Source organism: Rhopalosiphum padi, chromosome 3 (assembly GCF_020882245.1).
Source record: "Rhopalosiphum padi isolate XX-2018 chromosome 3, ASM2088224v1, whole genome shotgun sequence".
Lineage (NCBI taxonomy): Eukaryota > Metazoa > Arthropoda > Insecta > Hemiptera > Aphididae > Rhopalosiphum > Rhopalosiphum padi.
In genome coordinates, this window is record NC_083599.1 from 66,058,791 (window position 1) to 66,202,969 (window position 144,179).

At 29.5% G+C, this 144,179-nt stretch overlaps 15 protein-coding genes, 1 long non-coding RNA gene and 1 pseudogene across 16 annotated transcripts; 10 read left to right on the forward strand and 7 right to left on the reverse strand.

Moving 5' to 3' along the window:
- Positions 1-10,802: 10,802 nt before the first annotated feature.
- Positions 10,803-12,729, reverse strand: LOC132925412 (facilitated trehalose transporter Tret1-like). Its single transcript, XM_060989810.1, has 6 exons — positions 12,681-12,729; positions 12,231-12,590; positions 11,843-12,102; positions 11,556-11,771; positions 11,123-11,377; positions 10,803-11,039 (listed from the first exon to the last, which is right to left on the reverse strand). Exons 1-6 carry the CDS (start codon positions 12,727-12,729, stop codon positions 10,803-10,805), a joined length of 1,377 nt encoding a protein of 458 aa, XP_060845793.1.
- A 1,881-nt stretch (positions 12,730-14,610) lies between these two features.
- LOC132925413 (uncharacterized) lies at positions 14,611-15,319 on the reverse strand. Its single transcript, XM_060989811.1, has 3 exons — positions 15,276-15,319; positions 14,823-15,207; positions 14,611-14,748 (listed from the first exon to the last, which is right to left on the reverse strand). Exons 1-3 carry the CDS (start codon positions 15,302-15,304, stop codon positions 14,611-14,613), a joined length of 552 nt encoding a protein of 183 aa, XP_060845794.1. The 5' UTR covers positions 15,305-15,319.
- Positions 15,320-15,716: 397 nt separating this feature from the next.
- Positions 15,717-16,948, reverse strand: LOC132925414 (uncharacterized; annotated as a pseudogene).
- A 10,611-nt stretch (positions 16,949-27,559) lies between these two features.
- LOC132925415 (tigger transposable element-derived protein 6-like) lies at positions 27,560-28,507 on the reverse strand. Its single transcript, XM_060989812.1, has one exon. It carries the CDS (start codon positions 28,505-28,507, stop codon positions 27,560-27,562), a length of 948 nt encoding a protein of 315 aa, XP_060845795.1.
- A 10,770-nt stretch (positions 28,508-39,277) lies between these two features.
- Positions 39,278-42,240, forward strand: LOC132926832 (uncharacterized). Its single transcript, XR_009661540.1, has 3 exons — positions 39,278-39,462; positions 39,588-39,671; positions 42,133-42,240. It is a non-coding gene; the product is annotated as an uncharacterized LOC132926832 (long non-coding RNA).
- Positions 42,241-42,255: 15 nt separating this feature from the next.
- On the forward strand, positions 42,256-44,205 carry LOC132925416 (uncharacterized). Its single transcript, XM_060989813.1, is given in 9 exon segments — positions 42,256-42,331; positions 42,392-42,574; positions 42,647-42,736; positions 42,891-43,025; positions 43,112-43,207; positions 43,547-43,721; positions 43,723-43,771; positions 43,837-43,996; positions 44,084-44,205. Coding segments are annotated over 9 exon segments (1,026 nt in total). The 5' UTR covers positions 42,256-42,315.
- A 3,317-nt stretch (positions 44,206-47,522) lies between these two features.
- On the forward strand, positions 47,523-48,494 carry LOC132925417 (uncharacterized). Its single transcript, XM_060989814.1, has 4 exons — positions 47,523-47,882; positions 47,945-48,077; positions 48,138-48,314; positions 48,373-48,494. Exons 1-4 carry the CDS (start codon positions 47,595-47,597, stop codon positions 48,492-48,494), a joined length of 720 nt encoding a protein of 239 aa, XP_060845797.1. The 5' UTR covers positions 47,523-47,594.
- A 26-nt stretch (positions 48,495-48,520) lies between these two features.
- LOC132926402 (uncharacterized) lies at positions 48,521-49,039 on the forward strand. Its single transcript, XM_060990750.1, has one exon. The coding sequence runs from the start codon at positions 48,611-48,613 to the stop codon at positions 49,037-49,039; it is 429 nt and encodes a 142-aa protein (XP_060846733.1). The 5' UTR covers positions 48,521-48,610.
- A 6,604-nt stretch (positions 49,040-55,643) lies between these two features.
- LOC132927872 (zinc finger MYM-type protein 1-like) lies at positions 55,644-59,709 on the forward strand. Its single transcript, XM_060992452.1, has 9 exons — positions 55,644-56,174; positions 56,528-56,710; positions 56,946-57,213; positions 57,351-57,546; positions 57,624-57,945; positions 58,025-58,277; positions 58,348-58,602; positions 58,698-58,960; positions 59,052-59,709. Exons 1-9 carry the CDS (start codon positions 55,986-55,988, stop codon positions 59,427-59,429), a joined length of 2,307 nt encoding a protein of 768 aa, XP_060848435.1. The 5' UTR covers positions 55,644-55,985; the 3' UTR covers positions 59,430-59,709.
- A 48-nt stretch (positions 59,710-59,757) lies between these two features.
- On the forward strand, positions 59,758-60,501 carry LOC132925419 (uncharacterized). Its single transcript, XM_060989816.1, has one exon. It carries the CDS (start codon positions 59,758-59,760, stop codon positions 60,499-60,501), a length of 744 nt encoding a protein of 247 aa, XP_060845799.1.
- A 599-nt stretch (positions 60,502-61,100) lies between these two features.
- LOC132925420 (uncharacterized) lies at positions 61,101-62,168 on the reverse strand. The gene is made up of 3 exons (XM_060989817.1): positions 61,497-62,168; positions 61,158-61,442; positions 61,101-61,115 (listed from the first exon to the last, which is right to left on the reverse strand). Exons 1-3 carry the CDS (start codon positions 62,166-62,168, stop codon positions 61,101-61,103), a joined length of 972 nt encoding a protein of 323 aa, XP_060845800.1.
- Positions 62,169-69,178: 7,010 nt separating this feature from the next.
- On the reverse strand, positions 69,179-69,922 carry LOC132925421 (zinc finger MYM-type protein 5-like). Its single transcript, XM_060989818.1, has one exon. It carries the CDS (start codon positions 69,920-69,922, stop codon positions 69,179-69,181), a length of 744 nt encoding a protein of 247 aa, XP_060845801.1.
- A 2,042-nt stretch (positions 69,923-71,964) lies between these two features.
- LOC132925422 (zinc finger MYM-type protein 1-like) lies at positions 71,965-74,511 on the forward strand. Its single transcript, XM_060989820.1, has 3 exons — positions 71,965-71,987; positions 72,066-73,593; positions 73,738-74,511. Exons 1-3 carry the CDS (start codon positions 71,965-71,967, stop codon positions 74,509-74,511), a joined length of 2,325 nt encoding a protein of 774 aa, XP_060845803.1.
- A 9,795-nt stretch (positions 74,512-84,306) lies between these two features.
- Positions 84,307-87,906, reverse strand: LOC132928031 (uncharacterized). Its single transcript, XM_060992588.1, is given in 7 exon segments — positions 84,307-84,824; positions 85,290-85,423; positions 85,519-85,715; positions 86,023-86,229; positions 86,354-86,505; positions 87,730-87,840; positions 87,843-87,906. Coding segments are annotated over 7 exon segments (1,347 nt in total). The 5' UTR covers positions 87,871-87,906.
- A 21,496-nt stretch (positions 87,907-109,402) lies between these two features.
- On the forward strand, positions 109,403-109,996 carry LOC132925424 (uncharacterized). The gene has a single exon (XM_060989822.1). It carries the CDS (start codon positions 109,403-109,405, stop codon positions 109,994-109,996), a length of 594 nt encoding a protein of 197 aa, XP_060845805.1.
- A 1,735-nt stretch (positions 109,997-111,731) lies between these two features.
- LOC132925425 (uncharacterized) lies at positions 111,732-112,673 on the forward strand. Its single transcript, XM_060989823.1, has one exon. The coding sequence runs from the start codon at positions 111,732-111,734 to the stop codon at positions 112,671-112,673; it is 942 nt and encodes a 313-aa protein (XP_060845806.1).
- Positions 112,674-140,694: 28,021 nt separating this feature from the next.
- LOC132925426 (zinc finger MYM-type protein 1-like) lies at positions 140,695-143,888 on the forward strand. Its single transcript, XM_060989824.1, has 2 exons — positions 140,695-140,814; positions 141,549-143,888. Exons 1-2 carry the CDS (start codon positions 140,695-140,697, stop codon positions 143,886-143,888), a joined length of 2,460 nt encoding a protein of 819 aa, XP_060845807.1.
- The last annotated feature ends 291 nt before the right edge of the window (positions 143,889-144,179 follow it).

Sequence of the window (144,179 nt, forward strand, 5' to 3'; positions counted from 1 at the left end):
TAACGCTTGTCACTTGTCACTTGATAATTGTTATATTATGACAGTTAAGACAATAAGTTAAACTACATTTAAATACGTGTCTAATTGTTTCATTATTTCAATCAAATTCATATATTTAAGTCATTTTTGTTAGCGCGTTTGAATTTTCGTCAACTGGTTGTTACTGTCTGGAAATATTTGCATTTGTTTTAAACTAACATCAGAAGACATAATTTTGATAATATGTATCATTTATATATTTACACTAAGAAGGTACTTTATATATCTTTTATGGATCATTGAAAAATTAAAAATTATATTTTTGTTCATCACCATCATTAGTTAATATTCATATACAATTCATAGTACATTTGTACCTATCTAAGTCTTCAAATTTGAAATTAACCTTTTCATTACAATTTAATGTTATTAAATGTTTAACTACCTACTCTAAAAGTCATTGTAGGTAGGTACCTAAGACTGTAAATGTGACATATTTTTTTCATTAAATTATATTGTCCTTATTGATATTGTAACCTTTGATGGTACATTTTTATTTTCATGAAAAATGTGTTTGAATTTTTGTCATCTGATTGTTATCATCTGGAATTATTTGAATTTGTTTTAAACTGACACCAGAGAACGTAATTTCGATAATTTGTTTAATTTATCTATTTACACTTTGAAAGTAATTTATATTTCTTGCTTGGATCATAAACAAATTATATTTTTGTTCATCACCAACATTAGTTAATTTTTTATACATATTACAGGTCATTTTTACCTATCTAAGACTTCAAATTTTAAATTAGTTTTTTCATCACAATTCAATGTGTATTCTATGTTTATTTAATTTGTATTTAGCCCATTGATTTAAATTTAAAATATTATGGGATATAATCCATTTTCTTCAATCATTTTAAGACAACATTTTATTGAAATGTATGGTAACTAATTAGAATAAAGAAAATTTTTAATTACACTAATAAATATTTTCATGTATGGTTTTTTCGTTGGTCTGTGTTAATAAAATTATAGAATTTATAAATTTTTAAAGTCTTGCAATTTTATTTTATAAGGTTATTCATACAAAGGCCACAATTTTGAGCATATTATGAGCCTTATCATTATTTTTTTACTAATTTGTTCAAACATAGATCGTATTTATAATATTGTAATAAATGTAGCAAAATAGTAAATACGGGCGTCGCCCGTTACCGCACAAACACGCAAAATACGCATAGGACAAAACCGCACACATATATTTTGGACGATTATCGTCGCTTATCGATAATAATCTATAACGACATTATTAAACTTTATCTGTAAAAGATTGCATCCACAGTGTACAAATGTGTAGTGTTTTTTCAGTCGGCTTTCAGTCTTTGAACTATCACATGTGACATTCTATCCTTCGAGCGGGCGCGCGGACGGTTTTTACACCGCACATTTAAAAATAATCGCGCACATTCGTTGTAAGTTTCATGCAGCGAACCTATCCATTTGATAATCTCTAATTTCTTATCTAGTCGTAAGATAAGGCAGTTGTTGTAATTTTAGCATTTTCGGGTGCGCTGTTATTTAGTTTCAAACACGATTACTTCCAATGCATATGTAACTGCGGTGTAAATACCGTTGTGCGCCTATTGCCGTTTCTATTTCAACCTGCGCCTGACATCGCTAATATTTTAATATGTAAGTGTTATTTTATAATTTTATTATGACTATTATTATTATTATTATTTTTATTATAATTAATTATTATTTATTTTTTATTATTATTTTATAATTTTATTATTATTATTATTATGTAGGTACTATATTATTATGTTTATTGTTTGTACCTACCAGGTATCATCGACAGCGTAATGAATACTATAACAGACCAGAAGACATTGAAAGGATTATTCAGGAATTGGAAGATGAGGATAATGAATATGATGTACTTGATGACTATGGCTCAGATCATGATGATGATCCTGATTTCGAGCCAGAGGTAATTGAAAACTCGGATCATGACAGTGATTCTGAAGAGGAATTAGATTCACCGTCCACTGCAGATGAAATTGAAGAAAGTGTAGGTGAGAATTTTCGTTTTTTTATTGGTAAAGATGGTGAGACTTTGTGGGCTAACGAACCAGTAGCAAGTATTTCAAAAACGAAATCAAAAAATATAATCAAGATTTTTCCCGGCCCAAAAGGAGCTGCTCGTCAATGTAAAACAGAAATTGAATGTTTTTCACAATTTTTTTCTCTGGATATAGTCGATAAAATAGTTTCACACACAAATACTTACATTCAATGGAGAAAACTTGCAAACCCTAATAGTAGAGACCGTGATTTTAGATTGACAAATCAAAAAGAAATACAAGCTTTTTTCGGGGCCTTATTTTTGATTGCCGTAAAGAGGGCTAATAGAACAAATTTGAGTGAATTGTTTACCTCAAATGGAACCGGTCTTATGATTTTACGTGCCAATTTCAGTGAGAGGCGCTTCAGATTTCTTATGAGGTGCATACGTTTCGATAATATAAGTACAAGGACAGATCGGGTAAAAAATGATAAATTGGCCCCAATACGAGACCTATTGAATTGCTTTGTAATTAACTCCCAACAGTCATATTCTCCCGGCGAATTCACCACTATTGATGAAATGTTAGTCGCTTTCCGAGGCCGCTGTGGATTCATTCAATACATGGACAAAAAACCGGCGAAATATGGACTAAAGATGTATGCACTGTGCGATGCCCGAACGTTTTATACGTATAATTTAGAAATTTAATGTGGAAAGCAAGACACGGGCCCTTTTGCGACATCGAACAAGCCCTATGATATAGTTACCAGACTAACTGAACCTATTCAAAAATCAAAGCGAAACGTTACAACCGACAACTGGTTTAGCAGTTATCCATTAGCTGAAAACTTACTAAAAAACGGATTAACTTTTATGGGCACCCTAAAAAAAAAACAAAAAAGAAATACCTCCCGAATTTATTGTTCAGCATAGAAATTTGGAACCTGGTACACATAAATTCGGTGCCCAACCAGACATGACGCTAGTATCTATGGTGACGAAAAAGAAAAAAAGTTGAACTTGTATTGTCTTCAATGCACGATGATAATTTCACTGATGAAGGTACAGGTAAACCAAACCAAATAATGGATTACAACGCTACTAAAGGTGGAGTAGACACGGTAGATTTGATGTGTGCCAGATGTTCCACGTCGAGAAAATACTCGTAGGTGGCCAATGGTAGTATTTTTCCGCCTTCTCGATTTAGCAGCAATCAATTCCTACAAGATTTTTAAAGCCAATAATCCAGACTCCACCATTGTCCGAAGAATATACACATTCAACCTAGCGCTCAGCCTAATGAGAGAAAATCTGAATTATCGAGCCACAATTGCAAGCCTTCCTAAAAATATCAAGGTATTTTTGGAAAAATACAAACCACCTGCCGAACCTATTCCTCCATCACAAAGTCGAGCTTGCGTTTTGTGTGGTAAAAGAAAAAACAACAGAATGTCGACAACCTGCTGCCAATGTGGTAATCACGTTTGTAAAAATCATTCAACTCGTGTGTGCAACCCGAAAGTGACGACCAAGAATATTTTGAGGACGTATAACTAATTTTTTTTTTCTCATTCGTATTTTTTCGTAACAAAAATTTCTCATTTTATTTGTTCACAAGAAAGTGATATTTAAAAAATGTAGTTATAGTTTAAAGTCTATTTCTCAAAAACACTTATTTTGTAATTTTGTTTTGTATCTACTTATGTTATATGAAAGTCTAATAAGATTGTTATTGTATCATTTGTTTATTTATGTTAGTATAATAATTTGCCAATGTATTATAAAGTTTTAGTAAGTTATCGTTTAATTAACTCAAAAATGTATAAAAAGGATGTTTATATAATTTATTGTGTTAAAAGAGGACGTCATAGAAAATAAAAGACTGGTTTCAACTTTATTTGTTCATAAATATATGTTTTTTTTAATATAAATGTTCATATTATTTTAATATTCTTTGCATATTAGTCAATAGTTATGTTTCTTCAACATTATTTTCACAACATTCAATTATTTTTTTATTCTAAATTAACGTACGGATTAATATTGTCTATTGAAAAAACTATAAGATTCATATAAACAATAAACATGAATTCAAATGCGGCTCTAAATTATGCGGTGTTAATACCGTCGCGCGCCCGCGTGTGTAACTGCAAAATGCGCGCCCGCTCGAAGGCTAAATAAAATCAATAAAATGTTTAAACTTTTTACAAATAATCGTGGAAATAATTCTATTCATTTTGACAACTATAATTTTCGTTATTTTAGAACTAATAAAAGTTCGGGTGATATTGTTTGGCGATGTATGCAAAAAACATGTAGTGAAACTATTATCACCAACAATGAAAAAACGGTTTTAGTTCGCAGTAATATTAAAGATCACCAACATGATGAAGACAATGATAAACAAAAAAAAGAACTGCAAACAATTCGTACAGCTATAAAACGTAAAGCTATTGAAAATGTATATGAAAAGCCAATAAAAATAATTCGAAAAGAATTGTCAATTATCGAAAACTCCCAGGTATGCTCATCTAATATAAATGCTCTCCGAAAATCCATGTATCGAGAACGACGTAAAACTTTACCTACCATTCCATTATCTATAACCGATGCTATTCAGAAACTTAAAACTGCTTGGATTGAGAATAAATCTAAAGAAAAATTTGTTCACGTGTTTATGAAATAATAATTGTAACTTGCAAAACAAATTTATTATTTCTTAACGACAATACGGAAACTCTTTTAGCTGATGGTACATTCACATATTGCCCCAAACATTTTTTTCAGCAATATACAATACATGGTTTAACAAGGGGCCACTATGTTCCGCTAGTGTTTTGTTTTTTGCCATCTAAAACATTAAAATGTTATATTCGGATGTGGACAAATATAAAACCCTATGTTTACTATTAAAGGTATCAAGTATGGTACTCGAAGTCAAATAAGATTTCATTATGTCGAGATATTATATTCGAGTAAGAATATACTAAATTTGAAAATATAATCACTGACAAATTAGAATTCACAGAAACGTCGACTCAGAACGAAGAAAATAAAAATCAAGTCAAGGACGAAGTAGTAGTCGATGACAATAGGATGGTATTACTTGACAGGAATACATTAAGACCACCGGACAGTTATAACGTTCAATCGTTCATTGCCAATTGTGTGGAACCATTAACATTTGATGAAGCAATGACCGGACAACAGGTGAATGGATATGTGCTATGAATGACGAATTAATATCATTAAATAAATATGAAACTAGGACACTAGTCGATTTACCGCGGAATAAAGTTGCAAGTATAAAACAGACGGGAACATAGACAAATTAAAAGCAAGACTTGTCATTAAAGGTTGTTCACAGAAGTATGGTATAGATTACCATGACTCATGAGACATTCACCAATAGTCCGATACGAATCTATAAGAGATATTTTCGCAGTATTAGCAGTGAAAAAATTAAAATTACGACAGTTCGACATAAAGACAGCATTTCTGTATGGGGATTTACAGGAAGAAATATATATGCTGCACCAATGGTTTTCGAGGACGATTCAAATAAAGTATGTTAACTTGAACGAAGTTTATATGGACTAAAACAAGCTCCAAAATGTTGGAACAAAAAATTCAAAGTTTTATTGAATAAATTTAGTTTACAATCTAGTGAAGCTGATGCATGTGTTTTTAAAACTTATGATTGTCAAATTATTCTTGCAATATTTGTAGATGATGGTTTAATTGCTGAAAATAATGAAGAAATAATTGAATAACTTTTAACAAACTTGGAACAAGAGTTTGAAGTAAAAAAGGGTAATGTAGAATATTTTTTAGGAATTCAGGTAGACATAATGGATAATCGATCACTTTTTATGCACCAGACAAATTATGCATGTAGCATAATTAACAAATTAAATTTGTTAGACGTAAAGGAGTTGTAAATTCCGATTGATAAATCGCACACTCTTGATCAACAGAGAGAAACGGAAGTATTAAATGACGAGATACCTTATCAACAAGCAGTGGGGTGTTTATTATTCTTGTCTCAAGTATCAAGTACAGATATTGCATGTGCAGTAAACTTTGGTGGTCGTTTTTATAGTTTGTCGATGTACTGACTGCTGACGCAGAGGCAGTATTTAAATTCATGGATATACTACCAGACGTCGATGAGGAGATCAGTAAATATGTAACATCTAAATCATATTATTGATTTTTTTGATTTGTACAACTGTGTCATTTAATCATTATAGTTATATATTTTTGAATTTAGATCGACTTTGAAAAAGTCAGTTTGAGTTGCATGCCAAGATAGAAAAATAGCCTAATGCTATTCCAACTTTCTTTGATGTGCCAAATCCACCTACTAGACTGACACTAAACACTAATAGGAAATCTATTTATTAGGTACTTTTAATATTCATGCATAAGTTGTAAGACTTTTTTAATCATTATGCATATTATGATTCATACAAAATATTGACAACTAACTATTAACTTATAACACACTTGACATGTTTTTACATAACAAAACCTAATTATTTAATATTGTGTTAAAATTAATTGGTGATATTAACAGTGACATTTTAATTTTTTATGTTAAATAATAAACATTTAAATTATTTTGTATCTCAAATTTAATAATTAAAAAAGTTTATTCTTTCTTTAGGCTAAAATATATTTTTGTGGTTTTAACTGCTTAAGTACTTATTAGTTATTAATTATTTACTGAAAGTTCAGTATTTCAGATCTCATTTTTTATCATCATCAGTACTCCAATTTATAATAACTATTTTTTCATTATCATGCTCCCAATTTATGTAATATTAATTTAAATTAATACCTAAGTGATATATTAATTCTTAAATAAAACTATTTTAAGAAAGGTATTCGTTATTTTTAATTAAATAAATAATAGTCTAGCATTAGCTTATTAGAAATAAAAATAAATAGTTCATTATAAGTTTACTATGTATAAACTTATACCAAAAGCTGTAACATGTATTCATATTTGTTTTGCAATAGAATGATGAAATTGTACGTCTCCAGATGGAAAACACAAATTATTTATATTAAATCTTAATTGAGGAAAAAGATGCTGAATTACGTTCTTTTCTTAATGATTATCAGGTTGCAGCTACCAAAAAAACTCTACAAGAATGGTCAAAGGAAATAATCATTAAAGGTCTAAAGCTAAGATTTGCCCTAGGAATTCATAGATACAAGTATCTACGAGATACGAATTACCCTATTCCTGCTTACGTTTACATTAACCAAACAGCTTCGTGAATTTAAATTTAAATTTGGTATTTTCACGGTGTACTAGAGTTACTCAAGCTTAAAGTTCAATCGATGGATAGTAATGACAGATTATGTGTCATGTGTGTTGACGAGATGGAACTAAGTAAGCAACTTAGCTATGACATAAATAGCATCGAAACATTCGGATTTATTACCCTTGGTAATGATAAGATGCTGGGTGGTAAACTTCTACTAGTAATTATAAGAAGATTTAAAAAAATGCAAGCTAGTTATTGGTTACGTTTTAAATGATAGCTCCTTAGATAATAATAATAAATCATTTAAATAATTCATTCAACAGTGTATTGAATCAGTTGAAAGCTGTGGAATACATGTTTTAACTTTGTCATCTGATATGAGAAACACAAATAGAGCCTTGTGGAGTTCTTTAGATGTTAAATTAAAGAAGGATAGCATTCGAAAAAATACATTTTACTTTAACAATCATAATATATTTATTATGCCTGACATCTGCTATCTTCTGAAGAACTTAAAAAGTTCTTTATTGAAAAATATCAATAAATATAATATTTAGATATAATTAGATATAATTTTACTAACAGAATATTGTGAAACAAGGGTCTGTCTTCTCAAGGAGTGAAAGGAAGTTTTGTGATTTCACTGTGGGAATATGAAATAAATTCAAACAAAGAGATCATTGCATCACCTAAAGCGAGAAGATATGTGCAAGTAATTTTGAGAAAATTCACGTTGGTGCTGCAATTAGATTTTTCTCTTTGAAAACCGCTGCTGCTATTGAACTAGCAGTTGAATTGAAAGTACTGCCATCAGATGCAATCACCACAGCACATTTTATTCGATTAATTCAGGAGTTGTTCAGTTTGACTACATCAAAAGTAAGAAAAACGTCAATTACCAAACTTAATAAGGAAAAGAAATATGACTTTCTTTAAAAATAATTACAATAACTCAAAATACTGTTTTTATGCATGGCTGGAAACCATTAAATGTGGGAATAATAATGGCTACTCTAAGTAATAAAAATATTTGTAAAAAAAATAGACAAATCTACTGTAAAATCAGTATACTATAATATAATGTATATCATAGTTGTTTTTAGGGGTATATCAATATTACCTTGATAATAAGGGTGGCTTAATATTATTTTCGATGATTTTTGAAAAAAAATTTCTAATAGTTTGACCTGGCGTATGAATAGGGTGGGTTTTGATAGATATTGAGGCATCGTTAGGATAACTGGAGAGATCTAGAGAGTTGGTTATGTTGTGGTCGATGTGATTTGGGAGTGTCGTGACGATAAAATTAAGGATGTCTAGGTATCTGTTATTGTAAAATGGCCATTATGTTGGGTTAGGTTTGGGCAAGTCTCTCCTTTAGGTTTTTATTAAAAATGGAGTTATGCAAAACACAGCCTCTAGAATTTGATATTCTTGATCCCCGAAGGGGATGTTTGCAGTTGAAATCACCCCCACAAGAAAGTGAAAATTTCCAAGAGAATTTATAAATTGAGTAAAAATATTAGTATTAATTGTTTGATTAGGTGGAAAATATACTGATGATATAGTAAGAGGAATATTGTTAAGCACTAAGGTAATATTAGTGGATTGTAGACTAGGGGTTTGGTAAAAGGGATAATTGAGTGTTTGATTTTTGATTTAAAATTACTGAGCCGGCTTGAGTGGTACCGTCAGGGTGATTGCAGTGGTAGGTTTCGTAACCAGGAATTTTGCAAGATGAATAAGTCGTTAGAAGAGATTCAGTTATTAGAAGTATGTCTCTATTTGAGATAAACGTTTGAAGTTAATTTGTTTGGTGTATTAGTCCTAGTCAATTTGAGTTCCAAAGAAGTATTGTGATTGGGTGATTAATATTGTTACATCTATTTGACATTGTTGGAGATAATGAGCTTGTCAATGAATGTGGTTAAGAGTGAGATAAGAGGAGGGATCAGTGATTTTAGATCGTCGATAAAGGATGATAGTTTTAAGGAGAACTGGTCTGCATTGGTCTCGCCATTGGCATTACGAGTAGTTTGCGGAATGATTATTTTTTAGTAGCCTGAGAATATGACATTGAAGGGAAAGAGTTAGAATTTGAAAAAGTGTTTATATTATTTATAACGTTATTACAAGAATTGTTTTTATTACGAAAGAGATTGGTATTATTTTGAGCAGGGTGGTTTTTGAATCTTGAATGTTGGATAGCTTATACAGATTTGTGAACCGGTCAGCCTCTGTAATTTGCTTTGTGTGGACCGCTACAGAGGACGCATTTTGCTGGCAAATCTTTTGATTTCTGGCAATTATTTGAGGAATAAGGTTCGCCGCTATGTACGTATTTTGGCGAGTGGTTGCAATAAGATTTTGTGTGACCATAGTTTTGGCAACGGTGGCATTCAACTGGTTGATAGTTAATACGATGCTCTTCTATTTTATATTTTGAATGACAGAAAAGGTCGATTTTCAAAATGTCTTTGTCGTTGATATTAGGTTCTAGGTCGATGAAAAAACGTTTGGTATACGTTGTAATATATTGGTTATGTTTTTTGGATTATGGCCGAGAGAAATAAGTTCATTTTTATATCAATAAGTTGAGTTGTATGATGGAGGTTTCTAATTACAGCTCTTAATGGTTTTTTTTTTTTTTAGTTGATAAGTGTGCTAGTGTGCGTTATTAGACTGTAGAAATTTAATGACGATTCCGTACGAATCGACTGTGCTAATGGTAAGTTTAACGCCATTAATTGAACATTTTTTGTTATTTCTTTGATTTGTACATAGAAGGATGCGAAGTCGTTAACTGTATGAATAAAAATTGGCGGAGGCGGTTTGGTTTCGATTATATTCGAATTGTTAGGTTATAGATGATTGAGAATTTTGGAAGGGGAGAAGAGACATTTATTATTAGTAAGAGAGCGGAATCCATCGGAGTTGGATGTAGTTGGAGTCTTCAGGGATTTATTTGGCACGCTCTGTATATGAGAATTTGGGTATTAATAAAGGTGGAACAGTATTCTTATTGTTCATTGTGAGTTTATTATTGGTATTATCGCTGAAGATAGCTGATAATGGTTACGTGAAGGTGATTAGCACGCCGACCGAGTGGGCCACCGTTTGTTACTGATAGCTGATTAGCAATTAATTAAAGAAGTAACCAATAAATCTGTAACGAAGTCAAGAGCCGATGGAGAGATGTGGTATGTGGCTGGTTGTATGCTACTTTAACGAAGTACGTTTTTTAGTGAAAAATATGCACTAGTTTTTTGTACGTAAGAGTAAAAAAAAAATAAGGTAATGGCGTACAATGTTTCATTGTCGACTGACGTTACAAGTTAAAACTTATAAAAAAATAAATAAATAATTTTAAAATATTTGTTTTTAATCATTTTATTTTATTGCAATAAATTTATAACATTCGAGAATATTAATTTTTGTTACTCAACGTATTTTTCTTAAACATCACTCGATTATGGTTGCAAGTTATTGTTACCTGATAACTTCAACTGTATTTCAGTCAAACTTTTATTCTTTGTCTCTGGGACTATATACCAAATAAATATAGCACCCAACATACAAAATAAACTATATATCCAGAAAAGACCAAGGAAACCAATCGACTCCGTAGTTATAAACGTTAAGAATGTTACCGCAAACACCAAAATCCAGTTGGTGGCAGTTGCTAAGCTTGTGCCATATGGTTTGACCTAAAAACAATTTAAATATATTTCAACTTTTATTAGTTATTAAGTGTTATTATACTTATGTATTATTCAAAAACTAAACGTACTTCATTAGAAAATATCTCTCCCATAACTACCCATGGAATTGGACCAAAGCCCAAAGAGAAAGCCGAAATATATAATGCGATGAGAATCAATGGTAACCATGATAAAATCGAGTCTTTACAGACTAATTTATGGCTCTGGTCAAGGTATAAACCTAAACCAAAGAAACTTAGGCTCATCACAACTGCTGAAATTATCAATAAAACTCGACGGCCTGCTTTATCTACAACCATCATTGCTACGAATGTCATTACCAGCTATAATATAAATAAAAATTAATCATTTATTGTTTTTAAAAAATTATATCACACTTTTTCAATAGCATATTATAACTTTGTAAAAAATGTTAAGTTCAATAAATAAGGTATAGGATGTGTACATTAAATTTATACTAATAATAATATTCAAACATTGTATTTAAAAAAATAATTTCACCTGAACGATTCCAACAGATATTACTGAAGTATTTGTGGTTATTGAGCTTCCAATTTCGTCGAAAATGTAAGCCATATAAAATATAATCGCGTTTATTCCACTGGTCTGCTGGAAAAACATACAACCGATACCGATCAAAAGGGATTTGCGATTAGCCTTGTTGGCCATCACTTTCATGAATGTGTCCTGATTTGCTTTCTGAAGTTCTATTTCCCTCTGTAATAAAAAAGATATTGATTGCATTGTATTCCTATTAGATATGATTATAAACGCGTATTATATTATACCTTTATCATGGACAACTCGTTTTCGACGTCTGTAGCATTTCCATCCCTCAATTTTGTCATTGATACATTAGCTTTTTCGTCTTTGTTCTTACACAAAAATAAATATGGAGATTCGGGTATGAAAAATGTTAGTACTACGTGTATTACGGTCCAAATCCCACATAACAGGTTTAATGTAACGTATTCGACTATCGAACCAACTACGTAGGAATAAAGAATTCCAATGACGACATAGACTTGAAATATCGTTCCCAAAGTCCCTTTTAGAAGAAGACATAAATACGAGAAAGTTTAATAAACATAAATTTCATAAAATATTTAAATCTTTTCCTTATTAATGTATAGTATTATTTACATTTTTTAGTCTTATGTTCTATCAAGTAATTACCTCTAATATGTGGCTGAGAAATCTCAGCAACGTAAGTAGGTATAACGGTGCACAATGCACCGACGCCGATTCCCTGTAGTACTCTACCAACCAATAACATCCATGAAGCATTGGCCATCGTGAGAAAAATCCATCCAATAATTATGTAAATCTCAAATAATACCATGCTATAACGGCGGCCGATTATTGCAGATATCTTACCGGCAGGTAATGCGCCAATGACCGCGCCAATACCGAAAATGGAACTAAAACTCTTTAAATCATCAACGGAAATCGAAAACTTAACTCCACTTGGCAATAATGCATTAGCTGGTGACGTCCAACCCAGGATCGTACCCATAACCATTGCTCCAAGAGTAGCTGAAAACCAATTATCGTGTATAATTATCAAGTTAAGTTTTAAAAGTCATTATAAAGTAAATATATGATAAACGTCACTGATTGGCTTACCGATTAAAGAAGATACTATTTGATTTCTGATACCTTTTGTTAAGGCCATCTTGAAATAATTTACGACTATCTTATACGCTTAATTTTATTTGTAACAAAAACAAGCAGACTGAAATAAAAACAATGAGATGTTTGTTTATATTGCATTCAGACACACAGTGATTTTTAATAACAGTTTCAATACGGCCAGTAATCGTATAATACGCTTCTTTTCAGCCGTATAATCATGAATACAAGATGATCCATTTAATGTGAAATACCTACGCATTATTAGACGTATTTCGTTTTATTATTATTTAATTATTCTTTAGTATATTGTTATGTCGAGGGCGAGTGATAGGCTCGAACGTAGGGTTCTAACCGACTTTTCCGAATCCCAATTCATCGATAACTCACACAATTAATAATATACCAGTTTTGAAAACATAACCATTTCGTAAACGCAAACTAGTACCGACGTCTCAGTTCGTCTACAAATTATACCAATTTTATTAATATAGTTTCATTTTTCCCGATTAGCTGACAGGTCACAATAATATTATCGATAGATAATGAATATGACAGTAACAATATTATTGTATGCTGTCAAAAAGTTCAATGTTTAAATGTCTTTTCACGCATAAAATCCATCAGTCACGTTTGTACAGTCATATTTAACAGTCATGTTATCTGTGCTTTTTCGCTGATAAGTTTTAATTTGTACGTATATGCTTTTCGATTATGTATACAGTTATACGCTTTCTTTCCAATTTTACGTAACTTAATTACTGTTATACCTCTGATTTTACTATGGAAGACACGGATTCTTCTAACAAATTATCAAATCCATCAATGAAATCAAATCTATACAGAACAAAATTATAACATTTGTCAATCAATTGCGGAAGGAAAAAAATTCTCTTGATTCTAGACTCAATGATCTTAGCGATAAGTTAGATAATATTTCTAAACAATTTAATGAAATTCTAATTATAAACAAATCGATTGAAACCAAAATGGAACAACTCGAATCAAAATTGTCCAAATTAGAACTTAATCATACCAGCTCAACTACATTAAATCAAGAAAAAATATTTGCTGAGATTAATGACCGACAGTGCAACATTATTATATTTAATCTACCTGAAACCCAAGCAAATGCTGATGATAAACTTAGTATTTCTAATATATTTCGTCAAATTGATGTCACTATTAATCCTATAAATGTTTTACGTTTGGGAAAATTATCAAATAAAATTAGGCCTATTTGAGCTACTCTGCCTACCCAATATGATATTTTTGAAATTCTAAAAAATAACCTTAAGCTCAAAAACCTGGAAAATTTTAAAAATATTACTGTTTCTACGGATATCAGGATGCTTCAACGAAATCACTTTAAAACTGTTATCGAATAATTAAATGCACGTAAAAGAGCTGGTGAAGATGATCTGTTTGATTCAGTAGTTTTCCTTTTACTTTTACTGACGCTACCAGTTTTTAACCAATGATCCATGTTCGAAAAGTGTGAAAATGTTAAACAATGTCAAAAAAAAATAGTAATTACAAATACGTTGTGTGTGTGACACGGTCTCTTTGAAAGCAAGTGACTGACTAATTATTGGAATACAAATATCAAACAAACCATTCACAAGAATAGTTTTATCTGAATTTAAGATAAAAATAGTATGTAATTGTGACGAGCAACGCCACATTACCAGATTACATACAATCTTATCGTACCGCCGCGCCGCCTAGAATGATATATTATACCTATTATAGTATTAAACTCTTATTATACACTTATAAATTATAAGTTATAATAAATCGTATAAGTTACGAAAAACCTATTTACAACATTTACAATATTTCACTACTAGTTTCACAAGTAATTTCAATTAATTACAACAAATTTCAATTTTTCCGCCATTACGCTTTTTTTTCCGGGGACCCCCTAATACGTACTCGCGGACCCCCGGTTGAGAACCGCTGTATTAGTGGATTCACTGTCACAAGTTAGTGCCATGACTTGTAAACCTGCATCTTCCAACAAAAGTATGGCTTTGATCACTAACTGTACTAAATCAATTCCGTTTTAAAATAAAAATTTGATATAAATATTTATTAAATAATATTTAATCAAACATCATGAAATATAACCAAACCTTTCACTGGACCTTTAGAGGCAAAAATGGCTATAGGTTGAGTAATATTATCTGCTAGACTCTGGCACATAAAAACAAGGCCATGATCAGCTAGTTCTGGACTTCCAACTTTACTTTCAATTTCCCCTCCAAAATCTTCCTGACCACTGTAGGATAATGTACAAGTTGTAACACTAAGACTTGTCCTCAAGAAAGTTTCATCTAAAAGGAGAACTCCTTTTTTTTGCTCTTCACTTTTTTCTTCAAATTTTATTTTCAACAACTTAAAAAATCCTATGTCAAATCCACACTCATGCTTGACAGCCAATAAATGTGTTCGAATAGTTTCAGTACATGGTAATGGTAATAAGTTTTGCTGTCGTAAAAAGTTATAACCCGATGGAGACCTGCAAAAAACATTGTTAAAATATGAACACAATAGATTAACAATTATGGTGTGATAATTTGTAATTACCGTATCTGAAACAAAAGACAAAGAATCATCCAACTATCTGAGTAACGCCTTTTTTTTATTTTTAAACCTTGCTGCTTCAAAAATTTCATGCAATAAGGTTGATAGACATTTAGGAATTTTTGAGTTATTGATTATTTTTGTCAATATATTATTTGACATTTCATTCATCTGATTTTGTGTACCATTCAAATCTATTTGTAGCTGAGAAATTTTTATATTTGCTTTACTAAGTTGTTGTCTGTTATATATTTTATCTTTATTAACTTTTGCAATCTTGGTTTTTTAGATGGTGAAAAAAAAAATTTTATTTCTTTTTTATTTGTTAATTGGGCTTGTTTTTTTCTAATAGAGAATTTAAGTCTGTTGCACCACAAACAAATGGAACTGAAAATAAAAATGTATATATTTAAAGAAATTAGTTTATTATGTAACTGGAACACATTAGACTTTTATTAGCACTTGCCTTTTTTCAACTATTATTTTTGTACATTTTGTATGTTTCCAATAACCATTCATACTTTGATATTGGTAACCAAATGACACTTTGATATTTGGGTAATTACTAATTAAAACTGCTCCATAACAAATATTTATACCATCAAAAGTTTTAATAATATCTTCTATATTTTTAATACTTAAAGCTTTGTGGGATGCCATTGGAAATAATGTTTGTTGTTGTTCAGGGGAAATATTTTCATTAAAAACTTCAATTATAATCAGTGAATCTATAATTAAGATTAATAATCAAATAAACTCATAGTTCAATTCTAATTTATATTGTATTGTATTCAAAATGAAAATTTAGTCTTTAAAAAAAAATGCTTACTTTACCTTGAGTTATAATTAATTGTTTTTCTAAAGTACGTTGATAGTTAGAATTATAACGCCCTAATTTAAAATATTAAATAGTTAACTTTTTATTAGATTCATTAACAGAGATATCTTGAAACCACATTGGAGGCAATTGAACAACAGGACATTTTTCAGATGTTAATATGTAGAATGTAGGTTCCTATAACATTTCAGTATATTTATAATCATTTTATTATAAGGAAAATTAGTAAGCATGAATTTTAAAGTTACTACACATTATGCTTACATAAGAATTATCTTGAAAACCTGAATCATTAAAAGATACTGAGACTTCACTACTTTTATCATCTCGACACATAGGATCATCATTCTGTAAGTTAATGTTGGGATATAGTTCTGGTAGTTGTATGTAGTACTTAAAGTATCTCATTTGTATATTTTAAAAATACTTACATTGGATGTGATCTTACTGGATAAATCTGTTTTTATTGATTTAACTGTAGAGCATTCTTTTTCATTTTTAAGATTTAAAACAGGTATAGTTCCAGGTTTCAAACGAGGCCTTTTTAAACATATCTTAAATAGAGAGATATCAAATGTCAACTATTGATTTGAAGGCGTAGTTGTTATAATATAAAAAAGGTATATCTACTTACAGAATACTTGTTGTTTCCTTCACCTGATACCCAAGTATCTATTATATCATTCTCTAGAAAATGATCTCTACATATTCTAGATCTCTTATTTAAAGATTTTCCCAATGACCTTTCCCAATTATCATGTGAAATTGTAGGAACACAAAACCTTGATTTAGATGTTCCTAAACAATTGTCAACATAAAATTTGTCCAAACGAGGCATGGCAAATAATTAAAATTAATTTTGTGTATTTGAGTGATACTTTTTAAGTAAAGCGATATAACTTATAACAATAAACAAAATATAATATACCCATGTCAATCTGTCATTATCTTATTTAAATGTCGAGGGAAAAATAATAGGTATATTCGGGATTCGTTTTGAATTCGAAGATATATACTTTCAAGCTGTCGTTGACAGTGACAAAATAATTAACAAAACCGGTCATAGCGCAAATCAAAATACAAGCAATAGTGGCTACAGCGAAATGCCGGAAAGCACAGCTAGTAGTCGTCAAGCGTCAATAGTGAAGCTGGCAGTGCTAAACGTGCCCGAGTTCAGTGGATTATTATTTTTATTTTCATTTGTTCATCAAGAATAAGTTAATGGGTATCTCTAAACATGTTTATGTTTATAAGATAAAACAATTAAAAACTAGTATTATATAATAACATATAAAATCTAAATTATGCTAAAATTCTTTGTTTTAAATATAATAAAATATTTAAGCTAGGTACCTTAATTTTTAAGGTTTGTGACAACCCAATTTCTTATAAATTATTTAAGATTTCAAACAGACTGCATATTATTAGAATACAGTTAATTAATTAGTGATGAGATCTTTAATTTAAAGCTAATATACTATGGCTTACCAAATATGACAGCACAGCATTGCAGTGTCGAAAACTGTAGTTTTCCTTTAAACCCAATAAATGAATAATCAGCTAAGAATTTATCAGTAAACATTTTTTGCATTATTCTTCTTACTGTTTCAGAAACATCATTGCCCATTAAACGCATTAATGATACAATCTAAAAAACATAAATAATTAGACAAAAATCTTAATTTAATTATAATTTTTAAATTACCAATTGGGCTCTGTATTGTCTATTATCGGTTAAATTATCTTCTGCACTTTTTAACTCATCATTATTATTGATACAAGGAATACAATCATCATTTTCATAAACTGCAGTAGTGTTCCGTGTATGGTTTGTTGAAAATAAAAGAGAATTGTCTATTTTTTCATCAACTTTTTCAATCAAAGTAGTTATAATATCTAAACGTTTTTGAATCCCTTCATTTTCATATTTCATATTAGTTAATGCCCGTGAAGTAAATTTCATAAATGCTGAAACATTAATTGCAATTTTTAGATAGTTAAATTGTTTGAAACTTTAAAATTATGATATAACAAATTATTTACTTTGCAATTGATCATTATTCATTTCATGATTAATTATTGATACTTCTGGTACTACATTTCCACGCGGCATTAAACCTATTTGTTGCTTTAACTGTGATGATGATTCAGTAAAGGTAGATTTTGAAGAACTACTAGGATTCAATTTAATTTTTTTATATTTTGATGAATTTTCCACATTTTCTATTGCGGTATTTAAAATATGAGTCGGACTAGCAGCTGAGCTATTTGGAGATTCTTGAATATCAAGTGGCTTAAATGCCTTATCAAAGTCAGAGTTATCTTCGTTTTCATTCATAGATTCTACGATACATTAATAGTATAAATTATACTTATTTATAGGTCTAGATAAGAAATATTATCACTTAATTTTGACTATTGTAAATTATGACTTACCATCGGATTGAAGAGTAGGAGGACTAGAAATTTGATCGTTCCTCAATTTTTTGGAATTTTTAAATTTTTGTTTTCGAGCATCTTCATACACATTATTCATAGATGATGCTTCTGAATTTTTTTCTAATTTTCTAGCTTTTAAATAAGTATCTAAAACAACATTTATTTTATTAGTTATGCCACAGATATCTAGGAAAATAAAATAAAAAATACCTATATTTTTAAATAAAATCTCGACCTTGTATTGTTTGAATTCCAATTCATTTGGTTGTTTTCGACGTTCAATATACTTGGTACTAAATTTGTTTGGCCATGCACAGGAGCCATTTCTGAACCAAAATGCTGGTACCGCAGCTAATGTGCTATCGTCTTTAAACAAAACAACTATCCACATTCTATAAAATTAAAAAAATTAATTATATTATTATGTCATTAAAATATTAAAGTGTATTATATTAATCCAAACCTTAATTAATAATGTTGAGGTTCTGAATATCACAATAAAATATTACAAATAAACAAATAAATATAATACATAATATAGAACTTATTTATAAACTATATTATACTAGATAGAGATCTATCTTATTACAAATATTATATTGTAATAATAAAATATGTATGTACAATATATAATTATTAAGAAATAAATATTTATATTATACATAGGTACATAATAATTGTACAAATATTATAAAAATTAGATTTAATTTATTATTAATTCAGTAACATTCAAAGCTATTACTAATCCTAAATTTAATTTGAATAGAAAAAATAATATTTATATAACTATAATAATATGTAAATACATTAATACTACAGTATACTTTTATCTTATTATCGGTATAGCACCCAGACAGAAAATAGGAACATGATAATATTGCTAATATATTTTATGTATATGTTGCTAACAATATTGCCAAAAAAATATTGCAATTTTATGTTTTAAAAATGTATTAGTCAATATTTTAAAGTACATTTAACCATAAAAAAATGTTTTGAAAATATTTTCTAGTGTTATTGTGAGAATATTTTACTACATATATTTTGTCAACATGATCGAAATGTATTTTATACAATATTATACAAATATGTTGACAATAACTTTTATCGATTATTATTAAAATATTTTTATGAAATAATTGTAGAAATATTTGTTTTAAATTAATATTATTTATTATTATTTCAATATATTATTTTAAGTAAATAGTAGAGCATAATAGTTTAATTAGTTATAAATGTATGTACCCATGTAATATTATCTGTTATAAAAAACCCCATATTTTCTAAGTTTATCAACTAATTTATTACAATGATCATAATCTTTGGCGGTATTTCTAATTTATTGAAACATTTTATAACTTCATACTTGAATTTAAGTATACAGTTTTATAATGTAAGACAGGTTAAGTAATACTATATATAGACATATAGTAGTAGTACCTATATTTAGGTTATAATAATTACATACAGGCCTAAATTTAGCACAAGTGTCACCATAGGCTTCAATAAAATTTGCCCCCTCTTCATCGAATCCTCAACTGAAATGAAAAAGATAAATTTTAATTATCTTTAATATATTATATTCAAAATAAATTATTTTAGAAGTATAACTATTAAAATAATTTAAGTATATTAAAAATTCACAAATAAAATAAATACACAGTGTTATTATTATAGTAATTTAAAATAACAAATAGTATATATTTTTAATTCGTGGTTATATAATGTCACTATCATATAGTTATATATATATATATATATATATATTATATAATTATTATATATTATTATATTATTATATTATTATGTTATTATATTATACATATAGTCAGTATCATAATATTATATTATTATAGAACATTAGAACGACTATTGAATATTGATATTTGATGCCGAATTTTGTTTGTTCTTTATCTGACAAATTATATTTTTATAGTCCAGTACCACAGTACACAGTGCGGTGAAAACTGAAAATGCATGCATGTATCATGAATTGAATATACCTAATATACATTATTATTAATATAAGTACCTATAATATTAAACGATATTTAACGAAATATGTAAGTACATAAAAAAATGTTAATACGGGATTTACAAATAATTTAAATAAATAAAAAAAAATTGTTCAGTACAAATTTGCCACCTAATGCCCCAATATTACATATTATATCTACTCATATTAAAACTATGTTACATAGTCTATGTATAATTACCAGGGCTAGGATTTATATGCAACAGAATGTTTTTTTTACAACTTCTGATTAATAATTTTGTCAGTTATGTCCACGAATCACCTCAAGATGAGATAGATTGTGGTGTTTTTATTTTGTATGTTTTTGCATATTTTGGATAAAATGCATATTATTGCATATTTCGATTATAACTATAAGAATACAATAAAAATGCATGTTTTATAGTATATTTCGTGATTAATATTTCTTATTTAATTATAGCCTTGTGCTGATTAAAGTATAAAACTTTGTTTTTTGTCAATCATAAATTTTATTTTTATAAATACAATTTTATGGTACAATAGGTAAAATCTTTAGTCAATAAAAATCAATACTACGATCCAACCGCCGATCATTTATAATCGAAAATTTAAAAAAGTATGGGGTCGTAGCATGTAACACGTATTTCCACTGGTGAATGTGAATTATAAATTTTATTTTTAAATTATATTATTTTATTTCTCGATTATACTATATTAAAACAAACAGCCAATCACTGATGTATTTCAATAAATAAATAGTTTTTTTGTAATTGTATTTTTGTTTTTATCTTAAACAAATTTAAATGCATATTTTTGTAAATAAAATACATGTTTTACAATTGTTTGCATACAAATCCTAGCCCCTGATAATTACTAATTAGTAATAGTAACAGTAATAATAATATATTAATATTAGTAATATAGTAGTATACTAATAATTAGTGTGGAAAAGTACCTACATATTACCCTGTGTCTCTGTACTCTAACTCTCTTTGTAAGTAGTAACTATAATGTTATTTTATTATATTATATTATAATATTTCATAATATACATATTTAATATTTATACGTCCATGTTAACGGTACTACGGTCGTCTATTTGTGCTCGCCGGTCGGTTATTTTGTCGTTGTACCGCCATTGTTCATTCGCGCTCACGTCGGCGCTCGCCGCCCTGCGCGTCAACCTGATAATATTGGAATATTATTTATGTTTATTATGTTAAAAATAATTTGTACTTTTCGGTTATCCCAAGATAAGCTTCGCACCGCCCTGCCACCTAACAATAGCTGCAGAGCTGCACACGTTTATCTATGACATCGACATAGTCGCGAGTCGCCCAATAATATAATTGCCGCATGCCGGACACTAGACAGTGATTGTGTTAATGTGTAATAATCATTTGCCCATTTGTCCTACACCAGTGCAATACCACGCCGTTCATATTTAGTAACATCTTTCAATTTTCAAACAAATTATTTTAATTTCGGTAAGTACTCACTTTATACTATCTTAGTTATCATACAATATTTATATTGTATATTTGTACGTATGCAGTGCAATAATTAGTTTGCGAAAAGTTCGATTGGTTTAATTTAGTTAAATTTAGTATATTATAGTTGTATTTATTTGAATAAATTTACGAAGGTGTCTATGTAGTGTAGTTATAGCTCTGATTGTGTGTAATGTAAAAAATTGGTATGCATATAAACATCAGGTAAAAAATAATGTATAATATAACTTATAATTTAACCTGTTGATAAAATAATTACCTAAGCATCAATACCTCCTATTAAACTAATAAAATATGAATTTATTTACCTAATTAACTTAATTTAATAATAGATCATTATAACTGTTATTAGTATATGTATAGTTATTAATTATGTAACCATAATTATTATTGCTTATTTTTGTTGGTAATTGTTTTCTTCCATTATAAATAGTTTAATTTAAAAATGATTGCCTGTATAGGTACCTAATTATTTTTAATATATTTTTTTTCATCTTGATTCAGAGATTTGTGTTTCCATATTAACAAATATGATTAGAAGCTGTAGAACAAAACGTAGGAGAGTCCAACAGGAACTTAAATTATTGAACTATTCACCATCATCAAATAATGATGACAGTATTCCTAGTGTTTCAGTAAATTCAACAACAGTACCACCAGAATTTAATGTATCTGCCCAAAATTCACCTGAGTTCTATAATAATATTAGTAATAGTATTGGTTATAATTTTGAAAATGAATCTGTTTCTTATTCTGTTGATAATCATTCTGGTGAAGACATTTTACATTTTACTAGCCTAACTTCAAATACTACTGATCATTCTGGAAACTGTTATTGTAGTGTTAATAATGATGAACTTTCCTTGAGATCATTATTATCGTCCTGGTTTATTAATTTTAATGTACCTCACACTACTGTTAATGCACTTTTGCATACATTAAGAAGGCACCAATGCATTCAATGCCTTAAAGCACTACCTCTTGATACCAGAACATTACTTAATTCGTCTTCGACTAAGATTTCTAGTATTAGATCAATTGGATTAGGCAAATACCATCATTTTGGTTTAAAAGAAGGTATCCAAAGACTCTCATACTTATTAGAATTGGAAAATATTTTAAAAGTTGTAGTAGGAATAGATGGCTTGCCATTTTCTAAAAGTAGTGGCAGCCAATTTTGGCCAATATTAGTGTATATACAGCCTTATATTGAACATGTTTTTTTGGTTGGACTTTATCATGGATATGAAAAACCTTGCAATAGTAATGTCTATCTTAAAGACTTTATAGAAGAAGCAAAAGATCTTGTTATTAATGGTATTAAAATAAAAAATTCTATTAAAAAAGTTGTGATCCATACGTTTTGTACTGATGCCCCTGCAAAATCATTTATTTTGAAAATAAAGGGTCACACAGGATTTTATTCATGCACAAGGTGTACTCAAGATGGAACATATATTAATAATCGAATGAGTTTTCCATTTAAAGAAGGTGTATATAAAAAAAGAACTCATGATGATTACGTTAATATGACTCAAGAATTACATCATGTGTCTACTTTATCAGACCTGATCCATGTACCTGGTATTGACATAGTTAATTCTTTTTCCATGGATTACATGCATTTGGTGTGTTTAGGGGTTGTGAGAAAATTAATTAATCTTTGGATACATGGACCTTTAAGAACACGTTTACCCAATTGTAAAATTAAACAGATATCTTCTTCACTAATTAATCTTAAATTATACATACCAAATGATTTTGCTAGAAAACCGAGAGAAATAGAATTTATTAATCGATGGAAAGCAACAGAATTGCGGCAATTTATATTATATACAGGTCCAATCGTTTTAAAAAATGTTGTTTCTAAAAATGTATTTGACAATTTTATGGCTCTAAGTATTGCAATGACTTTATTATTAAGACCTGATAAAATACATGATAAACTTTTACGGTATGCTGAAAACCTATTAATATATTTTGTTAAAACATTTCAAAATATTTATGGAGATCATCTAGTCTCACATAACATTCATGGGCTTCTACACATTTGTGACGATTATCGTCAGTTTGGACCTCTTGATTTATGTAGCTGTTTTCCCTTTGAAAATTTCATGAAGACTCTAAAATCAATGTTACGTAAACACGAAAAACCATTAGAACAAATTATTAAAAGGCACGAAGAGAAATGTAAAAATGAAGAGTTCAAAACTGATGTTCAAAATGTAATTCTAAGCAATGAACATTTTGATGGCCCATTACTGGAAGATACTTGTGGTCGTCAGTATTTAAGAGTTGAAATTAAAAATAAAATAAATATAAATATTAAAAAAAACTGCTGATAAATATATTCTTACTTCTCAAGGAGAAATTGTGCAAGTAGAAAATATTGCTTATTCTAATCATAGTAAAGCACTAGTAATAATTGGATATATGTTTAAAAACAAACAATTTTTTTTCAGTTACGGCCTTGGCCTTTGTATAATAAACCAATTCAATCAACAAAATTAAATATATTTATTATTAATAACATATCTGATGACCTAATGTGGTGGAAATTATCTGATGTAAAAAAAAAGATGATTGTTTTTAATTTTAATAATCAACTAATTACTATTCCAGTTTTACATTCTTAGATATTCTTAATAATTTTTAAGTTAATCTTGCTAGTTTAAAATAATCATAAGTTATATTACATTATATTATTTTGTAATGCACAATTTTTAAATATAGTTTTTAATTTGGTTATTAATATTTTTAAAATTATTTTAATGTATACTTCTATTGGTACATATTACCAAGGTATATTTAATTACCAGACTTATAACTTATACCCACCTATTGTATTTAACCAGAGTACCTTTTATTTATACTTATTTATTATTATTATTATTATTATTACCACTTTAATGTACATTTTTTTAATTTTATAACCATCAATTTTGTAAATTATTATTTTGGAATTTTGTTGTTGTTGCAACCCGCGTGAATTTAATGTTGTTTTTATATGCATTTATTATATAGCCAATAAAGTATTTTTATTTAAAACTGTATTATAAATTTCAAATTACTATTAAGAATACACTTTACACTTATTATTATTATTTATTTATTAATACACTAAAATTAAGAAATACTTATAGGCTATATTATGTACTTGTAACTATAAGTATAATATAAATTGTTTTGTTATAGTTGGTAGTAATAATAAAACATTTTAAACTATTTAAAATATTTATTTTAAGTTAAATTATTAGACTTTTTTAAGTTTCTAACAAGCTATACATTATAATATATATATTGTAGTTTCAGAATTCCTATAATGTGGTCAATTGTTAATTTTACTAATGATAATTCAGTTGGTGCAGTACCAAGTCATTGGTGGAAAAACGGATATTGTGCATGGCCTAAAAGTTCTACTAAAAATGCATCCTTGTTACTCCAAAGAAGAGCTATTCCAAATAAATTTGATTATGATTTTTTTAAAGCAAGAAAAATCCACACTAAAAATCCTATTAGTGAGTGTCTTATTATTTGATAATAATTTATTGTTATCGACCAAAATGATTATTTAAAATTTAAAACTAATAATATATTGTTAAATTATATAAATATATATTATTTTAACTTTTAGAAACATATTCCGAGGCTAAAGAAAGAGCAAGAAAAGCACAATTTACCTCAGACTTATCTTCAGCTGAAGAAAATCATTCTAATAGCCGCTTTAATAAACATAACATAAAAAAACCTAGTAGTCCTCCAGTTTTCTCAGGTGCCTAATTTATATTTTTTTATTGGTTCTTAATTTTTATTTTACATGTCTAGGTATTCAAAGTTATTATTATATATTATTTATTAAACATATTTAAATTTTTTTAGATAATGATGATGAAAGTGTAAATAACTGTATTTCTAGTAGTCAGTCGGATGCATTTCAGAATAAAATAAACAAATCAATCAAAATTAGTAGTCAGATTTTGTCAGGTACCTTCAGGCACATAATAACAAATTACATTTTTTATTATTCCAAACTTTTAAATTTAAAGATTTTTGTTTAGCATGTATATCTACTGTTAAATTTTTTTTTTGTATTTATTGGGTAATGGTTATGTATAGATAATGAATATCAGGAAAATATATTTGAAAATATAAATAACAACCAGTCTATAAGTCAGCCTCGTATAATTGATAATGAAAGAAATAAAACTACCAAATCGCGTCGTCAAATTTTGACAGGTTTTTAACTATTATTTATTCTTTGTTATTGATTATTTAATTATTATTTTTAATTTGTATAGATAATATTGATGAACTCTATATTGATGTACTATGCAGCAGTAATAAAAGCAAATGATCACATGATGCCAGTTGCGGAATTCATAAGTACCAATCAATCAACGACAGCTATTTTCAGTTGGTTATATGCATTTAAACAGTTTGCAATAGAACACGGCTTTGACGTATCAGATTTAATTGCGAATGTGACGAGTGATTTCTCTACGGCAATAATCAAATCGCTGGCACAGGCTTTTAACGGGTGCAAGGATGTCATTGACTACCTAGATCAATGTTATGATTACTTGTACAATCACAGGCTGTCATATAGTATGCGGTCTACCGGTGAATTTACGAGTATAGTATGCGGTCTACCGGCGATTTACGAATATAGTATGCGGTCTACAGTACTCCCTCGTTAACACGACCACGACGGGACCACAAAATAACCTGTTCGTGTTAAAAAAATTTGTGTAAACCGATAGGTTTAACACGAATTTGTTCGTGTTATCAGAGAAGGTTAAATCTAATACGTTATTTTACACTCAAATACATTTTTTTTATTAAGTAATCTTCAAAATAAAAATTTACATTTCTTTGGTACATACTACATATAAACAAATATTTGAAATATTTTTAATTAATTAATTCCTACGCTACATTACATAAAAAAAAAGTCAGTGATAGGTTTCTGGGTGAATGTAACTTCATAGTTTTCTAAGCACTGTTTTCTGATGCTGTTCAACTGGTCATCAAATTTGCAATCTAACTCTGCACTGGTTTGGGAAAATTTTACGAGGGTATCAAAGGCTGCCAACACATCAGCCCGAGAGGGTTTATCTACTGGAGGTTCAGTAGGTTCAATTTCTTGATCTGAGATTTCGGGGTTTTCATCTTCTCCATCTTCTTCAGCATTTTCATCGCAGATATCGAGATCATTATCCATTTGTATAAAACTTGAAAAAGTTTGAGCATTTTCATCAGAAGTTACAGCTAACAATTTATTCCAATCGTCCTCAATTACATCCTCAATGTGTATTTCGGGGGTTAAGTTGGCGTTGTTTTCAATGTTCCAGGCTTTCTTAAAACAATTACTGATCGTTGTTGCAGTTACATCATTCCACGATTTAGCCATTGCCCTCATCGCTTGTAAAATATTCCATTTTACACATGGTTGATCGGAATCAAGGCATAACAGTGCATGGCGTACAAGTCTAGTCTTGAAATATCATTTAAAAGCTGCAATTATCCCTTGATCCAGAGGTTGTAACCTGGATGTGCAATTTGGAGGAAAATAAACTATTTTTACGTTTGGCAATTCCAGGTCTCCAATATTATTATGGGCACTGCAATTGTCCATAGTCAAAAGTACATTTCTATTCTGAAGTGCCATTTTTCGTTGAAATTTAAGTAACCATAGGCGAAAAGATGTTGAATCGACCCACGCGTTTTTTTGATTAGTGTATTCGAATGGAAGACTAAGCTTATTTACGTTTTTAAAGCATCTGGGGTTTTGATATTTGCCTATCACCCAAAGCTTGAGTTTTTCCGACCCAGTAGAGTTGCAGCACAACACAACAGTCAATCTCTCCTTACTCTTTGCACCCCCATGCGACTTCACTCCTTTAAAATCCAATGAACGGTCGGGCAATAAATTATAAAAAACACCGGTCTCATCAATATTGAAGATATCATTTTCGCTATAGGATTGCCTCACCTTTACAAACCCTTGAAGCCATTTATTTACGTCTTCATCTGCAACTTTATTTGCCTCGCCGCTCAAAACATGACAAGAAATATTATACCGTTTTTGAAATTTCCATAACCAGCCATCAGAACACGCCATATGCTCAACGCCATTGGAAGTACAAATCTCCTTTGCTTTCTCCCTCACAAGTGCACCTGATAGTGGAATGTTGGAGTCTCTGGCTTTTTTGAACCACTTCAAAAGTTCCTTTTTAACGTCTTCAAGCATGGGTTTTCGTAGACGCTTTGTACTGTTGGTAACTGCTTCGTCAATCTTATCTTTATTTTTAATAATTGTTGATAATGTTGATTTTGGAATGCCAAATTTCTCCGCGATTTTGGTTTTAGGCAGTGTACCTTTTTCGACTTCTACTAAAATTAGTTGCTTAGTTTTTAGATCTATAGACATTTGCTTCCTTTTCAAACTCATTTTGGTCAATCACTAACGACACCAACAAAGTCAACTGACCAACTGATTGATAGAGCAATTATTAGTTTAAACGAGAGCGATTATCGCCGAACTAGATTGCACACATACAAATGTACACATGTATACATATGTATGTACCTACAATAGAGAATATGTACATACATAGTAGGGATAAGATAAGATATCGATAAAACTGTGTTATAAAGATTAAATTACTAACGACTAGTATACGAGTAATAAAACGAAATTAAATACATATGTACAGATTGACATTTTTCTGTTCGTGTTAATCAACAAAACGACAATATGGTACCTAAAATTTGTTCGAGTTTCGTGTTAACCGAAATAATTCGTATAAACCGAGGAAATAAAAAAACCCCTATCTTATAGTATAGAGCTTTTCTCTGGACCGAAAAACCGGTTCGCGTTATACAATAATTTGTGTTAACCGAGTTCATGTTAACGAGGGAGTACTGTACTGCAAATAAATAAATTAAAAATTATATCATAATATTAAAGTATAATTATTGTAGCAGTAATAGTAAAAATTAATAATTAAAAATTAGTTTGTCAAAAAAATTCATCCAGTCACATACGGTGTTGGACGATCTTCTAGTTAATGTCATAATTGTTTTATTGGATAAACCTTGAGTCCAGTAGAACACCAGTTCTAACTGTTTACTGAGGCTTAGTCCACTATTTAGACGACCATTTTTGTCAATAAAAGTCCAAAAAGCATTATCTTTCCTATAATAGTATACACAATTATGATTAAATAAGCCAAATGAATATGAGAAAATAATTTTCTTAGGTACCTTAAGCTTTGTGTTGTTTGACATCCCTTTCTCTTACAACGTAAAATTCTCCTTTCCTTACCTCTCCTTGCGTAAGTATAAATTCATACCACTTCCACACTTACATTCGGCATTTTCATTATTTGCCACAAGATTTTTTCTAATTAAAAAATTTGTGGTTGATTCGTCACTACTAATAATTGAATAAAAATCTTTTGCCAACATATTGAATGTGTAAAATATAAATTGTGACGCGCAATAAATGACGTACTGAGCTATTGAGCCCATACTTTTACAAAATGTCGAAGTATTGTTATCTGTGTATAAGGCAATAAAGATAAGTATTGACCGAAGAAAAAGATTAAAGTTTATCTATTAAAAATAAACTTAAGCCTATGTAAAAGCCGCAGGTAGACCGCATCCTACAGTGGCCGGTAGAACGCGTTTGCCGGTAGACCGCATATTATATGACAGCCGAATCACAAACAAATGAAATCAAAAATCATACTAAATTTGTGTTGCTGTCACCTGGTAAAAAATATTTCAGACTACGTGTTCAAGTATTATGGTGCAGCTGGCAAAACTAATAAAAACAAAGATCCTGCACGTATCGTTGTTGGTTTTGTAACACCAGCATTTGATCTGAAAATGGTTAATGATTTGGATAAATGGTTTAAAGCACTTTGCACTGTTATACTTTAACCATACCAAAATGGCGATGTTCAAAAATTCATCGACTACCTGATTGATATTAACAACGGCGATAGGACGGTGTTGAATTCAAAAGAGTACAAAGATTTTGAAAACATTTTGTTCTTAAGAGGACGTGATACCGCTTATTTACAACGGTAAAAACATGTCCACGCAAAACAGTCATAACTGCACTAAAAAGTGGTTTTAGAGTTAAAATACCTATTATAAAACTTATAGAGAACAATATTTCCCAGAAAATGTCATATCCGTTTTATAAAAAAGTAATTATTAAAAAAGATACAGCTAATTAAAAAACGTAAAATAAGTATATTTTGTATTTTAATTTGTAAGTTATATACGAGCAATATTAAAAAACGCATATGATGTTTTATCCAAAATATTGTTTTCTTTCGATTTCATAATAGGTATTTTTGCCCTAAAACCACTGTAAAGCAAGCAATTACTGTTTTCCGCAGTAATGTTTTAGTCGTAGGTACTAGGTACCTTTATATTTATCATGCCGTATTGTGCTGCTTCAAGCGGTGTATTATACAAAATAATACTTTCAATCGACTGACGTAAAGGGAGGGAGGTAGTGCGCGCCGACCGTCGTCGATATTATCGACAATTCTAAGAATAGTAATAATTACACCATAACTTATTATTATTACAATTATATCTAATATTAGTATTATTATTATTCGTCCAGTATTTATTAGAGATGGGATTTTCAACTCAATATCATGAGTCAGTTCACTTAACTCAGTTCACTCAAATGAGTCGACTCGGGGAGTCAACTCCCAATTTCCATTGACTCCTATTAACTCCAAGTTATCAATTCATTAAATTAAACAACTCTCGTATGACAATTCGTTTAAGAGTTACTTCAGAGTATTAGATTATTAATCACTAAATATATGAACTATTGATTTATAAAATTTATGAAGACCTTATTCAATATTAATTTTTTATTTATTAAATTATTTTTATTGTTTAATGCAATACAATAATATGTCATATACTTGTGTATTTACTATTTAGTATGTATATTAAAATATTAAACACTGAGAAATTAATTTGAACTTTCATTTTATATACACATTTAATTTAAAATGTTATATTATTGTGAATATATGAATGTTTTATTAAATATATATATATATATTGATTATATTTTTTTATTTATTTATTTTTCAAAAAAACAATGTGCCCTATAAGTTCTTAATTTGAAATACAAATTCATGTTAAATATAATTAGTGTATTCGTTTGTTTTTTTCATAAATTATATTTTGTGGACAAATACAACGAAATGGAACACTACAAGGTAGCATAAATAGCTGTTTTATTTTAAATATAAAAATTTTAAAATAATGGTTTTAAAAATTAGAATAACCATTGTACCAAACTACTAATATATACTAAAATGCTGATCTCAAAAAATAATTTAATATAATATATAGTACACTCCTAGTTGCATAGTGACACGATATAACATGTCAAGTCTTGTTGCAGTAAGGAGACTAATAATGGAATAAAATTGTCATTAACATATAATAACATTGACTTAAATTGTCACATCTTAATTGGTAATCGTCTTGTATTCTTGTTAAGTTTATTGGCGTGCTCAAAGTTACTGTTTCTAAATTATAATATTCTTTTTCAATTATAATATTTAAATATTTAAAAATGAGTAAGTCCAGTGTTATTTGGGATTATTTCCAACTTGACTCAGATAACATAAATGTAAAATGTGGTCTTTGTCGAACAAAATTAAAAAATAATCGTTCTTCAACATCTAACTTAATTAGACATATTAAGTCTAAACATCCCACTGTCAACTTATTGAATAGAAATACACGTGTATTAGAAGAGACTGTTGATGATCCAAATGATGCTCCATCAACTTCTACTACTGTAAGTTAAATTAAAAAATATTTTGTCAAATAAAATAATTTTAAATAAATAACTTAATTATTTTAATTAATAAGTATTTTATTTATTTTTATTAGTTAGGACTACATAAATACTGTTTAATTACCTATACTGTTATACTAATATTAAATAATATATATGTATACTTTTAGAATACAATTAATTCAACAACTAACCTAGTGGTAAACCAAACTGAAACGTCCTTACAAATTCCATCTAATGAACATGCAATTTGTCCTCAAAGTTCTAGATTTGTGAATAATCCCATTACTCAATATTTTTCTAAGCCTCTTGGTGCATCACGCCGTAAAATTATAGATCAACAAGTTCTGAAAATGATTGTGAAAGAATACTATCCCTTCAGTATTGTTGAAGATAGAGAGTTTGTAAAACTTTTAAATTTGTTAAATCCCGGTTATACACTTCCATCGAGAAAAACGTTGTCGAAATCATTATTACCTATAATGTATAATGAAATATATGATAAAGTGAAACAAGACATAAAAAACCATGCAAAATATGTAAGCATTACCACCGATAGTTGGACTTCTATTAAAAATGAAAATTATATTGCTGTCACATGCCATTTTATTAATAATGAATGTGAATTAAAATCCTATCTTCTTTCTTGTTTTAAAAATTCCGAATCACACTCTTCAGAAAATTTAAAAAAGGATTTATTGACGGTCATAAAGAAATGGGGCTTAGAAAATAACATTGCAGCATGTACAACTGACAATGCACATAATATTGTTAATGCTGTCAGTTTATGTGGTTGGAGGCATGTAGGTTGCTTTGCCCACAGTTTAAATTTGGCAGTACAAACTGCCCTTAAGTCAATATCTGAAACAAGAGATAAAGTAAGAGGAATTGTTGGACATTTTAAGAGAAGTCCACAGGCAGCTGAAAAACTTAGAGCTATGCAAGAGCAATTGGGCTTAACACCACCTTTAATGCTCATTCAGGACGTCGTTACACGTTGGAACTCAACGTATGAGATGTTTCAGCGTATTCAGAACCTTAAAGTTCCTCTTTCTTCTGTATTAGTAGAGTGTAATTATAATATTTACTTGACCAATGAAGACTGGCACATTATTTCCAAGTCCTGTGAAGTATTAAAATATTTTAAAGAAATTACAGTAGAGATAAGTAGTGAAAAATCGGTTTCTATTTCAAAATCTGTTGTATTTAGTCGAGCACTTCTTAAACATTGTACATACTTGGATACACAGTTTTATGATTCAGAACAATTAACTGATATGATATCCATATTAAAACAACAGGTAGAACAAAGATTTAAGTCACTTGAAAAAATACAAATTTATGCAGAAGCTACAATACTCGATCCGAGATTTAAAAAATATGGATTCTTAAATAATAGTTCATTTACAGATTCAAAAAAAACAATTATTAATAAAGCTACTACCATACATATTGAAATGAAAAATACGATGCAGCCAGCGATACAAAATCAATCTGTAACGTTAGGTGGAGATTCTATTTGGAATGACTTTGATGAAGAGGTAAGTAGTCAACTGATATCCACAAATCCAACATCCGCAGCTATTGTTGAAATTGATAAATACCTACAAGAAGGGTTAATTCCAAGGCATGAAGATCCTTTGAAGTGGTGGAAAAACAATCGAAATGTTTATCCGTGTTTGTTTGAGCTTATGAAAAAACGTCTCTGTGTACTTGCAACATCAGTTCCATGTGAACGTATATTTTCTAAGGCAGGACAAACAATTTCAGAAAAAAGAAGTAGGCTAAGTAGTAAAAACTTTGAAAAAATGATATTTTTAAACTTTAACTCAAAATAGCTTTAGTGTAATACTGTAAATTGTAATGACCAATCTATAATGTAATATGTATTGTTATTTGTTACTTGTATCTTCTGTATCGTAATAATAATAATAATAATATTATTTATATATATTTAATTAAATATTAATTTGTTGTCTTGATAATAAATTTGTTTTTATATTTGTTTTTATAAAACTAATAAAACTATAATACATTTGATAACATAACGTGATGAATATTTTAGGTACTGAGTCAGTAAATCTAAATCCGTAGTATCACCCATAATTCATGAATTGATAAGTGGTAACACAAATTCATGAGTTGTAGTGAATCAGTGGTAACACTGAGTTGTTGAGTCACTAAACTAAAGCAAACTGATTCAATCCATGCAGTTCACTTAAAAGAGTCAACTCTTTGAATCAACTCACTCACGAACTACCCATCCCTAGTATTTATTATGCCATTATCGTAGACTGTACTGACTACAGACTGTAGTTAGTAGTCTTCTGTGGTTTTGTGAGTTCTGTCATTTTGACTTCCGACGACAGTGCTACAAATAATAGATCCAAATAATCAAAGCATTTAATATCTACAGGGCTATTTTATTTTATTTTCACTTGTTTTTTTTTTTATAATAATTTAAAAATAATATGGCCAATAAAGTGAATAAAATTAAACGCCCATCTAGAAAATATATAAGTCGTAAACTTATATTAAAACGATATAATAAAAACAAAAGGTAAGTTCCTACAAAATTCTTACAATTTTTGGATATATAAAATGTTTAAAATAGTTAACTATTAGGTAATGGCTAATACTGTAACTTAGTTTATATTATTGGGCTCAAGCTTTATTCTTTTTTTAATTTTTTTATTTAACAAATACGCCTCAACTGCCGGGGTTATTGGCGTTTTAAATACATAAAACTTTATTCTATTATTATAATATAATAATATAATATATAAATAATTATTAAATTATATTTTAGATTCTGGACGGAATGATGAATGTATGATTTTACAGTAATATGTAATGTTTTTTTGTGTGTGTCTGCCATCACATTTTGAGGCAGTAAAAACTCTTCAATCTTTAAAATCCAGAAAGGTATACGGTAGCTTGTTGAATGTAGTTGGTACATTTGGGGGTCAAAAGTAAAAAATTGTCAGTAGTTTTCAAGTGTGTCGTAAACAACTAAAAAAAATAAAGAAAATTTTATGAGCGTTTAAAATTTTAACTTTCACGAAATAACGTAATACAACGATTTGAAATTTATTTTTATTCAAAAAGTATAAGCCGTAGAAATTAATGAAAAATACCGATAAAAATTTTTTTGGCGGAGACAAATACTTGAAAATGTAATAAAAGGTTTTACATAAGTTGATATTTGATTGAATTAAAAATTATAAAAATACATAGGCACAATTTCTTTTTTTAAGCGTTCGAAGTTCAAATATATTATACCAAATTCGTAAAAATCACGAATATTTGAAAACTATTTTTTTATAGTTTAAAATGTATAAAATTGCTTTTATTCGTAGCTAAGAATTAAACATTGAATACAAGGTTTTCCATAAGTTTTGCTTACAATAATTACAAATAAAATCGGACGTCAGTCAATAAAAAATGTTTACGAGTGTCTAAAGTTGTAATTTTTACAAAATCATAAATTCACGTATAAAATAACGATGTATCTACTATCAAATGATTTAAGATATAAAATAAATAAATAAAATATCCTAGATTGACATCATTTCCGTTCAGAGTCATTTTCTGGGTAGATATGCATTGATTTATCATTGAATTCAAATTCAACGCATCCATCACAGCTAGCGACCTACTCACCCATTGCATTATAATTATAGCTCAAACGCTATTTTGCCTAATTTTAGTATTGAAATAAATGTTCCACCAAATAATGTTTGGAATGACTCAGGGTATGTTTTGAGTAACTCAAATACTCCAGAATGTTCAACTTCAGTAAAGTAAGTCTCATTATTTAAAAAATCTATTTCATCGATTAAAATTTAAAAATTGTATTGTAATTGTAGCCCAAACCCTATGTTGTCTAATAATTTGAGTGTTGAAATAAATGTTCCACCAGATGATGTTTGGAATGACTCGGGGTATGTTTTGAGTAACTCAAATACTTCAGAATGTTCAACTTCAGTAAAGTAAGTCTCATTATTTAAAAAATCTAAATCATTGATTAAAATTTAAAAATTGAATTGTAATTGTAGCTCAAACCCTATTTTACCTGATTTAAATGTTGTTGTTGAAAGAAATATGGATTTTATTGAGAATGAAAGAATACTTCAGTCCACCTATGCAATTGAAGAAAACAAGTTAGTAAAAAGTGAAAGACTTGAGTGACTTGACAATTTAATATGTAAAAAAAGTAAAAAGTATTTTTTTTTTATTTTTAGTGTTGGAGGTCGAAGAATAGTTGATGCAATGCATATTTTTGACCAAATTAGAAATAGTAATCATGGCATTGGATTGGGTTGCACTTTTATTGATTGTGTATTTTTAAAAGAAGTTTGTTCAGGGTATTTTTCCTCATGGATATTTAAATGTAAAATGTGTAATATGTTAACTAAAATTGAATCGGAAAAAAAATACCTGGGGTGTATACCAATTAATAAAGCAGTTGTCAGTGGTACATATGCGATAGGAATAGGACACACTCAAGTGGCCGAATTTTCAGCAAGTATAGATGTCCCATGTATGACACATACAACATAAATGAAAATAGCTGAAATTGTGAGCGATGAAGTGAAAGAGACTGCTTGGGATGTTATGAAAAAGGCTGGTCTAGAAGAAAAACGTTTAGCATTGGAGGCTGGGGATATCGATTCTGATGGTACACCAATGTGCCCAGTTATTGCTGATGGTCAGTGGAGCAAGCGGAGTTACAAAACGAAATACGACGCATTTTCAGGAGCGGTAAATAATGAACATATAAAATATTTTTGTTGTTATTCTAAAATATAATTCGAAAAATGTACGTGTAAATTAACAATTTGTCCTCAAGCAATCAATATAAAATTTTCAAAAAAAAATCTAGAGAATTTTTTTTTGTTATTTTTAACTATTTGAAATATTTTAGTTTTTATTTAGCAAATTTTGATTGAAAAACCAACATGAAATTCAAGAAAAACAAAAATTGAGTTTAAAATTTCATATTGTGTGTATAAAACATAATTTTATTCTTTAAAAAGTTTAAAATATTAAAGTAGGTACTTACATACAATAATAATATATTACGTTATTCTCTGTTTAAATATGTAATTTAATCCAAATTTGAAATTAAAATGTCTATAAATAACGACCAATTAAAAAAATTCTTTAGATTTTTTAGCTGCACTATCAACCACTTATCAAAAACCTTGAATTAAATTTTCAATCCTTAGCTTACCCAGATAGCATTTTCGTAATGATAATATTTCATTAATATCATATCTTCATTAAAAAAATAATGTTAAAATATAAATAATTATATTATATCAAATTATGATTTTTTTAAATAATATTATGAAAATATTAATAATTTAACGTCATAATCAAAATATTAAAATAATATTCTGAATATAATATCATTATGTTATTATACATGAATTGTTTAAATGATATTTTAAATGTATTAATATAAGACATCATAAACGAAATTATAAAATAATATCGGGATAAAAATATCATAATATCATTTAAATCTGATTATTTATATATCCTAGATGAATTTATTTTCGTAATGATAATGATGCTTTATTAACAATACATTAATTTCATTTAAAAATAAAATCATTGAATAGGATCAGTGGCGGTTTATACCAAAAACGGGCCTGTGTGCAAAACTAAAAAAGGCCCCCCTCCTACATCTTTTTATTCTAAATAATATGGATATTGGATATACATCATAAATTTATATTTTATAACAATGATATACTGATATCAGACTGAGAAAATGAGAACCATTTGAAATTGAAAACAATTGTTTTAATTTTTCGTACATAACTGTATTTATTTAATTATTTTTTTTTAAGGAATGTTGAGCAATAATGGGCCCCTCAAGCCGAGGGCCCGTGGCATTTGCACACATCGCACACATGTATGACACGCCACTGAATAGGATTTAATATAATTATTTTCTAAAATACTATATAGGTATATTTATTTATTATATAATATGGTAATAATGACCTAACTCCAAGACAGTAGTGTCATTTCAGTTTTTGTTTGACTAGTGCAACTATAGTTGCAAATCAGTGTGTATACACACTGATTTGCCGACTCAAATCAATGTTCAATATTATAATTTATAAAATGGCTTTAGTAATTAAAAATAATAATACTTCTTACAATTTTTAAATGTGCCGAATTAAGGTTGATGTAAATGTTAGACTAGGGCAAATTCCCAAGTTGACCCCCCTCAAATGACGCTCCAAGAATGCGTCAGATATTTATAGTGTTATGCAGTGCAAATTTCTGATTATGACCTTGTAAGGTTGATATCTTGGTGGGCTGTCGAGCTGGTGGCATGAATGTGGAAAAACATCCATGAGGGCAACAATCAGAAAAGAAGACTGTTTTTTTCCTACGGACTCACTATACAAGCCACAATGCGTATCCGTCGAGCGTATTCCGCCACGTACAAAATTATCTAAAAATGTAGGTATAAACGCGACATTTTTCGTCACCAGTATAGTCCATCCTAATTTAATACAATGAAAATTAGGAGTTAGCGTTTTTATTATTCCGGTGTTCGTCCGCCAAAACGCAAGCCGACCAGCATTTTCCGCCGCGGATGAAAATGCGGTGTATGATATCCTTCATGTATAGCCCCGGCCTTAGACTTGTTTCATATGGACGCGTATCGTACGCGCGGGTTTTTAGTTAAGTTCACACGCGCCATATCGGCGAGCAAAACGCGCCATCGTCGTGCAAGTAGACTTACATGACGTGAACATTGTGAACCCGTCAGGCACGGTGATTCACTGTGATTCTACTAACATATTTTTGAAAGCCGATTATATTATATTATCATTATATATATATATATATATATATATATATAATATACTTAACTTATTTCTTTAATTTTTTCTCTAATATTTTATACCTAATTATAATTATATTTACAAAAATGTCAACTATAGTAACTACGAATTATTACGTTACTCGTTACTGAAACATATTAAAGACAAATAATATTTTTGTTATATAAATTATAAGTAATCTACGACTGTAGCTATTATGTACCATACGTCCATACACCACAAAATAGTATAATAATAATTTTATTTGTTCATGTTCAATGACGTCATTATTATTTCTTATTAGTTATTATGTATTATATTTATAATTTATAAATAGTTTTTCCAAAAAGATCTACCAAAGCCATCGCACGGCGCACCACTACCTACCCGCTTGCTATATTTGACCACAGAACAAAATATTATTGACCGATAACGGATAACAAATGTGGGATAAGATTATTTTTGTAGTTATTTTGAAGCGTTATTTCGTACACGTCTTGTCTCTTGTCTACGAGTCAACAATATTTTCCGTGTTCGTCACATTATTGGTGATATTTTACTTATTAAAATATAATATTATAATAATTATAATATTTAATAATATTATCGTTTGATGGTTATTTCATCAGTCGTTCTGTTCAATTCGTGTAATTGAAATTATAATTTGTAATCGTGTCAAGCCGTACAATTTAACTTGTGGTAAGTACTTATTTATTAATTTTTAATGTCTAAGTGTCAATTTTTATATTATGCACACATCAATCCCAATAAAACACATATGATTTTATATTTAAAAATAAAATTGTAATATTAACTATTTTAAGGTAGAATTTCATCAGTCGTTCTGTTCAATTTGTATTTCGTACGTTGTGTACTGACTCGTGTCAAGCCGTACAATTTAACTTGTGGTAAGTACTTATTTATTAATTTTTAATGTCTAAGTGTCAATTTTTTATGTTATGCACACATCAATCCCAATAAAATACTATAGATATGATTTTATATTTAAAAATAAAATTGTAATTTTAACTATTAAAGTTAAATTTCATAAAAAATCATTCGTATAGGAAATGTATACAGTGTACTTACATTTAAATTTAATATGGCATGAATATTAAATATAATGTTAAAAAAATAAAAGCAATTTATTCATATAGCTAGGCTAATTATTTTTTTTTATTTGAAACGTATAACTTAAAAATTTGGTTTTATTTATATCTACTGTAACCTTTTTAGTGGTTCAAGTACTTAAGGTCTATTTTCTTTTTATCAATAGAAACCATGTCATTTCATAAAAAGTCCAACTTGAGTATTCGGTCTAAAAGGAGAAGAGTTGAAGAAGAACTGAATAGCATACCACTGTTATCATCTAATGATACTCAAAATGTTCCTTCTATGTCCAATCTAAATTTAAATCTTAATGACTGTACATTTATGCCTTTATCTGATAGTGTGATTGATATACCAGAAACTAATTTCTCTTTTGATACCAATTCTGATGTACAAAATAATTTAAATATTAGTTTTGATTCAGATGTTAGTTATAATAATTGGTATTCATCAGATGAAAGTAGTGTTTCAATTTCATTAAATGATAATATTAAATCTGATCAAGCATTTTTATCATTCATTGGAGAATGGGCTATTAAATACAAAATAAGTCATATTGCTCTTAATGGTTTATTAAGTGTTTTACAACAACATAAATGTTTTCAATCAATACCTAAAGATTCAAGAACTATTTTGCATTCCAAACCAATAGATGTTTCTAATTTGCACAAAGTCGAACCCGGAGAGTATTATCATTTTGGTCTATCTACTGGAATAAAAAGAAATATTCCTAGTAGTCTATTACAAAATGATAATATGTCAGTTATCCAAATTGTTGCTGGTGTGGATGGCCTCCCGTTATTTAAAAGTAGCCCAGAACAATTTTGGCCAATATTGGCTTATATACGCCCTAAAAGTGATGTGTTTCCAATAGGCATTTATTATGGGAAAGAAAAACCTTTAGACAGCAATAATTTTTTAAAATATTTTGTCGAGGAAGCAAATGATTTAATAAGCAATGGTATAGAAATTGATAACAAAGTTTTTAAAATTGAAATCCATACTTTATGTTGTGACGCACCTGCCAAATCTTTCTTATTAAAAATCAAAGGACATTCTGGTTTCTTTTCATGCTCAAGGTGTGAGCATGAAGGAGAATACTTGCTTAACCGAATATGTTTTCCATACACATCACCAGATAGACAGCCTCATAAAAGAACTCATCAGAATTATATTACTCAATCCAAAGAAGAGCATCATATTGGAAACATTTCTATTTTAAGTACTTTAACAAACTTTAATTGTGTCAATGATTTTTCTCTAGACTACCAACATTTAGTGTGTTTAGGTGTTGTCAGAAAATTAATTTTATTATGGGTAAAGGGGCCAATTCCAATACGTTATGCATCATGGAAAATAAAAGAAATATCAAAGGCATTGGTAAGCTTAAAAACTAACATACCCTGTGAAATGGCTAGAAAACCAAGAAGCCTAGAACTCATTAATCGTTGGAAATCTACAGAATTACGTATGTTTATAATTTATTTAGGTTGTACTGTTACTAAACCAGTATTATCTAATAAACATTGGACACACTTATTTAATTTGAGTTTGGCGATGATTATCTTATTGAGCCCTGATTATGGTTGTCATCTTAGTATAGCACAAAAATTGTTGAGTAATTTTGTAAAGAACTTTGAAATTTTGTATGGTCGTCATCTCATATCTCACAATGTGCATGGATTAACTCATTTATGTGATGATTATATTAAATTTGGTGCATTGGATAATTGTTCGACATTTCCATTTGAGAACTATATGAGTACTCTTAAAAACCTTATAAGGAAACCAGATAAACCCCTCATTCAAGTTATTAAAAGGTTTAATGAAATTCATGCACTAAAATCAAATTCTCAAAAAGAAGAAAAACTATTTAAATGTACTGGCCTTCATAGTAGCGGACCACTTATAGAAAATATGGAAGGTTTGCAGTATACAACACTTAAGATGGAGAAATATACTATTAAAACACACATTCAAGCCGATAGATATCTTTTAACTAATAATAATAAAATTGTTAAAGTTTTTAATATAGTTGAACACAAAAGTTCTATACATTTAATTTGTAGGCAATTTGAGGACACAAGTATATTGTTCGATAAACCTATTAAATCTACAGAGTTAGATATCTATATTGTTGACAAATTGAGTGATACATTAGTCTGTTATTCCATTAACAATATAAAAAAAAAATTGATTGTATTACCTTCAGATAATAATTTAGTTGCTTTTCCTTTAATTCACACTTAATTCTTACAGTGCACAAATCTTACAATCATGTGGTCAGTTATTAATTTTATTAATGACAATACTGTTGAAGTTGTACCATCGTTTTGGGTCCACAAAACTAATTGTGCATGGCCAAAAAAAAATACAGCACATTTTATAAAACGAAGAATTCCTCCAAATAAATTTGATTTTAACTACTTACCAGCCAAAAAAATGTGTAATGATTTAGGTAATATAAATTGAAAATATTTTTGTGACTGTGAAGTTAATTTTTTTATTTATATTACAGATGACTATATTATAGCTAAACAAAAAGCAAAAGCATCTGAAGATACTTCAAATATTTCGTCTTCAAATGAAACTTATGAGGAAAGACTCACACGGTTCCAAAAAACCAAGAAAAAGGTTATGAAAAATAATTTAAAAATTAAAGAGAAACTTAAGTGGAACACCAGTTCTTTAGAAAGCCCAAGTAATTTTTATTTATGTTTTTTTTTTGTTTATATATACCATTTAATTTACCTATACTTGATATATTTTTTAGCTTCATCTATCGATGAAGAAGAAGACAGTTCAGAAAAAGATCCAGGCTATTCTAAAAATGTTATTTGTGAGAAAAATACTATAATACATGGTAATACAATTTTTTTGTAATATTTTTATTAGTTTTGTATTTATTTTATATAATATATTATATTCTTATAACAGATAATTATTGTTAATCCAAATTTAAAAATTATTCTTTGTAATTAAATCATTCAAATAATAGTTATATTTTTATTTTACAGAAACACCACCTTCTAAGCAAAAATTAATCTCTAAAGATCTTCCACAAACTTTTCCTGGTACATCATTTAAGAGAAAACTAGACTTTAGTACAATGAACAAATGCAAATCTCTGAGCCCAAAACCTAAAATGTCTAGTAAGTTAGTTGATATGGTATTGAAATTTCTTTCCTACATAATTTGAAGATATACAAAATATTTATTTTATACTAATTTGTTTTAGATGCAATCAATTTTGATGAAGTAGAGAAGATAATAACAACTTCATCATCGCCATTCAAAGTAACAGTCAGTAATTCTATTCCGCATTCTAATAATGGTAAGTACAATAACTTAAAATGATAATATTATATTTCTTTTTTAATTTTCATATCTTAAATAAGTTAAAAACAATAAAACAGCTTCAGTATATAACAATATTCTGGATAAAAATTCATAGATATGTACTTAGTTAACGGCTTTATATCTGGCTTTATACCTCATACGTGTATCTGGATTTAATGATCTAATTCTCTAAGTCCCTTGAAGATCATTTAAACAAATACTATAGTCTACAGTATTTAAAGTAAATTCACATACATTTATTAAATAGAAAGTCTTATTATAATTAAAATAAAATATACTTTGACATTTATGTTTATATTTTTTAATTATTTAGATATTTTAACCAAAATCAATCGAACAACATTAAATACATGGTATGAAATAAAAGGGTTAGTAGAAAGGATTGAAAGTCTCGAGAATGCACTTTTAAACAAAGGTTTCAAAGAAGTTTTCAATGATGTTTTGGAGAATGGTTTAATATTTTTACTACCTCTATCAAATGAGGAAGAATTCCATCTTTGAAAAAAAACTTCTAGATACAGCATTTAACAAAAAATTGGTATACAATTAATATAATTTAATATTATAAATTTGTAGGATATTATTGTATATAAATATTTTTAGATTTCAGAATTATCTCGTTTGGTGCGTGGAACTCTACCAAGCACAGTTCGTTCCATCATGCGATATATGTTTAAAGACCAACTATTAGAACAATATAGTTTCAAAGGCCAGAAAAAAAAAAAAGTATTTTATACTTTAAAATGTTGTTCAGTTATTTTTGGTGAGTAAAATAAAAATCACTTAAAATAGATGTTAAATCATATAGAATTATTAATTGTTTGTTTTTAACATTATATTTTGATTATAGACTCTATTAAAAAAATTAACAAATTTCAAAACTTCAATTCAATTGATGTGGAGACACCGATCAAAGTATTCATTGCTGGGGCCAAATTCAGAAATAATAAGACAGAACCTTCTGAATTTTAATTTTAAAAAAATTGTCAATTTAAATATTTGATATGATTTCTAATTGTAAAATATGCAATTAAAATTTTATATTTGTATTTTAATTAAATATTATGTTTAAAGAATATACTCTATATGTATATATATTATGATTATGAACATTTATTTAACTATAAAATCCAAGGCACTAATTATAATGCCAATAATCATCGATCAAAATGTGTGGGAAATGAAATGACGACGAGGAGAGTGGTTAGGACTATAACAAGGAGCTTTAGCAAAATTATACTTGAACTTCTTATAACACACTTATACATTCTTTTTAGGTCATAAATATTTTTATTTATAAAATGATTAAAATACTGAAGAGAAACTTTAAGTATAAATTAAGAAAAATATAATTACATTTAATATTATTGATATATTATTATAATATTAACAGAATATAATTCAATTTTTTTTATATATTAATAACATGAAAATAATATTTAATCAATATTACAATGGTATTGTTTTATTATTATTTAATATTTAACGTTTTAAATACAACTAAAATGTATTGTTAAATAATTATTTTTTGAAAATAATATAATGATATTACAATTTTATTATTTCATAATTATTATTTTGGTAATATTTTATTAATGTAAAACTCGCGGCCAACCGTCATTTTATAATCATTTTTTAAACATTTTTTCAACAAAAATTATAAAGAAAAATAATATTTATCGAATGATATCATACGAAACATAATATCAAATAAATGATAAAAAAATCTATTTTTGCTATCTGGGTAAAAAATTAAACGTTTTATACATTTTTATGTACAAAATCATTTGCACATTTCCGAGATTTCTTATGCCTATACAATCAGCTCAAAAAGAGTCAAGATAGTTTTAAAATTTAATTGTGCATATAAAATAATAATCTAAACATTTATTAATTATTTAAAAGTTTCTTTCGGTTATTCGTTTTTTTAATTACAATAAAATAAGAAAATCATTCTCTGACAAATCATCATAAGTTAACGGGCCAATGTCGAATTTTAAACACGCTCATAAAGTCATAAAAAAATAGTTCGACATTCTAGTAAACTTTTCATTATTTTAAAAAGCAATACAACTTATCTGGGAATCATGCATTCAATTTTCAAATCCTAAGTTTAAACAGGACATTTTTTATAAATTTTAAAATCAAGAAAAAGTTGCGAATTTTTGTGATTTTGATTTTTGACGTATTTTGTTGAAATCCTAACTTTAGACGCGCTAAAAAAACAACTGTAGATTTACGCTTAACATTTTTTTAAATTTCCAATGCTACAACTTATGAGGAACCTTGTATTGATTTTTCAAGTTGTTTTACGGTGAAAAATGTTTTTATCAATATATAATCTTATATTTATAAATAGCTCAAAAACATTTTAAATATTTTAAAATTTAAAAAATGTAATGATGTATAGTAAAAAAGTAATATAAACATCCTGTAAAAATTTGTAGTATCTACGGTTATATGTTTTTAAGTCACAAAACCAAATCAATTTTCTTAAAAACTGCAGATTTTACGTAAAATTCACCGAAAACCAACATCATTGTAAAATCAATACATTCGTACCATTTAGAATCTAAAATTATTTCAGTTTAAATGAATATAAATGTTTAGGCTGCAATTATTGGATTTCGTTCGAAGAAAATATTATATATTGCAATACGGAACCGATACTGTGTTGTATGTGAAAGATCTAAAACGTTAAAAACATCTGTATCGCCACATACGTGTTTTTTAAATTATACGAAGGATGCGACAAGTATAGAATCGTCCGCTATTGCTGAAGGGTTTTCAAATAGCATTGAAATGCATGGCTTAAAATTTACGTATATATATCTAATTTTTCACGCTTAATCCGCTCGCAAATAACATTACACGGTCATTCAGTTTATTTCTGCAAACGATGTTTCACATCGTTTGACAAACAAAATTTAAAATATAAATTAAGTGGGCAGCTAGCACTTCAGCAGCATAAATTAATTTGCGGATCTCATAAACCTATTCTACCCATAATGCCCGATGTTGACACATTGCTAGAATTCGATAATTGGCAACATGCTCAACGACACCCATTCACTATTTACGCGGATTTTGAAGCTCTACTGGTGAAAACTAATGAGAAAAGGGGGGAACACACGACTGTAATACATAACCACAAACCTATGAGTTATGGGTTTTTAGTTAAAGCGTCCGAAGAAGTTCCACTAGAGTTTATCTAGCAATTCAATATACCATCCGCGCCAGTTGTTTATCGCGGTAGTGATAGTCGGGAGGATGTTGCCAGGCATTTTCTCGAAAATATAGTTGATGTAGGTCGTAAAATTGAAGAATTGCTAAAGACGAATGTCCCTATAGTTATGAATGACCGAGATACGCGAAAACACAATGAAAATAAAAATTGTAACTTTTGTAAACGCAGTTTCGACACAAACGAGAAAGTCCGCGACCATGTCACCTTACTGGTAGATTTAGACAATCTTTATGCTCTCGATGTAATTTAAAATTAAAACAACCGAAATTTGTCCCCTGTTTTTTCCACAATTTATCTAATTATGACGCCCACTTTATTGTAACTGAATTAGGCTATGACGCTAATAGTATAAAAGTTATTGCTAATAGCGAAGAAAAATTTATTTCATTTTCAAAATATATCAGTAGGACGTTTACTATACGATTCGTAGACACGTGCAGGTTTATGGCATCAAAGTTGGATACTCTATCCAAAAACCTTTTAACTCGAGATTTTTCGAAATTCCGCGAGACAGCAAAATTTTTTGATGCCCGGGATATGCCACTAGTCACCCGTAAGGGTGTATATCCATACGAGTATACGGATGGCTGGGATAAGTTGGACGAGCCGAGTCTACCACCAAAAGAAGAATTTTATAGCACGCTCAAGGAGGAGGGTATTAAGGATGTACACTACGAACATGCTATGGAGGCACTTTGAATGCAGAACGCTGGGCGAATACAGCGATTTGTATCTCAAAATTGACGTTTTGTTGCTCGCGGATGTTTTTGAAAATTTCTGCGATCTATGCATGAAAACGTACAATTTAGATCCGGCATTTTATTATACGGCCCCAGGATTCAGCTTCGATTCGATGTTGAAATATACATCGATGAAATTGGAACTGTTGACCGATTATGACATGCTACTATGTATAGAAAAAGGTTTGTAACTGATGAAAAATTAATTTTTTAAATGTTATAGAAATAATTATATTACAGGTATACGCGGTGGATTGGTGCAGGCTAGCATGCGGTATGCTAAGGCTAATAACTATAAGGTGCCTGATTATGACGAAACTAAACCGAAATCATGGCTTGTCTATCAAGACTGTAATAACCTTTATGGCTGGGCTATGGCAGAATGTATGCCCTATGGAGGTTTTAAGTGGGTTGAAGCCAAGCTCGATGGTCTTAACGACTTGGACGACAACTCGCCGATCGGACGGATGTATGAGGTTGATGTAACGTATCCAGCAGAACTGCATGATCAGCATAATGATCTACCATTTCTGCCTCAAAACGGAATACCCGATGGCTCGAAAGTAAAAAAACTGATGGCGACCTTCGAGTCAAAAAAAAATTATGTCGTACATTACCGTAATCTCCAGCAAGCCATTAAAAACGGGTTGATAGTTGAAAAAGTAAATTTATTTAAAATAAAATGTAAATTTATTTATTTTTGACATGATTAATTTTATTCTAGGTGCATAGGGTCCTACAATTCAACCAATCGCCCTGGCTTGCCGAATTTATAAATTTAAACACCGAAATGAGAAAAAAAGCTTTGAACGATTTTGAGAAAGACTTCTTCAAGCTTATGAATAATAGTATTTTTGGTATTTTTTATAATTTTTGTGTTTATTCAATTTTATACTAATCCTTTTTAAAATCGATAGGTAAGACTATGGAACAAGTTAGACGAAGGATACTAATGGAGCTTGTTTCAAACGAAGATAGAGTGCAGAAACTTATCAACTTGACCACATTTAAATATGCGACACCATACAACGAAAACCTGAGTGCTGTAACAATGGAGAAAAAAATTATAAAATTCGACAAACCTATTTATATTGGTATGTATCATAGCATGTATATTATATTCTTATAGATATTTAATAATTCTTCCTACAGGCTTAGCAGTGTTGGATAAATCAAAGACAAAAATGTACGACTATCACTACAACGTGATGAAGAGGCATTATGGTGATCAAATCGAGCTGATGTACACTGACACCGGTAAATTAATAAATTAATATATATTTGTTTCATACATAATTAAATAATTGTTATTATAGATTCACTGGTATATTATATCCACACTGATGACTTTTACGAAGATCTTGCAAGGAACGCCAATCTACTCGACCGTATGGATACTTCTAATTTACCACGAAACCATCCGTGTTATATTGCTGAGAGGAAAAAGATCCCGGGTCTATTTTCAGATGAGACTGACGGCCATATTATGACGGAGTTTTGCGCGCTCCGTGCTAAATCCTACGCTTATAAAATCCAAGGATTGGATGATATGAATGTGAAGGAGCAGATCCGTGCAAAAGGCGTGAGGGGTCATGTGGTTAAGAACCATATGACATTTGAGGGTCATCGGGCATGTTTGTTTGAAGGTATGGAGCCGGGTGTCAATAATAGACAGCTGAATATGTGTATACGTTCATTCAAACATCAATTGACGACTGTCCAGACCAATAAAATAATATACAACAATTATGATGATAAGAGGGTGATACTAGAAGATAAAATCCATACCCTAGCTCACGGTCATTTTAGAATAGAGTAAGTTTTTTAAATTGTTTTTAAATTATCAAAATTATATTATTTATAAATTTTACAGGGACACAGAGTTGGCTGAAATTATGGTCGAAAACGAATTTTAGGCCTTGTGTAAAATTTTTAAAATACTCTGTACATAAATAGTGTAAAATGAAAACAATTTCATGACATATAATTGTATATATTTTAATTTGTAAATACTTTGACATAAATAGTTTAAATTTTATACCAGATATTTGTATATACTTTGTATTAAAATGTTTACCTTGTAAATGTTAGCATGTATAAAGAAAACTCTTTGTTAAAATATTATTATGTTTATTAAATTTATTTGCGTACCTAAGCACAATTAAGAATTATTTATAAACCATTTTCTTATAGCAAATATTTTATAAAATGTACATTGTTTTGGATTAAATTCCATATGAAAAATACAACAAGGTAAAGTTTCGTCATCACATATTTGATCCAAACGAGGGCAGCCCAAGTCTTCAATGTTGATGAGTGCGACGTGTGGTATATACTCCATAAGAATTTGTTTTTTCTGTTCACCTTTGATGTAAATGCAGCCAAACTTTAATGAACCGTCAAACCGGGTGACTTGTAACTGGGAGGTGACTTGGAACAATTGTGTTTTTTTTTGATAACAGCGTTTAATTTTATACTAGATAAGGGAAATAAAATTCTGCCTCCACAGCAATATTTTTCGGAACGTTTTGTAAACGTTTCATTATCATCGAAAATGTGTTATCTCTTATCAATAAGCCATGTGATTCAACCATAATTTAATAAAAAAAATCCAAATTTTCAACTCCTTAATTAAGAGCTGCAAAAGTGGTATTTCAGCTTCAAAATTCAAGGTATTGTTATTTTTTAGTGAATTCCTAATGTGTTATTAGTGTTAATTGTTAAGTAGAATTAGGAAATAATATTATTTACATTTTTCAGGGTTGGTTTTATTTTCCGTAAAAAATAATTGGGTGACTTGGAACATGCCGAACTATTATAAACGAACACCCGGCAGTCGTACTTACCGAAATTTTTCTGAAGAAACTTTAGATAATGCATTGAACGAAATCCGAAATTATAGATTGACTTACCGACAGGCTTCTGATAAGTATGGAATACCAATAAGCACTTTAAGTAGGAAAAAAAACCAACTAAATCTTAATCCCCACGGTGGCCAAACAGCTTTAACTTCCACTGAAGAAGGTAATATTGTAGAAACAATATTATTTGCATCTGATTGGGGTTACCCTTTTGATAGGGAAGAAGTTAAGAGATTGATCAAGTCATACTTAGATCGTTCCGGCCGAAAAATAAAAATATTTAAAAACAATAAACCTGGCGATGATTGGTACACACGTTTTGTATCCAGACATTCTGGTCTTTTGAAACCTAGACTTTCCGAGAATATCAAAAGATCACGAGCTGCTGTCTCAAGAACTACTATCAATGAATATTTTAATAACCTTGAATTAAGTTTAGAAAATGTACCACCGCAAAACATCATTAACTACGATGAGACAAATTTTATAGATGATCCGGGTAGAACAAAAGTTTTAGTGAGAAAAAAAAATAAACATGCTGATTCAATTATGGATTCTACAAAGTCTGCTACATCGGTTATGTTTGCTATCGATGCATCTGGTGTTATGCTTCCTCCATATGTTGTATACAAATCCCTCCAGATGTGGGAACCTTGGACATTAGGAGGGCCAGAAGGGTGCAGATACAACAGATCACCCTCTGGGTGGTTTGATCAACCAATATTTGAAGAATGGTTTCAAACTTTAGTTATTCCACATTGCCGTCGTTTGGTTGGAACTAAAGTTATTATTGGAGACAACTTGGCAAGTCACATTTCGGTGAATATTGTTAAGCTCTGTAAGCAACATGATATTAAATTTATATTTCTGCCCCCAAACAGCACACACCTGACTCAACCATTGGATGTGTGTTGTTTTCGGCCTATGAAAATAGCATGGCGTAAAGTTTTGAAGATGCATAAATTAAAAAGAAAAGGACCACTTACAAAAGATGTGTTTCCAAGTATACTAAAAAAAACATTAGAAAAACTTGAAATTTCTCAATCTGATAATATTAAATCTGGATTTAAAGCTACTGGCATATACCCGTTAGACCGAGAAAAGGTATTAAATAAATTACCAGACGATCCAAACTCATCCACAAGCTCTTCTATTATTCCACAAGTACTTCACGATTTATTTAAAGAAACAAGATTTGGTTCTAACGATGGACCAGCAAAGAAATGCAGAAGAAAAAGATTTAATATAGAGCCAGGTCGGAGTGTAACCGAAGCTAATATGTTTAATGAAGAAGAAGTCCGAGACACAGAAGGTTATAATGAAGAAGAATTAAACACAGATACCACTGAAATTAACACTAATGTGACTGAACTAAATAAAAATAATGAAAATAACTATGAGACTGAAGAAATTTATGAGACTGAAGAAATTAATGAGACTGAAGAAATTAATGAGACTGAAAAAAATGATGAGACTGTAAATATTAATAACCTAATAATTGATGATTTTGTTAAGGTAAAATTTGAAACTGTAAGAGGCAACTTTGAAGAATATGTAGGACAAATTACTGAAATAGAGGAGGATAATTTACTGTGCCGGTTCCTTAGAAAGAGCCAAAGTATGAGAGGATGTTTTTCTTTTCCTTTCATAATAGATGAAGCATATGTTGGAAAAGACCAAGTTATAAAAAAATTAAAGGTCATAAAAGAAAGAAGAGGCAACTATCAGTTTGAATAAAAATTAGTTCCTTATCTACTGTAAAAATTTAAATTGTTAAGTTTTAAAATCAATAACATTAATTTTTGGTTACCTATTGTTAAATTGTTTTTTGTTATAAATATTAAATTGTAAGGTTCAAAAAAGAAATACTTATGTTGTATCTATTGTTTTACAAGTCAGTTTAAACTGTTTTATTTTTTGTTGTATATAAAGTTTAATTTTATTAATATGTTTGTTAAATTTATTTTGTGAGCAAAGACTGCAACTTATAAGAAAAAGTATTATTTTGTAATAAACAGTTTTAAAAAAATGTTAAATTGTTTTTAAATTAATAAAAATATGGTTTTTGGTTATTGTTATATTGTTTTTTGTTATAAATATTAAATTTTAAGGTTCAAAAAAGAAATACTTATGTTGTATCTATTGTTTTACAAGTCAGTTTAAACTGTTTTATTTTTTGTTGTATATAAAGTTTAATTTTATTAATATGTTTGTTAAATTTATTTTGTGAGCAAAGACTGCAACTTATAAGAAAAAGTATTATTTTGTAATAAACAGTTTTAAAAAAATGTTAAATTGTTTTTAAATTAATAAAAATATGGTTTTAAACACTTTTTTTTTTTTAAAAATAATTGTAGAGTTCCAAGTGACCTTCCACAAATCATTAAATGCAATCTGCATTTGAAAAAATGTATGTTCCAAGTCACCCAACACCCCAGGTGACTTGGAACAAGCACTTTTTATTTTTTTTTTATCTTAATTTACTCAAAAACTTTATTTTTTTTTTACTTAATCTATTCCTTGGAGGTGTGCGACACTGCATGATTTTTTACAGAACCTAATTATCAATAATGAATGTATTACAGTAGTTAAAAGGTCAAAATCGTTCCAAGTCACCCTGATTGACGGAATTTAATATTTTTCCGAGTTCTTCATACCCGATATCACCGTATTCTATAGCTATTCGATGGTAATTACGCTCCAGCCACTTGTTGGTTTTTTGACTCTTATTGTCCTGCATTGAGTTTGAATGTTTAAAAATCCAGTGCTGGGTCGCCCATGTTTCTGTGTCTACTATAGACATTTCTTTAATCATGTATTTATTGTTGACGCCAAGTACACATTGCATGTCCAAGATGGCCGAAGACATTATGGCTTGTCTTTATAATAAGTTTCAATAGTATTTAGTTGACTGAGTATAGCTGGTATTATGTTTTTCAATCCTTCTATACTTTCTTTGATTGATTTTAATGATACTTCACCTCTTGTCATATGCTCAGTTATTTGTATACATGCCAATTGTGTCGCTTCTACTTGTTCTTCTTGAATTTGTACAGATTTATGGTTTTCTTCGAGTAAATGCTCGATTTTATCTAATTTAGACAAAAACGATTTGTTCGACTGTTCAAGGTTTGAAATAATTTTGTTTGTTTCACTAGACTGAGAACTACCAAACACGTTCATGTCTATAACTCGACTGACACTATTTTCTAATGTCACATGTATTTATCCAACTATTGTGTGTATTATCGAACCCGAGCCATTTCACAAAAATTTGCTTCCCCTTCTTGCGTATAATTTTCTCTACTAAAAAGTCATTTGGATAATTTGTTTTCGATATTTCCTCTGAATAGAAGCAGCCAGCAATCGGTTTTCCACTATAATCTTGTAGCTGATAAGTAGCAGGTAATGTGTTGTTGATTTTAACAATTTTAAATATTTCTGTAGACCAGCTCGATAAATAACCTTTTGTAAACACACCTTTATATGTGCTAATACGGACGTTATCGCCTATGTTAAATTTATTTTTTCCATCAATAATTTTTCGTTGCTTTATTTCCACTGACGTAGGATTAGCATCAGCTTGCACTGGTGTCATTCCTATTGTCCTATGTTTTGAATTATTATATTCGTTAATCAATGAAGGTAAAATAGAAATCCATTCATGCGAACCTCGTGCCGTAAATTCTCTAAACATTTTTTCTTTCAATGTGCGGTTGAAACGTTCCACAATACACGCTTTCATAGTACTATAAGTCGAATATTTATGTATGTAGTGCTTCTTCATCAACGCGTCAAATGTAGAATTGTAAAATTCTTTACCATTATCGAGCTGTAATAGCTTTGGTGTGCGTTTATGCAGTATTTTAGACATTGAGCTGGAAACTTCTTTAGCAGTTTTAGACTTTAACGGTATCGCCCAAGCAAACTTTGTAAAACAATCAATGACAAATAGAATATATTTATAGCCTTTATTTTTTTTCGAATATGGTATCATTTCGACCAAGTCAGCTTGCCATAGGTCGTTTTTGCCATAAACATTAACTCTACGCCGTGTATAATTTTTTCTAGCCGGTTTGTGTAGTTCGATAGCGATTTCACGTTTAGACATTTGGAATATGTTTTATTAACCCTGCTTCACGCAGTTCTTCAAAAATCGAGAGTATTTCGTTGGAAACGCCTGTATTACCAGCTGCTTTTGACGCCAGTAGTAACTGCAATCGCTCGACTAACTCGTTGGGGTCGTTCCAGTAAACTAAATTATGTTTTTGTAATTTCATAGATAGCCCACTTCCAGATGGAAACAGATTTTGTATTATATCATGATATTTATTTCCACCTTTTTTAATTTTTTTCTCGTTTGCTGTTAGGTGGGCCGATGTTTGAATTAATATAGACTTATATGCTTCTAAATCGTTTTTGGTGTATAATTTTGGAGATTTCGAAAATATTAAATTACCTAGTCCTTGTGTTAGTGGGTATGAAGTATCCTCAATATTCAACGTATTATCGATGAATTTAATTTCTTTTTTACCTAAATGTACATTCCCACTTGTGTGTATTTTGGGGCCGTACGTCTTGTCTATATCGTAAGATTTAAACCAGTCGTTTATTTCAAAATCTTGAAAATCTTGAATAAACTTGTCCTCTGAGGGCGGCAATGGCAAAGGCTTATATTTTTTTATTTCGTTCAATGGTTCGATTATCGGGCCTAGAGTTTCCGATACTAGTGAATGAATATCTGCTTTTCCGTGTTTTAATGCTATATACTTGTGTTTAATATTTTCTTTGGCTTTAATCAGATCGCCGAGTACTTCACCATCAGCATACATGTTTGCAAATGATGGATTTTCATAAAAACAGCTACTTATATAACGACAAATGTATCGAATCCATGACGATATCGCCCGTTGTCACGTTCAAAGTCTTTGTTTATTACGATAAACTCGAATCTCCCCTTACGCCAACACGATGTGCAAAAATTTTTAAACTCAAAGTATGTCATATCACCGGAGCAATGCTCATTATATACGTGCTTTAAATTGGTTTCATCTTGTTTAAATAATACAATAAAATTAGCGTTATCACGTAAAAGTTGTTTTGGTACTTTTGAATAACTCTGAGCCAGGTAACATACATCTATTAAATTATGTCGACCTCTGGAGAAGTAAGTTCTTGCAATCTTTTGGTTTTCCGAAATAATATCGTCAAAAACAAACACGGAGTTTGGTAAAACTTTTTCAGGTTCGATAACTTGTTCGTTTTCATAGAATTTAAATAATCCAACATCAGTGTCCGATAAAATATCACTCACATGATTACATGATAATACACCGTATTCAAACACGGTTTTTTCATATAACGATGAAATTAGAATAAATATCCAAAATATGGATTCTTACACTTTGCCGTGTGAGAGTTTCATTTACATTGAAGGAAAGGTACAAAAACCTACCGATGCTGCTGGAGACGCAGTGGCGCAACTAGGGGGGGGCTAGGGGGGGCTTAGTCCCCCCTGGCTATGGTTTAGCCCCCCCAAAAATATCCTTTATTAATTTTAAATATTACACGTAAAATTGTATTTTGTCACTTGGAAAAAAAGAAATGAATATTTTAAATCTCGAAAAGTTTTCAAGTAAAATAGATAAGAGATAACGATTATGTTTGATAAAATATATTGAGTGAAAAATATCTATTTTTAGACAGGGACTGTGGGTTTTATATTATTTTGTGATATTTAGGATTGCATTGATAAGCTTTGTCGTACTGTCATCTGTCTTGTAATTGAGGTTGGAATATTGAAGAATATTTACAATTATAAAACGTTACGCCTCTGTATTTTTCAGTTATTGTTATTACTTATTTCTTATTAGTTTTGTGAATTTATTGCTATACGATATTAAGATGAACAATAAAGTTTTTAATATTTTCAATATTAATAAAAAAAAAAATGATGAATGCGTAGTGCCCGTAGTGGTCAAAGAAACTTCCATAGTAGAAGCTGAAGAGCCCGTAATAGCACAGAAAATACAGCCGAATAGCCCTAATGATTTAGGTGATATTCACACCGGGCCATACCGACCAATATTACAGGTAAGTTATTCATTATTAAATAATTTTAAAAATTGTGTATATTTAACTTCTATTTTTTTTTTGTTATTTTTGCATGTCATTAATGCCTTAATATATAAATACCTACAACATTTATCATAAATAGCCTAACTATTTTAATATAAAATAGGTATATAGCAACAAAAACCTTTAGGTGTAGGTATGTAAATATTTTTTATAATAAATGAGTACCTATGAACCTACTTCCCTTTTGCTTAAATCATAATAGTATTTTGCCATTTTGGTAAGTACTTTGTTAACTTAAGACTTGTAATAAAATGCATTATTATTCAATTATGTTGCTACCTGACACTTAAATTTTAAATTTTGTTTAGGTGTATCCAAAAACCAAACATGGAACTCAAAACAGAAGTTTTAGTGCTTCATGGTATGATCACTTTCCATGGATTGAGTACAGTATCGAGAGTAATGCAATTTATTGTTATGTGTGCCGTATATTTGGTAATGAGACTTCAGAGGATACATTTGTCAAAATAGGATTCAACAATTGGAAAAAGGTAAATTTTAAACTGTTTTTAACTAAGTTTATTATTGTATTAATTTTGAAATGTGTAAAAGATTACATAGGAGAATATTTCTAAAAATCTGATGCTTTTAAACTTTTTATTTTTACATAGGTGGTGTAATAGAGTGTACATTTTTTCATACTGTATTATATATTTGTATATAGCCTAGTCATTTGTGAACAGTTATTAGTAGGTAAATATAGACATTAATTATTTTTATTTACAGCTTAGTGGCTCTAAAGGGAAAGGATCAAAATCAAAATTACAACTTCATGGCAGTTCTAATCACCATTTGGTATGTTCAGCAAAATGGTTTGCTCTTAAACAAACAAAAAAGTCAGGTTCTGTTCACACTAGCTTAGAAACTGCAAACCGAGAACAAATTTCTATAAACCGTGAATATTTGAAAATATTAATAGATATTGTATTATATTTATCTAGACAAGGTCTAGCTTTCCGCGGTCATGATGAAAAAGAACTGTCTACTAATCAAGGTATATATAAAAAATATGTATGTATCTTATTAAAAATATGTAAAACATTTAATAAACATACATACTATAATTATTATTTTTCAAAATTAAACAATATTATAATATTGGTAAAATATAAAAGTTTTTGTAATTTTCAGGTAATTTTTTAGAAACATGTAAATTAATAGCTAAACATAACACAGACTTTTTCAAAAAATATGAAACACCTATTAATTATACAAGTTGGGCAATTCAAAATCAAATTGTTCAACTATGCGCAGATAATGTAATTTCAACTATAAGCACTGATATAAAGAAATGTGGTTTTTTTTCTATAATGTGTGATGAAGCCAGGTAATAAACCATACCTGAGTTACTAACTACCTAATGTTATTAGCTCATATTTTTTATAATAAAATATATCTTTTTAGAAGTTTTAAAGAAGAACAAATGGCATTGTGCGTTCGATATACCAATCATTTTCAAATCTTTGAACGTTTTTTGGGTTTCATCAATGTTTCTGAAAATCAAAATTCAGAATCGTTGACATCAGCAATTGTTTGTTTTCTCAAAAAATATAACTTAATTGATGTTCCCATAATTGCTCAATCATATGACGGAGCAAGTGTTATGTCTGGGAAACATGGTGGTGTTCAAAAAAAAATTCAAGAAAAGTATCCATATGCAATCTATACACATTGTATGGCACACAGAACAAATTTAGTTGTAATAGATATGTGCATGTCAGTTAATGTAAATATGAAATATAAATACATTTTAGTTATGTTTACAATTTTACAGTATTTATAAATCATTTTTAATTTATTTCTAGGAAGCTAAAAGTCTATTTAATACTTTAGAGGCAGTATATGTACATTTTGCTATGCCTACTACCAACTATAAATTTCTAGAAATTAAAAATAAACTCAAGATTAAGAACAAAAGTATAACTCGAATAAGTGACACACGTTGGTCTTGTCGTTATCATAATTGTAAAGTAATTATGGAAAATTATCCTGCTCTAATTGAAGTTCTTAATGAAGAAATTGAAGATAACAATGATAGAGATGTGGCACAAGCTAAAGGTTAAATTAAACTGAAAATAATAAATAATTTTAATCATACACAATAAAATATAAAATGTATTATTTTTAGGAATTTTATCATTACTTCAGGAACCAGGATTTGTGGTTCATCTATTTGTTTTGTATGAAATTTTACTTGTAGTAAACATTCTGAGTAATAGATTACAAGAAAAAACCGCCACTCTAGGACAAGCAGCTCAAATAATTCATTCTGTAATACAAAGTCTAAAAGATTATCGAAATGATGATAAATTTTTGGTTATTTGGAATCAAATAAATGAATTTGCCAAAAAGCATCAAGTTTCGATTGAGAAACCTACAATTGGTAATAACTAATTTGTATTTTTTCAAATTATATTACTTTCTAATTGTAAAAATATCAATGTTATAATTAGTAATTTATATTCATTCTAATTTTAGGTCTTGGGTCGAAAAGAAGAAGAGTTGAAAGTACACGTTTGTCAAATTTTTATGTAACTTCTACAACTAGTGCTCAACAAGAAGTTTCTGCTCAAGTAACAAATGAAGCATTTTGGCGAATCAAATATTATGCTGTGCTTGATTCTGTTATAGAAAATCTTATTCGTCGTTTTTCTGATCAAAGTTTAGAGCTTGCTCAGTCCGTCGACAATTTTTTTCTGCTTGATTTTAAAGAAAGCAAATTATTCATTAACCATTATAAAGTAAGAATACATCATCTTTCAATAAAATCTCTAAACAATGAATATTATGATTATATGCTTTAATTTATATTTTTTTACTACTGTATTATAGGATCTGTTTCAAATTGATACTGATACATTAATGGCGGAAATGACTGTTGCAAAAAATGCTTTTCAAACTGTGTATCAAGATCAGGTATTAGGTGATCCAGAGCAAATGAAAAGTATCATAAATGAAGCTACTTTTCCAAATCTATACAAACTCCTTGGTGTTGCATATACTTTGCCAATAAGTAGTGCAACTTGTGAAAGGTCATTTTCTGCGATGAGGCGAGTCAAAACATGGTTACGGTCTACTATGATACAAGAACGGTTTTCAAATTTATCTATCATTCATATTGAGAGAGACATATCAAACAATATTAACAGTGAAGACATTTTAAACGATTTTTCAAGTGCTAACAATAGAAAAATACCGTTAATTTATTAAAATGTTACCTACTATAAAAAGTTGACTTGTTTTCTTTTTTCTTACTCTCATATTAGAGGTAAACAAATTTAGTTATAATAATAATTAATATTACATTTTTAAGAAACTAGTAAGATACTAATTACTAGTGGTTGCTATAAAATGTTGAGTAGAGTATACCATTTTTATGATGGTATTTATGGACTAGGGGGGGATGGCACCCCATGGGATATTTTAAGTTCATAGGTTTGTTAGGAGGGCTGTAGCCCCCCCATAATTTTAACCCTAGTTGCGCCTATGTGGAGACGTACGTTTTTCAAATAATGGATTGGCATTTTTATTCTCTGAGATGCGATATGAAATAAATGGAATAGAGATACAAAAATTAAAATCACCCGGAGTGTCGTCTTGCTTGAAAGCGTTCTGCTCCTATACTCCAAATGAAATGAATACATTAGACAACTGTGCTTGGGACTCGGTAATGGACGGTGAAGATAATAAAAATTTTATGACCGGCAATGTATTTACCGGATGCATACCTCTAAAACATTTATTCGGATTTTGTGAAGATTATAAAAAAATTTTACTCAATTGCAATCAACAACTAATTTTAAATCGTTCGTCTACTGATTTGGATGCAATACGTGTTGTGGATGCCGGAGCCACCGAACACGTTGAGAAAAATAAAAAAATTACAATTGAACTGACTAAGGTGACTTGGAAGATGCCTATTATCAAAGTCAGTGATAAAGAAAAATTAAAGTTATTGAAAGTATTAGATTCTCGTAAAACACTATCGTGTGCGTTCAGAACCTGGGATCTATGCGAGTATCCAGTACTCCCTAGAAATACATCGCATTCGTGGACTGTTAAGTCTAGCACTTTGCTCGAAAAACCTAGATTTGTTTTGTTCGGATTACAAACAGGTAGAAAAAACAATATCGAAACTGACGCTGGTCGATTTGATCACTGTCAACTAAAAAATCTTATGGTACACTTAAACTCTGAAGTGTATCCATATGAAGACTTTCGAGCTGATTTTAAAAATAATACCACCAGCATACTTTACAAAGCTTATACAGACTTTCAATAATCGTATTACGAAAGAGATTATTGTGAACCATTGTTATCAAAACATGTTTTTCAAACTTATACTCCAATCGTCGTTGTTGATTTGTCGTACCAGAATGATAACGTTAAATCATCGACCGTAGACCTACGAATAGACTTTGAAACGGACACAGTTATTCCAGAAAAGACTGCAGCTTATTGTTTAATACTACATGATCAGATTATAACTTACAATCCGTTTAGTGGAGATGTTAGAAAATTGTAAACCTTGTATATTATAACTCTTATAATTTTAGACCTTGTAATTATTATTATTAATACCTTATTTGTATACCTTATTTTCTAATAAATAAAAAAAACTTTTTTTTTAAATATCATGCCTGTTTTTATTTTAAACAACATTATTTCACAAATATTATTCACAGTTTACGTTTTACGCTTCGCTTAGTTGATTTTTTCATGGGCTTGCCACCTGTGAAATCGAGAATAGATGGCGAGTGGTTGAAAGACGACGGACCGTCGTTTTCGTCAACAGCAGGGCCCGTAGATTTTATACGGTTATTATACCATAGGGGGTACTCGTCCGAATCGTGTCTTATTTAGTTTATCGTGATTGATAAACTAAATAATTATAATCTGTAAATATAAATATAATAAAATTAAATATATGTATATTACCACATTAATTGGTCCATCGTTCTCGTTAACTGTGGAGCTTGCTGGATATGTTGCCTGCGTAAGATTTATCTGCGAACATTCACCATCGAAAAAAGACGGTGAGAATAATTGTCGCGGCGTTATATCCCATGGTTTGGTCGGCGGCGGCTGCGCATCCGTGTCATCGGTATATTGAGGGAACGGTGATGAATATTTTTTCGGAGCCAAAATTATGTGATTGGACATGGACGGCGAATACGATGAAGATGTCATCGGCGACAATGGCGAAATGGGGTCAACGATTAACTAAAAATAATAAAAATTAAATAACTATTTAATAGAGCTATTATATAATTTATTATATAATTTCCGTGCTGCACACATTTTCAGCTGACTAACAAAATTTAAGTCGATATTCTTGATGATTTGATCGGTCTGAAGGTTTTTAATAAAAATTATCATTTCTTCAACTGTTTTCGGTGGCGATTGCACATTGGTAAATTCCCGGTCTATATAATTTCCAATAATTTCAAATTGCCTTAATACAACTGGACGTATGATGGCTGACTTTCGTGCGAACGTTTCGAAAATACTCTCCTCCATATATTGTAATTTCATTAAATCTGCACGATTTAGCAATACTCGACATCCAGCTTGTGTTTTTGATTCGATGACAAGCATATTTTCCCCTTTATACACCATACTAGATAGTGAAATAATTTCTGTTTCCAGAAATAAATTTTGCTTGTATTTTTGAGGTAGGTCGAGTATAAAAGATAGAATGTTCCCCATAAGTGAGAATATACGTCTTAGAAAATCAGATGATATATTTACATATCTCGAAGGAGTGATGACTTGTACTATGGTGTTAAATTTATCTGCAGGATCAAGTCCTACATTCAAAAATTTACGCTCGGTGAAGTCGAGAATGAAATTGCTACAGTCGATGAGCTCTGCAGGCGGTGTTGGTGGAATATATGTAAAATTCTTCTTCTGGTAAATTGCTCTCATGTTAGCGATTGAACCGGCCATGATTAAAAGTATACGAGAAATGAAGAACACTGAATAAAAAACGTTTTAAACACGGAGCGCGAGAACGGCTGTGGTGCGAAGAGCTATAAGGCTGGAGAAACACTGAAGAGCTGTCGGCTCTTTCGGTCAGGCTCTTAAATTGATTCATTATATATAATATTCATGCTATTAAGTATCAATACACTAAATCTAGTACATTCTTTACATTTTCGGTGGTATAATTGCTAGACTTTAGCATTAATGTATACCTTAACGACAATCTGGAATATTACAAACAAATTAAGAAGTATAAATACATTTATACATCCGAATGTGTTGGCAGATGTGTGTCGTTTGCTATAATGTTCGGCGGCAGACTCTAATATGTACTAGTATCAATAAATTCTATACATTTAATTAGATGGCTATTGGATGTGCTAATGCGTCTGCCACTTATACATTCTTTATAATACCTTAATGTGTGGCGACAGATCCTAATATGCCCTAGTATTCGTTATAAATTGTCAATATAAAACCATATTATTTTGCTATTGGATGTGCTAATGCGTCTGCCATTAATACATTCTTTATAATACCTTAATGTGTGGCGACAGATCCTAATATGCCCTAATATTCGTTATAAATTGTCAATATAAAACCATATTATTTTGCTATTGGATGTGCTAATGCGTCTGCCATTAATACATTCTTTATAATACCTTAATGTGTGGCGACAGATCCTAATATGTGCTAGTATTCGTTATAAATTGTTAATGTAAAACCATATTATTTTGCTATTGGATGTCCTAATGCGTCTGCCGCCGCACATTTTCAATCATTGACTCTACTATCTTTCTAGACGATTTTTGTATGGAAATTGTAAATAGTTTGGAGAAAATAAATAAATAAAAAAAAGTTTTTTTTTTTTTTTAAATATATTGCTGTTTAATTATTTGGCATATTAAAATATAATAATATACATATTTTTTTTTTCTGATTCTACAAATAATATATTACATACATTATTTCTGATAACTTAATCTACGTCTTGTTCTTTCACGCACTACGAATGCCCTTGTCCTCGGTCGGTTGTCTTCAGACTATAAAAAAAAAATATTTGCTTTAGTATACAATATTATGTAAAAAGATAATCGTATTACCTCGGTTTCAGACGATGAATATAACCATCCTCTTGCCAATTGACTGAGTGCTTTAACCTTCAAATCTGCTATTAAGCAAGTACCTGTGACTGAAATATTGTCTTTCAATTTCTTTATCTCGATGTGGTCCAAATAATCTTCAACATCATTTATGTTTGTGTCTTTGGGTAACGGCATTTCTTTCCCAAGAAACATCGAAATCTTACAGACCTGGAACAACGCAGCGGGTCGGACGTGCATAATTTTCTTCTGAATATCTTCTTCCATCGCATCCCTCAATCGCAAAATAATTTGGGTATTTTCCTTGGTCAACTTAATTTCCTGGTCTTGCTGCAAACAATAGATTGACAGAATATTGATACCGTTGCATTCCTCAATTCTTATCAATTTAAGTTCCTTTAACATTACGTGCGACGTACGTGAAAAGTTTAGGATATTAAGAACCGCATTTAAAGATTTAAACAACTCAACATTCATGTTCACGCACTGAGTCTTACTTGAAATAAAAACAACACAATTAAATAAAAATTCTGGATCTAAGCCTATATGTATGTAAACATCGTTGCCGATAAAGAATGTGTTACAGTCGATTAAATTCTTAGCCATGTTTAATATTTTTGCTGAAAATTTTTGAACACTGTAAAAACACTGTGCAAGACACTTGGACGACTGCAGGCAAACTGAGGGCAGACTGAGCCAAACTGCATTTGTATATAATTCTGGTGGGAATAATATGTATTAATTAATTATAGTCTGCCAGGTGGTGGAAGTCCTTAATATGTCCAAGTATCAATACATTCTTTATATTATTATAATATGTTCATCGGTGGTACTAAATGTTGGCGGATGTGTGTCGTTTGCTAATGACAGGATATAGGTCTGTGCTATTAGGTCTAACGCATCGGTATATCTTCAGTATAACACTCGGTTCGACTCTAAACCAGCATATTATATTTTTGTTCCAAGGTAACGTATGAATCCGTTTGTGGTTGGCGGCAAAATAATAATATATGATAAAAAGTAATAATACTTGATAACTGATTAAATGTGTGATAACTGATTAAATTTTGGCGCACAAATGTATGGCTACCGTGGTCGCGGTGTAAGTTCTACCACCGGACCGATACACTTGCCGTCTAATGTTCGTTGTTGATTTGACTTCGTTGGGCAAGAAGGTTATGGAGGCTAGACAGGCATGGAGGTAAGTAATTGTAACACGTATTTTGGTGTCGGACGCGTGTGCGTCGAAAGTCGTTTATTATGGTGATGAGATACATTGTTGACATAAGTAAAAGTCGTGTGTGACTAGGCTTACAATATTTGCCGTTTCGTCGGGTGCTCGATGCTCGGGCGCGCGGTGGTAGCGTCGGGGCGCACGTGAGTTCGTGTGAGTTGTCGTGAGCGGTTGCGCGTGGGCGCGACAGCCGTCGAGTTCGAGTCGCGAGACCGGGAACGTCGGGGACGTGTTGGTCGACCGGACGAGAGCGGGTCGAAACCAGATTTGGCTTGAAGTTGCTCGTTCGTCGCAGAAACGCGAGATGTAACGGGACCGTGCGCGTCGTAGCGCGTACCGGACGGGTCGTGTCGGTGGTCATTACATCTCGTAAGTCGATCGTCGATGCGCGTGGTCGTGGTCCATACCCACGTGTAAAATGGCGCGTTACGTCGGGTTCGGGTCATCGGTTAAAGTTCGGTCGGACTGTCGCGGATGTGGCTCGGTCGAACGTCGCGAGCAAAGAGATCGAGCTTTACGTCGCGATCGGCGTCGTAGCCTTCGCGGGGCGGTTTGGCGCGTACGGCGCGGAGTAGGGGCGCGATCGCTGCGTCGCGTAGATAAAAACATATATAAAATTCACAATGGTCGAATACATGTAAGAGTATAAAAACGAATATAATTCAAAATAATTGTGAACGAATATAAAATATAAAAAGGTATAATTCACGTGTCAAACGTGGTAACGTCGGTCGGGCGGGTCGACCAGTAAAGTGGGGGCCAACGGTGTCGCCACAAAATGTATGATAACTGATTAAATATATATCACGCACGTATATTATACCATGTGATAACAAATTATAACTGGTTGTATGCATACGTATATGATAACAATAATACAAGTCGCGCACGTACGCGATCGGGCGGCGGCGGCGTGTTGCGGTATCGGTGGGTTGCGGTTTCTGAATCGGCTATTTAATACTACTATATTAAAATTGTGGATATTTTTTTCCCATCTTTTTATTATTATTTTTACCAAAAAAACAAAAAAAAACTTAATGTAAAAAAAACAAAATACACATTTAGATCATATTTTAGTGATTTTAAGCGTATATTTTGATAGTTTTTAATGCATGAACTTTCAGGCCCTATTAATACTATTATCATACTTTTATTTTGTTTGAATAAACTTAATATTAGATATACCATTTCTAAACACTGCAAAATGACAACATTGATTTCGAAAACTTGTATGATTAAATTTCGCGTTCAACATAAAGCTAAATGATGCATAAAAATCAAACAGTTTTTGAAAGAACATCACCTTTTCACAACATAAAGATATGATTTATCCAATATTAAATAATAATAACTAGGGCTTGGATGTTGTTACAATGATTAAAAGTTATTAAAGACTTAAGGTCATAGCTAGACTTGGGAATTTAAAAGTTTTAAAATCAAACAAATGCAAATAAAAATATGAGCAAATACAAACATACACTAAAACAAGGCAATTTTTACTGAATTTATTTGAAAATGTGTCTATTATCTGTATTATCAATTTTTCCTTTTTTTGAATAATTGTACCTACCTATTGATCCAATGTCAATATCATTGAATAAAATAACTGATAGGTTAATATGAAGTATATTCATCTGTGGCATGGGGAGTAAAGCTAATGACAAGATTCAAACAATATTTACATAACATTGGTAAAATACATTACATAATAAGTACCAATAAGAACTTTAATTTTTAAACTAAATTTAAATAACATTTTTTTCCTCTAATAAGTAAACTGTTTAATATGCAAAATACATAGTTGCATACCATATTTATACATATAAATTTATTATGTTAAGTATGTTTTAGTATTGTGTTATATATGTTAGTATTATGTTTTAGTATGTATTATGTTTATTAAGTTTTATATAATTATAAATATAATAATATGAGTTTTTAATTTAATTATAACAACATCCAAGTCCAAATCATGACTTCAAACAAAATAAGTATTTTAAGTATGTCTTATTGCTTCAGTAAAAAAATGTTCATAATATATTCTGAGTGGAGAATAATTATTGTCATTTAGTTGATTTTAATATATTAAAATAATCTAACCACTAAGACTAAGATATGCATGGTAAACTAAATTAAAAAGCAATATATGTGAAGATTTTTGAAATGTGTATGATTTTGTTATCAAGACAAATTATTGTTGTCATTTAGTAAGTAGGTAGGTACATTTTAGTATAAAATAAGCGACCCTGCTACCCATTGAGATATGCATCATACTATTATGTATGGTAAACTAAATTTACTAGTTTGCAATATTTATTACACTATTAAATGTGATAATAACCAATTTTTAAATATTATGTTCAAGTATTCATATGAATTAATTAGTTAAAAATAGTTGCTTCTGTGTAAATAACATTATAAAATATAATTGCTAGTTTTTAAAAAGTGATATCAATATTTAAATTAAGCTACAAGTAAAATTAGGTACCTATAATATGTATATTTATGTTTAACACGATTAACTAATTTAACTTACAGAATTTTGGTTCATGCCAGCGGTTTCATGTAAATCAATCGAATAATAAATCATAATATCAGGGCCGGCGCTAGGTTTTGCGAGGCCCTAGGCAAAATATTCCTAAGATCCCTGAAAAAAAGCTTTTACAAATCAACAGTGAAAAACAAAAAGATACATTTTAGTATTTTAGTATTTTACTATAAATTTATAAAATGATCTTTGCTGTTGATGTTGACCATTTTTTTTTTGCTCATCACTATACCTTCATTTTAATGTCGTTATAACCATGTAACTAATATACGAATTTTGTTTTTTTTTAATATAATATAATTGAATGAATAAAATATATATAAAATAATACATATAGTAAATACGTAACTTACTACCTACTCACTTTAAATTTTATTTAATTTAATAATATAAACGTCACATTTTGTTAAACTTACATTATTACTTAAAATTAATTTTCCTGCTCTTTTTGGTTGCAAATTGTTCTATAATATTTTCGTAACTCAAATTTTCGGCTAGTTCCTTTTCGATAGCTAAAGTTGCTAAACCACTTAAACGATCTTGTGATATTGAACTTCTAAGGTAATTTTTAATGAGCTTAAGTTTTGAAAAACTTCGCTCAGCCCCCGCCGAAGTAATAGGAATAGTAAGCATAATTCTAATAGCCACACTTAGGTTCGGAAAAGCTCCATTACATTTTTTTAATGTACGCAGTACTTGCAAAGGTGTTTCTGATTCATCCACAATATTTCGGCAAATCACGAGTTCGTCAAATAAATCACATTCAGAAACATCTTTTTCGTCGCCTACTTTTAAAAACATTGCAAGATCCTTACAATGCCTTCTAATATCCTCTTGTGTAGACGTTCGAAGGTTTCCAATTTTATATAAGAATCCAAAAATGTTATTATAATATGATGTTTGGTCAAATCTTTTTTTTATAGACTGAATTGCATTATCCATTAGTTCTAAGAAGTATGAATATCTAAAATCATTCTCTGGATCTGTTGTATAATTTGTATTACCTTCATATTCAAATAATTTTTTTTTTTTTCGATATCGTGGAACTTTAAATTCTGTTTTAATCTCCAAAGTTTCCGCAAGCTCTTTTGCTTCAAGTTTAGCTTGATTAAATCCCGTTTCTCTGTATTCGTCCATAAACTTAATAAGAGCGTTGAGTAATGTTGCATATGTATCTAAATTGGTATTTGGACCTTGTATACTTTTACTAACAATATTCACTTCCTGCAGTACAGTGTACCAAACACACAAACTTATAAGAAACTACCAATTTCAGATACTAACGAATGTGTTTCGCTTTTAATTAAAGAATCATTTGTGGTTTCTGCAACTTCGTCCAATGCTTCTATAATTTCTTTAACTTGAAATCGTATTGACTTTATATTGTCATGCCGGCTCTCCCATCTTGTTTCTGACCACCTTTTGACAGTCCAACGATGACAATGTTTTGTAAAAATGATCCACCTTCCTGGAGATGCTGCAAATATGGTATATATTCGTTCAATAGTACCAAAAAAATGTATACCTCTGGTTGAACTTTTTACAGCATCCCCAATTACTAAATTTAATCGATGCAGCACATGGCATAAAAAATGCCCTTGGATTTTGATTTAGTAATCTAGCCTGCACTCCTTTATACTGACCTGCCATATTGGCGCCGTTATCATAACATTGAGCTCGACAATTTCCCACGTGTATTTGATACTCAGCTAATTTTTGTAAAAGTACTTCTGATAAGTTCAAGCCAGTACCAGAAATTACATTAACGAAATCCATAAAATACTCTTTAATTTCTGGATCAGTACCATCATTTTCAGAATTCATATCAACAATTCTAATAACCAAGGATAACTGTTCATGTTTGCTGATATCTGGTGTGCAGTCCATAATTATGGCATAATACTTCGCCAATTTTATTTTTTGTAAAATATTTTTTTTTACTTCTGTTGCCATTAATTCGATTAGCCCGTTTTGTATGTCGTGACTAAGATAATGAATACGAGTTTCTTTATTTTTTATTCGACGTAAGTGTTCCATTATAGTTGGGTCAAACTTACCCATCATTTCAATAATGCCTATAAATTTCCCATTATTTTCTGTATTTACTAAATCTGAAGATCCTCTGATGAGGAACATCGTGATGTTTTGCTAAATATTGTATAGCAGCAATGATGCGGATCATCACATTTTTCCAATGTTGTTTTTCTTTTTCCATAGCCGATTGATTTGCTCTATCTATAGTGGAATTTTCCGAAATCCTCAATTTTAGTTCAATCCATGTCTGTACAGCTTTTAAATGTAGGCTAGAATGTTCATGAGATTTTAAATTTTCAGATAAACACTTCCAATTGTTGGTACCTATAGTTGACAATAAAGATTGTTGTGATCCAGAAAAAGTGAAAAGTTTACAGCAAAAGCAAAATACTCGGTCACATGATTTTGAGTAAATTAACCAACTTCTTTTTACAATTTCACAATTTTCCAATTTTCTAGTATAATAAAATGTAGAGAATTTTCTTTTTGTGCCGTCAATATCCGAATAGGGAAAATCAAAATCCTTCACTTGATATGGACCAAATTTAACAACTTCAGTTCTTATAGGTTGCGTCATATTATCATCAGTCCGAGTTGCTGGGTCTACCATACTAAATTTTCCATTTTCACATAAAATATTTGTATCCAATCTATTAGCTTCGTTGTCTTCTAAGCAAAAATTTATATTACTCTCTGTAGCAGAAGATAATGTTTGTACTTCAGAAATCCCAAAGTATTCTTGTTTTTTATCTGATACAGTTATTTGTAATGTAGGGGATTGTACTTGAATATTTTCCATTGTAATTGATGTTGTGTTAGTGTTATCTTCAAGGTTTTTGGGTAACGTTTTTTCTATATATTTAAGAAAGCTTCCTTTCATTTTTTTTAAATTCTCCTCTGCAGCCTGTTTTTTAATCGTTTTTCATGTCCAGACGGATGTGAACGATACTTGTCTCTATCACGGCCACTCATTTTAAGAATTTCTATATTTAAATAATAAATAATAAGTAGATCGTGGATTTCTATGTAAAAACATGTTTTTAATGTATGTAATATGCACAACATATTAAGAAAAACCATAAGGCTGGTAAATAAAATTACTATTTTTATTTTTTTATTTATACCTATTGAAGACTATTACACTGTTATTAAGGTGATGTAATTGAAAAGGTGAATACTAATTTATTTAAACAAAATTTTGTTAATTCATTTATTATTTTAATTTGTGTATTATTTTGTTTGTAAATTTAACATTAAAACAAAGTATAAAAAATATAATGTCTAGTATTTTATTAACTATTGCTTTAATTAATAATGTTATTATTCATTAATTATTATTTTAATAATTTTGTGAAATTTTATTTATTTTTTATATTTATTACTTAATTTTAATGTTAAAAAAATAAATTAATATAAAAAGCATAATTTTGCATATTTTACTAATATTTTTAAAGAATATTTAAAGGATATATTCAATTTTTTAAGATAATATAAGCATCATATTTTATTGTAAATATATATTTTTTTATTGGAATGAGATATTTTAAATCTGATTAAAAATGTGTACGATTTAGATTATTCTAATTGAAATAATCCCAAATTTATTTTACATATTTTATTTTAGTGATTTTTGATTTATAGCATACCGCAATATGACTAGCTCAATAATTATAACACTAGTATAGTAGTATGTAGGTACTGCATACTCTATTGTTGATATTGGTATTGCCAGGCGATAAAAATATAAAACAAAAAGTAGTACTCGACAAACGTTTAATATTCGTAGTCGAATTTAAAATACTTAGTGACATGTATGTCTAATTTCTAATTTTTTTAATTCCCAAAGTTGTGAAATCAAAATCGAAAGTGAATTATAATGTAAAAGAGTTTCCTACATCATTTTTATTACTTTTATTTAATATTTAAATTTATAAAATATTTTTTTTTGTAATTTTCAATACTAATATATGTTTTCAATATTTATATATTTTGGAATATTTATTCCATATTTTAAGAAAATTTGGTGCATACCTATATATTATGTACATACATTGAATTTTTTTCTACAATAAAATCCGTTCCCTAGTAATAATCAAGAGTGAGAGTGGGTCGAGTGCGGGTCTATATGTGTACCATCTCCTTTACCCTATCATCAATAACAATAGATTTCATATCGCTCGGGACGACTAGCGAAAAAATATCATACTTCTAGTAAAATAATATTTTAATTTTGAATTTATCATGAGCATAACAGATCAAAAGACATGAGAGCTCAGAAGTTTATTTAATAGTGTATTTATAAGTAAGTACATTCAGTGGCGTAACGATAGGGTGGCATGACGGGCAATGGGCCACGGGCCCACGACTCTAGCTAGAGGTTAGGTTCAAGAAAAAAATAGTACATTAGTCCATTAGTGAAATTTATAAATACGATTCTGTTTAAAAATATATGACGTATATTCTTGTAAAATAAAATAAATTTAATAACTGATCACGATTATATTTATAGATATTTTATTTATCAGTCCGTCGACATTGTCTATATTAATATTATTATATTGTTATTTGTAGAATGGAAATAACAATGAAGCGTATCGCAATCGCTTGTCTTTGAAACCGAACGTAACATTTATATTTTATATTTAGATACTAGATTAGATTAGAACTATTCTAAGAAAAAGTGACCGTCGTTTAGTCGTTGTTACTCGATGTTCTTTTAATTTATATTTTATTTTGTTATTAGTCAATGACGTGTCGTTAATCGTTGAGTGTAGACCAATTTTGTTTTCGCCTTCTGCTGTGAATCAGTGATTCGTATTTGTATAGGTATTGTGATCAATCATGTCGAAAAAAATACCTAGTGGGTATGAAAAGCGTAAAAAAAAAACGGAAGAACAAGAAAAATTATTAAAATTGCCTAAAATTAGTAGTTTTTTTTCTAGTACCACTCCTTGTGAAAATAAAAGTGAAATAATAATTAAAAGTGTTAATACCGAGGTTAATAGTGAACAAAGTGTTGAACTTAGTTCTGTAGATAGTGAAAAAAGTGAAGTAACCGCCCCAGAAATGTTGTCATCCTGTTCATATAAAGGTACGAATCAAAATAAATCTTTTGATATTGTTTTTAAAAATATTATTGAAACTTCTTCTGACCCGACGGATATTGGACATTTTAAAGAAATCGTTTTAGATGCTCAAACTAAACGGTTCATAATTGAAAATGGGCATAGTAGACCTAAAGCTAAAGGGCCTTTCGCTAAAAATTCAGACGGTAGATCTTTTTCTGAAAAGTATTATTTGACAGTGTCCAAATCTGGTTTAAAAATCGAACGTTCGTGGCTATGTTATTCGACTATACTTCAAAAAGCGTATTGTAGGTCATGCTGGCTATTTGGAGATCGCACATCCACTGGCTTTCAAGAAATTTGGACTACAGGTTATTGTGATTGGAAACATATAGTAGATGGCATTAAAAGACACGAGCAATCACACGTTCACTACATTTCCTGTTTAGTATATGAAAAATGGTTTTTAAATAAAACATTAAACGAAGAACTAGAACAGAGTATAAAAAAAGAAAAATTATTTTGGCGTCAGGTTTTAGAGAGAATTTTAAATATTACTCTTACATTAGCTATGCGAAGTTTACCTTTTCGCGGCCACAGAGAAAAGCTCGGTAGTGGAAAAGGAGAAAACGGCAATTTTATTTGTTTTATTGAGTTACTTGCAAAATATGACCCAGTACTAGAAAAAGTTATTAATCAGGGTAATAATAAAGTAAACTACTGTAGCCCTAAAATTCAAAATGAACTAATACAGTTAATTTCAAATAAAGTCGAAAACGAGTTAATACTTAATATTAAAGAAGCTCCTTTTTTTTCCATTATAATTGATACAACGCAAGATATTTCAAAAGTTGATCAGTTAAGTGAAATTTATCGTTATTGTGTTATAGAAAAAGATGAATACGGAAACCCAAAAAATGTATGTGTTAAGGAAACTTTTTTAGCATTTCATGAAGTTGTTGATCAATCTGCCTCTTCTCTTTCTGAACTAATATTACAGAATATTGAAAAAAAGGGATTGTCTATCGGCAAATGCCGTGGTCAGGGCTATGACGGGGCTGCCAATATGAGTGGTATGTATAATGGCCTACAAAAAAGAATTAAAGACATTGAGCCAAGCGCAGCTTATGTCCATTGCTCTGCTCATAATTTAAATTTAGTTGTCAATGATGCTGTGAAAGAAATAACAGAAATGGAAATTTTTTTTGATGTTGTTCAACGAGTTTTTGTTTTTTTTGGACATAGTATAGTAAGATGGCGTATATTATCAGATTTAATTAAGGAATCGAACAGTCAAAATGGATTATTAATAAAAAAACTTAATCCCACAAGATGGGCTGGTCGTTATGAAGCAGTTTTTGCGCTTAAAATTAGATTTGTTGAAATTCAAAAAGCTTTAACAAAAGTTATACTTTGCAGCTCTAAGTTAGATGAGCGAAATGAAGCTGAAGGGATTAAAAAACAAATTGAAAATTATAATTTTATTTGCACTTTAGTTTTTCAATGTAAAATTTTACAAATTATAAACCTAACTTCTAAAATTCTCCAGTCAAAGTCAGTTGATTTAGATAATGCATCCAATTTATTAAAAAACTGTTATGAACAATTAAAAGAATATAGATGTAATTTTAATGATCTGTTGGAAGAAGCAAATATAGTTGCTAAAAGTTGGTCTATCTCTACAGAGTTCCAAAACAAACGTCGTAAAGTTGTAAAAAGATATTTCGATGAACTATGTACTGATATGCGTTTAACTTGTCCAGAAAACTTATTTCGTGTGACTATTTTTAATAGAACGTTGGATATATTAATAAATCAAATAAGTAAACGTTTTTCAAGTTTTCATGAATTAATGCTAAATTTCACATGTTTACAACCATCTTTTCTTACATCAGCAACAGATTTAGAGCTTTTAAATGAAGCTACGAAGTTGGTAAACAAATATGATAAAGACATATCAAAAACATTTACAAGTGAAATTTTAGCTGTAAGATCAACTCTTAAAAATCAAATAAGTCAACTTAATTCAACTAGAGATCTTGCTCAACTTTTAATGGTGAAAAATCATTCTTTAACAGCCAGTTTCCCAGAAGTATGTACTGCTCTTTTATTATTTTTGACAATTCCTGTTACATCTGCAAGCGCGGAACGGTCGTTTTCGAAACTAAAAATTATTAAAGGATATTTAAGGAGTACAATGATGCAAGATCGTTTAAGTGGCCTGGCGTTAATTTCAATCGAACAAGAAACAGCCCGAGAAGTTGACTTTGAAAATTTAATCGATATGTTTGCCGAACAAAAAGCAAGAAAGAAAAAATTTTGAATATTTAAATTTTGTATTGCTTTGTATATATTTTTTAAACCAAAAAAATGTCTAATAAAATTTTACTATAAAAATAATATCACACTAAACATGGTTTTTATTGTTTGTAACCTTGAAGGATAGAATTTTGTAGGTGGTTAGTTTTTGTAGGCTATTCCTCATATCTCTTTCTTCCAAATTTATAAAACTAAGGGCCCGATTGGATTATTTTGCCACGGGCATTAAAAGTTCTGGTTACGCCACTGAGTACATTAATAAATAAAAATAATTTACTACACTGAAAGTTTAATTATTGGAATAAACAGTGGCTATTTAAGTACCTACAAATTTTGTGCATCTACGTCTTTATAATACCTAATCAAGCTTAATATTTTTCCTAATAATTTATAAAGCTATTGCCTATTAGCTTAAAGTTAATTTAACTATACTAAATGAACTAGTAAAAATTATTTTGTTAAGAAGCCGTCACAATAGGACAAAATCGACCGTAAAAACAAGTTAAATGAACACGTAAAAACAGTAAAAAAAAAAACGTTGAAATAAAATATTTACAGATGTATAATAACTATAATAATATTAAATATCCCTATCTGTTATAATGTAATATATAATAATTCATTATAGTAGGTATAATGACCGCTACTTACGTAATTTTGACAAGCGACGACCGCGACAGCTGAGAAGCAAAGAAAATGAAATCGTGTATTTTTTATTCATTCGTGTTTATCGATAAAGGCAAATATTGGGCAAAACCCACGAATATCAAACAATTCGAAATTATTCCTTATCAAGATTAGACAATACTATTATTATAATTGTACATATTTAATGACTTTGCTGGATAAGCAGTTTAGATAAAAAAAAACCTCACATATCATAATTCATATTAAAACTCATATATTCCTCGATTCGTTCAGAATTTAAAAACGCAAAGCCCCATAAAACACGGGGCCCCATAAAGCGCGAGGCCCTAGGCGGGTGCCCAGTTTGCCCACCCCCTTCCGCCGGCCCTGCATAATATAGGTATTTACTATTTTGCTATATTTATTGCGTCAATGCTTAAACAAATTAATAGAAAATAATGATAAGCTCAAAATAGTAGGTTTTTTTTGAATAACCTTCTAAAATATAACTGCAGGACTTTAATGCTATAATTTTATTAACACAAACCAACAATAAACTATACAATATAATAATATTTATTAAGTAAATAAGTAAATTTATGAATTCTATGTAATTATTACTCATGAGAAAGAAATTAAAATAAAATAAAGTTAAATATATTAACAAATCTAAAAATGTCAGCTGAAATTCGCTGAATTTTATCATTTTTCATGAAAATAAAAATGTACCTTTAAAGGTTACAATATCAATAAGGACAATAAAATTTAATGAAAAAAAGTGCCACATTTGCAGTCTTAGGTACCTACCTACAATGACTTTTAGAGTAGTTAAACATTTGCTTGAATCTAATTAGCTACCATACATTTCAATAAACTTTTGTCTAAAACTGAAGAAAATGGATCATATCCAAAACAGATTTAATTTAAATCAATGGTATAATATGCATAATAGTTGCATAAAAAATGTATAGTTATGTATAATTATAAATATTATAATATGAATTTTTAATTTAATTATAACAACATCAAAGTCCCAATCATGATATCAAACATAATAAGTAATTATTTCAAATATTTCAAATTGCATCAGTAAAAAATTATAATAATTGTAATTATAACAATTATACTAATTGTTTACAACACTCGCAATATTTTAATTTATTAGCTACAAGTAATATTACCTATGTGTATATTTATATTAAACTTGATTGATAAATTAACTTACAGAATTTTGGTTCATGCCAGAGGTTATCTAGTTCAATCAAATAATAAATCATAATATAGGTATTTACTATTTTGCTACATTTATTACAACATTATAAATGCGATCTATGTTTGAACAAATTAGTAAAAAAATAATGATAAGACTTATAATATGCTCAAAATTGTGGCCTTTGTATGAATAACCTTATAAAATAAAATTGCAAGACTTCAAAAATTTATAAATTCTATAATTTTATTAACACAGACCAACAAAAAAACCATACATGCAAATATTTATTAGTGTAATTAAACATTTGCTTTATTATAATTAGTTACCATACATTTCAATAAAATTTTGTCTTAAAATGATTGAAGAAAATGGATTATATCCAATAATATTATAAATTTAAATCAATGGGCTAAATACAAATTAAATCAACACAGAATACACATTTAATTGTGATGAAAAAACTAATTTAAAATTTGAAGTCTTAGATAGGTACAAATGACCTGTAATTATGTATAAAAAAATTAACTAATGATGGTGATGAACAAAAATATAATTTCCTTATGACCCAAGCAAGAAATATAAATTACCTTCAAAGTGTAAATAGATAAATTAAACAAATTATCGAAATTACGTTCTCTGATGTCAGTTTAAAACAAATGCAAATAATTCCAGATGATAACAATCAGATGTCAAAAATTCAAACACATTTTTCATATAAATAAAAATGTACCATTAAAGATTGCAATATCAATAAGGACAATATAATTTAATGAAAAAAATATGTCACATTTACAGCCTTAGGTAACTACCTACAATAACTTTTAGATTAGTTAAATATTTAATAACATTAAATTATAATGAAAAGGCTAGTTTCAAATTTGAAGTCTTAGATAGGTACAAATGTACTATGAATTGTATATGAATATTAACTAATGATGGTGATGAACAAAAATATAATTTTTAATTTTTCAATGATCCATAAAAGATATATAAAGTACCTTCTTAGTGTAAATATATAAATGATACATATTATCAAAATTATGTCTTCTGATGTTAGTTTAAAACAAATGCAAATATTTCCAGACAGTAACAACCAGTTGACGAAAATTCAAACGCACTAACAAAAATGACTTAAAAATATGAATTTGATTGAAATAATGAAACAATTAGACACGTATTTAAATATAGTTTAACTTATTGTCTTAACTGTCATATAAAAATTATAAAGTGACAAGTGACAAGCGTTATCAATTATCAACAAACAACCACATGGTATCTCATCATTTATCACTATTATTTTTAGGTTATAAATCATAATCACAGACTTAAAGAAATCTGTGATTTAATATCTTATATTGTGGCGATACCATAGACCAGTGGTTCTTAAGCGGTGTTCCGCGGAACACAGGTGTTCTGTGGACTTCGTATAAGTTTTCCGCCAAAATTTTAAAATCAGTTAAAAAAAAATTATTTCAAAATAGAATCATTTTAGGTTTTGTTGGTTTATTTTTGTACACAAAAATCGTTAACTTTCGAATAATATAATGTGTCAGTATACTATATAATATATTAATATACATTATTATTATTATTATATTATACGATAATCTCCACCATACTTCGATAACATACGTATAGCTTTGACAATTTTATTTTCTGCACTAATAAAAGTTATAAAATACATTAGTATTAGTACGTTGCCCACGGTCATCAACGTTAGACGCGTGTACATCTTCATAAATAAGGATTCTGTTATTTTTTTAAGTAAGTACAATTTGAAATTTATTTAGTTAATTAATTTAATTTGTAACGACCATTTTAATAACAAAATGGACACATTTCTTAAACGGAAACATGATTCTGGTACTGATAATGCAAGTACAAATACAAGCAATGTCAATGATGATACTTTCAATGATGAGAATAAAAAAGGTCAATAGACAATATTGCAACGATTATTTAAATTTTGGGTTCACTTATGTTGACGAAAATGATTGTCAAATTCCCCTTTGTGTGGTTTGTGGGGAAAAGTTGTCTAATAGCGCAATTCCGCATTCAGACGATACAATAAAAAACAGAATTATACTGTCACTAACAAGCTTACTACTAATAAACTATATTTCGCTTTGTAAATTGACAAGTCTACTGATATCAGTGGTATAGCTCACGTACTAGGATTTGTTCGTTTTATATTCAAAAAAATACGGTAGACATGTTTCCTTCAATTAAAAATAATAATGAAATAATTCCTATTATAACAGAACATTTAGCATTATTAGAAGAAAAAATCACGAAATACTTTCCTGAATTGAATATTGAAAAGTATGATTGGATACGAAATACATTTTCTACCATCAACACGTCAAGTTATGAATTTACGTTAGTAGAAGAGGAAGAATTCATAACGCTAACAACAGATCGAACTCTAAAAATAAAATTTTCCGAAATAATAGTAGAAGAATTTTGGATTTCAGTTCAAACCGAATTTAAAAAAATTTCTGAAAAAGCAATTTCAATATTATTACAATTTTCAACCTCATACTTATGTGAGCTTGGATTTTCAACACTGACGAATATCAAAATAAAGAAACGAGAAAGGCTGACAAATATTGAAGAGGAAATGAGAGTAGCAATATCGTACATACGGCCAGATATTGAAAATATCTGTAAAAATCATCAGGCACAAATATCTCATACAAAGTATTCAATTTCAAATTTTTAAATTTTTTTTAACTCTTTTTATTATTTTATTATTTTTTAGTGACTAACACTAACATGTATGGCATGCAAACAATTTTATGCTATACATTCATTGTTTAATATATTAAAAAATTAAAAATGTATGTACTACAATTTTATTTTACGGTTGTGTTCCGCGAAAATCTTGTAAAATGTTAAGTGTTCCGTCATTCGAAAAAGGTTAAGAACCACTGCCATAGACCTTATACTAATAGACGGAGCATCACTGGTTGGCGGGGTTGAGTGGTGCGGTCAAGACTATTCTCATAGCAGTGTTGCCATTGCTGACGACATGAAATATGTTTGTTCTAATATTTTTTATACAATTAATAATTATTATTATTATTAAAACATTTAAAAAACGATTTGCCCAATAAATAATCCCGAAAACTTTGTTCATCCAAAAAATAACCCTATAATAAAAAAAATTGTGTTTCTAGTTTTCTACCTAATTATAAATATGTAATACACTAATAATGCGTGTCCAGCACAAAACAATTGGGTAGGCCAGTTTTGTATTGTAATGTGTAAGTGTGTTCATTAGAAAATATTTGTATGGGTTTGATAATAATATTCAATAATAAATATTTCTTATATTATTTAACATTTTTATTTTTGATAAAAAAACCAAACAGTCAAATAAAAATTGGGTAGGCCCGGGCCTAGTCGGCCTACCCTATAAACACGCCACTGCACTAATACAATGTTAGTAATTTATAAATATAAAATAAAATAGCCAATTTTTTCAATCATGGTAAATTAGTTTGAAATGTCAATAATATATAAACCCTTAAAAACAAAATTAGAAATCAATATTTTTTAAAACAGCATAGTTTTGTTTTCATATTATTAATTAATAAGAATATAATATAATTTCAGTATTTTATTCATTTCGAAACAGTTTAAGTTTTGTATATTTTTTCCTCATTGATACACATTCCTTTTTTTCTTTAATAGAAGCTGCATGGTGGAATCTTAAGTTTAGGTATTGAGTAATTATTAAAGCTATAGCTTGATCCCTATGTGTATTAAACAATTGTTGACCACTACAGTGTTTATTCAATTCTTGAAATATGGATCTTTGATAAATATTTCTTTTAATTTCATTTATCATTTTATTTTTTATATTTGGTAAATATACTCTCTCTGCTACTTGACAAATTTCGACCACATCTTGAGATGGTTAAATTAATGAATAATTTCTGTCCTTTATCTGTATTAGTTTTGATGAGTGCCCAGTTTGGTCAACAAAATATGTATGACAAGTCTTACAGTTTATTCTTTTTTTAAATTTTTTCACTATGAAGCCAGCAATATAGGTAGTTACATCCTCAACATATGGTGTAATATTTTTCAAGGCTTTATAATAATCATGATCCGAGATTATTGAAGTACTAAGTTGTTCTTGTTCTAATTCATTTTCTATAATACAGTCTGGTCCTACATTTACAACAGACATTTCTGTACTATCCAAAATGGCAATACAGTTTCCATATTGTGACCCAGAAATTTCATTATGAATTAATAATTTCTTGTAAGCTGTTTTGAATTGTTTGCATGTGGGATTATTATTAAATCTTCCTCTTTGTCGCACAGAGCTAAAAAATGTCTCTAGATGGTCTTGAGATAATTTGTAAAATAATAAAGGGAAGCCGTAATTGTCCAGGAATAATTGTTCGGAATTATAATAATCCGGAAAATAAAATGTCCGGAACGTAATATCTCTGAATGTAAAATACCGGAACGTAAAACTCCGGACTGTAATATTACGGAAAGTAAAAATACGGAATAGTAAAAGTCCGGAAAGTTAAAAATTCAGATTGTAAAAATCCGGACTATAAAAATTACGGACTGTAAATTTCCGGAATTTAAGATTACGGACTATAAAACTACGGATTGTAATGTCTCGGAACATAAAATTCCGGACTGCAAAAATCCGGAAACCAATGATTCTCAACATTTATGCCGTAACATGCACTAATACAGTCACTATAAAAAGGTTACAAATACGAGTATTAAAATATAATTATTAATTCGTTAAAATCATATATTATATTGAAGTATATACCCTACCTATATAAGATGTAATAAATAAATATTATTTATTTATAACAAATTTAAAACTATCAACCTTTTGTAAGACCGTAGTTGTGCCTTATCATTCATTTTTAGTAAATTTGAGCGAACATTTTATCTGACCCTATTTATTGTTATGGTGAATGGTGATCACACATTTATATTGCATTCAAATTTAACACATCCATTGTAGTGACCTACTCACCACCAGTCCACTACTACTAGTGGCGTAAATAATAAAAATAATTTCAGGGGGGGTTAAAAAAATATTTCCATTCTTAAATTCCAATTAATTATACAATCAAAATCAATGTCCGTACCAACCATACAATTCGGGAGGGGTTTGAACCCCTAATGGCCCTAACCCCCTCTGTATACATCACTGACCACTACTATATAGCAGAGCGATACCCACTTTCCCACCCTTTTTTTTTATATTAATTTTAATAGTTAAATTTTAAATTATTGACTATTGAATTTTGAATTTTTTATGACGCTACCAATTGTCATACTATGAAAAGTAGATTGCGATTAAATTATGCGGTATTTATTACCTGCGTAGTATACGTCAGTGACGTAACTGAGGGCCCGCAGACCTCGCGTGGCTGGGGGACCCACGGTAATTTGGGGCCTTTGGTTAAAGTAAATTTAATTCCTGTGAAAAAAAAATTGAATAGATTATTGCTTTTTTCAAATTAAATTAGTGTAAATCTACGCGCAGTTTAGATATAAACATTTTAGTTGACAAGTTTGACCAAAAAAAATGCTAGAAGATCGCAGAAATTTAAATAAAATAATTCAGTAAAATTTAGTTATTTATATTATATTAAGCAATAATTGTGTAATATTAAATAAATATTTCTATTTTTTATCATATCATAACAAAATTTTAATTAAGATAACTAATAAACTTACCTAAACAATATTTTAGGGGCCCACATTTTTTTTTTGTTACGCCACGGTATACGTATAATAATATAATATCTATTGTAGTTAGTTTGATTTTGTAGTTGGTTGTTAATAATAAATTAATAACAATACCACAGACTATCATATAGTCTGTGACAATACTATTAAGAGGAAACATTTTACAATCAATTATGGGTAAATTCAATAAACATTTTCCTGTAAATAAAATCCAATAAAATAATTAATTGATTCTGATTAAACCAAATCAACTATTAAATAAATTCAAATACCTATATAGTCAATTGTATTAATTGTGATATAAAATATAGACACGATCACAACAAAACTGAATAACGTATTGACAGTCGTAGTCGTCGCCAAATCCAAATATAGTGAATAATTAATAAAATCTAAGCCAGGTATTATAATACCTACATTGATTATAAATAGTACTATATTTTATAATCAATGGTACCTAGTATTATTTTCCAACCAACATCTCAAGAGGTATTATTAAAAATATAATACGAATAGATATCGTACTTCGTGGCTATATTTATCAATTTTCGGAAATTTCGAAATCATAATCAATATTATATATTTATTAATTATTTCTCTATTTCCTACCTGGGCACCTGGCTACCTTACCTATCTTAAAAGTTAAAGGTTTTAGTTCACACATATTCGTCGACTTGTCAAGACGTACTGAATTTAAAATTTAGTGTTTCACATAATCAAGTTATGAATAACAATTGTTTTTTTTTTAATTATTTTTTTTTGATTATTGTGTAACTGAGTAATTGTTTTGAAGCTGTTGTTCAACGTACATTTTGTAAGTACCTACCTATATATTTTTTTGTTTTAATATTCATAATACCTATTTATTTATAATATAAATTATTTATATATTTTATTATAAATAACAAAAATCATTCAATTCTTAATTTTGAAAAGCCAGCGGGTAGTAAGTGCACCCCTTCGCGGTACCTATGTCTCAGTTAATGTTTTTCTTTAAATTCTATTAAGAAAACTTACTGTTAGGTACATTAAATTTAACCTAATTGTTATAAGAATGCGCCATGTAGAATTGCTCTGTGACGCTTGTTTTCGTAATTTAAAATTGATCCAGCATTCATCACATGACGATAACGGTTATTTTGCCAAGACAACAGAATCCGACGTAAATCATATTCTGCTACAAAAAATTTTTTAGTTGTAATGGTTATATAGCAAGAAAATAATTTTTCTCATTTTAAAAACCATATAGTAACTATTATAATTTTATTATAAGAAAATGTCCATTTTAATGACTACTTATCTTAATTTAACCATATTTTCTCATTTTCCTAAATCGAATTTATAGATGATTTTTTTAAATCAACCGAATCTGTAAATTTAGTTTGATTCTTCGCTCTACTCAATAGTGATTTAAGATAATAATTAGGTAGATATGTTTTTAGTAGATCTACCGTACTAAATAAATTTGTTAGGTTTTTGTTTTTATAAAATTAAAATTATGTGTTTTAATTGCTAAACATTTAAATTCAAGTTAATACATTTGGGTATTAATTGAATAGTTTTAATAATAAAAATAATTTTTTTTTTTGTAAAAATATTACTTGTTTTCTAAGAAATATTAGATTTATTTCTTGAAATTGAATTTATACCCAAATTATGTTTTGAGCAGATTTAATAATATTTTATTAGTTGTATACTATATTTTATTTTAAGAAATCATTTCTTACGTTAGCAAGAGTTATAAATTAATGGGTAATTTTAATCAATTTAATTTAGTTATTCAATTTATATTAAGTGACTGATAAAATTAATATCAAATTTACTGTTAATCGTTTTAAGCGAAATAAGTATAAAACTATACAATACATCATATTTTTTAATATTTATGTATGATATAATAACATTACATAGGCAAGTATAAAGTACAATGCATGATACCTAATAATTAAATAAACATATTTCTGAGATACATATATGTATATTTTAGAAGAGAAGCATATACTTCACTTTAATTTACACTGGGCAAATGAGATAATGGAAATATAGAACTATGTCAAATTATCAGAGTTGTAAATTATTTTGAACACAAATAGCCAATAGGTACCTTTTACTTGAATTATCTTTAAATTTAAATTTATATCATATTATAATACATGACTTGGTATATTAAATAAACAAATTATTACAGACTACATGCAGTTATGTTAATAAAAACATTCATTGAAAAACATCAACATCCCCGCGGCATAAAGGACATCTTACAGGATATTGGTTCTCTAAGACCCCAACACATGTGGTACACAACCACGCATGTCCACATGGCAAAACAATATATTGAGCCACATCTTCTCCAGTTGTAACTATGTTACATGCCATGCAGACACTTGGCCTAATTGGGTGATTTGGTTCAGGTTCTTCATTTTGTTCTGCTACAATGTTTACCGGAGGAATTTCATCAATGTCATTTTCAGCTACTTGATTATCATCCGACTCTTCACCATTTTGAATACCCAGTGCCCAATTCCTTTGCCTACGTTCATAAGTTGCACTACAATGAGAGCATGTTACCAAAAATTGCCAAACACTCAGTATACCAGCTTCATGGTGTTCAGTTGCCCGTTTGATCCGCTTGGAATTTAATAGGTATTTTGTTTTTAAATTTCTCGTAGGTTGTAGGCCATTTTCTAGCTGAGTAACCATTGTATGGTACTTTACACTCAGTGCACATATTTGACCTAGTAATTAAAATCAACATAATTATATTATTATCAATAGAATAAATATCTGCTTCTGATTCAGATCAATTTATTCTGTATTTCTGTACTATTATTATTGTTATTTCTTAAAAGATTTACTAGTTAGTCAATATATATATGTAAATTAAAGAAAAACAATACTAATAAGAAAAATGAATAAAAAGGTAAATTGGCTAATCACAGTAGGATAGCAACAATATTGTAGAATTAAATAATTAGATGTGTCAGTACTTTTAATATTTTGTATTAATAACAATAACCTTGGAATGTTTTTAGAGTTTATCTTCCAAATCACATGTTGTACATGATGCATTTAAATATTTAATCTAACTATAAACAGGGCTATATGCCATTTTAATAAAATATAAACTATTGATTACATGGTTAAATTTACTAAGAATAAATTAATAATTGTATTATTTATATTAAATGTAATATATTTACCTAGGAAAACCCATAAATTTGGATGAGTGACGGAAAATTGGTACCTTAAAGTATTGTGGAAGCTTTCAATATTTGTCCTTCTTGGGACGCCATTAACTGATAAAACGTTTACACCAACACGTCTTATCCAATAACTGTAAATATAATAAAAATATAAGGAAAGTAAGTTAGTTTAATTTTTAATTTTAATCTGTTTTAATTAAATTAAATTTGTCTAGAATTAAATTACCTTTGGTAATAGTTGAAAAGGTTTGGCATTGGAACATTATGATTGGTAGCATATGCTTTAATGAGCAAAAGCCCTTGCTCTATTTCTGCTCCCGGCAATAGAGGCAAACACATGAGCATCCTCAAAGATTTTAATGCATACTGATTTGTATTAACAGTTGCCAAATAATTGTAGGATTTCATTTTCTTCCATACAGCCTAATTAATAATTTAAACAAAAGTTGGTAAATATTAAAAAAAAAAAAAATTACAACAAATATTTATTTTTACAATATTAAATAGATTTAAATTTGTCAACTTCATAATTTTGTTTGAAAATAAAGACCATAAGGACTAGTGTAAGTATTAAAAATATGTGTAACTTAATTTAACTAATTTAATATAATTCAATTTTACCATTATAATAACAAGTGAGTAATTTAAATATATTCACAAGTTATTAATTATGGTATATATTTATTTTTTTTATGTAACATGTAAGTGTTATTAAAATTATATTATCGACCTGGTTGTGATGAAACCAACATCCCATAACTCTTGTTCCTCTTACACCTAAAGAAGATAGAAGTGAATCTCTTAGGGCTGGTTCAAAATCTGTTATTATAACGTCTGGGTTAAGGTTAGGAAGTAGATTTTCCTTCATAAAGTCTAGAACACATTGGTAGGAATTCCTAGATTTTGATTCCATCAATGCATAAGCAATTGGTATAGACTGAAAAATGTAATTAGACATTTTTTATTATTTATTAATTAGGAAAATTAATCTTGGTTAAATTACCATAACATTAATTAATATTAATCAACTATTATTTTAAATTGTACAAATTAACACTTACAGAATTATTGATCATGCAATGAATGCTTAGAAGCTGGCTACCCATATTTGATGGGACTACTTTAAAAGTTGCGTCTGCGTGAACTTCAGTGATGTTGTGTAGTAGTACAGTGTTTATCAGTTGAGGGCATGCCAATATAATACTGTATTTGCCTGTTTTTGTTATAAATTATATTTTAATTCAGTAAGTATAATACTCTATGTATTAAGTCATAAACTAAAAATGTATTTATCAAGATAAATAACTAAAAATTAAATGTGTAACATACCATCATATTAATAAATTTCATTTTAAATTTAAAGTTTAAGGATTAGTAGTAAATCACACAATTTTTAGACTAAACTTGATGTTTTTACCACTTATGAATAAAATTGTTTATATTTTATTTAAAGTTTCTAATTATTCATAATAATTATTTTATAATTTAAATAATATATTAAAATGTTTTATTTGTAAACAGCAGAAATTTATGGATATATATAATATTTTTTTGTTTTAATTGTTATTTTATACTTTTTTTTTCTTGTGGTATCGCCTCATGGTAGTGAACCGTTGGCCCCCAATTATTTAATGCTTGAACTTACACATTTTTGTAAATGCATTTTGGAATTTTCGCTGAACTTGTTTTTAATGTTTATAAATAATTAATTAATTTGTATTCATAAACATAACTTTGCACAGTATCTTATTTAAGTTAAATCATCTCCTAGTTCAATCTGAACCTTATTAGCATATATTTTTTTTAACATAATATTATAAAAGTACAATTATTTTAGAAACAAAACATTTTCTAAATTACTAATGGTTTTTATACAAAATGGATTCTGGAGATTCTCCAATGCATATATCTGTTAATAATTAAAATATTTTATTTTTTCAATTATATTTGATGAGGGGCATATTTCAACATAATCCGGTCCTGTAAATATATATTATTTGAGCCTGATTATTCTATTTTTATTGAATGTATTAAATTTGTTTACAATATACACTCTTCAGTCTTCAACTGTTCAAAATTACATTTCATCAATGCTAGCTAAAAAAAAATCCATTTATATTTTTCAATTATTATTACTAAAATTACTAAAAATTTGTTATTATTTTATATTTAAATATTATTTAACTTGAATATATAAACATATTAAATACAAAAATACCATGTGATCAAGTGTTAATAATATTTAATCATCAATTTATAAATCCTCTTTTATGATTTTAAGTAGTGGCCCCTTGTTGCAATGAATAATTTTCACTAATTTAATATGGCTTAATCTATGATGGTGACATATACGATAATAGGTATTTGCTATTAAAGACTACATTTTAAATGTTTTAAGATTTATTAATGTAACTCTAAACTAATACTATTATTTTACCTTCAGGATCTCGCACACATCCACTAAATATGGAAGAACCACAACATGAGTATCTTAATAACTCCCCATTATCAAATTTTATGGATAACTCGTGTAATGTATGGGGCAAGAAGGTAGCGAGGATCTCCTAGAAAAATGCATAATACTCTCTGCAGTCGACCAAGGATATAGGCCGGCAGCAACTTGGTGCCTAAAATATATAGTTAACAATAAGAAGCCATTTATATAGGTTTATTTTTATTTAAAGCATTTATATTACCTTAGAGCTTCTTCGTCATATATTGTTTTCAGAGGCAGGTTTTCATTTTTTGCCCGTAGTTTTAATGAATTTCTAAATATTTTCACCATATTGTCTTCATCATTTATATTTCTCGTGTGTATAATAGAATGAGATTTTAATTCTACAATTGAACCGTCTTGATTTTTTTTGGCAGTTCCCGCACAAAAAAATTCCTTTGATTTTGCACATTTATAGTAACTAAAAATATTTTAAATTGTATTCAAAATGATTTTTACAATTATCTACTTTGAATTTAGTAAAAAAAAAAGTATACTTACGTAATTCCATTATTGTGGCCATTATTTTGGTATTGATAACCATTATGGAACATGATGTGAAAAAATGTATGACGATTAAATAATTTAATTAATTAAATAACTGATTTACTGACAAGTAAATTACTGGGATGTGCACAGAGCAAAATCTTGTGAACAAATGATTTAACAATGGTTTAATATTTAAATAGTGATGTGTTATTTATGTAAACAAGAATTATTATGGTAGATTAATTTTTTAAAAATAGTCTTATTTTGATTTGATGAAATATTTAATTTTATATAATTTTTATGAAAATTATATATATATATATTAGTGATCGATATGATTTTTGTTTATGTTGCCCCGCCAATTCGTAATCGTTTAAACTGGTTATTTTATAATGGTTTTAATACAGAATTGTTTTATAAATATCTTCGTGCATCGTAAAAATATAATTTTTCTAGTGATATTACATGTAATATATATGGCCGCGTGTGTTGTCTCCATTTTACACGACGCTTACGAGTTAAACGACATGGAAAATGTTCGTTTTCCAGTTTCAATAGTGTGCTATTAATCTTAATATTAGAGTGAATTTACCTCTATTATAAAATTTAAATGTGAGATTATTATCTAGGGCCCCACGAAGCCTTTTCTTTATTAATATTTTTAAGAAAATTATGATCATTTTAAAATATACAGTGTCAAATAGGTCATAATTTACTTAAAAATAATAATCTTACCTTTAAATTTTATAATAGGTCAATTCACTCTAATATCAAAACTAAAGGCACATTATTGAAACTAGTGAACGAACATTTGGTAGTCTTACATGTGTAAGACAGAGACAACACATGCGTTATGCGTGTAAAATGTCCTCTTAACACGTTGAGCGCCATGAGACACAAATTTGGGTCTCACTTATCTTCGATCAAACCGCCACATAATTTTTGGTATGGTTTACTCAAAAAAAAAATTGAAAAAAAAATTGCCCAAATGGTTTGAAATTTTACACATACTATTATTATGGCTAACATAAGGGATTAATAATATTTTTTAACTGATTTGGAGCGAGACCCTAAAATAGGTCTCATGGCCAAACGGAGTCACCCATCAAAAATATATTATTTAAATGATATTTTGAGACTCATATTTGACCCTCAACTATTTTATAAAATAGGTAATCATAGATTGACATAACCAATTATAAATGTTATTGGTAAATGTAGAGTAAACCAATAATAACATGCAGTCAATTGTATGTAATTAATTTTATTAACATATAAAAAATAACATTGCTTATGTTCAATATTCTTATAGAAAAACAAAAAACTTAAAAAAATTTCAGTCTACTTCATTGAATAACAATAGTAATACATAATGGTAATTGTAACTTTATTTTAAAAATTATAAAACAAAACAAATCAATAAAAACTTGAAACATATTTTTTTTCAATCTAGTTAAATAAAAATAACAACTTTATTTTATAAATTATAAAACATAACAAATCAATAAAAACTTTACTTCTTTACAATTTTATGTTCCTCAAAAAAACAATCAAGACAAAAATGTTTATCACATAAAAAACATTTAGTATTAATTTTTTTTGTATTGCATTGTGCATATTTTCTGCCTTTTTTTTTTACTGCCTTAGAGTAACAGCCAACACATCTACTTCTGTTTGCTTTTTCTAAAACATGTTTTTGTGATATAATTTCTGTGATAGTTTCTTTATTTATTAACTGTTCTACAAGTGTAGATCTGAATACTGTAATAGACATTTTTGAAGATGTAACTTTCTGGAATAAAACTAGAGCATTAACAACACTTATGTTTAATAATGCATCTAGAGCAACTTTTCTGTACCACTTTTGACTGCGACGAAGAGGGTTGGAGTAGGAAGTCATCTGATCTGAGAGGTCAATTGAAGTTTTTCCAATATTATAATCAACAACTACTGTTGGTTTTTGTACTATTTTTCCTCTTATTTTCAAATTTGTAAGAGCACTATCATGTTTAGAAGAAACCATAACTAAATCCCGTTTGTCCCTCCACTTCAGCACCAACACATTAGATGAGCTTCTCTGAGACACAATTTCCCCTCTTTTCAATTTTTTTTTAGTTACTTCTTTCGGATTAGACTTTCTATTGCACCTTAATGTTCCAACTAAATATGTATTTTTTGATTGTAGTAATTCTGCCAGTTCTACACTTGAATACCAGTTATCGACAAAAATTGTTCTACCATTATCAAGATAGGGTTCTGCTAATTCCATTACTATGTTACTTCCAACATTTCCAAGATTTAACATATTATTAACTTCTTTTCCACAGTATACTTTCATAGCAATAGTATAGCAAGGGGAAATACATAGTTTAAACTCTTTGATGCCAAATCTGTCTCTTTTATTTTTAATATATTGTTTAAAAGCAAGTCTTCCCATGAATTTAACCAAGGACTCATCAATACACATGCTTTGGTCTGGTTGCATACAATAATTAGAATTTATCATTATATCATCAATAACTGTTCCTAATTTGTACAACCTATTTGTAGGGTCAGCACAAGTATTGTCAGAAAAATGTATAGTTTTCATTAAACATTCAAATCTGTTACGGCTCATTATAGTACCAAATTGTGTAGAATAAATTCTTGATAAACTCCAATAAAGATGATAGGATGGCAGTGAAACTAATCCTGTCCATATAAGAAGACCAAAAAATTGTTTTATTTCACATTCATTTGTATCGTGCCATTTGTTTAAACGTGCATGTGGTGAAATTGTTCTAGCACTCAATAGTTGAGCAGCATATTTATTAGTTTCTATCACAATTTTATGTATTATATCATTACTTACTATACATTGATAAAAATCTAATGGAGTTCCATCTTGAAGAGTGTCAATTAGATCTGGATTCAAACCAATATTGCTGTTATTTGTGTTGAAAGTATAAATATTAATATTTTGGTCATCATCTCTCCACTGGCGATCAATTTGTTGAGGAGCCTGATGAGGTATAGTACTTGGAATATTAGCAGGTGGTGGAGAATCGACAGACATTTCAGAACCACTAATATGAGATATATCTGAAATTTATAAGAAACCAATGTAAATCTGTGATTTACAGTTATACAAAATATATAAATACCAGCAAGTGATTCAGTTCTGTTAATATTCTCATCATTAAAATAATATATACCCGACAGTGCATCACCTAAAATAAATTTCAATTTTAGTTAATTAATAATTTGCATATATAGTAGGTACATTATTTCTATAATAATACCATTTTCTTCTGTTTCAATAATATGTTGATCTGAATCGTCTTCAAATGCAGCTATTTAATAGTTTTTAAAAAATATTAAGTTATTTAAAATGCAAAAAAATCTTAATATACTGTGTATAATAAACATTAATAGGTACTTACAAGTATTATAATCTGGATCTTTATCCGAGTCGTCGTCATCGTCAAAATCGGAATCCAACATTTCATTTATTTCATATGGATTCATATTATTATTATTATTTTTTTCGTTTATAATTTATATTATTATGACTTTATTTCACTACTTCACTAGTAAACTAAATAGTAAATGTTTTCAAAATATCTATAAATAACCATAGATTACGATTTAAGACAACAAAATATACAATTTCTTATCATTGATATTGATGCAATAACATGGTTACCGCGGAATATTATGCATTACAGACATCGATGTTACAGAATAGAAAACAATTCATAAAAAAAAAAAAAAACAAGATATCCCGTTGCTACAAACACCAAAATGATGTGGCAACACTGTAGAATTAAAATCCAATGAAATAATTCCGATAAATGAGACCTATTTCTGGTAATCGCTTAATAAATACAATGATATAATGAGACCCATATATGGGTCTCACAAGATGTTTTATTGTACTTTATTGAGACCCAATTATGTGTCTCATGGCCAAATTGAGTAACTTGGTAGAAGCACCTTTGGCGCTCAACGTGTTAACTATGTATAAGTAATATACACTTATTTTTGTAGAATTGAATTTTTATCTTGACAAAATTATTTTCATGTTTACAATAAATATATTGTAATATTTCACTAATTTTTTTCATAACCATAAACTTAATATCAACATCGTTGCTATATACAAAGTTTGACAAGATAAATATATTATATTATTATTACGTCTAGATAAACTTGCATACTTATCTCTTTCTATATTATGTGTTTATGAGCAATATAGCAAAATTACGATAAGTATAATTTAAACTGTGGCTAGATGTTAAATTTGGAGCTTAAACACACAAACACTCGAATTTTCTTTTCAGAATATTTTCAAGATAATGTACTGACAAATTCTGTTTATAAAAAAAAATTGAAAAAGGAAAATTAAAAATGTTAAGATTTGATTTATAATATTATACAAAATTAATTTGGCATCTCAAAAATATTCTATTCATAAAGTTGGATAACTAGCTTTAAATTCAATCGTAATGCCACACTATCATTTTGGTGAAGTATGATTTTCCTATATTGGCCGTTTAGCCCAGTCAAATTGGATTTTCAGTTCGGAAAAAATCCCATCAAGCTGAAATTTGGCATACACCTTTATAACGTCGTCATAAACAATGTGTAAAAAGTCGTCCACGAAATCACGTGCGCGTCAAAGGTTATTTGTGGTCAAAGGTCATGAAAATAGCCTTTTTTTTAATATCTCGCTTGTTGCTGGTCGTACGATAAAATGTTTCACACAAAAGTTGTAGAGGAGGTAATTCCCTACAAAAAAGGAACTATGACATTTTCACGTAAGAGTTATAGTTTTTGAGCTATAAACCCTTCAAAATATATACTTTTAAAGAAATTTGTTTTTTTCACTAAAAACAAACAGCCTTTGCGTTATTATCTCGCTTTGAGCTTGTCGTACAAAAAAAAGTTTCAAATAAAAATTGTAGAGGAGAATATTGTCTACAAGTTGTTTTTTTTAATGTTTATAATATGTAATTTCACTTGCAGTATTCACCAATTAGAAAATTACGATTACATAACGATAATAAAAATGCATTCGTTTCCACACCACCATTGAGGTAGAAGCTTGGCGCGTTTTTTTTTTACATGGTTTCCCCTATAGGCCAAGTCCATTTACATATAACATCACTTAAAAAGTGATTAAATACAATATTTTAATTACTAACAAATAACTCAACTCTCGGTTTACTCATCATAATATGATGGCATGTCTTGCATTAGAATGTCTTGTTCTTCGTTATTTTGATGTTCATCAGCGTCGTTTTCTTCAGCCAAACAGTCTAGTGGGTTTATGCCTTCATATTCATGAGGTTCGTCTATGTCGTCTATATTTTCATCCAAACCATTCGAAGAACTTGAATTCAAGCATGATTGACCACGGCAATGTCCACAAATAATTGAACAGCTAACTCCTATTTTTCTGCACCCACAGTTAGTACTACAGCCTTTTGTACAATTACAAAAAATCATATTCAACAATTCTTCAGGTGCAGGTGGTAATAATGTAGTGACAGGTTCCAAAATATTGTCATTCATAGCCCACCCCCACTGTTCAGGATTTAATGTGTTACCCAGCCACACATGTATTTGATAATACACACGAAGTAAATGCTGTTGGGCGGCACTAGTTGTGGGTGGGAGTGATGATAATTTGACAGGTTTATTATTTCTGGTCAATTTGGCAAAAGTCAAAAACCTATAATTATCAATGGAGTCCTCGTGTTTTGGAGCACCATACATGGCTAAAATGAATTGCAATCCATGTTTAAAAATGTCTGCGACTGGACAGTTTTTTGTTTTAAATATTTCTGCTATTTTGGTAAGATCTGGACGTTTTTCAAATAGTTTTAAAACATTTACTTTTCCTTTATTGAAAAATGTAGACGTTGTATCACATCCAGTGACAGCGTGCAAAAATAAGATTATATCTCTACCATAATTGTAGTGGTCCATGCAATCAGGTGAATATATTTTTGTTTCAACTTTTCCTTTCCCAGGTTTTAAAAAATAAACTTGTTCGCGTGACGTAGTTCGTGAAATAAGAATAACTAGGAGATCCACGTCTTCTCCAACAATCATTGTATTTTTAGTTTGAGCCTCTTCAATTGCCGTTTCTATGATAAGTACGTCGGCATCATCCTTAGCTTGTCTTGACTTAATATTAACGTTTTCTAATTTTTGCATTAGCGTACAAATTAATCTATTTTTATTGAATCGATTTGAAAGAAATGTTTCTTGGTTTGTAGGTACTGTCATAGTAGAATCATTAAAAACAACTTCCAAAGACCCAATAACTGACTCACATCGTCGATGCTGTTCCATTGCCTTTATGTTTTTACTATTATCATCATAACCATCAAATACAACTACTATATTGGACCCAAAATGATTTTTCAAATATTGAATATATTTATTTAATATACAATTATAAGTTTCACCCTGATGCCATACAACACGATGCAAAAGAAATCCACCGTCAATAATATAGGTTGAGTTAGAAGTATCCAATTCAACGACACTTGGTTTAAAACAGTTGAATAATGCGGATTTATTAGTTTTCCGCATACCTATTTCGTCAAATAGAGCCAAAGGGTATGGAGATAATTCAAATTGTAAATATTCATGTATATTTTCTTGAAACTTTTTATTTAAACTAATCCTTTGAAACAGTAGTAGAGGATCTATTGGAATTGAATAGTCATGAACTTTAATAGAACTTTTAACACTTAAAAGCGGGAGAACTCTGTTCGCACGCTTGAATTTAAAGTTATCAAATGTTGATCCAACCATACTATTCATTGTGACTATACCAACGTTATAAGCATCATAACAGTTAATTTCATTATTGCCGGTTATTCCATTCGCTAATGACATAATTTTGTTCGTACATGGGAAAGGATTGTACATTGTTAGCCACTCAATGATTTTTTTTACGTCTTCATTATCTTTATTTATGCGCGAATCTCTTGTATCAACATGCTGATCAACGGTGTCTAATGAAATGTTACAAAACGTTTCTAATTCTTCACATATTGAGTTCAAAGCATACATGCCATAAATCCATTTACTCAAAACGCTCTCTTGAGTACTTCTACCTCGTGAAACTCCTCCTTCAGTCTTCATTGATTTCATAATTATCATTTCATATTTTACCTTTAATTCACTAGGTTAAAAACTCAAAAAAATCTGGTGCTGGAGCTGAAGACATATATGAACCATGTTTATGGTATTATAATGAAATGTTATTTTTACAAGACCAAGAAGCACCGAGTGACTCAATAAGTACAATGGATAGTGATATTGAAAATGACGAAGAAATCAATCATAGCACTTTTGATGTAAGTATTTTATTATTATATTATTATTATTTTATCATTATTTACATTTTTATCAAAACACATCAATTATTCATACAATAAATTTATCTTGCCATGGTATTTTTCCTTCGTTATTAAAGTATTGACAATAAGTATTTCTTATATCTTTAGCCAACTCTGTAGAATTTCTGTTATTTCCATGTTGTAAATTAATTAATGACTCTTGAGTTTTCCAAGTTCCCTCGATAATTCTCCCTTCTTCTTCATACTCCATGCCCATTGAACCTTGGCAAATATGTGATGCTGACTTTCTTAAATAATTATGCAGAAAACAACAAGCTAACACAATTTTTTTAGCTTTATCAGTATCTACTTGTATTGCTCTTTGGAACACACCAAAACGCGAATTCAAAATTCCAAAAGCGTTTTCAACAATTCGTCTTGCCCGACTTAGACGATAATTAAAAATTCTTTGTTCCTTTGTCTAATTGGTTCGACTATAAGGCTTAAGTAAATTTTCGCTCATAGCAAATGCATCATCTGCCACAAACAAATACGGGAGTTTATAACTTGTATTAGTCAACAAATCTGGTTCTGGAAAATTTAATGTTTTATTCTTTAACATATGTCCAAATTTAGTATAACTAATAACACCCCCATCTGATATGCGACCGTTTATGCCAACATCAACCATCATAAATTTGTAATCTGCATCAACTACAGCCATGAGCACTATACTAAACGTATCTTTATAATTAAAATAAAATGATCCGCTGTTAGGTTTTCTTATTTCAACATGTTTTCCGTCAAGTGCTCCCAGGTAATGTGGAAAATTTCGTTTTTTGTTCGAAAACTTTTGCTATTTCCACCCATTCTGCTTCCGTTTTTGGAATCTTTGAACAAAAAAAGGTACTAATTATTTTTTTATTTAGGAAACTGAAGAATTGTTTACAATTCCAAAAGTAAAAAGAAAAAAATCAAAAGCATCAGTCGTCACAGGAAGAACTTGTAGGATTAGCTTGTAAGCGTTTACGTCAGACGGAAGATAGTGATGAAATGAAAATAGCTATTGCTTGGGCGTCGGAACTTCAAAAAATGAATGCCCAACAACAAATGTTTGCAAAAAAGGCTATAAACGACATTTTATTTGAAGGTCAAATGGGTACATTACATCGAAATGCAATTCAAATAGTACCAGCTTCAACTAGATCATCAACGCTGTTGTATAGTAATACACCAACACCCTAAAGTCTTTATTCTTCAACAAATAGTGGCCCCCCTACTATTGAATCAAATGAAATGTCATGTACATTGGTACAAATACTTATCAGACATTGACTATCGATATTCCAAACAATTATTCTACAATTGAGAATAAAACCTGCACAGCTTCAGATTTTTTTCAAACATTTCTGTTGCCGCCATAGAATAGTATAAAATAATAAAATACTATCGGTTACGGAGGAACAGCCGATCGACACACACACACACACACAAACACTCGCGCGCACCAGCCGTTATTTTTGTTTTAACCCTACAATGCATGGTGTTGCCTGTGGGCAACAATGTGTATAATAGCCTCTAATATCAAAAATACTTCTCGTAAAATGTTTATAAATACTTATAAAAGTACTTAAGATGGTATATATTCATTTTATGGTGATTATAATAGTAAGGAAATAACTAATTATATTTATTTTAAGCCTTTTCAATATTTTTTTTTCGTTATCGGCATTATCAATTTTTTCACTGATGTATGCATTTTCACAGTACAATAAATCAGTGATATTTCATATAATAATTTTGGGAAAATTTTTTTTGTGTTTCCTACACTGTAATAAGTCAGTTAGTATAGAATAATTGACATTTTGTCGATTCGTACTATTGTACTAACTCGGTTTTTACTTTGTTGCCTGTGAGCAACATTATGCATTCACGTTATGTTATCATGATAATATAAACAAATGATTACTAATAGACAACAACTTGCGTTTCACTGACTATCGCTATTCAACGACTAATATTATTTTGAGTTTTTGACTGTTTTTAGTGTACTTTTTAAGAATAATAATTTAATATGGCTAATAAAATAGACGATAGTGACATATTACAGTTATTAGATATACCATCAGGATCTGAAGATGATTTTGAAAGTGACGTCGATGATGATCAACTAGATTTATATAGTAAATATAGTAAGTTATTAGAAGAACCAGATATTACTATCTTTGAGGGATTAATATCACAGCAGTTTTCTTCTGAATCTATTGTCGACGAAGATGTTATATTTCTTATTATAGAACCTGTTGTAGATAATAGTCATTTTTCTGATATAAATATTTCATCCCCCTCAACATCCACTGAACCAGTGATTAGAAAACAGAATGTTTCAAATAATAAAAAAACTAGACAATCTAAACAAACAATCCCAGTTATTGCATCAGTACCTGCTATACCATCAATTGAAGTGAAAAATGTTGTTTAGACTGAAGGTAACTTTCCAGTAATAAATACCCATTTTCTTGGCAATTAGGATTTACCTAGTGATATCCTAGAATTAGAAACCCCTTTTCAAATATTCAAATATTTTTTTACCTCTGATTTGTTAGACCATATATGTTGTGAAACATATAAATATGATGTACAGAATAACTCAAGTAACCCCTTAAAAATTAACAACGAGGACTTACAAAAATATATTGGTATTCTTATAATAATGAGCTTGATAAATACATCTAATATAAGAAATTATTGGTCCTCAGTATTGGGTAATTATTTGATAAAAGCTAAAATGACTATAAATATATTTGAAAAAATTAGAGCTAATCTTCATTTTAATGATAATTTGTCAACTTGTACTGGTCCTGGCAGAGATAAATAATATAAAATTAGGCCACTTATTGAAGCGTTAAGAAAAAGATTTAGTTCTATACCAATTGAAGAAAACTTGGCAGTTGATGAACAAATATGTAGTACAAAAGCACGAAGTTCACTCAAAGTATATATGCCCAATAAACCTCATAAATGGGGTTACAAGTTTTTTGTTCTTAGTGGTGCCTCAGGTTTTGCATATAATTTTGAGTTTTGTTCAGGTCAAGAAAATAATAGTGAAAGTAGAAAAGCAAGTGAGCCAGACCTAGGTGCTAGTTATGCGCCTTAGTAGAGTTACACCTAATAACCAAAATTTTAAATTATTTTTTGACAATTATTATACTACTTTGCCACTGTTAGTTTATTTAAAAAAAAAAAATATATTATCTTTAGGCACTGTAAGAAGAAATAGGTTAAAAAATGTAATGTTGCCAGATGATTCTATTCTAATGAAACAACCTAGCGGCACTACTGCCCATTGTATATCCAAAGTGTTAGATACAGATATAGTTGCTGTCATATGGAAAGATACAAAAATTGTAAGTTTGCTGTCGACATTTACTGCTAAAGACCCAGTTGTAAAAGTAAGTAGATTTGACAGAAAACAAAAAAAAAGAATTGAGGTTGATTGTCCAAATATAATACAAGTCATAACAGACACTTGGGTGGTGTTGATTTACTAAATGGGTTACTTGGGCGTCATAAGATAAAGATGAGGATTAGAAAATGGTACATGAGAGTTTTCCACCATTTATTGGATGTAACTGTAGTAAATTCTTGGCTTCTACATAAAAGAATTCAGAAACAGAAAGGAAATAATAGTATGCTATCATTGGTAAAGTTTAGGGAACAACTTGCTTTATCTCTCTGCAAAATTGGTACCTATACCCCAAAACGTGGCCGTCCCACTAATGATGTACAAGGAGGAATTATAAAAAAAGGTAAAATGAGCACTAAAATAGGACAGCATGCACCCCCAAAAGAGGTGAGAACTGATAAATTAGATCATTGGCCAATTGAAAGTGAAAAAAAAACTAGATGTAAGAATCCAGGTTGCAAAGGTTTTACTTTTATGATGTGTGGAAAATGTCAAATAAGTTTATGTTGTGGCAAAGGACTAACTTGTTTCACCAAATGGCATACAACATAAAAATTCATTATAATTTTTAAATTATTATTTTAGTTTTTTGTGACTTATATTAGTTATTTTGTTTTATTTTGTTATGTATTGACAGTTCAGTCAATTACATTTTTGTTCTAAGTTTATACCAAAAAAGTTGTTAATTTTTTATTATTTTTATTTCTATATTTTTTTTTGTTACATATTGATACTACATTGATTACTACTTAATGTTACATTTTTAAAAAATTATACTTTGTTTTGTAATTGGCAAGTTAGTCAATTATTTTATTATATTTATAGTTAATCAATAAACAATAAAACTTTTCAAGATATACATTTTTAAATTTATTAAATAATTAATTATGTTGTACCCATAAACGCATAGTGTTGCTCACAGGCAACAAACTAAAAAATTGGTTTTTTAGGGACTTAAAATTTAAGTATTTTTCCCTTGATAAGGAGTAATAAAACAACCCAAAAAAAATTAAAAAAAAAAAAAAAAATCATGCATTGTAGGGTTAATTATATTTTGTGTATTATGAATTATATAATGTTATGCAAATCAGGTATCGGCGCGTTATCTGCTAATGCTGACTTGCCGGTGCGCGTAGCTTAACACGGCCGCCCAATAGGGCACCCAATGTACACCAACATTGTTACTCGGGATGTTATTTAGATTTAATATTTGTAATAGTGTAATAATTATGAAATTTATCTTTATTTAATTGGTATGTTGCAAAACCAGAAAATGATGTACAATATATTATTAAACAAATCAAACACGATAATAATTGTTCTTTCCCCGACTTGGAATATAACTGGAAAGCAACAACTCAGTTCCGCTTAAAAAATATTCAAACCTTAACATCTACCAATGATATACTGAATAACTGGAGTAATTATAAATTACCTTTGGGATACAGACTGGTAATTTTACAACCACACTCTACCCTACTCTAAAAATAACTTAAATCTGCTGGAGAACAATAAAAATATAACTAAATAACTAAAATAATATTTTCAGGTTGACATAGATTTGAACACAATGTATCCTAATTGCTCAAAATTTAATTTCTGTATTTGAAGAGAAATCAGAAAAAATGATTTATTTATTAGATGAAAAAATAAAAGACACATCGAGCCGACGGTTATTGGAAAGTTTAAACGAATCAACTACAGTTAAAGTATAAACAATTTTATTTTTTTATAAAAAAATGCAAAGCTAATAGTGGCTAGAATAATGTTTTAAGACTTTAGTATTAATTTAATTAATTAGCATATACTTAATTTATCAAAGGAATTTACAGTGACCACAGTGGTAAGGCAGGGTGATGCTCTGTCTCCGATCCTATTTAACATCGCGCTGAAATCGGTAGTTAAAGAAGTATTGCAAAACGAGCCACAAGGTTTGAATATAGGGCAAGGAAAACAAGTATTTCTGGCCGCGTACGCAGATGATATAGTTGTTATAGCAGAGACAGAAGATAGTCTCAAGAGAACAACCGACATTTTAATTGATGCAGCGAAAAAGATTGGTGTTTCGCCAACGCCGGACTTACCTTTGTTTTGACTTGTGGACGGCGATGACTAGGGTTCTGATTATGACGATGAGAGGGTAGGGTTAATAAATAAAATAAAACAAACGATATATATAAATCTTACAAATAATATTTCAAACAAAATATAATATATCGCACATAAGTAATTGTGTTATATATAATAAAGCAATATGCCAACTAGCACTAGACAGATCGTCCTGTATGATATATGAATAACTATTAATATTAAAAAAAACTAATATAAATAAATTATTATAACTAATAATAATAAAAAAGAGAACGGTACCGTAAGGAGAGGTAAGATGGAACTGGACCGCTTCTTAAAATGCGCCGATCTGCAGCAGTTGATACTTTCTCGGATAATTGGCCAAAGCTGGTACCAATACTAACTGTGCCTAAACTGGCCACGGAATATCATGAAGAGTTCATAAAAGCCGTGCTTTTCTTCAGCGTAAGAGAAGCGACGACAAAACCGTAAACGGCAACGTTTAATCAACCGATGTAATTGGAGCAAACTTGTAAAAACTTAAATCATTTGTGGTAAGATCTTCAGGTAGATCATCTATGTTGTCACTTTCTCCTCCAATTATTTTTGATAGCTGTTTTAGTATTTTTAATCCGCTGTTTTTGTTTAAAACCGTTTCAAATTTCTTATACACTTTTTGCCCATCATTACCCTGAGCCATTTGTAACTGAACTTGAACTTTTTCCAGAATATCTAAGGATTCAGCTAAAGGCATATTTTTTCTTTGTAATTTTAAAATTGAATCTGAAAGTACTTTAAAATTTGATTTTATGTATACTAGATTACTTTTGACACATGTTTTTACAAATTTTTTTTTGCTATTTTTATACTTAAAGCGTCTTCTGAGTCTAACAATTCTACAATTTCACAAATTTGTTTGTAATATTCATTAAATGCTAGCATTTAGCCACGTGCCCCAGCGTGTGATAACTGGCTCTGGTGGTAAGGGGATATTCGGGGCATGTGTCTTGAATATCTGAACACGCGATGGCGATTTTTTAAAAATTTTTTTGACATTCGATATAATTTTATCGATTGTGCTAAATTGTCCACGTACCTCTTCAGCAGTCCTATGGAGACCATGCGCTGCGCACGTCACATGTACCATTTTTTAATATAACGCATTAAGTGATTTCCCACACTTAACCATTTAAGGCGCCGCATCCGATAGAAATAATAACACGTCATCGTGTTTGATTCCGTCAGGCCACAAAATACTGAGCGATTTGTCGAAAAATTTGCATACGGTAGAGTGGTTTGTTTTTTCTAATGCGTCGGTATTTAATAAAAATATATCATCTGCTCTATCTTCTTCTAGAGTTCCTATTATGGCGTTTGCAATTTGTTTTCCCTCAGCGTCAGTCGTTTCATCGATCGATATCCAAATTTTTTTTTTAAAACACACGTTGTCTTATGTTTTTCATCATTTCCTCGTAACAATCATCAAGATAAAACTTTCTAAGTGTCGATTCAGTGGGGACATCTTTTTGTGTGTATAGCTGTAAGAATTGACGAAACTCGGTATTTTGTAACTTGTTAAGCGGAATATTAGCTGATATAAAAGCTTTGCATAAATCCATATTAAAAGTCGATTTTTTCGACGTTAGATTTGTTAATAGCTGTTTGCTGTTGGCTGTTTTTTGATTTATTTTACGTTCTACAGCACGACGATGTTTTTCTGTTTTTATGTGCTGTGTAATACTAGATCGTCTTTCGGGATCCACTTTCACTTCGCAAAGTTTGCAAAATAGAACTACATTATCAATAGAGAACACATCTTCACCGAACTCAGAGCTTAAAGATTTAAGGCGCCGAGACAATGATTGCTTATCTTTAGGCATCGTTAAATCAGAAATATTAAAAAAATTATCACTGCGACACGCGACGGGCTTAATACTGACGACTGACTAATGTGCACTCGAAGTTCGCACTGTACAGTGAAACCGGTACGCACGTTGACCGTAGTATTACAAGTTGTAATACTAATACTAATTTACAACGAACAGAATTAATATGGTGTATAAATACTGATAACGACCTAATGGTTAAACATAATTGTTTACAAATTTCCTAGGATTATATAATTTATTTATATCATGGTTCAAAATATATGAATGCGGTGTTGAATTTGGATAAAAATAAATACGGGCCGGCCGGTCGGCAGTAACTATTTCGAGTTCTCAGTACTAGAGATTATATAATATTATTGTTAAATGCATTGGGAGCAATATAAGAATATCTAACGACGTATTTTTCGATGAATTTATTTTGTTAAATATCTAATTATATTTTGTTAACTATAATTAAATTGTATAAATGTAAGAAAAAATTGTTTTCGTTAAATCTATGAAATATGCATAAAAATGTTCTATAACCTAAAATATGCTAATTCGTACAAAAAGTAACGAAATATGCAAAATTATGCAATAAAAATTTTTGTATTTGAAATGTACATACAAAAAATTGTATCGAACCAGAAGTTCAATATGCACTTTCTAAACAAATATGCAAATGCCTAAAGTTCCGAGCCTTGGTTATTACGAATAAATACGTAAGTTTAAACGATCAACATGTTATTTACTGATTTTATTTGGTGTATAATTACTGTAGTAATACTAGGTAAACTAATAATTTCCCTTTTTTTTTTTTACATACAATTTAATTAAAAATATAACGTATAAATCATATGGGGATTTATAAGGGGAAATGGGGAAATCACATGTCATATGGGGAAATGAGCCCTCACAAAAAAATTTATCGGGAAGAATTGTCCGTTTACCATTACATTCTGTACATACACCTGTCAGGATTTCCAAAATGTTCACAATATTAACAAATATGTATATATGCATTAAACAAAGAAATAAAAATAACATAACAACTTATAAGTCTAAGGGCTCCTAGCCCGACACACACTATATCACAGTAGGTACGGCTCAACGCACCGCAACACACTGTCGCCTACTCTCTCAACTAGCTCTTTACTGTCACCCAGTAGTGTTGCCAACAACTCGGTCATCCTGGGTTTTTCAGCGTCCTCGCTGTATTATTATACATATAAATTTTTAAATACAATTTAAAAGGGGATTACTCTCTCTCTTCCTTATTAAATGTATTCTTTTGAATATAATACTAAATTAAAATTAAAATATAAACTGTATGTAACAGAAGAACAACAAATAATAATAATAATAAAAATAGGAATAATAATCCTACTGGATTTAACAAAATAAATTAAATTACTTCAAAATTAAAACAAAATATAATATTAACATTATCAAACTAATTCTTAACATAAATACTAGTGGTATTGAAGTCTTATAATTTATAGTCCCTCAACCATGATCATCAGTGATATGATTTGGTACATTATCACTGTCGGTTCCTATTCGATATACTTTGAGATGAGACGCATGAGCTGTTGTTACATACTGGCGTCCTTCCCTCACTGTCACATCAGTTACTTGGTACACGTCGTTAGGTAGTACTTTATTTATTATCAAAGGTCCTCGAAACTTTGGTTGCAATTTTGTAGGTTCACCTGTATGTATAGCTGGACGTCGTAGGAACACAACTTCTCCCACTTTATACTTCACAGGCTTTGTATGTTTTTGATCATATCTATTTTTCCACTTTACTTGTTCCTTTTCGATGTTGACTCGTGCCTGTTCTTGCAGTTTATTAACATCTTCATATTCTTCTTCAATTGTTATGTGTCTTAGAATCCCATCATTAAAACTTGCATGGTAGCCATACAATATGCGAAATGGTGTATCTCCAACAGTCTTATTTTGTGAATTATTCAATTGACTCTCAACTTCGGGTAATTTCTTGTCCCAATTTCTTTCATAAGTCATGTTCGCCTGTAGTACTGGTACCAAAGTTGAATTCACTCGTTCAACTTGCCCATTGGACTGTGGATGTCTGACTGAAATTAATGTGTGTTTGATTCCACCTGACTCACAGTATGTTTCAAATCTTTTGGAAGTGAATGCAGTACCTCTGTCACTAATAATCCTTTTTGGTAGGCCATGTAACAACATAAAACTTTTTAAACATTTCAATACTGAATCAGTGTCACACCTACGCACTAAAGTAGATTTTATACTATTACTTATAATAATAATAAATATATTTTTACTCAATGCTTCTAAATGATCATCCATGTTCGGTGTCGGAAATACCTTACGTATAGTTTGCGAGTTTAACTTTCTGTAGTCAACAACTAATCTTGGCTCACCATTTTTCTTCCTCACTAATAACACAGGAGATGCATATGCTGATTTCGTTTTCGTAACTAGACCTGCCGCCTTCCATTCAGTGACAATTTTGTCGATGATGTCTCGCTCCGCCGCACTTGCTCTGTAAGGCCTGCTTACCACTGGTACGTTGTTGTCCACAATGTCCATAGTTAGTGCGTTTGTACATCCTAGTTCAAATATATTAAATGCAAAACATAGACGATACTCATTCATCAGGTCTACTAGTTTGGTTACTTCATCCTTAGTGAATGATTGATTGTGTTTAACCATACTCGCTGTAATCGGTTCCTTCTCATGTTCAATCAACATCACTTCTACATTTGCAGGTTGTCCAGTTATTGTCTCATTCGGTTCTTCACTATATGGCAGTGGCATATTATAATCAAAAATCAACTGATTAGATGTCTTAATAAAAGATACATTTTCTTTGTTGATGAAAGTGCGTCCTATGAGTATATCATAGTTTTGGACGTGGTCGTCAACAACTAGTAAATCTACAGGTTCTTTTACAGAGTCTATCTTCAACCACGCCCTAGTATCACCGCCACCAATTACGCACGGGGTGTTACCATACACATTAAGATTAACTGTTCGTGGTTTTATTGTCTGTCCGTATTTTTGAGCTATACTTCGCTTGATAATACAAAGTGCACTTCCGGTGTCCACTAAGCCTTGAATTTCTTCGGAGTCCTCATTGATTTGTACACGTTTTTCATATAGCGTTCTATTTACTGTGTTAGTATCGATCAAAGCGACGTCCGTCTTGACTGCTTGACAATACTTAACAGTATGTCCCTCTGTTCCACACTTCGAACATTGTAGTGGTCTCTTAGGACGAGTACAATCGCGTGCTATATGTCCAATCAATTGACAATTGTAACACTTAGGTCCCGTAGGTGTACTCATACTCGTATTTTGCCCTTTTTTGAAACTTATGTATGATGGTTGTCCCTGGTTGGTAGGTTTTGACCCTTGTTCTACATCTTTATCAAACGTTTTAGTAGCGTTCTTCTTATCATATGTCGACACGGTACGATAACGTTCACTTCGATTAGAATGCACTTCAGTATACATACGTATATCCGCCAATAGTTCCACTTCGCTTGTGTGACTGTTACTTAATATAGCGGCACACATTTCACGAGATTTGAGTCCAATGCACACCATCTTTTTTGTTTCGGCTGCAGTTAGTTTTAAACGTCGACACATCCGCACCTTATCATGAAAATACGCGTATACCGTTTCACCGCGTTGTTGAACACGTTCATCCATTTTCTTCCATGTTTCTGTAATACTCTCTTGACTGGTAAACATCATTTCGAAAGATGTGATAAATTTATTCATCGTATCCAGTTCTGCCATATGACTCAAATACCAATGTCTTGCTGCGCCTCACAGATGTGATCGTCCCGCTTCTAAAGTGTAGGTATCAAGCCATCCATTTAAATGAGCAACGGTTTTTAAAGCATTAACCCATTCGGTAGCTGCATCCGTGTCTCCTGATTCGCCTGTAAACATCGGTATGATTTGCTCCTGGTTTCGTACCATCGCTGGTACAACGGGCGGGTCATTTCGTTTCTGGTCAAGCAACCTATTGACGATTGCGTCCATCTGTTGTTCGCGCAATCTATTTTGTTCCAACATCGCGCGTACGAGTCCGTTGATATCTAACGAAGCCGTAGCCGTAACACTATCAACACTATTTTCTTCGTTATCGTTTGCCATCTTATCAATCGAAACAATTACCGATAATTCTTATCATCCACAAATCCACGATGTCGCACCGAACACCGGTGACATCAGACAGATACATTACAATTTTTATAAAAAACCTAATTTTAGTGTGAAATTTGGGACTGTTTTCTCTTCATTATTAGGTTCCTTCGTGGTCGAATGGTTGATAAGCACACCCTCATGTCGTCTTCCAAGTTCTTCAGTTGTGATCGATTTTTACTTTTGATGGCATTCATTGAAGAGAATGCTGCTTCTGGCATTTATATGGTATTAAATAATTAAATTTTTTCTCGAAACTAGAAATAATACTAAAAATCATGAAATTAATGAAAATAAAATGTTGAAACATCAAAATTTTTCGAAAAATAAACTACAAAATGGCTATTTTGGATTTTTTTTAAAACTTTTTTACCAAAACATTAAATTAAATTAAAATAATCACTATAATAAATAATAATAGATATATTAAATTTGAATGTAATGTCAGTTATCATTGTATACGAAAAACGATTCTGAACGGAGATGATTTGTCAGTCTAGGAAAATTATATAGTATTAGTATTTATATTATTAGCTATATTTAAATTGTAATATATCGTTATTATACGCGGTTTCGCAAAAAATTAAATTTCATACGTTCAAACGTGATGACAGACACAAAAGTAAAAAAAAAAATTTTAAAAAACACACATCATTGTAAAATCAATACATTCATCACTCCGTTCAGAATCTAAAATTTAATTATCATTCTTTTTAAAAATTTAAGCGTAAAATAACGATTTATTATCAATTGTTTTTAGATTTAAAATAAATAAATACAATATCCTAGACACACATCCTAGTAGATTAATATGTCAAATTGAAATTTTTCTTACTTTAATTGCTCCTCAATATATTAATTTCAATATTATTTTAACTGTAGGAAATATTAAATTGGCGGATTTATCATTTGAACAACTAAATAATCGCCATGTATATAATTTACATTTTAAACCTACGGATTTTAATAATATTGAAACACAACAAAGACTAAAACAAAATGTAATTCCAATAAAATATGATTTTACTGAGTTATCAATTGATGTGGGACAATACATTCCAACTTCATCTTTAAACGAATTTCAAGACCACGAGTCACCTAATTTACACGTTAAAACACCAACCACAGTGTACAAAAAAAAATGTCCGAGAACACCTATTGAATCTCCTCATCTCCCGGCTACATTAAATACATCACCGTCTTCGCCAATTTTGACTTATGAATGTTCTCCATCAACAAGTTCAATGGTTAAATCATTTATAGATATGCCTTCAACTATTAGTACTCGAGAACATCGTTTATACAATACAAAAACAGTTCTTTTTCCTAACGAACAAAGCACAGAATCGTCAAAAAAACGGCTGGAAGACATAATTAAAAAAAAATATTTTGTTAAAAAAGAATTCATCTACCATAAGTAAATTAAGAAAAAAATTACAAGTTTCTCGTAATAAATTTAATTTACATAAATTTAAAAATAATATCGTGTTTTCAAGTTTGGGATCTAAAGTAATAGCAGAAATGCAAATGTTCCATAAGCGTAATTCAAGATCATCCTGGACACTAGCTGAAAAAAATTTTGCAATAAATTTATATTATAAATCACCAGCTACATACAAATTTCTTAGTAATAATCAACAAATTATTTTACCAGGTGTAACAACGTTACAAAGGTGGATAGGGAAGTCTAAATTTTGTCCCGGTTTTAATTCACTTTGGCTAAAGCAAATTAAAAATAAATTAAATACAATGTCAGATGATGAAAAATACTGTGTGTTAATTTTCGATGAAATGAAAATTAAATCTTTTTTAGAATACTCGAAATATTTAGATATGGTCGAAGGGTTTGAGGATTTAGGACACAGAGGTAGAACAAATGAATTGGCTACGCAGGCCATGGTTTTCATGGTTCGGGGGCTATATAGTAATTGGAAATTACCATTGGCTTATTTTTTATCGGGTTCGTCAATGAATAGTTTAATATTAAAAGATTTAATTATAGATGTAATCGAAAAATGTATAGAGCTAGGTTTTAATATTGTGACACTCGTTTGTGATCAAGGTTCCAATAACTATTCAGCCCTAAAGCACTTAGGTTGTTGTAAAGAAAAACCATTTGTTGAAATTAAAGTTAAAACTATTTTTTCTATTTTTGACTAAGTGACTACCATGATGAAATGAATGGGGACACATTTCGTGAATGGATGGAGGGCACTCTACCTCACCTAAAACCGAACTCTGTTATTGTTATGGACAATGCGTCCTACCATTCCATGAAAATAGACAAAGCCCCAACATCGAATACACGAAAGGCGGATATTATTAAGTGGTTGGAGGATAAAGGAGAAGTGATAGACCAAACTATGGTTATCCCTCAACTTTTACACATAGTGAAACGTTTGAAACCACTACATACTAAGTATTTTATTGACGAGCTTGTTAAAGCCAATAATCATACAGTGTTACGACTCCCGCCATACCACTGCGAGCTTAACCCCATTGAGCTCGCCTGGTCATCGGTGAAGAACCATGTTCAGATGAACAACACAACATACAAATTACCGGATGTAAAAAAATTACTAATAGAGGGCATAAATCTAGTTGACGCACAAATGTGGAAAAATTTTATTAGCCACACGAAAAAAGAAGAGGTAAAATTTTATGAGGTTGATAACATAATAGAAGAGATGTTGTCTGCGGAGAAAGAAGATTTGTTGATGACTATTACGGGAGACACATCGTCTTCTGAAACGGATTCAGATACTGAATAATGTCGACCTTAATTTTTGTAAATATAACTATACATTTTGTAAATATTACTATAATTTTGTATATATAACGATAATTTTTGTAAACAAGAATTTGATTTTTGTAAATATGAAGTTATATTTATTTATTAGTTTTAATTTTCTCCTCAAATTACATGACGTATTGGTATTTGGTTTTAATAATAATTGTATACTACGTAAGCATTGTGTTTGGTACAGAAAAATAAGGTAAAAGTACAAATACATGGTAAAGAAAAAAAACTATACATTATAACATGATATAGGTAATAATTATTAATTATTACGATCGTGTTATTATGATCATCTGTATATACGACGGCGGCTGTCGGTAACGACAGGCCACGGCAGCGGTCGACAACTAACGACCAATCACAGCGCTCCTGACTTTTGCCAGGGGGGTCGGACGATTGCCGTCGGCTCAGTTGCGTGCGCAAAAGTGGGCAAGGTTATTCTGAATAGAGTATAATAAAAAAATAATTATGAGCGAGGAACAACAAGATGAGTATGATAATAGTACAACGTGTAATTTATGTAAAAAAGATTATACATTTATAAACGGAAAAGTACGAGACCACTGTCACTTGTCTGGGCTGTATCGTCAAACTATTTGCAACAGATGTAATCTGACATTACAAACACCAAATTTCGTACCGTGTTTCCTTCACAATTTAAGCAATTATGATGCTCACTTCATTGCCGTGAAGCTGGGATATGATGAGCGCAGTACAACAGTGATTCCTAATAGCGAGGAGAAATTCATCTCATTCAGCAAATATATTTCAAACAAATTTACCCTTCGATTTATAGACACTTATAGATTCATGGCTTCAAGCTTATCTACACTCTCGAAAAATTTAATTACACCAGGATTTGATAAGTTTAGGGAAACTTCGAAACATTTTGCCCGTGATGATATGGCTCTTGTAACACGGAAGGGGGTGTATCCATATTTACTATCATTACTCTAATGCCTGACTGTCGATGGCTCCATATAAAGTCGGAGGAGAACCCCGCAGATTGCGCTTCGCGCGGCGTCCTGCCATCAGTGTTGTCCACTCTATCGCTATACTGGCAAGGTCCCCGGTTCATACACGATGACACAGCTACCTGGGATGTAACTGTACCTTCGATACCGATACCCGATCTACCTGAGACGCGTCCGGCAGTCCTAGTGCTCAGTACTGAACTGCCCTCCGAATGGTATGACAAATTCTCGTCATATGACCGACTGGTCCGCGTAGTCGCCTACATTTATCGTTTTCTTAATGCTTGTAAGAAACATTCTCGGGCACCTGTCAGGGCACTACAGCGCATAGAACTCGACGATTCCATTCGTAAGCTGGTCATTATGTCACAACAGTGCTTCTATAAAACATTAACACACGAGCTATCGACGTCGACACGTGTGTCATCGAAATACCTGTCTAGACTACGTCCGTTTTTGGATCCATCTGGGGTGATCCGCGTCGGAGGACGACTGCGTTATTCTAACTTAAATTACGGTTCCAAACACCCCATGCTATTAGCGAAACAGTCACATTTGTCGATACTACTATGCCGCCGATGGCACAAGATCACGTGTCATGCTGGCCCGCGGATAATGACGGCTCTTATATCGCGCGAATTCTGGATCGTGTCGATTAAATCTGTTTTACACTCTATCACCCGCGCATGACCGGTTTGCGTGCGTTTTGATGCTAAACCGCCGCAACCTATAATGGCAGACTTACCAGCCGCACGAGTCCAGCAAAGTAGGCCGTTCGCGAGAGTAGGGGTTGACTACGCTGGTCCACTTCAAATGCGTGAAGTGCAACTACGAAAATCTCGCGTATATAAAGTTTATATTGCCGTCTTCATATGTTTTTCTGTAAAAGCCGTTCATTTAGAAGTGGTCACAGAGTTGTCAACGGAGGCATTCCTCGCCGCCTTTGACAGGTTCGTCGCGCGACGAGGCTTACCGTCTGAAATTTTTTCGGACTGCGGCACTAACTTTATCGGTGCGGATAAACAATTACAGTTATTGATTAACAGTCCGGACGGTCAATGCGCAATTTCACAAGCGCGCGCATCATGCCAATGGCATTTTAACCCTCCGAGTGCGCCACATTTTGGCGGCCTATGGGAAGCTGCGGTCCGGTCGACCAAACGATTATTAATCCGTACCATGGGTACCCATGTACTTACATATGAAGAGTTTACCATCCTGCTCACACGTGTCGAGGCAGTACTTAATTCGAGACCATTGACCCCACTAACCACGGACCCGACTGACCTCGAATACTTGTCCCCTGGACATTTCTTAATCGGGCAACCTCTGTTAGCTGTATCTCACCGATTATCATTCGAATCACGTGTCAACTTAACTCAACGTTGGAAGTTGCTCGACCAATGCCATCAAGCATTCTGGCGACGTTGGTCAACCGAATACCTGACTTCACTTCAAGGGAGATCTAAATGGACTACTGAAGCCCCCAACGTCAAGGTCAACGACGTGGTAGTAATAATCGATAATCAGTCTCCACCGTTGGCATGGCGCCTTGGGCGCATTCTCGAATTATTACCAGGTAACGACGGCGTCGTACGTGTTGTGCGATTGTTAACATGTCATGGCCAAATCACTCGACCGGTTGCTAAAATAGTAGTGTTACCCACCCAATAGCGTCTTGGATTCTTAACAACCCCACTAGTTTGCTCGTTGGTTGAATGCTTACCCCCAAAACGTTGTTCCTGAATCTTAATTTTATATAGTCTTAAAATGAGCTACCATTTATTAAATATTTAGTCATTAGCTACTCTGACTCCATTTCGAATTTCGTTTGGACACCATATGTGTCATTTGTTTTATTATTTTATGTATTTTATTAAATTGTGTATTTTTTGTAATTTTTTATTCAACATGTTACCTGTGTAAACTGAAATGGTAATTAGTATCACCCCGGCAATGCATCATCTCAAGACACCACTTCAGTCCATTCAACCAAATCCGTTCAATTCCTATGGGAGCCTGAGCCTCCATGGGGGGGAGGATGTTTGAACTGCATACTTCGCGCCACATATTCTCGCGCCGAAGATGATCCGGGACAAAGTCCAGCTAGATCACGACAAAGCTTCGACGACCTTCGTCACTGTCGTCGTCGTAATCGCTGAAATGGCTTTGACCTTTGCGACATATAATACCTGACACATGCCCCGCCAGTCTACGAGTTGCTCTCGAGTTAGCAATTTCGCATTCGCCGATTAGGCCGTTTTTATGCACCGGTGTACGCGAATATACGCGACGACCGTTCTTGCGTGCACGTGAGCAAATTATCCGATACGTACCAGTCGATCGATATTTCGTACGTCTACGTGTCGTTACCAGTGTATTGGTTATTCGTTATTTCAGCACGTTATTAGCCCATTTTTTGCACTCTTGCGTGTGTGTCGACCTTTTGGCCCTTTTCGCATCCGCATCGATTCGGCGGTTTACAGTGCCATTATATATATTGCGTTGCGTGTCGGTCGTGTGGCGTGAGTGCCCATTCCGATAGTGTCATATTCGTGTCGAGACTACCGTGTGCCATAATATTTTATACTACTTGAAGTGCGCATATCGCCGCATCCGTCAACGCGAAAGCTCTCGGCGCGGGATTTCCGTACGATAACCCGTCGATTTGCGTCGATATAATATTATTATATTCAGTGATAATACATTAATATCACTATTATTATTATATCATCTCCGTCTCGGTCGGCTCCTGTTGGTGACAGTGCAACTCGTACCAGTTCCGATCGATTATCAATACCGGGTGGCGTAATTTTAAATCGTGTCACGGTGGCTCCTCAATATGCCGCTATCATTATTTAACCCAAATCACATTTCTTATCTTTCACACTACGAATTAAGATATAAGCCAATTATAAGGTATATTTTAATTCGTGTTTCACACTTATTTGTTTTGTTTAACATCGAAAAAACAGTTTAAAACAAAAATGTATTTAACTATTGTTATTTATTATAATTACATTTTTTATTTACAATCAAGAATATTATTTTCTATTTTATGTGTAATTCTAAAAAAAAGTATATGAAACATTGTTGATCATTATTTTTTTTTTAATAATATTAAAATTGGCCAGGAACCCAACCATGAGGCAGACTGATACTGCAGGGAAACATAATTTTATTGGATTAAGTAGTCATTGTACAATTTTTTTTTATTTATTAATTTTTTTGTTTTTACAAGGTTTTTAACAAATAAAGTTAAAGTTTAAAGGTTAAAGTTGTGGTTTACATTAAATATTATTTTTGAATATAGAGATAGTATATAATTGAAAATTCCTTATGTATATGTTATGAAAAATATATAGGATATAAAATAAATATAAGATAAATTAAATATAAAATAATTATAAATATAAGCTATAATTTTGTTTTTTTGTTTTGTTTGTTGACAATATAGTAACATTAAACATATGTTATGTTAAAATACCAGTGTTACTGTTACATTAAACAATAAACATCTAAAAAATTCAGTAATTTAGTAAATTATTACATCAAAAATATTACTTTAACAAAAACAATACTACATGGGTAAATGTTTTGTATAAATATCACTATAGTAAAATTATGATACAAATCATAGAATCTCGCATATTTAAAGAAAAAAAGTTATTGAATAAAATGCAAAATATTAAAATATAAAAAAATTGTAAGTTGATCTTTATTTTTTCTATGTTATTAATTTCTCAATATCAAAAACAAGTATATATTTTTAAAAGTACCTACCTATTTGATTATTATAATTTATAACCATTGTAGAAACATTTGTATTTTCAATTGAGGTTTTCGCCACTATGAAGGTAATCTGATCTCTATGGACTCAATATCATGTATTTTATATAACTAATTACCAAGCGACATGCTACAAGCTACAAATTACAATACAACAATTATCTAATCGTACTTAGGCTCTGTAGTTTAATATTGGACGTGTAATGTAAAAATGTTGAAATGTGTATGCAACCCATTATTAGGTTGTTTTTATTTGAAAATTTAAAATAAATGTTACTAACTGTTAAAAGATTGCAGACCAAGAATGTATTACAAAATATGAATTGTATAAAAAAAATAATATTAAGTATGAAACATGTTTATGAATTTTAAAATACCTAAGTATATTGAAAATAATTTAATAATATTAAATTGTATTTTATTTATTTTACTTAGCATTATGAGTTGATCCTAATGGCTTATTTTTATCCACACAATAAGACAACTGATGAGGCATTTTTGAAACTTTTTTGGGAACGACTGAAGGATCAAAAGATTTTCTATTACCTCTTGGCAACTGGCTAGAAGACAATTTTTGGTTATATCCATGTTCGTTGACTCTTTTCCATTTAGGAACTCGGCCAGAAGTTAAATTACGTCTACCTCCAATTTGTGTAACACGTCTTCCTCTAGCTGTTGGTTGGGTTCCTATATGTTTATTACCAATGAGTTTAGGCTTTATACTCTTAGGGTTTATGCCAGAGTATTTTCCAAAAGTCATCATCGCAGATAATAAAGCTGCATGAGTATTTACATTTTTATCAAATGAATTTACAAAAGCGTTAATACCTGGTAAAAAATATTCTTTATCCGACTCAAAGGCTCTTTTAATTTTATCCACTGTGAAATCAAACTTTTCCAATACATCATTGTAAGTAGGTGAAATTTGGATAGGTGAACTTTGATTTTCACTTATGTTTAAAGAATTACTATGTAATACTATTGTATTATTTTGGATTTTTGGTACAATACATGTTTCAGTACTTTCATTATTTTCGGTGTTAAGAAATGGAGTATACCAATCTTTTTTAATATTACTGCATCCTGTAGCAATAGTATGTAGTTTTATTCTAGTATGTTCATTAGATGGTAAACATAAAGGTATATCAATTTTTAGATCTTTGGCAACATAAATTTGATGCTTGCAAGGTTTACCTGTATCACCTTGTGGACATGAACACAACCCAGTATCAGTATCAACATTGTATGTTGTATTTTTTATATTATTTTTTACAACAAAAAGTGATTATCCCAAATCTAATACTTTATACTCTAATGATTTTTTTTGTTTAGCTGATATAAAATATTTTTTTTTTAGATACTGAGGTGGGCGATTTGCAGCAATGTCTAAAATTTTCATTTCATAAAATTTATCCAAATCATTGATAATAAAAAAAAATAATTGCACTGGAGAATATGCTTTTGTTCGTTCAAGTACAACATCTTTCATTATCTTAACTCCAGCTTCACTTATATTATTTGTGTTCTGACCTCTTGTCACCAAATTGTTTCTTAAACAAATAGCCCATTCCTGTCTTCTTTGGAATAACCCTTCAACATAAACTTTAAACCTAGGATAATCATTTGATATTGGGTTTTGATTTATCAAGTTAAAAGAATTATTTAGTTCATCAGTATCTTTTGAGTATACCATATTTTTTATCCCACTAAATAAGGCTGGTCGGTGTTTTAAGGGAATTCCATGATTAGAATCCCAAAGATATCTCCAAGCGGCTTGTAATACATGGAAAATACAAAGTAAAAGTGTTGCCTGAGGAAATACTTCATGTAATGCGTTTCTTTCAGCTAGTGAGTCATCTGTCATGAATATTCTGGGACCTAATTGACCTCTTTTACCTAAAGACTCTGGAGATAACATTTTTTTCCACAGTTCTAATCCTTTTACAATGATTGATGTAGCTTCACTAGTAACAATCAAACTACCAACAACCATACCACCTGCACAACTATTGCCTATTGGTATGAATGAAAAATACTTTACATCCATAGCGATCTACATTGCCCGATGAATCAATAAATAAAACTTCTCCACTCTCATCAAAACCTTCACTTATCCGTCTCATTAATGGGCTAAGTATTGCTATAATAAAATTTCCATCATCAAGAGTTTCCATTAATGAACATTCATAACTACAATCTCTGTTGTACTCATCTACAGCATCTTTTAAAGATATCATCATAGCATCTCCATGAGAGGATCCAAAATGTTTTTTGAATGTTTTATAATATTGGTAATAAACCCATTCAGGATCTGGGAGTTCTCCTCGATCTCCTACACAAACATAATAATCGCTACCTTTGTCAACATATAGCTGTCTTTTTAATATAAGAAGAGCTTTTGAAGGCGATTTTCCTTCTTCAAATAACTTCAATATTTGCTCTTTAACTTCATCAGACGGAATTCTGTATTTTAAGACATCTGCACACATCAGCTTATGGTTATGAATATGTCTCATTACGACAACAGCCTTTGATGTAGGTTTATCATATGGAACACTAATACAAAAACAAATAAAAGGGGAGAATGTGTAAGACTAATGGACAATTAGGAGTTACTAATTTTAAATAGTATTATTAATAATTTTGAAAATCATTAATGCTTAAAATTTGCTAAACATTTTATACTTGTATCTATAAAATAACTTTACAAACAGAAAACAGTATTTTACTTCTCAGATTTGTTGGATTAATTTTTAGGATTTAAGAAAAATATGCATTATTGGTAATGTTTCGAGTAAAGCTAATGCTATGTTTAAACGCCTAGGGCCTAGGCTATAACTCATAATAATATGTTTACTTACATCTCATCAAAAGTGTGTTCTATTTGAATTATAAGTGTTGCTACACAAGACAAATGTTTTGCTCTAGGAACTGAATTTTTTTTAGGTCTAGTATTATGATGACATCGGTACCTTTTCTGTATACATTTTAGTTAAATTAAAATATTCAATTAATACTAATGTAATGATATAAATTGAAACTTACCTTAAAAACAACTGAATCTGGCTTTTTACAATTTGTGCTAAGGTATGTTGTTTTACATTTTCGTCTCATTTCCAACATCCAAGTAGTAACATCAGTGACATCAAAATTCAAAATTTCAAACTTAGCTATAAATCTCCCATCACTTAAATTTTTCTTATTTAGTATATTATAACTATAACCATCAGGTATTTGTTTCTATTGTAAAAACCAGTTATTTTATACATATTTAGTTACACTAAAGAAATATTTTGAGAATATACATTTGATGTAGTTACTGTATGTTAATATACTATAACAATATTTATTTTAAAAATAATTATTGATGTTTTAAATTACCATTAATGTAATATTACTGCCTGTATATACCATTGTTTTTTTTAGGTTCAGAAGGTTTTAAGTTTGCTGAAGGCTAAAATTTAAATTATTTTTAATTTTACTATTTTTATTATTAAGATTAAGACCACCACATTTACCTTGGAATGTAATAAAGTTTTTGATTTTAGATTAAAACTCATACTAGAAATCTGAGTTTCTGTAAATCCGTGAACTGCTCTTAAATGTCGATTTAAGTTCTTTTTTTTAACATTCAAACAACAGTCTTGTTTTTCAAAAAATTCAATGCATTTGGGTGCAGAAATAGGTATTTTATCTGTAATTTGATGCTTATTTTTCCTATGTCTTGACAGAGTATAACTATACTTAAAACTGACATCACACTCCTTACAAACAAACAACTAAACAATGGAAGTAAAAAATAATATTTACCTACAATCAATATTTTAATTATAACAATATGTCATTATTCAGCGCAGGAAAAAAATATTCATTATATTTTCTAAAATATCCAAATTTTAACAAAGAAATTTGACCATTTTAACAAATTATAACATACCAGTATTAAAAAATGATATCATAGCTACTTGTAAAATTAATAAATGTTTGCAAGATATTAATCCATAGTATATATTTTTTCCTTGATTAGCATAAACAACTGAGATGTTTTAACCATAGGTGTAGAAAAGTTATAAAATTGTATTAAATAGAATAACACTTTTTTTTAATAGCACATTAATTTTGTTTATTAGACATATTTTTTTTAGTGACATAGGTATATTTATATTCTAAATAGTTAGTACCAAAGGCAGTCTAAGTATTACAATACATTATTAGTATTTTATTACATTTAAATCATATTCATAAGTATCTTTACATCTTTCAATGTATTAGCAATAAATATTAATACTTAAAAATAATTATACATAAAAAATTTTAAATTATATTTTTGAGTTTCTCAACACAAAGTCATGTATTACAATTTCAAGATAAATAATCTACCATAAAACTAGAAAACATTAATAAATAATACATAAAACTAGTGTGTACTGTTCAACTCTAATCTTATCCATCTTATATTTATTTTTATTTTAAAAGTTAATTAAATAAAACATTTTCTTTCTAATAAAAAAAAAAACAAAAACAAATCTATCGCACATAAATTTTGTTTATTAGACATATACCTATTTTTTAGTGACATAGGTAACATTTATATTCTAAAGTCTAAGTATTACACTACATTATCAGTATTTTATTACAATTTCAAGATAAATTATCTAACACATAACTAGAAAACATAAAACTAGTGCATATTGTTCAACTCTAATTTTATCTGGTTTTGTTTTAAGTGATTTTCTGACTTGGAACCGTTTGACAACCTAGATAATACATATTATTTAGTAACATACATTTTATATTCTAAATGGTTAATGACACAGGCTGTTTTAGCTATGATTAGTAAGAACATAGTAGTTATAATATATAATACATAAAAATAATCATACTTATAAGTAATAAGTTAAATAATAATACCTGTGATTTATTGGCCAAGTCCATAATTAATTAAGTTATTAGCATAAGCTTAATATTAATTTTTATATACCTATAGTCGGTTATTAGTTGTTTTATTTGTATAGTTTTATCAACTTATTTGTATTATCACAAAAGTAAATGAAATGTGATTTGGGTTAAATAATGATAACGGCATATTGAGGAGCCACCGTGACACGATTTAAAATTACGCTACCGGGTGATCAATTTTCATTATCATCATTATTTGTATTATCACATATCATTTGTTTACGTATTGGTCAACTGATCATAATAATATTATTATTTTGTTTATATAATTATTATTCTATTACCTTTTGGGCGCCCGTATACTATTTATTATTATTTGTATTATTATTATATTTTATATAGCCCCTATTATTATTATACGCATTTTGCGCAACGCGCATTAATTACAAATTGTTGGTTATTATAATTCACACTTATATATTATTTCTGGTCACCCTCTCGAAGCTAGGTATGCGAGTCGGAGTAGTCGACTACAAGTTCGTATGAACTATTCCGGCGCAAACAAATAGAACTAATAAGTAAATTATTTTATTATAAGGCAAATGACCTATATTATGCGGCGTACGGTCGCTACAATTATTAGAATCCGCGATAAACGAAAAACTGGTTATTATTGTTTTCATTGTCAACAGACAACAATGAATTGGACCGGTGCGTTGACGGGAGGGTGTAAGATAATAACACACACTAATGTTCACTTACTACGCACACAACGACAACGCGTAACAGAGAAAAATTAGAAATTGCCTACCTACAACTCCTTAATTACGGCCGGTACCCAATCGCCTTTTTTTATTTCGTTTTTTGGGCGCTTTTAAAAACTATTGGGAAATTAAAATTTTGACCTCCCAAAAAAAAAAAAATATATATATATATATATAAAAAAAAACATCATTGTAAAACCAATACATTAATTCTTGCTCCGCTCAGAATCTAAAATTTTAAAATTTTAAATGTGTAACAATAACAGTAAGTTAATATGGTAATCATTTTTAAGCTTGTTGTATCTAGGGTAAGATTTGTAATGATATATACATTATTATATATCATTATTTAAATGTTCATAAAATATCAGTGCAGCTACACAAACATAGACTAATCAAATACATATTATTGTGAACTTAATTAATCAATTATAAGATAAAATTACAATTAATTCAATTACTCTTAGACTTAGAAATAATCACAATCATTGCAGCTGTACAAATATGGGCTATTTAGTAAATAAGATACTGATGATGAGCAACGCCACAATCTCCAAATTCTATCACAAAGGCGGCATATCATGTCTATAAAAGGGAAAAGAATATCCAATTCCGCGCTCAGTCGCTTACACAACACTGTATCGATAAATGAATGATCTTTTTCTGTGTCAAATTCTTACAAGTTTAAATAAATTTAATTCACTTTAATATCTTTCGAGTTATTGAATATAATATTCTTGCACACCTCTCTCCACCCCGGTCAACCAGCATTCATTACATCAAGTCGCATCAAATATCATAACCTCACATCTCGAGTCATCCGAAAGGTAAGTGAAAATTCATATAATAGATATTTTAATTAGTTTATTCAAAAGGAAAAACTCTCTTACCCAACCTCGTAATTATAGTACATGATCTAAATTTACTTTATCTTATTGTTGTAGATATATAGTGATTATATTACGTTAAATATAATATAATTATTGGACACTGAAGATAAAAAGTCAAAACAAGTTAAAATGGATGTCGAGAAGATAATTTATCAAATACTGCTGTTGATATTTACCATTCAAATTTCGACCACGTTTGGTAATCATAAGGAAGGCTTGTTCGAATTGACATCAACCAGCGATAGCCCGGGTTTGCAGTACGAACTCATAGGTAATGGTAGAGCTTGCGGAAGTAGTTGGACAATAAATACATACATGGATTTAAAATTTTTAAACAGCAGTCTTAGAAATATTAGGCATATGTTAAAGTCAATTGAACTAATTGCGTTTAAAGATATCTCTGTAATTGTGTATCAATTAAAAAAACACGCGAATATATTGGAAAACGAGATCAATTTAATTGTACAAATTGGTAGACATAACAAAAAAGTTAAGCGATCTTTTGAGTTTGGGGGTACGGTGTTCAAATGGATGTATGGAATAGCTGATGGTCAGCAGATGTACGAAAATATGATAGTTCGATCAATAAATTAGAAAACGATCAGAAAGATGTTATGCGTATTGTTCATGATCAGATATCTATACTAAAAAGTACTCTTGTATTTTTAATTGTTGCAGTAAATGGGAATTGGAAACTGCCACTAGGATATTTTTTAGTAAAGGGCTTAAATTCTAGTGAACTTGCTAGTTTAGTTAAAAAGTGTTTAGAATTATTACACGATACCGGTGTTATAGTAAATTCCATGACTTTCGATGGAGCCCATACTAATTTAAGTATGTGCACTAAATTAGGAGCTAACTTAAATATTAATAATCCTCAATTTTTCTTTTCCCATCCTGTATCAAAAGAACCAGTGTTCTTATTTTATGATCCATGTCATATGATTAAACTAATTCGTAATACATTAGGTGACAAAAAACTGTTAATTGGGGCAAATAATGAGGAAATAAAATGGGATCATATTAAAAATCTTTATATTAAAACCCTTTCGCTACCATTGTCCATTGCAATAGACATGACTTTATTTTATTTTCTATAATTTACTATGTATACAAACTAATCATATTACGCATATATATTTATCTAACACTAGTATAAATCAAAATAAAAATATTTTTAGACTTCTAACTAATATAGTTTTTTGTGAAGAAATGAAAATACAAAACAAAATTTTGTATACTGTTGTGTTATTAAAAACTGAAATATATTTTAACTTATTCACTGAAATATAAGTGTTGGTAACACTGAATATTTTTTTCTTGGTAAAAGGTATCTGGAATGATAAAATTTTGTTGATTAAGCATACCTTAGTATCATACACTACAAGTAATACACGATAAAAAGTATGTCCATTGAAATGGACAGTGGGAATATCGGGTAAATTTTCAATTCTAATTTTATAACTGTTTGGGTTTTTTTCTAGAATTGAGTTTTTTGGTATTGTCATCAATATCGTATGACGTAATAATGGTAATAATATAAAAACAATTATATTATTTATATTGTTTAGTTGATATTCTGTATCAGTACCGTCTGCATGTATTCGCTCGCACGTCTCGGTTTTTTATTATTATTTCAAGTTTTTATATAATATGGCGTTAAACGAAAAACAAATTTTGAGCTTTTTGGATGACGGAACAATTAGTGATATAGATATATTGAATAGTGAGTCAGAGAATGAACTTGAAGATTTATTAAATAAATTTGCGAATGATGATTTCTCTGCCGAACTCGATAATGAAATGCTGGCTAATACAGAATTAGACTTGCACGAAGAAGACGACCAAACAACAAATGAAACTCAGTCTGGAAATGAAGTCTTTGATAAATCACCAATGCAGTTTCCATTTGTCCAAAAAAAAGATATAAAATGGATAAATAAACCATTTCAAGAGCCGTATATAAATCTTACAGATTTAGAACCAATAGATTGTCCCTCCACTATACCACAACCATACGAATATTTCACTAAATATTTTGACCAAAAAATATTCGAAGACTTGTCATTTTATATCAATTTATACGCAGTTCAAAATAATGATTTTTCTTTTAAACCTACGTCACCATTAGAAATAAGATCTTTTATTGCAATTCAAATGATGATGGGTGTTTTGAAGTACCCTAGGATCGGGATGTACTGGGAACAAAAATTTCGCGTAAATATAATTGCCGATACAATGCCCAGAAATAGATTTTATTCTATTCGACAAAATATTCATATCATCAACAATATGGATATAGCTCGTGATAATACCGATAAATTTGTAAAAATTCGTCCATTATTTGATGCGCTAAATAATCGATGTAAACAATTACCAGTGGAACGAAACATTAGTGTTGACGAACAAATAGTTCCTTTTAAAGGTCAATTAGTTATAAAACAATATATGAAAGGAAAACCGAATCCGTGGGGCATTAAAATATTTTTACTGTGTGGTCAAAGTGGCATTGTCTATAACATGATTCTTTATCAAGGAGTTTCAACTAATATTAACAAGGATTTACAAAAAAATTTCGGTCTAGGTGGAGCAGTTGTCCTCGATCTTACTAAACATCTTACGCCAAATCGACATTTTCTTTTTTTTGACAATTTTTTTTCTTCGTATAATTTATTTTATGCACTCACTGCACGTCAAATATATGCAGCAGGCACAATTCGAATAAATCGATTTTTTAATCCACCAGTTTTATCCGATAAAGTTATTATGAAAATGGGGAGAGGAACCTCTTATGAAGTAACTTCAACATTAGGAGTTGGACTGTTGAAATGGTGCGACAACAAAGCAATAACCATGGCATCTAACTTCATTACTTCAGGAAAACCGGAATCTGTTTCTCGCTGGGACAAAAAAAAATAAACAATATGTTAACATCGAAAGACCAGAAATTATCAAACTATATAACAAATCCATGTTAGGAGTGGACAAACACGATCAACTTGTGAGTTATTACCGCGTGTACATGAAATCTCGAAAATGGACTCTGCGTATGATAACTCATGCTTTTGATATGGCTGTGGCAAATTCTTGGCTCGAATACAAATAGGACGCAGAAAATATGGGAATATTAAAAAAAGATCAAAAAGATTTGTTGCATTTCAAAACCACTTTGGCTGAAGAGCTAGTGATGGTTGGACGATTCAGTCCCGGAAAAAAAAGGGGTCGTCCAACATCTTCACCATCCAGTAGTACAAGATCTGCAGAATGTAGTTCACCTACACCTGCCAAAACATCGTCAAAAGCATTGGAGTTTCGACCAACAGAAGGTGTAAGCAAAGATCTTTTTGGACATTTTCCCGCGTATGATGATAAAAAAGAAGCAACACGGTGCAAAAACAAAAAATGTACAGGTAAAACACATATTGTATGTAATAAATGTAAAATTCATTTGTGTTTTACACCAAAAAAAAATTGTTTTTATGATTTCCATTGTAATTAATTTTAATCTCATTTAAGTGTTTTATAAACTAAAAGTTAATATAATATTATCTAAGTAAATAAGTTGTCTTCTTTTACGAAATAATGAAGCAAAATAAAAGTTTTATGTTTTTTTTTTACATTTGTCGTTATTGTATTATTTTATACCGTAAATCCCAATGTCCATTCCAATGGACATACCTGTAACTTTTTAGCAAAAAAAAAAAAAAAAAAAAAATTGGTACATCATATTGAAAGGCCATAAGTTTCAGATATGAACAGAGAAAATTTTTTTTTTCAAAAAAATTAATTTGGTAGTGAAAGGGTTTTAAAGAAAAAAAAGAAGGATTAAAAGCAGCAACAAAATTAACTAGAAAACATATTTACTATTATAACGAAAAAATGAACGTAAAGCTTGCCTCACAAGTTCTCAGTAGTAGTGCAAGTTGTGCATTAACTTTTTGTGAAACTTTGGACTCTGAATTTACTAATGTAAAACCAACAGCAGAATTCTGTATGATTATGAATAATGCATTTGATATATTGAACTGTCGCACAAAATATTCTAAATCTCCTTTTAATTTAGCATTAAGTCCATCAACTTTTGATAAATACTTAGATTTTACAAACCGGTTTGAAAAATATGTCCATAGTCTAATGCTGTCTAGCGGTCAAAAAGTTATTGAATCACTTAGAAAAACTGGCTTTATAGGTATACTCTGGGGTTTGAAAAATCTTATTAACTACTACACATTTTTAAAAAACAAAAAGTATGATATTGAATATATTCTTTCCTATAAACTCTCCCAAGATCATCTTGAAACATTTTTCAGTTCAATAAGATCAAAAGGAGGTTATAATAATAATCCTTCCTGTAAGGAGTTTAAAATTTCTTATAAAAAACTATTGGTTCATCATCATGTGAGTGGTTCACAATATGGCAACTGCCTTCCAGAATCTATGTTGAACAATACAACTTTATCTGATTCTATACTTTTATATGATGATGAATGTAATGTAAATTTAGAACTTACACCAAGTTATGTTCATGATCACAATTATATTGATACTTACATTAAATTATCTCCATATATTGATGGTGTGACAGACTATATTTCAGGTTTTATTGCCAGAAAGGTGACCAAAAAAATTAACTGTAATATATGTAAACATTTTTTAGTAGATAACTCCAATGAGAGTATTTTAATCAAACTAAAAAATAGAAATGACGCATTAGTGAGACCTAGCAAGGATGTATCATATATATGTAAGGTTATTGAAAAAAATATTAAATGCAAAGATTTGAAATACATATTTTCTAAAAATGCGATGAATAAGATATATTTAGAAACAAAAAGAGAAATCTATAATTCTGTATTTAGTGGGATGGATAACCATGTCAGTGGCCAGTCATTGTTTACCAATCATAGAGATCAATTATTAACATTAATTATAAATTATTATGTACATCTTAGATTAAAAAGCATTGGTAAGCAACAAGAGCAATCACGTATAGGTATTAGGAAAAAACTCACCAAATTGATTTTATTCAGTAATGAATAATGCCTATATATTATTTAGGTAAAAATATATATGTATATATCTTTTTAATAATTACAATAATTACTACAGCTACTCTATAGGCAAGGCCAGTCTATTAGTATAAGGTCTATGAAATTAATTAATAATGGCAATGAATTTAATTTATAAATAAATACCTATATTATTAAATCCTTTATTTAAGATACCTAGGTATGATAAAATAAGGGTAATGGCCTATATATAGTTAAAATATACATTCGTTTAGGTAAAAATTAAGTATCTTCATCTCACATAGATAAATAAATAAATTATTATTACTTAATTGGCATTTAAAATTTAAATTATAGAAATCTACATTAATATCTAGATAAATCTCAGTATATAATGTCTGTATTTTTTTCAATATTTTTTTACTCATTTAACCACTTTAAATCAAATACATTACCACAATACTATATAGTTTATGAGTACAAAATTATTAACATTTTCTGGCATGATTACCCTCAATAATTGAATTCTTATTTAATTTTTTATGTTAGGTATATTTTAATAAAGAACCAAAGTTGTATTTATAACATATATTTGTGTACTTATTTTAACAATGTTACTTATTAATTCTTATTCTTTAATATATATTTGATACAAAATAATCACGTTACTTAGTCAAGAATTCAATAGCATGTCAAAAAAAATTTAACTATTATTAAGATACAAAAATATATTACAATGTAATATTTATCTAGATATTATTTTTGCTATTTGAACTCAACACTGACTGTAGTGCATAATGACATAATTTGTTGATGAAGTGATTACACTATTTATTAACTGTAATAGTTATCTATTTATTAAAACTGTTTTCCAATTGGAATAAATTTCCTAAACATTTTCTACATTTTATATATTACATGCAGTATTTTATTTGCAAATTAATGTTTATATTATATTATGCCTATACAAGTTTGTTTTTATTTAATTTTAATTTTGTTATATTATTATAATTTTCATATCTGAACAAGTTTGTTTTTACTTTCATTAGAAATTGCTTAGTATTTCAAAGCATCATTTTTTTTATTATGATACATAATTTTTTTTTATATATTTCTACAAAAATGTTTATAACAACTAGTTTTTTAAGTATTTTATTAATTAGTTTCTAATTTTGTACTTGCCAAGTATACTTCATATCAGTAAATAGTATCTTATTGTTCACATGTATGTACTTACTGATCTCATTCTAAAGTTTACTATAAATATATCAATTATGTATAAAAAAAATGAACTAGATACAGTTATTTATTTATTAATTTATATACAGGACGAGCCCAAGACTAATATGAAACTAATGACTAGAACCTATTACTGGCTATTAAATATAGTAATGTCACATAAATTGGATAGCAAAATATTAATCATGATTTGCAGTACACAGGAGTCAGATAATTGGGGAGTTAAGAAAATACAATGGCAGATGTACGAGTGTGGAAGGGCGGGACTTTGAAGAAAATTTTAGATAGAAGACTGAGGGTAATTGGTTTTACCTGTAAGGATATCTGAAAGGAAATAGAGATTATATATAATTATTAAAATAATTAATAGTTAAAATGTATTTTAATAACTTAATAAATTATCATTAATAATAATTGTGGATATAAATCTAGTTTTAAAGATGCTATTATTATTACGACTTCTTGCACCAAAACATCACTAATCAAAGATGGTCGCCCAGTTCGTTCTTCATCGTGAACATTTGTACGGCCTTCATTGAAAAGTCGCACCCATCTCCTTACCATTGAATCACTCATCGCATTTTCTCCATAAACTTCACAAATTTGACGATGAATATCAACTGGTTTGATATTCTTTGCATTTAAAAAACGAATCACAGATCGTAACTCACATGTGGCGGCATTTTCTATTAGTTTATCCATTTTAAAACACTCGCCACGTGACATACGTACACTAACTAGTCACGGAATGGTTTTAAAATGTTCTAAATGAGTAAATGAAATAATCTGATATGACTGTAATTAAGATAACATCGTAAACGCGATAAAAATAGAAAACGGAACTTACTTTCTGGATGTACCTCGTATAATGTCATCTCATAATATACCTCAGAAATGGTCTGCACGATTTTGTGATGCGGTGCATGGACCGATTATAAGATATGTACTGTGACTGTGTTACGTTTTTATGGTATAGCTGTGAACCATTTTATTTTTTTGAGGGGGGGATATTAAATACTTCACTTTAAAATCATTCAAATATAAAAGTAAAAATTAAATAGGTAATCAATAATAAGTATACATCTTAGAGGAGGACCCCTCCCCAATAAATACGCTACTGTCCTTTAGCACTGTACCAGAACCGACCTGTGCACTGTTCAATAGAATTACTATGGCACTGTGCTTGATCTTACCATTGAACAGACAATGCACTGTTAATTTATTTTAATTTGCACTGTGCCTGAACAAACCATTGCACGGAGAAGGCACCGTTCAAATTTTTGAGTTTACACGGTGTCTGAACTGATCCATGCACAGTTAAATGTTTTACTTTAGTTCGGTGTTTGAACTATCTTTGCACTCATAACACACCGTGTTCTCCATGTTAATTTTCGGTATTCAAATAGACTATAAACACCATGCAGTGAAGGAAATATACACGGTACTCGGCACTTTAAATGGTTCTATAAGCTGAACTCTCCCTGAACCAAAAATGTTACTCGGGTAATATGTAATAAAGTAATTTTTTTTAAGAACTCCAGTCTCCATTACAACACTATTCATTTGCTCCACTATCATCTACCACATACATTAGTACATATAATTTATATTCACCAAATGTAAAGAATTTATAAAACTATACATTATATTACCTTTTAAATCAAAAGTAATCTCTTCTAGCTCCACAGTTAGGTTATAATATAATATAATATTAATAATATAATAATATTAAATAGTGTTAAAATAAAAATTGAAATATAAAATAATATTACACAGTTAATTTAACAGACAAAAGTTGGCGCAATCGACAATATTGTTGATATTTAGTATTTATTCAATTGATAATTTATGTTTATTTTACAATTCGAAATTGGCGGGATTTATGGTTTATTAACTATACGATAACCCTATTTTATGATAAGCCAGCCAAATGCCTTACTGCGGGGAAGCGCTCATGATTACATTGCCTGTAGGGTAACCCGCCACTATAAATTATAATAATTCATGCTTTGTTAAAATGTCTGAATTTTGTTTGTATCATATCGTGTATGCCGTATGGGTGTAGGTATTTTTAAACTAAATATCGTTTAATATAATTGTCCGTATATTATTTACATTTTGCGCAAATAAAATAAATATACTAGCGCATTCAGTCATAGATGCAAAACTGCAAAGCTGTTATTATTTTTTTTCAAGAAGGTGCATGAAATGACGGATATGAATAGAGTTAAGACTTAAACCTTATTTATCTCAAAACAATTTTGTGTTGGTGCACATTATTTTGATATAGATTATAATCTATCTAATCCTATATATAGGCAATTGTATTTTATATAGTTGTATACTTTGTATATGCGACCTAACTTTTATGTACCTAATACCTATACCTTGTAATTTTCTTACATTGATTGATTTTAAAATAGTATTTTACTTTGTGTTTTTTAACTTTAGTACCTAGTATAAAATTGTATAGAATTTGTAACCTTGTAGGTAGGTATTATACATTTTGTCTTCTTTAAGTGAGTCAATATATTCAGTACGATTTACGTAAGTAGCCAATTGTAACCATTAGGCAATAAGTTAGCCAATTATATAATATAATATTATAATGTATTATAGATTGGTCAGTCCACATTTTAAGGTTTTTGATTTTAATTGCGAATGATTAGCGTTTGAAAATTCCTAATATTTTCAAATATTGAAACCAAATTCAAAAGAGTTGGGGCGTAAAATTGGAAAAAGTGAACTAGCCGATCTTAAGTAGACTCGATGACAAATTTAAATCTATTTTCAGAATTTATCGCTTTACTGTATAAATCGGTACGTTTGACAAAAAACACGTCTAGATTCTTATGTTGCGCGTGTGTTAGACAAAGACAGCCAATCACCGCCACCAATCCAAAGTTATTATAATTATGATTTGTGATATAAATAATATATAAATATGTTGTTGTTGATTAGCTTTTTTCGGGGAAAACCCCAAAAACCTTCTAACGGCCGTTTGTCCCGCGGTCCCCACGCTGCTGCGCTGCCACCGTCGTACACCGCTTTGCCAATGTGTACTAGTCACACACAGTCACACATTCACGCACTCGGGCAGTAAATTCGCCATTCTGAATTCTCTCAACAGTCAACACTTTATTGTATCTTTTGAGTATTGATTATTATTAGGGTGCGGATTTGTATGTATTAAAAATTCAAAAATATGTACATATATATGTATTTAATTTTATTCAAATATGTAATTAAAAATACAAGATATGTAAAAAAAAATGTGTTTATTCTTGACAAAAAATTTTAAAATGAGTATATTAAAAAAATACGTAAATATAAATTATACAACACTACATTATATTATTATTTTATTAATATTAATTAGGAATACATTAAAATTAAAAATTAAAAAGTAAAAATTTCAAAGTAATTAGTAAGTATTCATTCATTGGAGTTTGAATCTACTTCTTCGTCAACAAAACAATTGACAACCATATACTTTTTTAGGTTGTCAAAAGTAAATCGACGTCGATTAGGACGCAATATGTTTTTATAGCGGCTAAAGGATCTTTCCACGTCAACGGAAGTTATAGGAGCAAATTTAAAAGCCCCTAATTCAGCAACACTAAATTGAAGAGAAGTTTGCGTATCGCTGCCGTTATAAATGTTTGAAATAGCTTCAATTGTCTTTAAACCTGGGTTTTTACTGAGTACTTGTTCAACTTTCTTCTTAATTTTTATTCCAACCTCACCAGGGGCTTCTTTCAATTTCTTTACGGTGTTAGAGACAATACCCAGGCTATCAGCAAGAGACAAGTTTTGAGCTTCAAGTTTCGTAATAGAATTGGCAAGGAATGTAGTATTGGAGGATATGTACACTAAATTATTTTTCAATGAGGTACTTTTAATTAAATTTTTAGCATTTTCTACTGATACAGCATCTATTTCAAGTTTGGAAATCACATCTTCAATGACACTAAAATTGTCGCAATAATATGCAGCAGCTTGTAACCAAGTACCCCAGCGAGTTATCACTGGCTCTGGGGGAAGAGGTATTTGGGGGTAATTTTCTTTAAATACATTTACGCGACTAGGTGCTTTAAGGAAAATTTTTTTTATAGTTGATATAAAAAAATCAACTTCGGAAAATTCTGATCTAATTGTTTCTGCGACACGATGGAAAGCGTGTGCAAGACAGGTCACATGAACTAATTTAGGATAAAATACATGTAAAGCAGTTCCAGCTTTCACCATATAAGGTGCTGCGTCTGATATAAATAAGAGTACTCTTTCATGCAAAATACCATTTGGCCATAGAATACCCAAAGAATCGTTGACAAAACGAGCAACTGTTGAGTGGTTACATTTTTCAAGAACTTTAGTATTTAATTATTTATGTATTTATTTTGAAGCATAATCTGAATTCAATTTACCAACTATTATATTCCCTACGTACCTTCCTTCTACATCGGTTGTCTCGTCCATGGAAACCCAGATTGGTCCGCTTGAAATATTTTTTCTGATATTAATCAAGGTGTTCTCGTATAAGTCAGGTAAATAATTTTTCCTTAGAGTGCTTGAATCAGGAATTTTGTTGCTTATGTATTTTTCAAGAAATTGATGAAAATTAATATTATCGATTTTTCGCAATGGTATATCTGCTTTAATTAAAGCTGTGCATAAGTCACTATTAAAAGTTGATTTATTGGTCGGTGACGAGGTGATGAATTGTTGTACTGTTGTTGTCTTTCGCTGTTTATTTGCTATATGAATTGCGGTTCCTATGTGTTGTGTAACTTGAAAGCGCTGAGTAGTTGATACGGCTTTATCACATGCATCACAGTACAAAATATTCGAATCGCTACGAAATGTTTCGTTCGGAAAATCTCGCACGTACCAACTTTCGATTAAACACAGTGATATAAGGATATAACTATATTAATATAATAAAATAATATTATACAATCAAAAACTAAAGAGACTCAACAAATACGAAAGGACACATGGACACCTCTCCAATGACTAAACAACAAATAACGAAATTAAATTTACTTTTATCGAAACGAGTATAGCGATAACTGGGTCGATAATGTGTGGACTATGGACTAATAGTCGCAACTTGCGATTATAATTTGAACACGCACGGACTGGAGAAGATAACAACTCATAATATAAAACGGCGATACATTACTAATTCTGTAAATAGCTCAATATTTAACAAAAATATGTAATATCAGTAAAATATGTAAAAATATGTAATTTAGATTAAATATGTAAAAATATGTAATATCAACCATAGCTTAAAATAATCAGATAGTCCTGTAACATATTTCTGTAAAGGAATTATTCAAATATTATCATTCACGACAAATATGTAAATACATACAAATCCGCACCCTAATTATTATATATATCCCAGACAGCCAAAAAACATTGTCATAAGATTGAATAAATATTAATTATACAATCAAGAGATTGTATTAATATTGAATGTGGAATTTTTAATGTCCATACAATATCCCATCAATTTTATTTGGCCGGGCAAAAACATTGAACCAATGTTGCGTTTTCAATATTGTATTTTAAATCATAATGCAATATTTAAAACCAATATTACATAATATTGTACTTACATTTTATAATATTTATCAAATATTCCATAATTAATACTTTTTCAATACTACTGCAATATTATAGACAATTATTAAATACATAATGTGTTAGGAATATTTACTACATATTATAACTTATAATTTCAATTATTTTCACATTGAAATATCACATGCCACATTTATATTACTATTATAAAAAACATAATAATTATTATTAATAGATTAGCTACACAAATAACATGAAATATGAATATTGACTGAACACAGCTACCATTATATTTATTTACATTACATTATCCACAGGCAACATTGAATATATAACTGTATTTTGAAACTAACCATTAATATAATAAAATAACTTCTGCAGTCAAATTTAGGCAGGATTCTGTTGTAGCCAGAGAAATGCCCACGCTGTTATTAATATTTATATTATCATCATTCATCAGTGTCATCAACTATAGTTAAAAATAGACAAATTAAATATTAAAACTTCGTAGTATATTATGACAACACACACAAAATAATTTTATGAAACTGAACTTACTCATAACATCTGCTGATTTTTTTTTTTAAAAATCCGTTATAGTGACCTTAATATGGTTAGGTAAAGTTGTCAATTGTCATCGAGCATTCGAGCGAATGAGCAATAGAGTAATCATACAAACAAAATGATAAGCTCAATCCAGCCGAAAACAATTTTATATAATCTGTGATAAAATAATCACAGAAATGAGATAATCTATAGGATAGCTTGTGATAGTCGTGTTCATGGTAATCGCTATCTAGTGAAGAATTAACTTACTGCATTATTTGATTATTGTGAAATAAATAATTTCCATAATTTAATTCATTTTTAACCCTTAACTTGGCAAACCTAAAAATTGTCTTTTAAAATTATGTTAATGGTCAAATTAGAGTAAATTGGATGCCCTGAGTCCATTTTTGAGGTCTTTTTTAATTTTGAGCCAACAGTTTTTGAGTTATACCTTGTATCTTAAAAGATACATTGCCATGGATTCCAAATTCCAAAAATGTATCTTTTTAGATACAATATTAGGTGAACTAAAAACTAATCATGTATCCATAAAGATACAATACTGTGAAGGACACAATTCATTTTTGTATCTTTTAAGATACATGGTTTTAAAGTATGTATTCTAATGTTTCATATAAAATTTATTTAAAATATAATAATATATAAATGGTAAAAATTATATTCCTCTTTATTATTCATTGAATATGCACCAACATTTTTACAAAATAATTATGTAATTGAAATTATAAAATAACAAGTATTCAAAAACAAAACTAAACATAAAATAAAATGAAAAATTTAACTTTATATATTATAAATTATTATAAAATGTATAACAATCGATAAATGTATCAAATATAAAATTTAATAAAATGAAAATACGCTAACTTTTTCAATAAAAACATAATAAAAATTAATTATTTAATAACATTGGTAATTTAAAAAAAATGTATATGTTCAATACGTAATACCAGTTTTTTCATTATTTTTCTTTGTGATATGTATAAAAACAATTCCTCGTATTATTTATGCACAATCTTTTTTCACACTCAATGCAACTGATTACGGTTTGGCCTTTAGAACAGAGTACACATCGACCTTTTTTTACATGTTGAGGAAAGTGGTCAAAATTGTCAAGACGTGTGTTGATCATTGGTTTTGGAGTAGGTTTTTGAATGCGTTTGCTCACTATCAATGTATTTTTCGGTCTTCCTATTTTTAATTGTGTAAGTAGTGTTTTTGCTATAGAATATTTAAAATCCTTTAAAGGCATATATTTTTTTTCTGATCCAATCAATTGTGTGTGATGCCTTCTATATAATATCCAGGCATTATTCACACATATATCTAGTAATTGAGAGAATATCGCTATATACCAACGGTGTGATTTAATGCCAGTTCTACACAACGATACTAACATATCCGCTAAATCAACGCCTCCCATATAAGTGTTATATTCTTTAATTACCTTTGGACAACTGACATCTATTCTTGACTTTACACTTTTGTCGTACCGTTGAACTATTTCTCTTGTTTCCGTCGTCGGAACAAAAGAACTAACCAAAGTTACGCATTTATTATCAGCCCATTTAACAACAGATATTTTTTTTTTATTATCAGATTTTGTTGAATAATTTCCTCTACCTTTTTTCAATAACTGTTTATCGGGTATAATATTGCACCCCCGTAATCGATTCTGTTGGATAGTGCCTAAACTTAAAATTCCAAATTTTTTGCGCAAATAACTAACTAACTCTAACGATGTAAACCAATTATCAAAGTATAAAACAGATAGAGATTTATCTGGAATACTTTTGCTAAATTCGATAACTACTTTTTGACCAAGCCCAAAAAATCTATTTTCGTAATTTGTAAATGTCGTACGATGAAATGTATTCTCCCCACCATATGGAAATAAATCATATACGAAACCATCTACACCGGCACGAACGAACATTTTAAATCCCCATTTTTTTGGCTTATTTCTAATATATTGCCTTCTTGTTCCAGCCTTTGTTCCTTTATATGGAATCATCATTTCATCAATGGAGAACCTCTTACCTTGTTCAACTGATAAGAAATTTTGTTTTACATGCTCTAAAATAGGTCTTATTTTAGCATAACGGTCAGATTGATCAATCGTTAAATTATCGACAAAATGCAGTTGTCTTCGTAACAGTTTATATCTTTTTAATGGCATTACACTAGCAATTGGTTCGTATCTTAAATTTGTAGACCAAAAGTCAGTGTAAGCGGGCATGGACACAATACTCATAAGTAGCTCTATTCCAATATAGTTTCTTATTTCATCAACATTTGTTGTGATTGGATTTTCAAAGTTTTGAGAACTGAACAAATTTGTATTTGTGACAATCAATTCGAAATTTCATCTTTAAAAAACATTTTAAAATATTCGTAAGGTGTAAATATTTCTTTTGCTATTTCCTTAAAATTATATTGTGGAATATCTACCGGAAAATTAAATTTGTTTGACCATTTAAATAACATTTTTTCACGTGCAAATTTATGTTGCTTTTTTGACAAGTTGGTAATTGCTCGATAGGTTGAATATTAGTGATTGGTGACATTTGGGGACCAAAAACGAATCTGATAATGCCAATTGTTCTAATCTCATTGATTTTCTTTGTTCAACAGGTGTCGAAATACTACATTTCTTTGATCCAGATATTGATACTGAATTATTATGCAAGCTTTTTGAATAATTAGTGTCTGTACTCAAATTTTCAGATGTAGGAAAAATAGTTAAATCTAGTGGTGGTTCAATCACATTATCATTTTCAATACAACCAACATCAAAAGGATTTCCGAAACAAAATTTCCCATTCCTTCATACAGCACATTAAACCGTAAATTACAACAGTACCCACTACAAACAGGTATTTTCAATCATTCAAAAGGTTCAGTGTATGGATGATCTTGATAAATTCTGTGCCCTATCTGTAGATGAAATGATGATTTACACTCAACAAGATTATGATAAAAATTTACACAAATACTTTGGCCATGTAACTTTGGGGAACAATAAAGAAACATTAGGTAGTCACATTACAGTGGTTCTTGCTCGTGGAGTTAAAAATAACTGGAAACAGGTTATTGCCTGTGAAGTGACTGATAAAACAACAAATCGAAAACACACGAAGACATTAATTACAGATAGTATTTTATTTTTTGAAAGTTGTGGTTTAACTGTGTTGTCTGTTACATCAGATATGGGTTCTAATAATAGAGGTTTGTGGTCTCTTTTGGGAATAACAATAAAACCAAATGGTGATCGAGAAAATACATTTCAATGCAACAATCATTCTATATGTATATATAATTCCAGATGTTTGTAACTTGCTCAAGAACTTGAAAAGTGCAATACTTCGCACAGGACTTCATATATCTGAGAAATTACAGGAATTTGAAAAAATGCCTTCCTCATTTGTGTCAGGAGTTTATATTCGTGATCTTTGGAAAGCAGAAGTATCTGCAGAAAAGCCTTTCCGCTTGCTAAATCATCTTAGAAACGAAGATCTAAATCCCTCAAATTTTGACAAAATGAATGTAGGAGCTGCAATTAGATTTTTTTCATTGAAAACTTCTGCAGGTTTAGAATTAGCAGTAAAGTTAAAACTGATTCACGAAGAAGCCCTTACCACTGCTTGGTTTATGAGGCAAGTGCATCAGTGGTTCCAGTTAATGAATTCAAGATTAAGAAAAACAAGTGTCACCAAACGCAATAAAATGGAAAAGCACATTTTTTATTAAAAACGATTAATATCTTTGAAGGTATCTCATTTGGTAATAGTTGGAAGCCACTAAATTACGGTGTAATTCTATCAACCTTATCTGTAATAGATGTAACAAATTATTTGATAATGTCTGGTTATGATTTTGTATTAACTCACCGATTTAATCAAGATGCCTTGGAAAATGTATTTTCGCAAGTTCGTCGCAGAGGAGGGACAACACCATCTGCTCTTGCATGTTTAAGAGCTCTTAAAATCATAACAATTTCACAATTTGTTTCAGATGTGAAAAAATCTTCCTATTGTTCTGATACTGACGTTTTCCTCATTGACTATTTTTCAAAGATAAATACTAATGTGGAAAATGTTAATTCTCATGTACCTGTTATAAATTCATTTGCTGAAATTGATCTTTCTATGATTTTAGATACTCATAGTTTAGATAGTTTTAAGAAATTAAATATGCACGATCAAAATCTTTAAATTATACAAAATTAAATTTTAATTATTATGTGAAACAGTTGGATAAAGGTGGCTTGATATATCCAAATTCATTTGTTTTTGAATTAATTTTAAACTGTGATATTATCTATAGGAATTTTATTAATTTTATTATGCACAATAACTCAAAAGTTATTATAGATAAAATATGTTCCGATGTAAATATATTCTTCCCATCATGTTGTAAAATTAAAGAATTTATTGTTAATTATTTTTTCACTATACGGTCATTTGCTTTAGTTAGTTTAAGTTGTGCAGTTAAACGTAAGAAAACTATGTATGTTACAGCTACTCAAAAGAAAAAGAAAATTTAATGTAAGATTGACTGCATACTAAATATTTTTGTTATATTATATTGTAATTATTATGTTATTAAATTATATCATATTATTATGTTATTATATTGTGTTATATTGTTTTCAGAATAAAAGCTTTTTTTTATTGAATTTTTTGTTATTACATTTTTTATGTCAACATTTTACTAACCAGAACTATAAAAAGTAGATATATATATTTATGTATTTATGAAAAGTTTGAAAATAAATTTTATCCTATTGAAAATTAAAATATTGAAATTTACCAGTCCAAGGGTATTATGTTATGATCTTAAAAATAGGCAGTTTTCTAGCTTTTATAATAGGTATACAGGTAAAACTAATTATACTCTACTAACTAATACTCTAATTAATAGAAAATAAACATTAAAAAGTTATTATTAAAAATGTATTTTGTTTTTGCTTGGGCCATATAAGACTCAGTGGCAGATCCAAGGGAGGGGTAAAAGGGTAAATACCCCCCCCCCCCCTCCCCTTGAGCTTATTATGTTTAAATTTTATAAATTTATAAAAGTATAAAAATGTTGTCATTGATACCAGTTTGTAAGAATAAATTGTAAATGGTAAATATTAATAAGTAATTAATGTTTATATTAATAAGTATGTTATTAAGTAGGGATGAATAGTACAATATTTTAATTACCCCCCCCCCCCCCTTGATGAATTTCTGGATCCACCCCTGATTAGACTAATTGATTGATTGGGTTACTTTAATCACAACTCACAAGACTAAAACATCTACCATCTGGTGCCTGGTTAGAAGTCTAAAAATTAGATTTTTTTAGACTGATTTTAAATAATTAATAAATAATAAATTATTATAAAATATTACATTTTTTATTCCAATTATGTATGACTAATAGTATTATATAATAAAATGATAAAACAATAAATAAATAATGTTACAAATTAAAATGTTCAAATAATATTATGCATGAATTGCAGTATAAAAAAAGTTTAAGTAAAAGTACAATTTAAAATATATTACAGAGAACACTATACCTGCATGTGTTGTACAAAAGAACTACATGACAATGTTGTTAGTTTTAATATTAGAATTAATTAACCTATTATAAAGCTTAAAGGTAAGAACATTTCTCGTTTATATATTTTTGTTTTCCAGAGAATGGCAAACTGCCAATAAATGGTCTATTTCTGCAATCTTTCTTTGCAATTCCATGTTTTCTTCAATTAATACCATACATCTTTCATAACTAAAGGAAGAGTCCACTGATAAATACTATAAGACAATAATTAAAATTAATAAGTTAATAATCTGGGTGTATTGTAAAATGTAATTGTACATGTATGCAAAAAATTTCTATTGATAAAAATTAACTTAAAATGATTAAGTGGTGAACATACCACATACCTATCTGCAATAGCTAAATGTCTAATATACCAGACATGGTATTCATTATAAACCTAATATAAGAAAAATTGAAAAACGTAATGAATAATTGTAGTTGTTTACCTCATTTGTTTCATTATTTGTAATCATCTGACTTGAACAACCGTCATATTTATCCGTAGTTTGTCGTTGTTGATTCTTTGCCATATTGTTTTTGTTCATTATTGTCTTTTAATAATTGCAAATTAATAATTTAATAAATGTTTATAAAACTGCATCACTAACAATTCAAATTTCAAATGAAAAAATTGTAATTTATGTTTTGAAAAGCTATTGAATATTGATAAATGATAATGATAATATCACTATCATGTCTTCTTGCAACCAAAATGGCGGATGCGTATACAGTGCCGGGTTAAGGGGGGGAAGCAAAGGGGGCAGTTGCTCCCGGCGGCAATTTTTTAGGGGCGGAAATTTTTTAACGGCCATAATGAAGGTTTTTAAGATTTCTAATATATTCTAATTTTTAGGAAGAATTATTATTAATCATTGAAAAATGTGGGAACAAAATAATAATAATTGTAATATAATATAATATTATATTACGACTTACGAGTGTATTGTCAATCAATAAGTTATCACGTCGAGACCATACTATTAGAGAGCTCGGATGACCGACGCATTTCTATTTTCGTCCTTATTATCGTATTATTTTTTATTTTAATTTGTACACGATATGTTTACAACAGTACACACTAATACATTGACACATAATCAACACATTAATGTGTTTGTATTTGTATACTTGTATTATACATTTATAACCAACAGATTATTATATTTAGTATTAATAGTTTCGAATGATTTATTTATACACTACCAAGCAATTGTTTTTAATTTGTATTATACTATTTATTATTTTATTATTCGTTTCTCGATTCTCGTCGACACTAGTCGTAATCAGTCATAATATTACTGAAAAAAAGTGTAACATTTTTGTTAAAAGCGTTAATTTTTTTATAAATATGAGTGGAAAACGAACAAAATTAAGTGGCGCTGAATATCGCAAAAGAGCTGAGGAAAAAAAGAAAAAAGAAAAAGAAACTATTTCTCAAACTCTTAACATTCAAACTTTCTTCAAAAAGGTAAAAAAATAACGTACATAATAATTAATTTATAATTAAAACAAAATAACAAATTTATACAAAATAGTACATCAGTACCTACTCCGTACTCGTAAATAATAAAAAATAATTAAATATATTGTATTGTATTTTATATTATTTAATAAACAACAATGAAAAATACTAATTATAAAGTCGCAATTAATATTTATAAAAGGTTTTTTAAAACCAGTTTTAAATAACCTAATTTATAATACTATTTAGACTATGATTCTATACTATTTATTACATTACATTTTATTATTCATTGTTTATTTAATATAAATTGTAGACAATTATTTGACATATGCAATAACTTTTGTTGTATTCAATGTAATTTAATTTTAATTTTAATTTAATTTTTTTTAAATTAATACTACACTAACTTTATTACTTGGATTATTTAAAATATATTTTTAATTATGGCATTTGTTAAATATTGTTTATAAATTTATTATAGTTGTTTTAAAAATTAAATAGTTTGCTACTCTGCAGCATGTAAGTTTCTTTTTGTATTTATCTGATTTGATAATTACAACAAATGTGCTGATTAGTTCCTATACTTATCCTAAAATTATGTTTGATGTTTTTATTTTATACATTTGGATACACAAACATTTATTTTAAAATGTATTTACTGCATATAAAAATTTGGCCCTGTGGATTGTAAAAATGAATTTAGTTACTAAAATAGTATGGTATTTTAAAATTTCTAGAAACCCGATTCTGATGAATTAATTGAAAACCCATTGAAACTCGATTCTGATGAATTAGTTGAAAATTTGATGAAAACCGATGACGAAACTTTGAAATCTGACATTAATGTCTCTTGTGAAATTACTAATGTTCCAATTTGTCCATCACAAGATCCAGCCTTATGGGATATAAATTCTGATATGGTTGATTATTTTATTCGTAATCCAGTTGAATCAAATCCTAAAATAATCAATTTTGATAACACTATTCGTAAATGTGGTGAATTTAATAGGAAGTTACCATATGATATTTTCAAAAGGAAACTTTTGAATGGTGAAATAAAAGATAGACAATGGTTGCTATACTCAACATCAAAAAACGCACTATTTTGTTTTTATTGCCTTCTTTTTTCTAATAAAAAAACACAGTTTAGTTCCACCGATTCAGGATTTACTGATTGGAAAAAATGTTTTGAAAAAGTTGAACAACACGAAAAGAATTTGACGCATAACGAATCTATTCGCATATGGTTCTCTAGACGTAAAATAACTACCCGTATTGATGTTGAGTTAAAAATTGAACTTGAAAAAAAAGAACTTTATTGGAGAAGTATAATACACCGTTTAATTGAAACAATTATATTTTTATCGGGCAAAGGTCTTGCATTTCGTGGCGATAATGAGACGTTGGGTTCTAAAAATAATGGAAATTATCTCGGCTGTTTAGAATTAATTGCAAAATTCGATCCATTAATGTCCAATCACCTTGATCAGTATGGTAATAAAGGCCGTGGAAATGTCTCATATCTGTCCAACACTATTTGCGATGAGTTAATAACACTTATGAACAAATCTGTACTTCATAAAATAGTAAATGAAATAACGTCCGCTAAATATTTCTCGTTAATCGTAGATTCTACTCCCGACATCACGAAATTTGATCAATTAACGATTGCTATTAGATACGTTAATTTAGGTGGGACTGCAGTAGAGCGATTTTTATGTTTTATTCCATCGGCTGGACATAAAAGTAAAGAAATGGAAGTCGCAATATTAACGAAATTATCTGAATTAAATATCGACATACAGAACTGTCGTGGACAATCATACGACAATGCAAGAAATATGTCAGGTATATTTAATGGTCTGCAAGCTCGTATTAAAGAGAAATCAAAAAATGCAATTTTTAGTCCATGTTCAGCACACTCATTAAATTTAGTTGGTTGTCATGCTGCTGATATAACTAAAGAAGGTTATCACTTTTTTTCACTTGCCCAAAATATTTATGTATTTTTTTCTGCATCGACATGGCGGTGGGAACAACTTTCAATAAATTTAAAAAATATACCAAACTCAATGTTTGTAAAAAACTTATGCCCTACTAGATGGTCATCCAGATATAGTGTTTGTAAGAGTTTAAAAATTGGGTTTAAAGCTGTATTAATTTCATTGAAAACTATAGCTTTGAACATAGATCAGAAAACTAGTGTAAGACACGAAGCAGAATCGTTGTACAAAAAAATTGAAACTCTCGAGTTCTCATTTATGATAGCTCTATGGACTCCAATATTAGAAAGATTCGACGCTACAAGTAAAAATTTACAACGTATTAATATTGATTTATCTTGTGTTGTAAAATTGTACGAATCTCTAGAAATGTATGTACAAGATTTAAGAAATAGATTTGATAATATTTTAGCTGAAGCAAAGCAAATGATTGGATATGAAGTCTTTTCTTACGAAGAAAAAAGAAATAAACGAAAAAAATGTTTTCACGATGACCTTAATGTTCAAGATACAATATTTCACGGACAAGAAAAATTCAAAAATGAAACATTTTTACCAATTTGTGATACAATCATTGTATGTTTAAATGAAAGAAAGATGGCATATATTGAGATAAATACTATGTTTGGTTTTTTTTTAAATATAGAGGGAATTGACAATGATATTTTACGTGAAAAATCAAAACAATTAGTAGCTATTTATAGTGAAGATTTAGAACCTGACCTGGAGAATGAGATTATTCAATTTAAAACAATAGTAAAACATTTTTCAGAAGAAGAAAAATTATCTATGCACAGTTTGCTTGAAGCATTAACAAAATCAAAGTTAAATGATTCATTTCCTAATGTGGAAATAGCTTTAAAACTTTTTGTATCTATACCATGCTCAAACGCTAGCGGGGAGAGGTATTTCTCAGTTTTAAAGAGAGTGAAGAACTACCAGAGAACCTCATTATCTAATGAAAAGATGTCATCATTGGCTCTAATGTCTATTGAAAATAATTTGCTACAATGTATGGATTGGAATAGTTTTATTAAAGAATTTGCTTCACAAAAAGCTAGAAAAAAGTTTTGAATTTCAATTTGTATTTAAATGTTTATACTTAGTACTAATAGTTATATATTATATTAAAACTACCAATGTTATTATTTGTTTATAAATATATATCAATTAATAAATTAAACTATTTTAACACTATTTTTATTCAAATATTTTTTTTTTATGATGAATATAACGGTATAAGGTATGTAAAGGGCGGCATATTCGTTAACCCGGCACTGTGCGTATACCTTCTTATATAGCTCTCTAATATCCCCTATGTGATGTCGAAAAGGCTTAACCCTTTCAGACCCCATGTCCTCTTTA

Excerpts from the sequence above, each read along its gene's own strand:
- LOC132925412 (XM_060989810.1), bottom strand. The coding sequence starts at position 12,729 with ATGGCCTTAACAAAAGGTATCAGAAATCAAATAGTATCTTCTTTAATC. Across the intron at positions 12,591-12,680 it reads AATAGTATCTTCTTTAATCG|CTACTCTTGGAGCAATGGTT; the intron begins GTAAGCCAATCA and ends ATTGGTTTTCAG. Across the intron at positions 12,103-12,230 it reads TTCTCAGCCACATATTAGAG|GGACTTTGGGAACGATATTT; the intron begins GTAATTACTTGA and ends TTCTTCTAAAAG.
- LOC132925417 (XM_060989814.1), top strand. The coding sequence starts at position 47,595 with ATGGCAGAATGTATGCCCTATGGAGGTTTTAAGTGGGTTGAAGCCAAG. Across the intron at positions 48,078-48,137 it reads TATGAATAATAGTATTTTTG|GTAAGACTATGGAACAAGTT; the intron begins GTATTTTTTATA and ends TAAAATCGATAG. Across the intron at positions 48,315-48,372 it reads CGACAAACCTATTTATATTG|GCTTAGCAGTGTTGGATAAA; the intron begins GTATGTATCATA and ends TTCTTCCTACAG.
- LOC132925421 (XM_060989818.1), bottom strand. The coding sequence starts at position 69,922 with ATGGAAAATATTCAAGTACAATCCCCTACATTACAAATAACTGTATCA.
- LOC132925426 (XM_060989824.1), top strand. The coding sequence starts at position 140,695 with ATGAGTGGAAAACGAACAAAATTAAGTGGCGCTGAATATCGCAAAAGA. Across the intron at positions 140,815-141,548 it reads TTCAAACTTTCTTCAAAAAG|AAACCCGATTCTGATGAATT; the intron begins GTAAAAAAATAA and ends TAAAATTTCTAG.
- LOC132925420 (XM_060989817.1), bottom strand. The coding sequence starts at position 62,168 with ATGGCCGGTTCAATCGCTAACATGAGAGCAATTTACCAGAAGAAGAAT. Across the intron at positions 61,443-61,496 it reads GTGCAGCACGGAAATTATAT|TTAATCGTTGACCCCATTTC; the intron begins AATAAATTATAT and ends TATTATTTTTAG.
- LOC132926402 (XM_060990750.1), top strand. The coding sequence starts at position 48,611 with ATGGATACTTCTAATTTACCACGAAACCATCCGTGTTATATTGCTGAG.
- LOC132925425 (XM_060989823.1), top strand. The coding sequence starts at position 111,732 with ATGGCAGACTTACCAGCCGCACGAGTCCAGCAAAGTAGGCCGTTCGCG.
- LOC132925422 (XM_060989820.1), top strand. The coding sequence starts at position 71,965 with ATGTCGAAAAAAATACCTAGTGG. Across the intron at positions 71,988-72,065 it reads TCGAAAAAAATACCTAGTGG|TACCACTCCTTGTGAAAATA; the intron begins GTATGAAAAGCG and ends TTTTTTTTCTAG. Across the intron at positions 73,594-73,737 it reads TTCAAAAAGCTTTAACAAAA|TCAAAGTCAGTTGATTTAGA; the intron begins GTTATACTTTGC and ends AAAATTCTCCAG.
- LOC132925419 (XM_060989816.1), top strand. The coding sequence starts at position 59,758 with ATGCGATATGAAATAAATGGAATAGAGATACAAAAATTAAAATCACCC.
- LOC132925424 (XM_060989822.1), top strand. The coding sequence starts at position 109,403 with ATGAATGGGGACACATTTCGTGAATGGATGGAGGGCACTCTACCTCAC.
- LOC132927872 (XM_060992452.1), top strand. The coding sequence starts at position 55,986 with ATGAACAATAAAGTTTTTAATATTTTCAATATTAATAAAAAAAAAAAT. Across the intron at positions 57,946-58,024 it reads ATATGTGCATGTCAGTTAAT|GAAGCTAAAAGTCTATTTAA; the intron begins GTAAATATGAAA and ends ATTTATTTCTAG. Across the intron at positions 58,278-58,347 it reads AGATGTGGCACAAGCTAAAG|GAATTTTATCATTACTTCAG; the intron begins GTTAAATTAAAC and ends TATTATTTTTAG.
- LOC132925415 (XM_060989812.1), bottom strand. The coding sequence starts at position 28,507 with ATGAGTTTGAAAAGGAAGCAAATGTCTATAGATCTAAAAACTAAGCAA.
- LOC132925413 (XM_060989811.1), bottom strand. The coding sequence starts at position 15,304 with ATGATTCTTTGTCTTTTGTTTCAGATACG. Across the intron at positions 15,208-15,275 it reads TGTCTTTTGTTTCAGATACG|GTCTCCATCGGGTTATAACT; the intron begins GTAATTACAAAT and ends TGTTTTTTGCAG. Across the intron at positions 14,749-14,822 it reads CCTCTAAAGGTCCAGTGAAA|GGAATTGATTTAGTACAGTT; the intron begins GGTTTGGTTATA and ends TTATTTTAAAAC.